The sequence below is a fragment of the Nycticebus coucang genome, chromosome 12, assembly GCF_027406575.1.
Source record: "Nycticebus coucang isolate mNycCou1 chromosome 12, mNycCou1.pri, whole genome shotgun sequence".
Classification (NCBI taxonomy): Eukaryota; Metazoa; Chordata; class Mammalia; order Primates; family Lorisidae; genus Nycticebus; species Nycticebus coucang.
In genome coordinates this window covers 88,718,113-88,862,291 of record NC_069791.1, presented here as the reverse complement: position 1 = coordinate 88,862,291, position 144,179 = coordinate 88,718,113, and the positions used below count along the sequence as shown (strand labels likewise).

Sequence of the window (144,179 nt, the reverse complement as noted above, 5' to 3'; positions counted from 1 at the left end):
GCTATCCTCTCCCCCCCTCACTCACTTTGTTCCTACTACATTGGCCTCCTTGCTTTTACTCAAAGATTCCAACACCCTGTCACCACAGGGCTTTTGCATTAGCTCTTCCTTCTGTCTGAAACATTTTCCCTCCTCTTACCCACAGGGTTTCTTTATCTCCTCCTTGCCCATCAAATCAGTGAGCCATGCCCCAATCAAAGGTAAAGCAACATCTTTCCCCTAATTATCACCATCTGGCACATTTTCTGTATTTATTTTTTTTAACTTGTTTGTGTCTCCATTCTAGAAAGCAAGTCTCCTGAGATCACTATCTTTGTTCTGTTCACTGATGTGTCCCCACAGTCTAGAATAGTGCCCAGCTGTGGCAGGTGCCCCATGAATATTGTTGCTGTTGCTGGTGACTAGGAGTCAAAAAATCCGAAATTTAGTCTCAATTATAGCCTCAGGCATGTGACCTCCCTGAGATTCATCTTTGTTTATGTAGTGGGGACATGAATATCTGCCCTTCCTGCGTCCTGGAGTTGTGATGAAGATCAGATAAGTTACTGTCCCCCACAGCGTAACTGTTAGACAGCATAAATTTGACCTCATCATAGGCCATGATTGATTTCAGGCCAAAAATGCAAAGCAGGATATGTGGAACTCAATAAATGGATGTTTGATATTTTTCTATATAATTCCCATGGGGAGAAATGCAGTGTGGGGTGGGATGAGGACCCTAAAAACTAGTATATTCTCATAGGGCATTCCCTGGTGAGTTCTGATTTTAAAATGATCAGTGCATAAAAGAAGAAAAGAAGGGCACAAAACCACAAGTGAATATAAAAGAGTGATAAACATGGACAGGAATGGTTTGAGGGGAGCTGTGGCAAAGAAGAAAACAGCTAAGGCTTGCAAAAATGTTAAGGACCAGAAGAATTGATTAGGGACACATTTGAAGTGAGAAGATAAATTACAGAATTGTGCCAACACATGACAGAATAAAAGCTGAACTTGAATTTTAGTTTGTTTCCGACAAAGAAAATGGTCTTCAGATTTGAATTGAAAACCCCTTAAAAATATAACTTAAAAGAAAAGTTAGGAAAACTGGCAGAATTCCTCTTTGTTGGGTAAGAGCGAGAGCCCGGACCCAATGTCACTGCTAACTGAAACCTCTCCTTCATTTGCTGATCTTTTTCTTCTCCCCTAAGCTCAGCACCCAGGTTACCCATCTAGTTCTGGGTGTATTCCCATCGAGTTCTCAGCTCTGTCTGATGAAAGAGATGATTAAGGAGCCACATCAGGTGAGAACTTGTCCAAAAGAATACTCTTCTGTAAAGGAGTCTCTCCTCTGTGACAAGACCAGAAGAGGTGTGAGTGGTGGTGCACATATATGTTGGCTCTGTGTGTGTGTGTGTGTGTGTGTGTGCCCAAGGGTATTTCTATACAAGAGAAGTCAAGTAAGCCTCCTCTGATGATGATAACCTAGGTTTTATTGTCACCAAGCATCTCCTCCACCAGAAAGTACAAGAGTTTGGGAGCCCCAGGGTTACTGTTCTCCTGGTGCTAAGAAACACAACATACACATACTTTTAGATTTTCCACCTTCCTTCTGAATATTCCAAGAACAGTTGTTAAGACCTTTCCTTCTCTTCTCTTTTCCTTCTCTTCTGACCTTTCCAAAACATTCCTGAAATGCACAAAACCCTGGGAAGGTTATTGGAGAGATGCGAGATGCCCCAAATAATAATTGCTGACCTCATTCAACCCAGTAAAGCATCATTGTGCTTGGATAGCAATATCAACCATCACATGTGATAGTTCTGGGCTAATGCAATACAGCAAATTTAGCCTCTGAACACCTCCTGCCCTATTCTTTATGAGACCACTGGTGGAAAATATTTTTCAAATTTTGATTACTTGAATGTGATTTACTGGAACTTGAGAATGGCTCATACTCATATTAACGTGCTTATAAATAATTCACTCTTTGAAATTCTTCTTGAACCCTCTTATCCTTCCTCCCACTGACCTTTAGCCTACGCTTCTTGGCCTCTCTTTTTCACAGGCCAAACTCGTTTTTTACCCATTGTCTCACTGGTTGAACAGCTTTGTTGGTTGCCTTCTGGACTGGTCACTGGGTTTGTTAGGTAATTGCCCCAGAGAAAGCCCCTCCCCCAGAAAAGCCCCTTCCTACTTTCTACAGACCAAGATTAGCTGTCTCACTCTTAAAGTTACAGCTACCCGTTGAAAATTTCAAACTTTTGGCCTGCCCCTAACAGTTCTTCGGCCAGAGCAGTAACTCCTTATTGGCAATTCTACCATCCCGTCGACATTCTAAGACTTCCCCTAACCGAACCTGTATAGCTCTCTCGCGCACGCGCTGGCTCTCTCTCTCTCCTCTCCTCTCCCCTCCTCTCTCTGTCTCTCTCAGTCTCTCCTCTCTCTCTCCCCCTCTCTCTTTCCTCTCTCTCTCTTTTCTCCCCCCCCCTCTCTTCTTTTCTATTCTCCTTGGTGCTACTCTGCAGCATCCCTCCCTCACCAATAAAAACCTTTTGCACAAGCCTTGGTGGTCTGTGAGATCTCTGCCAGTCGAGTGCCCACCCCCCCTTTCAGGGTTTCTGTGTGGTCACCTGATCATTGGGATTCAACTCTGTCCCCCAAGAAATACCCATTTTCCCAGTTCATACAAATGGGCTCCCATTTTAATTTCTATTCTTTGCTCTTATTCTTACAAATTGTGTGTTTCCCTTCCATCTCTCGTGGGGGAGTACCATCCCTACTCCATCCGGGGGCTGGAAACTGCCTCCCACAAGGACACTTCTCAGACACTGCCTCTCGGTCTGTCTGGGTCTCTGAGCACTGTCCCTTTGGGCCCAACCCCGAACCCCACATCCAGAGCAGCTGTCATTCTCCAGAGCAGCCTTTGTGCCAGGCAAATCATCACCACAGGAGGACCACCCCTGGAAGACCAAACCTTGTTGAGGTGAGCTCCCCCCACCCCACCTTGCTTTCCATGACTTTTCCTTCCTAAAGGGAGAATCTAGTCTAAATCCTGGGTGGTTGCCCCACCTACTCAATCTTATGAGTTCTCTATCCTTCTTGACTCGTTTTGAGCTATAATAGTTCTAAAATCAATGGAAATAAGATTTCTAAACAACTTTCCACAACCATTTGACTTCTTGAGGGGCAGGTCCTGAGTCTCTTTCATCGTTGTATCCAGGAACGGCAAGCAGACACAATGCTTCTAGAAAGAAAATTCATGAGAGTAGAAAAAGATACTGACCTTTGTTTCCCAAAAAACAGGCAAATTCCAAGAAGCTGAAGAGAGTTAAGTGATGAAATTGTAACTGAATCCTTGCATTTTTGCTTTGTGAGCACTTGGAACAAATGACAAGGTCACCAAATGACTCATATGAACTTGACCTAATTCCATGACTCCGAGGCCTTGTATCTCAGTTTTTAAACTATGTGACGTATCTTTCTATATTGTGGCAAAATATACATAACATAAAATTTACCATTTTAATTATTTTTAAGGATATTTCTGTGGCAGTAAGTATATTCACACTATTGTGCTACCACTGCCAGCATCCATCTCTGGAACTTTTTCATCCTCCCAAATCAGAAATTCTCCTAGCTCCCTCTTCCCCCAGCCCACAACCACCGCCATTCTACTTGCTATCTCCATAAATCTGACTATTCTAGAGACCCCATATATGAGGAATCACATAACATTTTTGTCCTTTTGTGGCTGACTTGTTTCACTTAGCATAACGTCCTTCAAGTTCACCTGTGTTGTAGCATGTATCAGAATCTCCTTCCTTTCTAAGGCTGAATCACACATGTTTCTCAATGTTAACAAGACACTTTCTCCTGCTATCCTGTGGCTAAACTGTAGGATTTCAAAATGAAGGATGGGATACTGAGACATCACTGAATTCATGCTGTCTGGAGGCTGTCTCAGGGAGTTCCACAATACTCTCACTCAGGCTCTGCCCTGGACACCATTTCTAACAATGACTTAAGTGAGGACACAGGAGGGCTGCCAAGCTAATAACTTGTGAATGACACAGAATTGGGCCTAATAGCTCTCCTGTTGAATGATGAATACAGATTCAAAATATGTAGCTGTACTAAAATGATATACTGAAACCAAGGAGATGAAATTTAACAGCGGTAAATGTAATATACTAAAATTAGGCTAAAGTACCCAGGCGCACACATGCACACATACATACTGCAGAGGCCCAGGATGGAGTAAAACTGCCTGAGAGCATCACAACCAAGAGTTGTGGGTTTTAATTGACCACAAGCCCAGTCTGAGTCAACAGTGGGTTTTGGTTGCCAAAAAAACAACTAATGTGATACAGAGGGGCATTAATAGAAGCACAGTGTTCAGAGTGAGTCAGGAAATAGCTCCTCTGCAGGCCTTGATGGGTAGGCCGCACCTGGAATGTTGTACTCAACTCAGTACTGCAGCAATTTATGAGGGATATCAAGAAGCTGGAGGGCATTTGGCAGAGGGTGAATGATCTGGAAAATGTGCCATATGGGGAGCAGGAAGCAAATAGGAAATAGAGCAAGGGGAAAGAGAGGACTTTGCAGGGGCAACACGGGGAGCAATTTTGCAATTCAGAAGGCCCACTTTTAGGTGGGGTTAGGAAACGGAATTGTAACTCGTAGGTGGATGTTCTGGGAAGGGTCATTTCTACTTCAAAAAATAAACATCTTCCTTATGGTTGGACCTGCCAAATAAGGGAATGGGCTGCTTCAGGCCCAGCTTCCCCATCATTGGAGGAAATTAATCAGTTGTTTTAGAACTGTGGGTCTGGGGGGAAGTTTTGCCTCCAGGAGATATTTGCCAACATCTTCAGACAGTATTGATCATCACAGCTGGGGAAGGGGAGGTTGCTACTGGCTTCTAGTGTCTTGAGGGCAGGGCTGCTGCTGAACATGGTGCAATGCACAGGGCACCCCTGGAATAAAGAATGGTCCAACTCGAAATGTCAGCAGGGCTGAGCTTGAGAAACCTGCTTTAGGAGGAAGCCTGACACTGCAGTGTTTTAGAGCAGAGGACCAAGTCTGCTGGATCTGGCCTGAAGATTTTTTTTTTTTTTTTATGTCACTTACCAACATTTAGGAATCCTGAGATTTAACATAAGATCTGGATTTCCAGCTTCTCTTCTAAAAACATGTCCCCATATTTGGCAATACCAGGCCCTTCTTCCTGCATGGCAATAATTGCCTGGAGCTGAGTAGCTAGTGTTCTTTTTAGACAAATCAAGAGGTGTCCCGTTCACCACAGTCTTCATTTGATTACCTGTTTGATGCCACTGGTATTTGAATTTGCAACCCATGGTTGCAAATTCAATCCAGTGGTTCTCAACTTTGCCTGTGCATTCAAATCACCTGGGGAGCATCCAGAAATCCCAGTGCTAAGCTTACACCTCCAACCAATTATATCACACCCTTGGGGGTGGGATTCAGGCATCAGTGTTTTTTATTGCTCTCCAAAATGGTTCCAAGTTGCACTCAAAATTAAGAACTGAAGCTGTAGAAAATGGAACTAAAACCTTTCAGAAGACATTCTAAGGCAAGCAAACTCATCCCCAGTAGACAGAACTATCGAATAGTCAAAGAATTTTAAGCAACTGAATGAGTTACTTGGAAGTGAGCTCCAAACATTTGAATATTTGACTTTGGAATATTTAAAAGTGAGAGAGATGGAACCAAAGCATCGGTTCATTACTCAGAATATAGATGACAGTCACATGGGGAGTGTCCCCCAGGTATTAACCTGGAAGATTATAATCCAGTAACATCCAGTGGGGGCTAAGCAGGTATAATTTGAAACCCCCCAGCTGATGCTGAAAAGCACCTCTACGGAAGAACCACTGGTGACACAGATGACCTACCAGTCCCCAACCTCAACCTTGACAGTGAGTCAGTTCCTTAAAAAAAAAATGCCTACATAAATCTTCCAAAACACACCGAAATAGAAACAGAAACAACATGACTGCCATGGGCTGGGGAAGATTTTAACAAACACAAAGATGAGGTTAAACTTGAAGCTGCAAGAATCTCTGATTTGGTCTAACACCGAGGCCTAAAGCATTCAAAGAAAGAATTGTTTTCTAGGTTCTATCTCTTTTTCTGACATTCTTGGCATCTGATGTTTGCTTAAGTAACCTCTTAGAAAGCAGCTTAGGTACGTGAGAAGGTTCTTAGCTCCAAGAACAGATAACTGATGCTGCTTGATTTAAGCTGAAAAGAATTCTGTTAAATGGATATCGGGAGAGTGTAAGAAAGTTTTAAAATGCGGTTGCTTTAATAAAGTCTGATACATCAACATAGTCACTTCCTTTCCAGCCATTAGAGACTACCAAACAGATTAAAATGTATTGTTGTGTAAAAATGTCCACAATACAGGGCTTGGTGAGAAAATTAGGTCATATGATTGAATGTAAGTTATGATCATAGCATATATTTATATTAATAGTTATAGATAAAATCCGGAAAAAAACCGAACCTCAACCTAAACGTCACACCTCATTAACAAATGTAACTTACACGGATCGAAGTCTTAAATGTTAAATATAAACCTATAAAACCTTTAGAAAAAAAAGAAAAATCTTAAAGGTCGAGTTTTTAGACTTGACAGATTGATAAATTTGACCTCATCAAAATTGAAAACTTTTACTCTGCAAAAGACCCTTTGTAATAAAAGTAAAGACAAGCTGCAAATTGAAGAAAATACTTGCAGACCACATATTCAACAAAGGTCTAGTAGATCATGTCACCAGCCACTTTTCACCTGAACAGCCATTCCCTGCAGGGCGCTGCCGGTCAGGCCCTGACAAGGCGGGATGAGCGTCTGTGCGGACATCTAGAGATTGCTCATTCACTTCCAAGGCTACTGTCATAGATACATTGGGGAACTGGGCTCCATGGTGCCAGGCAAGGACCCAGGGCACTCTGTGCACCTAGTGACGTGATGACTAACTATAAATTTAAGGCTTTGAAGACATAACCAAGTTAAGGTAGGAAGATAGTGTGTAATCTATGAGGAGGAACCTGTTTAACATATACTATGATGAGTAATAACATTGCTAATGTTCACTTTTACTCTGAGAATAAAACGTAGCAAAGGGAAAGGGGGCAGAACAGCTTTTTGGAGAGAGATCCTCGCTGCTCTCTGGAAGTGCTGGCTTTTCTCTAAAGTGATACTCTTGATGTCTCATCTGCTTTTCTGTTGATTGGCTTGGATGCCAGGCAGCTGGACTCCTTGGTCCGGCAACACCAGACTATATAAGAACTCTTGGTACTCGACAATTTTAAAAGATTGGATTAAAAAATTGGCAAAGGACGTGAACAGAATTTCAACAATGAGGACACGCATTTGAAAAATGAGCACATGAGAAGGTGTTCAACGTCATTAGCCATGAGAGAAATGCTAAAACCACAATAAGGTATCCTTACACATCTATCAGAGCGGCTAAAATAAAAAACAGTGACAACATCAAATGCTGCTGAGGATACAGAGAAACTGAATCACTCATTTATTGTAAAGTGATACAGCTATTCTGGAAAACAATTTAGCTGTTTCTTATAAGATAAGCAATTTGATTCAGCAATTAAGTGAGCTCTCAGGCATTTATTTACCCAGAGAAATGAAAACTTATGTCCAGACAAAAACCTGTACACAAATGTTCATGGAAATTTTATTTCTAAAAGGGAAACATCGTAAACAACCCAAACGTCCTTTGATGGGGGAATGAGTATAGAAGTTCTAATACACCCATGCCTGTGGAATACTACTCAGCAATAGACAGCAATGAACTATTGATACATGAACGATTTGGGATGGCTCTCCAGGGAATAATGCTAAATGGGAAAAAAGTAGCCAACTCAAAAAAAGATCACATGCCCTATTGATTCCATTTATGGAACACTCATGAAAAGAGGGAATTTGAGAAATGGAGAACAGATTAGAGGTTAGGAAGTAGGAAGAGGTTAGAGGTATGGAAGTAGGGCAGGAAAGTGGTGGGTGAGGTTACTAAAAAGCGTCACTCGTGATGATAGAATTGCTCTGTGTCCCTAATCATCAGAGAAACAGAACAATATCTACCTAGAAAAATAAATCATTTTACCACAAGGACATATGCACTAGAATGTTTATTGCAACTCAATCCACAATCTCCTAGATGTGGAATCAACCCAAGTGCCCATCAACCCATGAATGGATCAACAAACTGTGTTCCACGTATACCCTGGAGTACGATTCAGCCATCAGAAAAGATGGAGAATTTACACCTTTTGTGTTAAGCAGGATGGAGTTGAAACGCATTGTTCTTAGTAAAGTATCACAAGAATGGGGGCGGGGGGAGTACCCAATGTACTCAATACTAATATGAAACCCTATGTAATCAACTCCAGGCCCACAAGAAAGAAAAACACAAATATTGTCTAGCAAGGGTGAGGGAAGGGAAGAGGCAGGAGGAGAGAGAGTGATTGGTGGGATCTCGCCTAACGTGCACAATGTGAGGGTGTTTAGCACACAACTTGAACTTTACCTTAGAAATGAAAACAATGCAACCTAAATATTTGTATCCTCATGTTAATCTGAAATTTAAAAAAATTAAGAAAAAAATCATTGTTCTCTTATCTTGACTGTGGTGGTCGATACATGAAGATATAATGAAATTATACAGAACTAAATGCAAACACAAAAGGGAACAATTAAAAGTAGGGGAATCTGAATAAGATCCGCAGATTATATTAATGTCCGTTTCCTGGTTGGGATACACTATAGGCATTTTGCAAGATGTCACTATTGGGGTAAACTGGGTAAAGGGTCCATGGACTTTCTTTGTGTTGTGCTTTGCAACTGCATGTGAACCTACAAATACCTCAAAATCAAAAGTTAAAAAAATTTAAAAATGCATTGTCACGTAAACATGTCCATAAAATAGGGTTTGGTGGAGGAAACAAAATATAAGATATGATATGGTCTATTTTGTAATTTTGTGTATTTATATTAATAGTTATATATAAAATCTGGACTGTTTTATATGCCAAATTGATAACAGTGAATTTTTCTGGTGGAGGGATTTGGGGTTACTTAATTGTACATTTCTTTTGTTTCTGTGTGTGTTCTAATTTTTCTACTACGCACATGGATTAGTGGAGTAGCAATAAGTAAGCATTTTTATTTATTTATTGTTTTAAGTAAGTATTTTTAAAGCGAGAATAAAATGCTCTTGAGTAATTCGTAGAAACACTGTGATGTCTGGAGAAAGGGAAAAGTAGGGAAGGCCTGAGAGAGACTAAGCAGCAGGAACTTCCTGCCAGGTTCCCTCACCAAGGCTCTAGGTGGGATCACGCTGCCACAGCCCCAAGGCATGGACACAGCTTGCCTGTCAGCATCACTGGCAACGGTCTCCGGATGCCCTGGTTCCTCCTGGTTTGAATCTTACTGCAGCTGTCACTGCCACACACACACACACACACACACACACACACACACACACACACACACACACTCTTTGCTTCCTTTTGTCTTTTGCTCCTGACTCAAAGCCTGGCGCAGGTGCACAGACAATTCCTAACATTTCCACAGCTTGGAGGAAGAGCAAAATTGAAGGCCAACCTACTGTATGCCTAAACATTTAGAAGTTATAAACCGAACCCAGAAAACTGCTAACATTAAATAAAAATATATGCTATACTCTAACCCTGATGAATATGCCTACAGAACATGTCGAAAAGCCAAGTTCAAAAGCCAAGTACAGGGAGAGCTGGCCCTGGCCTGTGGCTCAACCTCTCGACTGCTAGTCCACTGCAGGTTGCCTTGTACACAAGCATGTAAAAGTCCAGGAACCATCTTTACACTCCCCCATGCCTATAGACAGTCACTTCCTGGCCACTCTCTGAGCCTCAGGGTGGGCATGCTAGAAGTGCAGCCCACCCTCGGGAGGACGGGGCTGAGGGAGAGATGGGCAGGCTTGCCCCCTTCCTCTCTTCTCCCCTTCTCTATACCCCAAGCTTAGGCTGATGGTGGGATGCTTTTAGGGATTATTAATAAAGGAACGGTTTTTCGGTTTTGCAGGTAGGTCGTAAGAGATAAGAGGCCTTTCCAGGGCTAGTGCGTTTTGGAGCAGGTCGGCGTGGGGGCTTTTGAGTGGAGTACTTGGGAAGCAGGTGGAATAATCCAGGTGCTTCTGGGGGGAGTGGAGATATCGAGCTGCTTAAAGGTAACTCGCAGGTGAAAGTTTCCCAAACTGCCTTCCCATCAGAATCGTCTGGTGCATGTTATAGAAATATAGCGTTTGAGCCTCGCTCCAGATCTACCAAGTTAGAATCTCCCAGGGAGATTTATTGGTCAATAGATAGTGGCCTGATTGAGAGGAAAAAGGATCCAAAATCATATTTGAGCTGATTTCTGGGTCCAGTTAAAATATAAAAGGAGGCATATAAGCTCTCCCTAGACATAAAAGAAAGAACTGGGCTAGGACAATGTTTCTCCAAGTGTGGGTGTTTATGAGTACCAAGATAATATCAAGTGTCATATAGCCAGCAACTCAAAAAAAAAAAAAGGTATTCTCTTATAAACATCTTTCAGTCCTCCGATTTTGTCAAGAAGTATCAGTCTGGTACCTCTCTTGCTTGTGACTCTTTTAAACAGACACAGTTAAGTCTCAAAATCAGTCTCTAGCAGACAGAAGTATCTTAAGAAAGAAGTAACACTGTTTCATCTCTATTGAATATGTTTTTTAAAATGTATTATTGTAATGAACACACAATACATACTTATGGGGTACAGTGTGATATTTTGATACATGTATACATTGTGTAAAACTCCAATCAGGGTATTTAGCATGTTGGCTAAATACATGGATTTATCCTTTATTTGTGGTAAGAAGATTCCAAATCTCTTCTAGCTATTTTTGCAATAAGCAACAATATTGTTAACAATACTCATCGCTTTGTGCAATAGAACACCAGAAGTTATCCCTTCTATTTACCTGTCACCTTGCGCCCTTTGACCAGTCTCTCCCTCAACCTCTCTACTGCTTTGTCCCTTCAGCCTCTGGTAACCACTATTCTACTCTCTGCTTCTGTAAGAGCGACTTCTTTAAATTCTGCATATGAGTGAGATCACATGGTATTTGTCTTTCTGTGCCTGGCTTATTTTGCATAACAGTGTCCTCCAGGTTCATCAGCATTGTTACAGATAACGAGATTTCATTTTTTTTTATGGCAGAATAGTATTCCATTGTGTATATACATGGGTCACTGCAAAAGTTTTGAGACAGACTGTGTTATGCTCCATTATTTCACTTCCAAGAAGTGAACAGCGTTCTTTCTGATCCATCCATGCAAGTTTCAACTTGCTCGGCTTACCAGTGACGCTGAGAGGGCTTCATTGGTTTCTGTCTACGCAGATTTTATGTTTCTTGATTTTTGTGTATTTGGAAATTTTTGTAATAACCCACATATACCATGTTTTCTTTATCCACTCATTCATTGATGGACACTTAGGTCGATGCCATATCTTGGCTATTGTGAATAGTACCGTGCTCATAGATTGGAAGAATTAATAATTGTTAAATTGTCCTTGTGACTCAAAATGATGTACAGATTCAATGCAACCCCTATCAAAACATCAATGAAATTCTTCACAGAGACAGAAAGAAAGTCTTAAAATTTGTATGTAACAACAACAACAAAAAAGACCTCAAATTGTCAAAGCTATCTTGAGCAAAAAGAACAAAACTGAGGCATTGCACTTAAATTATACTACAAAGTGATAGTAACCAAGACAGCATGAAAAGAGACACATAAACCAATGTAACAGAATAGAGAACAAAGAAATAAATGCACATTTATAGACAAAGGCACCAAGAACACACAAAGGGGAAAAAAGTCTCCTCAATAGATGGTGCTGGGAAAACTGGACATCACCTGAAGAAGAATGTGTCTAGACCCCTGCCTTTTACTATCCACAAAAATCAACTAAAAATGAATTAAAGACTTCAACATGAGGCCCAAGATGATAAAATACCAAAGCCTTGGGGAAACACAGCATGACTGGCCTGAGAAAAGATGTTTTGGAAAAGCTACAAGCAACCAAAGCAAAAACAGGCAAATGAGATTACATCAAACTAAGGAGGAACTCAGACAACTGAGTGGCAAAATAACAATAGTATTAGTAATAATAATCATCTGACTTAAAACTGGATAAAATATTTGGATAGACGTTTCTTTAAAGAAGACATATGAAAATGACAAACAGGCATATGAAAAAATGCTCCACCTCCCTAATCAGGAGGAAAATGCAAATCAAAACCACAATGAAATATCGTCTCACACCCATGAGAATAGCTATTATCAAAAAAGACAAACAATAAGAAGTGCTGGTGTGGATATGGGGAAAGACAGTGTTGGTGGAAGTATAAACTGGTATAGCTATTATGGAAAACAGTTGGGAAGTTCCTTATAAAATCAAAAGTAGAAGTGCTGGATGATCCCACAATCCCATTACTGGATAGATAGCCAAAGGAAATACGTTGAAGATGTTGTTAAGGTTACTTCCAATTTTGGGAAATGAGACTGCTTTGGCATTTAGAGTAATGGTCAGTCTTGCTTTTTAAAAATAATAAATATGTATTTTTTAGAAATGTTACAGAAATAATCATCTTATTGGAACATGGGTAGGGTAGACATCACGAAAATGAAATGGGGATGACTGAAGTTTGGGAAACACTGCCCCGGAATGTTCCCTATTTCCTGCTTTCTCTCTCGGGCATCTGAGTGTGATGGAAAGGGCGCAGAAAAAGAAAGACACCCAATAAATAAGAGCCACATTTTCCCCCTTCTCTTTTGTTCTTTTCCTCTTAGAAGAGAGGGATTCTAGACATTGATAGACCACCTCCTTTAGTATGTTAATATGTTATCTGAAATGAGCTATAGTCCTAGCCGCTCACAATGTCTTTGGATAGGGGGTGAGGAGGTTGGGAGTCAGAGATAGGGCTGTTGGACGGATTAGAGAAGAGGCAATCACTGATGAAAATAAAGAAGCATTTTCAAGGTCTGCAGCTAAGCCTCAAGCCATCACCGTGTGAGCAGGGAGGTGCTAGAAAGTTGTTTGTGTGAAATGAGGTGTAAACTGCAAACGTGTTATTGAGGTGGAGAAGAGGGAACAGAGACCGAGGGAGTGGAAATAGAATGCGGGGACAGAAGGAGGGACCCACTTAGGAAGCATTAGCCCCCCTGCAAGTGGGAGACTGGAGGAGTTTGCCTGTCCTTATTTATACAATACCAGATAACGCTGCAGCTCACACTCTGTGTTTGCTACCGCATCTCCATCAACAGATGGAGGTAATAAAGAGGCTAAAAATGGAAATGCAAGCTGGTGTGTAGCTTTGTTGTGGCTGTTTGTCACAGAACAGCCAAGACTCTCTTGTCTCTAAGTGTGCTTGTCAAGGTCACCCATGACCTCTTTGGTATTAAATCTAATAGACACTTGGCTGGCTGGGCTCTAGCATGGCGAGGGAGGCCAATCTCTTGGGGCATGAGGTTGGCCGCTGCCCATTTGTGATCAGTCGGACTCAGGCAATGGTACGGCTTCCCTGGGGTTTCCTGAAGGCTGTTAGTTCTAGCTTTGGTCAATAGCCTATGTAATTAATCAACTTAAGGGGAGTTCTGGTTAGTAATGGTTCTTGACCCTGGCTGTACATTAGAAGCACCCAGGGAGCTTTAAAAATAATACCAATGCCCAGGCCTCACCTAGGACCAATTGAATCAGAATCTTAGAAGGAGGAGGAGGGAGCCTCAGAGATCAGCATTTTGTTAAAGGTCCCCAGGTGACCGTAATATGCAGCCAGGGCTGAGAATCACTAGGCTAGATCATTAAGGGGCCAAGTTCAGACACACATGCCTAATACCAATCTGGTTCCTTCTCTAATCCATGATTCTGAATTGTGATAAGTGATTGACATGGACAGAGCAATTGATTATTTTAAGATTGCTTCCAATTTTATAAACATATATAGTGTGACCAACACTACCTTATGTACAAACCCTTTTAATGTATTTAATTTCTCTTTTGAAATAAATTTCTTCCCTGAATAAAAGATATGGATACTTTCTTTTTCTCTTTTTCTTTCATTTTTGAGACAGTCTCACTTTGTTGTCCTCAGTAGAGTGTTGTAACGTCACAGCTCACAGCAACCTCCAACTCTTGGGCTTAAGAGATTCTCTTGCCTCAGCCTCCTGAGTAGCTGGGACTACCGGCACCTGTCATTATGCCCGGCTATTTTTAGAGACGAGGTCTCACTCTGGCTCAGGCTGGTCTCAAACCTGTGGGCTCAAGATTGAGACCAGACCTTAGCCTCCCAGAGAGCTGGGATTACAGACATGAGCCACTGCGCCCAGCTGGATGCTTTCTAAAATTAGTAATACCAATTGCCAAATGTCTTCTGGAACTACTGTTCTCATTTAAACACTCAAGTATATGTTTGAGTGTGCCCTTCTTCTGTAAGTTTGATAGCCTGCAGCTTATCATCTAAAAAACATTGGCCAACTTGATAGATAAATTCTATTTAACATCATACTATTTTATACTTATCTAATGTTCACATTTTCCATTTGTATATTAGTCATTTCTTCTTCATGAAATGGTGATTCATGTGCTTTGACCATTTCCCCATCGTGGCATTCATTTTTTCTTACTAATCTTTTTAGACCCTTTATATGTGAAGAGTATTAAACTTTGTCATATATATTGGTAACATTGTTCTTAGTATTATTTACATTTAATTTTATTTGAGGATGTTTTAAAAGATATACAGGTGTAGAAAAATGTTCACATGGCCAAAATTTACCAGCCTTATTCTTTAGGGTATCTTCCACTGCCTTTGTGTTAAATAAGTTCCTTTTTTGTCTTAAAATGTTCTTGCAATTATTTTATGGGATGATGTATAAAATTAAATGCTGTTATTCATCTGAAATTCCTTTTGGCAAACAAATTTCTTCAAATCCAACACTCAAACACTAACTCCATCACATACTGAACGTGAAGTCCTGTTCACTGGCTTTTTCTTTTGTCCCTTTGATAAATCTGTCTGTGCTGTCTTGGGTTAATACCACACAGTTTTCATTGCTATCACTTTGTAATTTAGTTTAAGATCTGGGAAAGTATAGAGTTCTTATTTTTATTTTCAAAAGTACTTTTCTCTATTCTCTATGATTCTTCTTACTCAAATATTATTTTGAAAAAATCCTGTGAAAGTTTCACAAAATGAAAGCAGGTTAAGATTGTTTGTCAGTATCAACAAATAGATCTATGAGAGTCCAGAGATCAGAAATGCAGCATTTTGTATCAGTGAGAAATGAGAGAATCGTTCAGTAATTGATTTGGGACAAATGCTTACCCAATTGGGAAAAAAATGAGCACACTACCTCAGATTGTATGCAGAAATAGACTCCAGGAAAATTGGCAAAGTCTGTGAATGGTCAGTTTACAGACAAGGCATCAAGAATGGTCAAGAAACATATAAAAAGATTCTCACTCCCAGTGATAGTCAGGGTAATGCCAATAAAAATAGCAGTTAGAGCTATGATAACACAGCACTCTACTCAAGGCAACAGAGAGTCTGTCTCAAAAAAAAAAAAAAAGTTTGAGAAGAAATTAAAAGTATACAAAATTAGGGCATTACCAGGGGAGAGTGGAACATTGCCTGTAAATTACTAATTCCTTTTTACATCAGAAATATTCTTTGAGAGGATTATGACACCGTACTTTAAACCCAAACGATGGCTATTGTCAAGGATAGATTTTCAGTGTGTACATACTATCATTTTCATCCCGAAGGGAATATTTTCACTGTGCTTTATTAAAATCTTAACAATTTTCAAAAAAAGTAAAAAGAAAAACAGCATTTAGATGTCGCTTTCTTTGAAATGATCAGCAAAGTTATTCCCAAAATATAATTTCTTAAATTGTGGAGTTCACGAGGTTGCAAGGAAATGCTGGGGGATGTAGGTTGGCATAGCCACTTTGAAAGGAAATTAGGGAGAAACTATTAAAATTAAAAACATGCACATCCTGTGACCTACTGAATCTACTTTAGAAACCCACTGCCATGTAGTCCACCGTAAGGAAATCATAAGCAGGCCTTTATCAGTTGCTAAATTATTGAAATACTTCTCTCTTGGTTGGCAGATAGCCCCATCCTCATGTCCTGACTGTGCCCTTCCGCCTCACTGCCTGGGTCACTTTCATCTCTTTCCCTCAGTTCCGTAGTTTCCAGTGATCCAGCAATGAAAGTGTCAAAGCTTAGAAAGAAGGGGCTCTGGGAAACTCCTCCAGCCCTAAGGCTGGAATCTATTCTAATTGGCTGGGAATATTTTGACTGATTCCTGTGTTAAAAGATGTTCATTAAAGCACCGTTGTAAGAATAATGAAGTATAAACAATTAGAGGCAGAAACTGCTGTCTCCTACCTCTTCTCTTCCTCTTTCAAAACAATAGAACCTGCGGAGAGGTGAGTCACACCTCATAATCCTAGCACTCTGGGAGGCCGGTGGATGGCTTGAGATCAGGAGTTCCAGACCAGCCTGAGCAAGACGAACACCCCATCTCCAAAAATAGCTGGGCACTGTGGCCTGGGCCTGTAGTCCCAGCTACTTGGGAGGCTGCGGCAAGAGGACCACTTGAGCCCAAGACTTTGAGGCTGCTGTGAGTTATGATGCCACGGCGCTGTATCGAGGGCAACAAAGTGAGACTCTGTCTCAAAAACAACAACAGCAATAAGACCAGAACCTAGTCAGACTATTGTGCAGCTTGCCTTATAGGCAGGTGTGGCCCTGTGATTCAATTCTACCCAAAGAACTGTGAGCAGACATTAACTAGACGTCTGGGAAATCTGAAGAGGAAGGAGGAGCCACCTGCTCTGCTTCCTTCACACAGTCACCAGGATTGGGGATGAGATTGTGGGAACATAGGCATCCATCTTCAACCACATCCATGGTTGTGGACACATCCAAGGTTGCAGAGAGCTGGAAGGAGCATGGGTGCCTGATAACTTCATGGCGCTGCCACACAGACCCAGACTGCTTCCTTCTGGATTCCTTTTCCTAAGACAAATAAATTTCTATCCCAGTCAAACTGCCATTGTTTTGAGTTTCTCCGTTATGTGTAACCAAATATAATCCTAAAGGATACAAAGCTAAACATGCCTCAGCAGTAAAACAGCCACTTAAGCTATGATATATAAATAAATATAAATTGGAAAGAACTTGGGGAATTATATATATGCTGAAAATTCTTTGCAGAGACAGAGTTAAATCTGTAGGCATTAATATGGTCAGTGAAAAAAGAGAGTTGCATATCAGAATCATGTATCACTCCTCCCCAAACCCCCAACTAAGTATGCTGGGCTTTTTCTTTCTTTTCGTTTTTTCTATACATGAAAGCGTAGGAAAAAGTATACTACCTAAACTGTGGTAATGTTAATAACTTTGGGGAGAGAAAGGCAGTGCAAAAAATGCTGGCCAAAGGGCTCCTTCTCTTTGACTCCATTATTCTACATCTTTACAAAAGGAATGATTCATGTACTGCTTGTATAGTACAAATTAATTAGGTTTCCCACCTACCCAGCAGCTGACCTTCTTAAACTGTTTACTTGCCCACAGCGTGCCGCCTGCAGGGTTCATATAGGAAAACTGCCAGAGCTGCAGCCTCAGACCTGGAGGAGCAGCCTCCTCTGTACAGAGAGATTAGCTCAAGAGCCACCACCTGAGAGCTTTTTTGTTGGAGAAGTTCAAGGTTCTTTCAGAACCCCTCTGCCACATAGATTGTATTTTTCACAATACCACTGTGTCTAAAGAAAGGAAATAAAGGTATTAATCTACAAGGACAAAGAAAGTGAGAGGCCAGCACAGCAAATGTGAGATTACAATAAAAAGTTGGAAGGGGTACCTGGCACGGCAGAGACAAGAAAGTTGCAGCTTACAGAAGGAAACAGTGCCCCGGAGGATCCTCCAAGGCTCAGGACTTGGAGGCATCAGGTAATGTGGAAAGCAGGAAAGAGGTGCAAGGCTGAGCAGCTGGAGCCCCCGCTGTCCCTTGCCATGCACACAACCAGGAAACACTGCTGCCCATGTGGTAGTCACTCATTCTATAGGGAAATTGAATAAGATGAACTCCAGACTGGGGGTCTTCAGAGTAGTGGAAATAGAAGGGAAGTAGGTTAAAATCGCCCTCTTTTGTAGTGTTATTCATTGTTCCCATGCCAGATCCTTCTTACTATTTTTCTTTCTTTCTTTCTTTCTCTCTTTTTTCAAGCAGGCCTGGCTTGGGTTCGAACCTGCCACCCCTGGTGTACAGGACTGGCATACCAGGGCCAGCGCTGTAAACACTGAGCTATAGGCGTCCAGCCCTTCTTACTATTTTTCATTTTCAAATGGGGCTACTTCTTAGTCTACTTAGTTGCTTAAGAGTAGTGTGCAGGTCAGAATGGAGGTGAGTGATCTGGGCAGTTGGCAGTACTATTTTGGTTTATTGTCTCAGAAGAATTCTTACCAGATTGACAAGTTGTCAGCCCCAGGGGTGGATCTTCTATTTCAGTGATATTAGAGGCCATGGAGGGCTTTAAATAGAAGAGCCCCTCTTGTTGTTGAGACTGCACTATAGGAAGACCTCTGGGGAGGCTGTCTAACAGAATAGGCTGTAACAGAATAGCTCTAGGTATTTTAAACAGAATGAATTTAACACAGGGAATGGGTTCCAAAACTTCTGGAAGGGTTAGAGCAGGAAAATGGAAAGGACAAAGTTACTTCAAAGTTAAGAACTGCAAAAACTACCCCTATGCTGTAGAAGCAAAGGGGAAAATGATGTTAACAGAGCCCATCACTGCCACATCATCGTGATCGCTGGAGCAGCTATCGGCTGTTACTGCTGCCTTAGGAACCGGGGCCACATCCACCTTGCAGGAATCCAGAAGGTCACACCTTCACTAACACTGCAGGATCCTGGGGGACGCAAAATTCTCTGAGAGATAGAGGGTCTTTTATACCTGTTGAAGCCCAGAGCCTGTGAGTTCTGTGCTGCCAAGGCTGTAAGAATGTTCACTTCAATCACTGTGCTACATGAAATTAGAAACCCACACTTAGCCACTGCTGTTGCTGCTAATAAATACTATGCGAGACACCTCTGGAAATAAAACATGGTTTCTCCCCTCCACATGCCAGAACTTCCCACTGGGTGAATCTAACTGGAGACCCCAGTGGATGTCTGAAAGCGGATGGCACCCAGCCCTACATATACTATGTTTTCTCCTATATACACACACCTAGGATAAAGCTTCATTTATGAATGAAGCACAGCAATAGAGTGACAACAATAACCAATGATAAATAGACAATTATAACAATATGCAATCATCACCACTGTGTGCTTTGGGGTCATTCCGAAGTGTTACTTGAACACAAGCACTGTGATACCATTACAGTTGATCTGTTAACCAAGAGGGCTATTAAGTAACTAACTGGCAGGTAGTGTAAACCATACAGCTAGGCTGGACAAAGGGATGGCCACCTCCCAGGCAGGACAGAGCAGGATGAAGAGAGATTTCAACATGCTACTCAGAATGGTGTGTAATTTAAAACTAATAAATTGCTTATTTCTGGAATTTTCCACTTAATATGTTCGGACCATGGCTGATTGTAGGTAGCTAACTGAAAATACAGAAAGCAAAACTGTGGATGGAGGAAGGGACCGCTGTGTATATTTGGAGGGGAGAGTCAAAAGGATTCGCTCAAAGACCAGCTGTAGGATGTAAGGAAAAAAAAGATGTCAACACGAACTCTAGACTTTTGTGGGGGGTTGAGACATGTTTGGTTTGGGTTGTCTACTAGACATCCAAGTGGAGAGGATGAGTAGACGGTTTAGGGGAAAGGAGATAAGTATTATTAGCATCTGGGACTTGGCAGTTTGTAAGGACAGCAAGCATGAGACTTACAATACCACTGAGGGAATGAGTGTAAAGAGACGATGTCTCAAGACTAATCCCCGGGATACTCCAATTTAGAGGTCACAGAGGCAAAAAGAAACCACCCAAAAGAGACTTAGAAGGAGAAGCAGAGAGGTGACAGAAACACTAGAAGAACGTGGCATCTCGAAATCCTAATGAATGAAGCATTCCGGAAGGACGAGTGTCCACTGTGTCAAATGCTGCTTTTAGTCAGGATAAATGAGGATTAAGAATTGACTTGAGTTTAGCACCATGGAAGTCATTAGCAACCTTGAGGAGAACAGCTGTAGAGGACAGGAGGGAGCAAAAGCCTGGCTGGAACAGGCTCAGGGCCCATGGGAGCGGTTGGTGAGCAGAGATCAGTCACTCTTTGGAGAAGCTGAACTGCAAGGGAACGTACGGCAATGAAGCTCTAGGTGGAGCAGGAGGTGAGGTCAAAACAGGGTCGTTTTTTAATCATGTAGGTATAAACAAATACTTGTATGCTTATGGAAATGGTCCAGTGGAGGAGGGAAACACTGATAATACAGGAGAGAAAGGGAAGATTTGCTAGGTTCATGCCCTTAAGAAAACAAGAGTGGATTGGATATGTGCTTAAGTAGAGGGGTTGGCCTTATCTAAAAACACTGACAAGAAAATCATATCAAGAGGAGAGAAAATAATGTCTGTGAATGTAGATGCAGGGACCTGAGTAGAGGTGGTGGTAAAAATTCTCCTCTGATTGCTTCTATTGTTACCAGCGAAGGAGGAAGCAATGCCATCAGCTGATGGGGACCGTGGCAGAGGTGTTAGAGGTATCAGAAAAGGAGAGAAGGTACTAAATTTTTTAGCGAGACAAGCCAGGCTTGCACATTTGCTGTGCTTAGTTGCATGGGTGTAAATACTGAGTGGGAAGAAAGTTGATCTTAACCAGGAAACACAGCACGGTGAGAAAGGATCAAGGGAGTGGACGATATAAGCAAAAAAAAAAAAGTGATTGTCATGTTTTATCCCTTGAATTTAGACTTAATAAAGAAGGAAGAGAGGACATGCAGGAGGTGGTCAATAAAGCTAGAATTTGGTCCTTTAAGATAAGTTGTACCATGTCCTCATGGCTAAAGTTGTTGTGCTCCAGACAAAAGGATGTTTGAGGGCATTATCTATTTATCCGGTAAACACTTATTGAACAACTTCCATGAGCTAGGTCCAGAGAGGATATTTGGGGTTTTTTCCCTAGAAACATTTAAAATGTCAAGGAGACAAATTGGACTTCAAGCAAGAGAGGTCTTCAATGATGACAGAAAACAGAAATTGACTTTATTTTGTTGTCGATAAAATTTTCAAGTTGGTTGAAAGATGTATATCTAGTTGAAAAGTATATATTTATATCAATCAAAGTGGCTTAAGCCAAAAAGAGAACTTATTGACACATATAACTGAAAAGTTCTCATCATGATAATCACTAATGCTTACTGAGGACTTACTGGTAGCCAAGTTTTGTTCTAAGTGCATTACTTTTATTATCTTGTTAAATCCTAGCAGGAGAACCTGGATTTGAACCCAGGTGGTCTGCTTCCAGAGAAGGCACTCCTAATCACTATGTTTTGTTACTTCTTAAAGAGAGAGCTTCAGGCAAAGCTGCATCCAGGGATTCAAATATTATCAGGGCTTGCTCTTTGACTCTTACTCTGCTTACTTCTGTACTGAATTAATTCACATGCAGGGGAGGTTTTCCCTACTCATGGTAGGTGCAGAATTAGACCATCCTTACAAGTAGGAAGTCTAGTACAAAGTTATTTTCTCTTTCTGAAAACACTAGACCTATTATTACATAAGTCAGTATTTAATGTTATGAAATAAATTCATAATATTGTGAAGTAAAAAAACTACTTCACAACATAATAGGCATGGAATGACCCCTAAGTGAAAAAATAAGCAAATACATTTATAATTGGAAAGTTGTAAATAAAATATTAGCAATAGTTATTTCTGAGTGTTATGACCAGGAGAACATTTTTTCTTTTTGATTCTCAGTATTTTGATTGTTTCTATATTGAGGATTATTATAACCTGTACTTTAAAAATGTTAAGGGGAGACAAATCAATATAAACTAACAAATATATTTCACTATATTGTTTTCTGCAGCTGGATACACTTCCATTCATTCCATCCTATGCCACTAAGGTCTATGGATCAAGAAATTGGCAAACTGGCGGTGACAAAAACATCAGTGCCACCCATTCTTACTTGCTTCCATTTGGTTTTTAAAAAATTAGAGGCGAGGGACAGTAGCAGATCAGCCTTACCACATTACTGTGCCCACCACAGACAGGCTTCGTATCTTCCCTGACATTACAAATAATCCACTTTGGATACAGATTTGAAAGGAAATATTAGTTATTTCTTGGAAGGCCCAGTAGTGGTCCATCAAAGGAGGAGAAAAGGGATAAAGGAACCAAGAAGTCCAAACGTGAACATGCAGCTCAAATTTCAAGTGTCAGGCCCAGTTAAAATGAGCTGTTTAGTCCCCACCCCTAAGGAGTTTACAGTCACATTAGGAGAGCAAGATTATAAGATCAGGAATGATTAGATAGTGCAATTAAAATAATGCAGGATGGGAGGTGGGGGGTGCTAAACAGAACTGACCCCGGAAAAGATTCTGAGAAGGGAAAAGCTGATCCTAGGTCTCCCCATTTATGCTTTTAACACTCATTTTCCCTTCCCCAGCCTGCAGCACCTGTGAGAACACAGTAAATGAAACCTACTTGAGACTGTCTTCTCATCTACGAAAAATTATATATTTAATTAATAATTAAATAATAATGCCTACCTTTTGGTTTTATTGAGAAGATCAAATCAGGCAACACATCTATGCCTGACCCAGTCCCAGGTGCAGAGTAAATGCTCAATTAACAGTGTCTATTACTATGATTATCATCATTGCCAATAACAGAAGTAACCAAAATAATGAATGACAAAGGCTTTGAAATCTTATAAAGTCCTTAAAATCAACCACACCCCCTGGTATTCTAGATTTGGCTCTTTCCTGTAGGTACTATCTAGAGGCCATGAGCTCATTGATTTTGGCCAGAGAATGAAACATGCCTAAAACCTCCTCTCATGCTCACCCGCAACCTGTTTTCTAAATGTGGACTATTCGTGCACAACATCCTCTTGACTCAGATGTAAACTTAGCACCTCACAGAGGCTATATATATATATATATATCATGTGACACCACTGCTCTGCTCTTCACCTCACAGGAATCACCTTCTTTGGGATATTTTCTTACATTCCAGAAAACTCTGTTCTAGGGAAAGGAGTTGAAACTTACATGAATAAAACTGAATAACAAGGCTTGATTGACCCAAAGACTTAAGGGAAAAAAATGTTCTTCCTTTATAATTTCAAATTCAAGGTCTTACATGCACAATATTAGATTGGAAAGGAGGATTTAAGATAGTGCTGATGCAAAAGAGAAATAGAGACTAAGAGAACAAAAGGGAAGAGGAGGAATGTATATCTGGTGGTTGCTATTCTGTTTATAAGCTCAGTTCTTCAGCCCCCTTCCAAATTCTGTGAGCTACCTCAAAGTCCTCTTCCTATGTAAGCACCTCCAAATTACTCTTTTTGCTTATATTAGCCAAAGTCAGTTTCTGTTGCTTGAAAATCAGTCACCACTACTGATTCATAAATAAAGTGAAAATGGTAGTTAGGAATGAGAAGGAAAATAAACAAGGTACAAAGAGAAGTAGAGAGAATGAAGAAAGTAGCTGGATCCTATGATTATCTCACATTTGGAAGAGTTCCAGTCTTATCTGTGCCTATCTTTTAAAAAAGGGCTCCACCCAACATCCACCATTTTTGTTAAAATGGATCCTAGTCTTTGCAATTGATATAGCAATTGTTTTCTTTGTTTTTGTTATTTGTTTGTTTGTTTGTTTGTTTTTGTTATTAATCATGACTCTTTCAGTTCCAAGTACAAAGAGGTAACTGATGAGCTGGAGCAAAAACATCCAGGAACCATGATTCCTCCATGGCTAGCTCTAAAGGCTCAAAAGATATCACCAGGAATCTAATTCTTCAAATTTAAACCTGCTTTCCTCTTTTTGGCTTTATTCTCAGAGTCTCTCCTCTTGGTGGTAGAGATGACCACCAGGCATGTCCAACCTTTTGGCTTCTCTGGGCCACATCAGAAGAAGAGTTGTCTTGGGCCACATATTAAATATACAACCACTACCAAAAGCCGATGAGTAAAACAACAAAAAAGGCCCATGCATCATTTTCATGCTATCCGCCACCAGATTACCAAAAGACTCCTGACATAACCCACACATGGCTCATGGGCTATAGGTTGGATGTCCCTGATTCGTCATCTCAAAAAACAGAGAGTTTCTCTTTTCCAATACTCTCAACAAAAGTTTTGTGGTTGACTCTCGCTGGGAAGATGTTACTTGCCTTCAATCATTGAAATATAACTAGAAAACAATGATGCCAAGCTTGGTCATATGCTTGTCTTTGAACTATACTCAACCCATATAAACCAAAAGGGAAAAATACTCCAAGGACGGTAAAGATTACTAGTTATCCTTCCTAACTTCTCTTCTGTTCCTTCTTGGTAACAAAACCCATACATTTTAGCCAGGCATATAGCCACTGAGAATCAAAACCATATTTTGGAGGGTCTCTGAAAGGTGCAAAGCCATACATATGACCGTATTCTGAACAATTGAGTGAGTGGAAATAATGCTGGAAACTTCCAAGAAATGTGGTAAAAGGATATGTCTCTACTTCTTTACCAATGGTGAGAATGTGCGTATGATGTCTGGAGATGAAAAAGGTATCTCTGTGGTGATTTTGGACTGGAGTAAATACATAGTGGAGCAACAAGCTAGAAGGAACCTGGGTCCTGACCACTGTGGAGCTTCCACACCAGCCCTCAATCATCTTCATCTTGACTTTCAAGTGATAGAAAAATAAGCACATTATCTTGCTTAAGTGAGTGTTAATTGACAAACTATCCAACCCAACATGATCCTACCTGATACGCCTGAAGCAGAATCATGTGCTACTACAGAAAGATAGTAATGGGAGTAGTGGGCAAGCATGTCCACTATCTCACAGACCCCTGAAAATTTTTATCGAAGTCGTGATCATTACTCTGATTGGAAATTTGAAGAGGAAAATCTGCCTAGCTCTGATGTATCTGAGTACCTATAGACTTCAGAGTTTATGAATTCAAAGATAAAAAATAATTTAAAAATTATGCCAAGCACAGAATTAAGAGGAATAACTGTGTACATATTTTTTTCTAAGAAAAAGTGCCCATCACAATGGATTATTTCACATTTAACCTTGTAATTTTAACAACAGAGTGCAAAAAGGTTCATGATGTGAAGAATTGTTGGAAGTATGTATTGGAACGCCTCTCAACATACTTGTTTTGACATTTTTATTAACAATTGAAGTGAAGAATTAATTAAATTGTAATCAAACGTAGAGATGACATGATGCCAAGAGAATAGTTCATGATTTGGATAATTAAATCATAGACTCATGGAATTACACAACTTTGGAACTTCAAGAAGCTCTTGAGGTTAATCACAGCCTCCCATTTGACAGCTGAGAAAACAGAGACTCAGAGAAAGCAACCCATTTGCCCAAAATGCAGTTGCAGTCAAAGATAGATCTGGGATACAACCTTTCTACTTTCTCCTTTTGAATAAATGAAAGCTACATCATGACTTCAGATTCAAATAGAAAATTTTTTTAAAAACTGGAACAGTGGGGTGGCGCCTGTGGCTCAGTGAGTAGGGCACCGGCCCCATATACCGAGGGTGGCGGGTTCAAACCCAGCCCCGGCCAAACTGCAACCAAAAAATAGCCGGGCGTTGTGGCGGGCACCTGTAGTCCCAGCTGCTCGGGAAGCTGAGGCAAGAGAATCACGTAAGCCCAAGACTTAGAGGTTGCTGTGAGCCGTGTGACGCCACGGCACTCTACCAAGGGCGGTACAGTGAGACTCTGTCTCTACAAAAAAAAAAAAAAAAAAAAAACTGGAACAGTGAACTGATGAGATAAGAGCAAATTTAATCAGATCAAATGTGAAAGGACCTTCATGTTCGATCCAAAGAAGCCCACTATACAAGCACAGTATGGGGTAGATGTGCCCTAATCAGCAGCACTTGTATGAAACACTCAGAGATATTACTTGGCTGCAAGTTCAAGATGTCAGAGTGTGATGTAGCTACAAGAAAAAGATAATGGAGGTCTTAGGTGGCATACTAGAAATACAGCTTATAGAGGAGAGGTGAGCGTCCTGTTGAACTTTTCAATCTATACCTAGAATTTCTCATTCAGTGCCAGGTGCCAGAGTTTAAAAGAGACATAGATAAATGAGTTCACATCTGAAAGAGGAACCTAGGATAGAATTCTGTGAAGAATGGTCAAAAGAAGTTAGCGAGCTGCAAAGCACTGTAATTAAGAGCCTGAATCTTGGAGTCAGACTGCCTGGGTTTAATCCTAGCTCTGCCAATTACTGAGCATGTATTTGTTAAACCTTCTTTTCACTGTCTGTAAATTAAGAATTACAATAATACCTATCTTCAAAGATAAATGAGGTAGTGCATGTCAACTGATTAGCACATTACTGGTGCAATACAAGCCCTCCACAAATGTTAGTTACTATTAGAATTAAGAAAGCAAAGTTGATGCCCCATAATCATATCATTGTATACAGTTATGATTTAATAAAAAAATTTAAAAAAAAATAAAAAAATAAAAAAAAAGACAAAAAAAAAAAGAAAGCAAAGTGATATAGTGATAATGATAAGAATCTCATAGGTTGTAGTGAATATTAAATGAGTTAGCACACGCCAAGGGCTTGACACAAAGTTGGTAGCTATTATTATTATCTGCAGTAGCAGGATTTATCTATCATTTCTCAGGTTGATTTGGGGACAAGACATTTCAATTTCTTCCTGAAGAAAGAAGTCCATTATATCCCTAATGGACACGAGGTGATGGTGATCATCCAGATAGCCTATGGGGTTGACACACAGGCATGACAAGTTGGCATGGTTGTTAAGGGATAACCCAGTTGTGCTTTGGTCATAGCCATCTAGGCCTGTTCTGATGCAGCATTCTGATCCAAGGGACTAGAGTGGTCCCTTAGGGCAGTATTGGGCAGAGATTGTCACTCAAGCGTGTTCTGGGCATGGTCACTGAGAATTGTCCTGCGGGCAGTCACTTAGAAATAATTCGAAGTGGAATTGTTCTGGGGATGGAACATTGTTCCATTGTTCTGGATGGCAATTGTTCAATTGCCCCTTGTCTTCTGATTTCTCGTCCTAGAGCCACTGAATGAAGAAGCCCAAGGCACCCTGGCCCTTAGGGACAGTGTGGTACCCTGGACAGCTCCTTGGGGGCGCTGTCCACCGCTAGGGGGCAGTTGCTAAGAGAGGAACCCACCAGGCGCGGAGCCCGTGGCTCTGGGGCTCTCTCTCCGGCCAGGCCCCGGGAGAGGTGTTGTGACAATGGGTTGAGGGTTCGTGCTTCACGGGTGTGAGGCAGAGCAAGCTGCCTGCGTGTGAGTCAGCGTGCGAGGGGCTGAGGAGCTCGGTGAATAGTCACGGAATCACCCTCAGCTCCTCCACCCATCCCGTCTGCATCGTGTGTCCGAGTCCCGGGCGTGCGTGCGCTCCACATCCATTCCGGGCTGTCTGTACGCTTTTGACGAGATGGCCCAAGGGGGACTGTTGGGGGTGGTTGTCGCTGTCGGTGTTTCTAGACCTGGCTACGGGATTTCTCCTCCCCGCCCGCGGGGATGTGGGGGTGTGTCCAGGTTAGGGTGCGTGTGCTCCTGTGTGTGTGCCTGCATGTACGGGCCAGTGTGGTGGGGCTGCGGATCAGGGCAGGGTGCTTGGGTTTGCATGTCGGCGCTATCTCGACCTGGGTTTCTATCCTTGGGTGTCCAGAGACCAGAATGGTAGGGGGGTGTCCAGCCTCCTGGCGGAGTACAAGCCTTAATACCTTCCATTCACCACCCCAAGCTGGCCTGGGGCTCCTTAGGGGGAAGCCTGCGTGGGGAAGTCCTGGGGTGGTGTGTCTCTGGAAGGGGTAAGAGAGTGGGGGCGCAGAGGACGGGCCAGGTCCCCGGGCACGGCGCGGGCTCGGGGGACCCGCGCAGCTGACGTCAGGCGACTCCTTAAATAGAGCCGGCAGCGCGCTCTGCTCGGCATTTCCCGAGGAGCCAGAGCGCAGCCGGCGCCAGCGCCAGCGCCAGCGCCACCGTCCGGCTCACCCGCCAGCCGGCACAGCCACGCCGCCGCCGAGCGTTCCGTGCGCGGCGCTCCGAGGAGCAGGAATGGGGCTTCGGGCGCTGGGCGCGCTCCGACCCGCGCGCACGTAGTAGCCGAGGAGTGCCAGGAGCCGCCCCGCTGCCCGGAGCCCCGCCGCCCACGACTGGGAGATGTCAGAAATGCAGTCTCCTGTTCTCCGAGGAACGACCGCTCCCGGGATCCCAGGACAGGGTTCGCGCCCGGGTCAGCAGCGTCCGGAGAAGACGGTGCCCCCTACGCCCGACCCGCGCGGCCGGGGCAGCGCCGCGCGAGCCCTCTAGGCGACCGCAGGGCCATACCAGCTCCGCCGCCAGTGCCCCCTCGGAAACCATGACCCCCGGCGCGGGCCCATGGAGCCATGGCCTATAGGGTCCTGGGTCGCGCTGGGCCAACTCAGCCGCGGAGGGCGCGCAGGCTGCTCTTCGCCTTCACGCTGTCGCTGTCCTGCACCTACCTGTGTTACAGCTTCCTGTGCTGCTGCGACGACCTCGGCCGGAGCCGCCTCCTAGGCGCGCCTCGCTGCCTCCGTGGCCCCAGCGCGGGCGGCCAGAAACTTCTCCAGAAGTCCCGCCCCTGCGACCCCCCCGGGCCGACGCCCAGCGAGCCCAGCGCTCCCAGCGCGCCCGCCGCCGCCGCGCCAGCCCAGCGCCTCTCGGGCTCCAACCACTCCGGCTCGCCCAAGCTGGGCACCAAGCGGCTGCCCCAAGCCCTCATCGTGGGCGTGAAGAAGGGTGGTACCCGGGCTGTGCTGGAGTTCATCCGCGTGCACCCGGACGTGCGGGCCTTGGGCACGGAGCCCCACTTCTTCGACAGAAACTACGGCCGCGGGCTGGACTGGTACAGGTGAGGAAGGGGAGCCTCACTTCGTGCCCCGGAGCTCCCTCGGCTACGTCCTTTGGGCCATCCATCGCCTGCTTTTCTCTTCCTCGCGTGGGTTCAGGCTGGCACGTGGCGGGGGAGGGTGGGGACTCTAGTAGACGGATAAACCTAAAACTTCCCAGGGATTTATGTAGACGGACACGCGGTTTCTTGATCTGCAAAGGGCGTTCCCTGTTGTAACTGTAGTCGCTGGAAGGGCAGGGAGAGCTCCTGTCAAATCTAAGTGCTGGCTGGAGGGCTGGCTCCATGTCCAGCCTTCAGGGTGCCCCAGGAAGGGGTGAGCCAGGACATGTGCCACACGGCCCTATCTTGACCCTCGCTAAGGTCTCTCCTGGTCCTCAGCACCTGAAGGACCTTGAGAAGGGGAAGTCAGGACACAGACCCTTTGGGGTGGGGCTCTGCTTGGGAGAGGTCCCCATAGTTCAGGCCAAATGAGAGGGTATCTTCTGAAGTCTTTGGATGAGAAAGTTTCCATAGGGAGTCTCAATCCCAATCCCAAGTGTTTACTGTTGTAGGGGACCTAGACCCCCAGTTGCTCTGGCTCAGGGTCAGTGGACTTGGAGTGGTGGAAAGGATCCTGGATCCAAGTCTCCACTCTGAAACTCTCCCAGTCTCTGTTACCTCATCAATCACAACCAGCAGGAGACAGTCCTTGCTTGGTCTGTACCTCAAGGCTTTTCTGAAGTGCTTTAGAAATGTAAAAACGACACTTTGGGTTGGTTGGTGCTTTTAAGCAGCAGGAGAGGTGTGGGATTTAGAATACTGGTAAGATGGTATGAGCGGGTCAGGTGAGAGCTGGCCAAGGTCCTAGGGACAGCCAGTCACACGCATACTTTCCATTCCCCCGCCGTGTGTCAAGGATGAAAGGATGAGAATGATCCTGGCTGGTGGTGTCTGGGCACAGACTGAAGTGTCTGGGCACAGACTGAAGCGTCTGTCAGGGGCGTCTCCACTCCTCAAAGCCCATTTGCCTCTCAAACCCTGAATGGTGCTAAAGTGTAGGTATGACCTACACGTGGGCTGAGTTGGGCTGTGGTATGATGTACAGGCTCCCTGTATAACATGGGTCACGGAATTATCACCATTCACCTGATCCCTTGAAGACTTTCTAGAAACATCTACATAGTAATGATATATAGGGGAAGGGTGGTGGTGTAGCTAACAAAGTAGCTGAGGCTACTTCCTTTATTTTAGCTACTGCTTTAGGCAGTAGGGGTCCTAAGCATATTGTACAAAGGACAACATGAGAGGGGACCCTGGCTTTACAAAAAGGGGGAACCACAGGACCGACTGGTCACCTTTGCCACTTGGTCCTGGTCTGCATTTGTTGTGGTAGTGGGGACAAGAAATGGGCCATGCGGTGTCCCCAGGAGACATATTCTGTCTCTAGTGGATCCAAGCAGGGGATAGCTGGCCTGTGGGTGGCTTGAGCATCATTATGTCTGATTAAGTGGAGTTAGGAGGCACAGAGAGGCAGGTCATGCTCTGTGCCAATACTGATGGCCCACCATGCTTTCCAAGCTGTGACCCACAGGTACCTCATCGAGGCATATGAGGACAGTGTCTGAACCAGACCCTGGATGGGGAAGGCAAGTGGGTCAGCCATGGCCACGTTCAGATGCAGGCCAGGATTTCCTTGATGGAAAATCTGAAGAGTATTATGAAACCCTTTGCCAATGTGGAGTGCCTTTTAAGTGCAAAATAGCAAAATTCTGAGCATCTGGCTTTTCAAAAGTGTGCCCTCCAATAAACACCTATACTTTGAGCCCACACTCTCTTCTTCCCCTCTCCTGGCTCCACCGCCAAACAACACACCCTTCCTGGAGCCCATGTCATTCAGGGATGACTGCTTTTATTTTTAACCTTGGCATCTGTGATTCTAAGCCAGCTTAGCTGTGAACCTTAGAGACGGGAGCCATGGCTTTTTTTTTTTTTCTTTCTTCTTCTTCTTCTTTTTCTTTTTTTTTTTCTTTTTAGCACATTTGGATTCTGCTAAAATTCTCAGCTGAGTCTTGGGAGGTTTTATTTAACATCAAGCACTCTGACAGTTCCACTTTTCCCTCTACTCCTTCCCCCCCACCCCCTTTGTGTTTCTGAAGGTTGGTCACATTGCCCTTTCCCCATCACTACCCAGGAAGGCTGAGAAGCCACCAACAGTTTGTACCCATCTCGGTTGCAAGTCCACAGTCCCAGAGTCCAAGGGTTTAGGTTGTAGATCGCCATTTCTGCCTCATTTGGATGCAGTTTCTATAATCGCCAGAACATTTCTCTGTATGTAAAGAACATTACTCTGCATCTCTCTTTATTATCACTCGAGTAACAAGCATTAATTGCAGAAACGATGGGGGTTTCTGGGATCTTGTGAAATCCATGTTTTCACTTTCTTCCTGAATTCCATGAGTTAGGGATGGCGGATCATAGGACATTTTGTCTCTCTGCCCATTGCCCTTGTCATTTCAAAGCTTACCATCATAAAGCCAGCATCCCCTGGGCTGACATGGCCTAAGAGCCCTTGCTGCCATTGTAGTGGACTCTGCTTTCTAAGGGTGGAGGTGCAGAGTTGCAGGCAGTGGACCTTTTCATGATCTTCCCACAGTGAAATTCCTGGTGATGACTTCCTGGTTAGGTGGCCCAAATCCAGATAGACAGTGGAAAAATCAAGGAAAGGCTTATTTGTGTGGATAAATGGAGAGTAAGCTGGAGGCAGAATGATATAGCCAGAGAGAACTTCCTTGCCTTCAGCCTGAGCCCCTTCTTGGGAACCAGCCCAGTTCAGAACTCAGCCCTCTGCAGGAGGCTGCTTCCCATTCGCTCTTTCTGCATTGCCATCACTAATGCTTCCCTCACTCATGCATCTGGCCTGGGTTCCCTAATCCATGTTTCTTTACTAAGGTAACAGCTCAGCCTTAGTGATGGGATCAGAGACAGACTATTCTGGGCCCTCATCTTTTATAAAGAGATACAATCAATGCCATAGCTAGTAGTTTCTGGATTTGTAGGGGAAGCTCAGCTTTGTCTAAAGTGTTCTCAGCTTTGCTAGTGTCTGTGTACGGCAGGGGGTGTGTGTAAAGAGAGGAGGAGAATCTTGTCTAATGGTTTTGAAATGCCACCAAGAGCAAGTTAATATGTGATAATTGACTTTGGGCTCTGGTGTCCAAATTTTGATAGATGAGCCCGGTCTATAAATGTTAAACTTCACAACTCTGGTTATAATTTGTTCAATGTCAGTGATGTTCTTGGGATGGTATAAGGCAAAGAAAATGCATTATTTGCCTCAGAGGCAGGAGTTTAAGTAAGAAAGACAATAAAGATCACAGAATAGGATCTGTCATATTATCCAGTTCATTTAAATCAAGAAATTGCATTCCAATAGCAAAGCCAAACTCTGGAAAAGCAAACTTTAGGAAGAAATAAAACCAAAGGCAGAAGGTGAGGGACCTTCTGCATGAAGTAGTTAATGCCGAAGGTTTTACCATCTTTTAACAAACTGATCAGTAGGTGAAACAGACTTACCTGTGCTCCCTGGGTATGCACAGATGCATGTGCCTGCACACCCCCCACACATGCATTGTTGCAGCATTTATGCAGACTTATGTCTTTTTTTTTATTATTGGGGGACTTATGTCTTTATAAGGAATTCCCCTGTCTTGGTCCAGGAGAATGTCATACACTGTGTTTAAATGAAACCACAGAGTCCATAAATCCCCCATTTGTCTCGTAGACCTGTGTCAGACTCACTGCACGCTGTAGACGGAATAGTTAGTGCTAGCATGTGTACGGTTCTTGTCAGGCACCGAGGAACATTCAGAATGGGCGAGCAGAACTGTCATCGCTCAAGGAGGCTTTTTGAATAAATAAAGAAGAGTCTTGCCCCAAAGCCTCGGTATGTGGGTATATAGGTGGAGGAGACCCCAGTGCTTTCTAGCTACCTATGTTGTTAAGGCTGTTTTGCATGTGAAAGTGTGAAAATGTCACTTAGAGATACTAGGAAGTGTGTTTATTTTAACATCTCTGAAACTAAGATGATTGATGGTGTCTAAGATTCAAGAGGTAGGATGCCTCCATATTGATTGGAAAGTCTCTCACCGGTGGTGTTCTGTGCCTGGGAGACCTGGCTTCCTCACCCCACCCCGACACCCACTGGACCTACCAAAGAGCCAGGGACTAGATCCTGCTTCATCTCTGTAGGCAGCAGGGGTCTCTTGTGATTGGTGAGGGAGCTGGACTCATTTTAGACTTTTGAATGTCACCCAGGCCGTCTCCCTGAAAACATCTTTCCTAAAATTAGGGAAGGTATGGGGCTGACACTCACCGGGAGATAACAAAGTGCCTTGGTGGACATGTTCTTAGTGGGCTGAGGTAAAGAGGTACTGGCTGCACCTCCCACATGGCTGGAGGGACATTTACAGAATCCCAACAGGTCTGGAGCAGAGTCGGTATCCAGCAGGTGCTACTACGTGCATGCTTGGTAATGCTCCATGTGGTGGGTGTACAGGACTGTAGAGTCACTTTCTTCCCTTTGGTTAGACCTCCATGAATCATTCCTGCGTGGCTGAGTGACAGAGTGGGTGGGGAGAGAGTGGAAGCACACAGCTCCCTGTTGATCCATATCTGTGGCCAGAGGACTTGGAGGGGATAGGGGACACCATCTCCATGTGTGAGGGCTCAGCAGCAGGGCTGATGGTGGGGATTGATCCAGGGGTAGCTAAGCATGAGGGCCATGAGTGAGGCTGAAGGACTGGCAGGTCACACTGGCAGCCCAAACCTGTGGGACTGATTGCCTCCTTCAGCGCTAACTCTGGGCTGGATTAGTCCGTTTATTTGTCAAACGCCTACCATTTGCCGGGCTCTGTGCTAGGCTGCTGCAGCCAGCATCGCTGCCACTGAATTCTCCTAATGGGCCGTGTGGGATGGTCTGAAGTGCTGTGCAGTCCACAGGCAGCTTGATGAGGTGGGTCAAAGCCACCAGCAAGTGGAAATGACTTGCACTTTAGAGGTAATTGCTGCCTGTCAAGCTACACAGCTAGGCTGTTGGTCCAAGGCTGTGCTCCCAGCAGATTTCTCAGCAGCATAGGGAGATAGATCCAGGGGCAGAGAGTTATTATTGAGCATGTTCTTGGGGACATGGGGCAGAGGTGCTGATAGGCTGATCTGGGGCTTGCAGGACACGTGGATTTTGTGGGACAAGTAAAATGAGTATGCCTTTGTGAGCTTTTTGCATCAGAGAGGCTCATACTTGCTCCACCTAATTGCTCATGTGAATGCTCCCCAAGTAAGAAAACTAGGGGTGTCTGCCCTGAGTGGAAACCCAAGGACCTTCCACTGCTGTCTTCCAAACAACGGTACTGTTCTTTGGGAGGTAGCATTTTCCAGACTGCAAACAATCTTGTACCACCTTCGTGATATTTGCCAAGGCCTGGCACAACCTCTACTATTATTTTTCTTAATATTTTTGTTGACATTAATTCATTTAAAAATCATAATTTTTCACAAAGAATAGGATGTATTTTTCCTTCAGTTTGTAGACATGAGAAGAGATAATATATTCATACAACGTGATTCAAAAGTGACAAAGGGCACTCAGTGAAAATCAGTCCCCTCCTTCCTACCTCGCCTTTTAGCCATGAAATTCTTCTTTCCAGAGGCAACCAGTTTGGATGCGCCCTCTAAAGATGTGTATTTGTAAACCTAACACATTCAAGACAAATATAGTTAAAATAAATATTTTTTAAAAGTAGCTTTATTTTAAAACCTCCCTTCATGGGAAAGCAGCATCACTTGTTATAATTAGAAAGAGATCATAAAAATAAATTGATTGAAAACAAAACTGTGTTATTGAATTTTTGCTCTCAAGTGTGACTGGAATGTTGCAAGCCTGCAGCATCCTCTATCTTTGTTTAAAAGAGGGCATTACGAGACACTACTAAGAGCAGTTAAAGAAATATCAATATCAGCGTGAGACCTTTTCTCCTTGCTGTAACCGGAAGTAATGGCAGTGACAAGATAATAAATTTTCTCATTCTGTGATCCGGTGGTATGCGGTAGGTCTGTGTAGCACCTACCATTATCCAGATGGGGTACAGCACTGACATCATGGGAAATATTGCTAAGGTGTGCAGAACATCCAACAGCCTGAGTATAAATCCAAAGATGTTTCTCGCTTTCAGATTTCTTTGATGTGTTGTTAATGATTGAGAGAGACAAGCAAAGGCAAACAGAACAAATATGAGCATTAAGAGAAGTGTTTTGATTTGTAATATTTACGAGGGAGCTAGCATGCTCAGGAACTAAGGTTCCCCGAATAAAGAGTGTAGTGGGCATTAAAAGCACAAAATAAATCCATAGTGTTACTGTGGGGGGTTCTTCCGCGTCAGTCAGTGGCACTGGTGTTGCAAAAGTAAGAGTTAAGTTATTTTCACTAGAGAGTAAGCCACTTAGGGGAAAGAGACTCAAGTCTTTCTTTCTTTTCTTTTCTTGCTTTCTTTCTTTTTTTTTTTTGAGAAAAGAGTCTCACTTTGCTGCCCTTGGTAGAGTGCTGTGGCATCACAGCTCACAGTAACTTTAAACTCTCGGTCTTAAGCGATTTTCTTGTCTCATCCTCCCAAGTTGCTGGGACTACAGGCGCCTGCCATGATATCCGGCTATTTTTAGAGACAAGGTCTCCCTCTGAGGTCTTTCAAAGTAGTGAGCTCAGGCAATCCACCCACCTAGGCCTTCCAAAGTGCTAAGATTATAGGCGTTAGCCACTGTGCCTGGCCTTCAAGTCTTTCTTCTTATTTTGAGGTTCATGTGAGACAGAATACCCCCTTTATAAAATCTCATGATGCAAAGTACCTTTTCTTCTATTCTTCAAAACATGATGTGAGTGAGGCTTAAATATAGAGCAGGGTGTCAGTTTTGCTTTCTCAAGCAGTTTAATGTCACTGAATTAAAGACAAAAAGAGCAAAAGACAATGTAATTTCTTTTTTCTTTTTCTTTTCTTTTTTTCGAGATAGTCTCACTCTGTCACTCTGGTAGAGTACTGCAGCATCCTAGCTCACAGCAACCTGAAATTCTTCTCCTGGCTAGTGTTTCTATTTTTTAGTTGAGATGGGGTCTTGCTCTTGCCCAGGCTGGTCTTGAACTCCTGAGCTCAAGCAATCCATCCACCTTCGCCTCCCAGAGTACTAGGACTACAGGCATGAGCCACCAAGCCTGGCCAACAAATGTAATTTCTTTGTATTCTTCTATTTAAAAAACCCCATAAAAGCAACGCCACTGGGGAAACCGGTCCCTGGGACTTCTTATATTGCTAACCGAGGTAGCTTAAAGGGTGTCTGTCATGGCAGGGCTCCCAAACTTGCCTTTAATTGGACAGTCATTGACACTGATGGGGAGGTGGCTTCTTTTCAGCTCAGGGTCTCACTGCCCACTGGGTGAAGGAACCTCTGTCCCGAGGCTGGTGGAGAGATATCCAGGCATTGAAACAGTGCCTCGTGGTGGCTCGGGGCTCCTTAGGAAGCAATAAAAAGACACATCTCATTGGAGGGAGAGAGAGCAGCTTAGATTTCCAAAGGCAAGGATGAGATGAGAGGGAAGGCAGTTTCAGCTCAGAGGTTAAGGCTCAGGATCAGAAAGCATGTGTTTTAATTCCAGCTCCACCACCTACAAGGTGAGTGCCCACTGACTGCTTGCCGGTCTGTGCCTCAGTTCCTCCATCTGCGCACTGGGACTAATCATAGTGACTGCCATGTACGGTTGCTGTGAGATTCAATGAAGCAATTACATGTGAAAGTGCTCAGAGCACTTCTGGCGGATGGAAGGTGTCCAACAAGTGTTAGTTGTCATTATCGGCCATTGATTTCTTCATCATACCTTTATTGAGCTCAATACCGAGGACAGAAAGATGAATAGAACCCAGGTCCCTGCCTCTCAGCTCTTCACAGTTTGATGGGATTATAAGATGTTCATGGAAAATTTGTACCCAAATAAGATAGGGATATGTACCATAATAAAAATACAAGGAGGACTATAGTAGCTTGGAAAGGAGATGAAATCCAATTGGGGGAATTTTGGAAGGCTTCCTGAAGGAGGTAGTGTGTTGCGTGGGCCTCAGTGAGCAAAGAGAATTTCCTTGGACAGAAATATTGGTCTGGGGGCTGGGAGGTATGGCCCTATAGCAGTGCTGTTTCTAAATACATTCATTCCACGATTTCTTCTCTGATGATAGTCAAATCACAAGATAAAGTCGTTTGAGATCACCTTTAGTTCTGCATGCATTTACTGGTCACCTGCTATGTTCCAGGCAGTGTGCTAAGCCCTAGAGAAATAAACAGGAAAGAGAGAATTAATCTCTCCTGTAAAGAGAGGAAGGGGCAGAGAAATTCAGTAGCAAGACTTGCTGAGAGAAAGAGAAAGCTCCCAGCATGTGTGAAGTCACAGAGGGGAGGCTTCCACCCAGGGTAGGTCAGAGAAGCTTTTGGCAGAGCTGATGCCTAAGCTTTGCATCTGCTATTTCCTCCACCCATTCCTCCCTCCCCCAGAAACTCCCAAATCTGGCTGTTCCTCATCACGCAGGTTCCAGCTCAAATGTCACCTCCTCAAAGAGGTCTTTCTCCACTCCCTAGTCTAGGCTGGCTCACCCTGCTCATCACCCTCTGCCTCTCATCACCACCTTGTTTTATTTACTTCATACTTTTTATTGTCACCTGAAATTATTTCACTCATTTTCCATTAAACTTGCTGTCTCCCCACTAGAATCAAAACTCCTCAAGAGCAGGAACCTTTGTTTGTGGCTGTGTCCCCAAAGCCCGGGACAATGCCTGGCAGATGCTTGCTAAATATTTGTTGAGTGAATATTCTTAGGCAGTGGGGCTTAGTGGGCATCAGTGAGTCTGTGCTGAGGCTCCACACTGGCCCCAGCCCTGGGTGAATCTCATCACACCTGCTTCTGAGAGGATGCAGAACCTGAAAGCTGGTGACTGGTCATATCAATAGGTATTTACTGAGCACCTACTGTATGCCAAGGGCGTGGTCACTGGGGAGACAGCCGTGAATAGGACAGAAATCACTGCCTCCATGGTGCATACTTTCAGTGGGATGGAAAGGAGGTGGTTAATCAATAAACAGGGAAAATACATCTCTGTCTGATGGTGACAAGTGCTATGGAGAACATAAAGGGAAGGCGAGTAGAGAGCACGTGGTGGTGGGAGGCTAAAGCACTTTTAAATAGGGTGGTTATAGGAAAGCCCTCACTGAGGAGGCGCTATCCGGGCACGAACCTGGAACAGGTGAGGGGAAAAAGCATTCTGCCTTCTGGGGAAGAACATTCTAGGAGAAGGAAGACAAAGAGATGCCAAGGCTCTCAGGACAACAGGGTAGCTGGTGTGATGGAGGGAAACTTAGGGGTCAGTGTGGCCGGAGTGAGATGGGAAACACACAAGGAGAGAGATGGGAAACAAATCCAGAGAAGTCACCGAGGCCAGATCCTACAGGGCCTCGCGGGCCAGTGGAAGAACTGTGACTCCTGCTCAGAGCAGATGGGGGGATAGTGAATGGTGTGGAGTTAAGGAGTTGTATAGTCTGATTACATTTTATTTTTTACTCATTTTTATGTATTCTTCTTAGAGACAGTCTTGCTCCGTCACTCAGACTAAAGTGCAGTGGCACAATCATAGCTCATTGCAACCCCAAACTCCTGGCCTCAAGCAATCCACCCACCTCCACCTCTAGAGTAGCTGAGACTACAGGTGTGTGCAACCACACTGGCTAATGTTTTTGAAAAGTGTTTTGCAGAGATGTGGTCTCACTGTGTTGCCCATTATAGTCTTGAACTTGATCATCTCAAGTGATCTTCCCACCTAATCCTCCCAGAGTGCTAGAATTATAGATATGAGCCACTGCAGCTGGCCCTGATTACATGTAGGGCACCAGAGGATGGAAGGGGGAAAGCTGGTTAGGAGGCTAATGCAGTGGGGAGTGCAGTGGTGACAGTGGAGGGAGCAGGAGAAGGGGCAGATGCTGGGTGCAGTTGCAGGGCCTGCTGAGGGGCCGTGTGGGGCCCAGGTGTGAGAGAGGAACCAAGAAAGACGGTGGCAGCAATGGTGATGATAATGCTGCTGCTGCTGCTGCTGCTGCTCCTGCTGCTGCTGCTGCTGCTGCTGAGAGTGTTGATCAAGGACTTGATATCTTTCAAGCCCTTGCAACCGACAACCTGGACTTTCAACCAAATATACTTCCCTGGTCATGCCCCTGGTTTGACTGGTCAACTGTCTATCTACAGATGTCCCTGAACTAACCAAAGAAAAGACTAGACTTTGTAGCTTTGAGTCTTCACTTCCAAATCAGTGGGAAATGGCAGAGTCCCCATTTCTAGGGATCTTTGAGACCCTTTCTTATAAATGCTACGTTCTTAAGTATCTTCTGAAGGTTAAATTAGCTTTGTTACAATCCAAAAAAGGCGCAAGTCGCTCAATGTGCACCACCCTGTTTCTGGTTCTTGTTCCAACCCCATCAGTATGCATGGCAAGGTGGCTGCCTTGATGACATTGCTAGATTTAGGAGACTTGGGCATGTGGCTTCCTTCAAACAGAACTGAACGCTGTGATGCCTTCCTGCAAGAGAGTCGGGATCTGAATCTCCCCAACTTCCCCAAAGCTGCTGGAGCATGGGGAAACATTCTCTGCCTTGGCAGCCCTTTGCGGTGTGTTTCTGCTTTGATGGTTTTAATGAAGATACGAAATCATCTAGCAGCTTTCATTTTGCTCGGGCGAGATGGCTTAAAGTGGAGGTAGCATTTATCAGGATCAATCTCCATTTTCAGAAGTGGTTGGTTAAACTCTGCAGTTTATGGCCACTTCTAGCTGAAAGACTGTGAGATCTGAATTATTAATTCTGGGAAAGATGACTTAAGTCATTGCGAAGCTCCGTGATGCCACACTCCCCGCTTTAGGTCCCCTTTCTTGTATTTTCTCTAGTGCAAACATCTCCATTAACCAGAAATTCTCAGGTAACTTGGTCAAATCTCTGTCAGTCATTTCACCGGGAGAGAAAGAATTTAGCTTAATTCAATTGTTCTTTCCTGCCAAGGATGAGGAGGAAATAGACATAAATGACTCTGGGAATTACTCTTGTCAAGGCTATTTACAGGGACTCAAATGTGGGCATCATTCAAATGACATCTGTGCAAGCAAGGTAGTCTCTAAAACATGAACCACTAGCACCTCGCTCCATCCAGGCAGCGGATGGGAAGTGTGTGGGAAGGAAGAGAGGTTCTGAGTTGTTCTGAATATGGCTTTGGGAGCTGGGGCAGGGACTGAGCGGGCTGTCAAGAGCTTCCGGCCTGTGGTGAAGCAGTTGGAAGCAGTGAGCGCATCAAAAACTCAGGGTCCTTTGGGACTTTGTGGTTACATAAATGAATAAACAAATTTGGCTGTGGGACAGTAAGAATAGGTGAAGACCTGTCCCACTTAGACAGTCCCATTAGAGAGGGTATTTGGCCCCTTTGGAGGGGACAACCACTAGTCAATCCCAACCAATTCTTTTGCCATCTCTTTATCTTGCCCTATTTCCCAGCTGTTTCTTTTTTCCAGAAAAAGCTTGAAATATGACATTTGAAATAATGTGAACTCTGAATTTATAATTGCACCGTACTAATTCACAACTTTTGGAGAAAACTTGTGGACCAAACAGAATATGTCATGTCTGTGGGCTGCATGAGACCTGAAAGCTGCTCTTTCTTGACCCCAGGAGGGTGAGTCTTAGAAACAGCTGGCTTCTAACAATCCTGCTGCTGCCACATATCATTAACTAAGTCCCTTCATCTTTCCAAGCTTTGGTTTCTCCATATGAGAAAAAGATTCAAGCGTTCCTCCTTCACAGGTTGTTGTAGTGATTTGATGTAATGAGCAAGTGTTCAAATTTATTGTCACTGTTGTGGGTCCCCTTGCCCGGGTTGTGTTTGAAGAAGATGTGATTATCACTAAGCTAATGGTTGTGCCTGGAGACAAGAGGCACTTGTCATGACGTGGACCTTTGTCGAGGTGAGCAAGGCTGGGGTCTTAGTTGGGCCAAGAAGCATCTGGCGCCAAGATGACTCATGTTTGGAGAACCTCATTTGTAAAACTGGACCTCAGGGAGGGAGCCAGCAGTCTCCACTGCTCCTTCTTTTCATTTATGTACCTGCCCACAGAATCTCTGTAGGATACTGAGTTTGCGATAATGTTGCTGTTACTGCTTCTCCGTGGGATAGGAGCTCCCACCAGCTCAGTCACCGCCCCAGCTCCTGATGCCATATTCAGAACAGCTGGGAGCCTCCCTCTCTTTCTACACAAACTTGTATTGTTTGAGAGATGGCCTAGCTCTCAAATCCATCAGAAGACGAATGCCTATCTGATTCTGGTGGTTCGATATTGGCAGAGTCAAACCTGGCACATGCCATCTTGTGATGAGAAGGCTAGGGGTACACAGGGCTGAACCATTAGGATCAGCCTAGAAACACTGGGTACTATGGGAACTTATCAAACCTAGAGTCCAGATGCAAGTTATGTAAGACCACAATTATGGGGTTATCTAAGTTCTTTCTAAAATCTAACGCCTTGTTTCCCAACCTGCAGCCATTTGTGTTCCATCTCCACGATTTGTTTGTGGACATTGCTACAAACGTTTTCCTTTTGAAGTCCACTCATAACTTTTACTCAAACACATTTACTTAAAAATGAAACGTTATATCACCACCCTAAATGAGAGGCCTCATCTCTTGCCAGAAATAGAAAGTAGTCATTAAAACAAATGCAGTAAAAACCAAACAGTGCAATTCAATTCAGGCCTGATAGTTGTCTGTGCCTTGTTCTGCCTGAGGCAGCCTCTTTCTCAGAACCTGAGAGAGATAAGAAAGAAAGAGAAAGAGAAAGAGAGAGGGAGGGAGGGAGGAAAGGAAGGAGAGGGAGGAGGGAGGGAATTGGTAAGCTCTCGCCTAATGGACACGGTGTGGAGGTATACGCACACCTCCCCCAGAAGGACTCAACGACAATTTGGACTTTACCTAACAAATAAAAACAATGCAACCTAACCACATGTACATTTATATTAATCGGAAAGTTTAAAAAGATAACAATGGGGGAAAAAATTAGAGAGGTGGTAAGGATGTTCTAGCACCTAACAAAGACTCTCTCCATGATGTAATCAGAAGACTTGAATAGAACAGAAGAGGAAAAGGAAAGATAATTGTTTTCTAATGATGTGATGAGGTGGCATTGAAAGTCGAGTCGCGTATACCCCCATTTGTCTTTTAACCACTAGTGGCACAAATCCCACACCTTCAGAGATGCTGACTGAGCTCCTCCTTGCTTTGCTGCCAATGTATGATTTTTGTCGTATTTGCTTGTCATGGCCCATCAACAGCTTGGGAGGGACTGGCTGACATTACAAAGTCTGGGTGGTTTAAAAAGCTGTGATTCCAATTTCAATTGCAAATTGATGGGACATCGCGGGAAAGCAAATGCAGACGTGAAGAACTGGAGGAAAAGATCCAGCTCGGCAGTATTTTTAGGTCTTTTTCCCTGGATCGGTTTTACATAATTTGTGTCTGGACTCTGGGTTCGATGAGTTCCACTATCTGCTCTCTAACATGTTAGCTGAGGGCTAACCCAAAGTTTCTTTGCAACTCCAATTAATTGTTATAATTTTTGCATACCGTTTTATAACTTGCATATGTCACATATGTAAAGCTTTTATTTATGCCTTCTTAAAAACACTGTGATTTGTTGGGGTTTTTTTTGCAGTTTTTGGCTGAGGTCGGGTTTGAACCTGCCACCTCCGGTATATGGGGCTGGCGCCCTACTCCTTTGAGCCACAGGCGCCGCCCAAAACACTGTGATCTGGATGAATCTTGAAGGCATTATGCCAGACGAAAGAAAGGTTATGTGCTGTATGTTTTCATTTATCTGACATTCTCAGACAAAACCAGAATGATGGAGAACAAATCAGCATTTGCCCGGGCTCAAGGCAGCAGGGGGAGCTGACTACGAGGTTGTGATGATTTGGGGGTGGGCGGGTGTTCCAAAGAGAACTGTTTATGTATCCTGATTTTGGTGGTGGTCACAAGAATCTGTACATGTGTTAAGATTCATAGAGCAGAATACCAAGACAAAATGTCTGTTTTGCTGTAGAATAATTTTAAAGATTAGATTTAAAAATAAAACTTTATTCAAAAGCATCCATGATGCTAGAATTCAGCAACTGGTGAGCATCTCAAACCCCTCAAAAGAGTGGGATTCCTAATTGCAAAGAGATCCAGCCCAAATTTTTAGTGTTCACAGCTTCCCTAAACTTCCATCCTTGTTACGAGTTAGAATCAAAGATACAGATGGCACTTAAATCTTCCCCATCTCACACCCACATTTCTGAATGATGCTGGGTCTGAAGTAAAGGCTGGAAAGATCACCTTGTGGTCTGAGGCCAGAGTGGCCAGAATAGATGTTCAGCCATGCTTCTGCCTAAAGGGGCAAGGTCAGGGTGATGGAAGGCAGCAGTGAGACATGCAGCTCATCATTGAGTGACTGTGAGTGTATAAAAGATCTGCCTGCGGGCCTGGGGAGAGAGGGGATCAGAGATGAGAGAAGATGGGCCATAGTAGAAGGCGTACCCAAGGATTTCCCCCAACAAAATAATTCTCATCTGCTGACAGTGCCTGTGACCTCCTAGATGGTATACGACTTGAGCTAGAAGCATCCACTCTGCTCGCCCAGCCTCCATCCTGCGCCAATTCAGAGCTGGGAAAGAACGACCACCGTGATCACAGTTCCCTCCTCTCAGTACTGACACTTCCCAGAGCCTCACATGGCACACGACTGTAATCTGGAGCCACTGCTAAAGATGGCCCACCAATGGTGTTCCCTCTGTGGCATCTGGACTGGGACGCAGAGACCATGTGTACAGCACTGAAAGTAGCTATTAAAGCTTGGCTGTCTTGCTGGCTCTTTGTATCCACGAGGTATCCCAGTGTCCTTTCAAAAACCCCATTTTTTTACTTGGGTTAGTGTGAATGGGTTTTTGTCCTTTGAATGACGAAGGGACGACTTGGGTGGCTGTGCTGAAACCACTGTACGGGAGATAAGAGTTTGGATCATGCCGACCTGTGTATGATAATTACAATCATGTAAGTGGCTTCAATAACCTGGGAGCACGTGTAGCTGGGGAAGGAGGCCTCAGGGTGGGATGTGAACAGGAAGTAAACGAACGAAGTAACAGGAGAGGCAGAGGATGGTGTCACTTCACAAGGTGCCCCAGACATGTTTGGGGAGTCTCCTCCTCCAACATCTCTTGCTCTCAGCCAGCTGCTGAGAGAAAGGCATCTTCTTATTTCCTAACTTCACCATGGGAACATGATTATTCGTCTACATGGACCCTTGTAGGGTCAGCTTTGTTTATTTATTTGTGTTTACCTATATCAAAAAGACTAATAGCCACACCACCTTGGGACATCTGAGTTCTCTGACTATCATTATCATCCCCAATATATAAATACTTTTATTTTTTCTGATTATAAGAACAATTCTTCTATACATAAATAAGCAAACAAAAAAGCAAAGATACATATGGTGGACTTCAAGATAGAAGATAAAAAGTACCTGTTCTCATATGGAAAGTTGTCAAGATAACCGTGCTCAGTTAAAAAATAGCAAAGTAAAAACATACTATCTTTTGTATAAAAGAGGGAAAGGAATAATATATATCTAAATTTTCTTAGTTATGCCTAAATAAACTCTGAAAGGTTACACAAGAAACTAATAGCAGCAATTTCCTGGGTATGAAATTGGGTGGGGGACAGGAGTAAGGAAGAGACTTCCACTATACGCCTTTTGTGGTTTTTTTGTGCTATGTGAATATGTTCTTTGAAAAATTAAAATGGGAATTGTGCATTACAGAAAAAATAGGAAACGGATAAAAGAATTAAAAAAATCTCCCCAAATTATATCCATATTTGTAACCACTCTTAGAATTTTGCTTTTTACCTTTCCAGACAAATCATGTGTATAATTTATTTGCCATTTGGTACCACTGTATATATCAGTACATATAGTATGCATCACGTGATTTATAAACCATTTTATAACTTGCAGTTTCATTCAACAGTGTGACATGGTTATCTTTCCAATGCCAATAAGTATGAATCTGAAGAATTATTTTGTGTCCTTTTACTGCAGTGGTTCTCAACCTTCCTAATGCCGCGGCCCTTTAATACAGTTCCTGTGGGTCGCGACCCACAGGTTGAGAACCGCTGTTTTACAGCATTTAGTGGTATACATATATGGTTATTTGTATGATAATTAACCAAATCACCTATTGATACACATTTAGATTATCCTCATTTTTTATTATGATATTTCAAAATAAAAAGACAGCAGCAAGCATTTTACCATTTTTCACTCAATAAACCTTTTTTCAGAGGAACTTTTGGGTTTGAAAGTAAGCACGCTAAAAGAAAAGGAAAAAGTGTTTCATTTTTGATACAGATTGCCAGCTTTCCCCCATCCCTATGAAAATATGGCTGAGGCATTTCTGTTTCCCTAGCAGAGATTTAAAAGGATTTTTTCCTCAACCTTGTCATAACTATTAACAACCCGTTTAATCTTTGCCAATCTAATGCACGAAAACTATCTCTTTTATTTGGCATTTTTTGAATAGCTATTTAAAAATATTTGTTGCCGATTTGCATTTATTTTCCGAAATTTTTGCTTGGTTTTCTTCGCCTGTTGGAGATTTTTCTTTTCACTTTTAAAAGAAGGTGCTTAACAATTAATGATGCCTACTCTGGGTGTCCCATTATTAATATTCCAGATGTTTCTGGTGAGCTGAATTTGACTGGATTTAATATTTTTATCCAGTCCGATAAGCTTCATCTTTCAATAAGAAAGTTTGGTTTTTTTCCTGTATTCTGATTATCAACATATTTGCACTCTTTTTTTCTATCATTTATTTTGTTCCTTTTAATTGTTTTTTTCCTGCTCTCCTGACTCTCCAATATTGAATTGGAGGGGCTTCCTTCATTCCCCCCTTTCTTCCCTCTTCTGAGGTACATAGACTATTTCTGTACTTTTTATTAAGACAGGTACCCTTCTGTCTGACCCCAACAAAGACTTAAGGAAGAGTAAGTTAGAGTACAAGGACCCCAAAGCTCCCTCTGCTCCAACTCTGTCCATGTTGTGCTTGCCATTAATTCATCCCACTTTGTTTTTGTGATTTTAATGTTTATCAAAATAATATGTCCACGTAGTCTGAACACTTCAGCAGTATCATAAAGCTTATCACAAAACATCAGTCCTGACTTCCCTGCATTCTGATTTCTGCTTAATGGAAGCAACCAATTTTCGGTTCTTTTGGCTCTCTGTATATTACTAAATAATATGTTTATGTTGCCTGTCTTATAAATCACGAAAAGGATAACCTTGGGAGCTAAAATTGCACCTGTCGATGGCTCAGGTAAAAGATGAATTTCAAAACTGCAAATGTATACTAGGTAGAAAATAATGAGAATGTGCACCATACTTATCAAAACTAGTCAGATGTAGCCGGGGACACTCAGCAGCAACTTAGCTTCTTTATTAAATGAAGAAAATGAATTGGCTAAGGATTCAGGCACAGAAGTGAGAGGAATGATAAAACAAGGACAAAGAAACAAGAAAGTAGTCTGGAAAGATGAAACCCGAGGTTAATGAATGGAGGAAAACAGAAACGTAGATTTTAAAAAAGAAACTCAACAACTGATTCTTTGAAAAATCAATAAAACAGCTATACTAATCAAGAAAAAAAAATGGGCAAAATTAGGAATGTGAAAGAGGATAAAATCACAGTATTAAAAAAAAAATCTGAGGCTCAAGATGCTACTGAAATAGAATTAGAGAAAATCTAACATTTAATCCTCATGGAATGCTGAGTACGTGTTAAAAATGTTTTCTTACGTGATGTTATAAATAATTTTCAAGCTAATAGAGATGGGCATCCAGAGCTGATGTGGGCAGCACCTCCCCCAAACTCTGCTAATAAATCACAGAAATGCTAAAGTGTAGACTACGGCTTGAGAACTACATAAAAGGCAGATCGCAGATAGAAGAGCTGGATAAAGTGAAACAAATAAAAGTAAAAACCTTAGCCAAGAACTAAAGAAAGGGACGCCTCCGGCAGCCACAGTGCTACGTGGCAGCAGCTGTTACTGAGAATGTCACTTCTATGTAATTATTATTAAATCACCTCATGCGCTGTACATTCTATTTTAAACATTCTATTTGATGTTGCACTAAATCTCCATAACCACATCGACAACAGAGATTTTTGTTTACTGGTTCTGGTCCTTCCTTTCTCCATTAATTTATACCTTTCTTTAGTATGCTTTTACTACTTATCTCTCAACCAATTCATGGGCTTTCTTTTTTTTTTTGCAGTTTTTGGCGGGGGCTGGGTTTGAACCCGCCACCTCCGGTATATGGGACCAGTGCCCTACTCCTTTGAGCCACAGGCGCCGCCCCCAATTCGTGGGCTTTTTAAACTTTTTTTTTTTTAATTAGTGTTTTAACCTGAGCCCTTTGCAGATTTCAGAATATCTTTCTGCTTTCCTCAAACACAAGTAGTAATTTGGCCGAATTGAAATTTTTTTAGACAAAATCTTTTTAATAGCAGCCGTTAGGGCAGTTGTGTGTGTATGTGGCAGAGAAAAAGGTCGATGTTAGCGTGTATTTATTTTTTTCCCTTTATGGACAAATTGTTCCGTTTTGTTTTCCTTGCCTGGATACTTATAAACTTTTCTTCTATTATTTAAATTGAAAACAAGAGCTGTATGCAGAGGCACGCACCTGTAGTCCCAGTTATTCGGGAGGCTGAGCTGGGAGGATCGCTTGTGCCCAGGATCACTTGTGCCCAACCTGGGCAAAATAGGGAGGCCTTGTCTCTTTAAAACATGATTGCAAGAGGGACTTTACCTAACAAATGCAATCAGAGTAACCTGGCTTATTGTACCCTCAATGAATCCCCAACAATAAAAAAATAATAATAATAATTTTTTTTTAAAAAAGAGAAAAAATAAAAATAAAAATAAACACATGAATAAGTGAATAAACAAACAGGGTTTCTGGAGTCAAATTGCCCTGGGTTCAACTCCGGGCTCATCTATTTACTAGCTGTGTACAGTTGGGTGACTTATTAAACTTGTCTGCACCTCATTCTCCTGTGTGTGAAGTGTAGGGGTAATAATTGTAGGGATGAGAGGAGGAATGAGCAAAGCACTTAGAAGATCCACCTCATAGAAAGGACTGCAGAGGACTTTTCTACTTTGGCATTACAGTAGTTGTCCATTGTCCCTGGGGAATATGTTCCAAGACCCCCAGTGGATGTCTGAAACTGCAGATAGCACCAAACCTTACATACACTATGTTTTTACCTATACATACATACCAATGATAAAGTCTAATGTATAAATTAGGCCCAATAACAGATTAATAACAATAATAATTCATTGTTAGAACAATTATAACAATAGACAGTAATAAATAGTAATGATACGTGTATGTGGTCTCTCTCTCAAAATATCTTACTGTATGGTATTCACCCTTCTTCTTGTGAGGATGTGAAGTGATAAAATGCCCGTGTGATGTGATGAAGTGAGGTATGCCGTGCATTGTGACGGAGTGCGGGGGTACTGTTCACCTGCTGACAACATGTGAGAAAGAGGATTGTGTGCTTTGGTTGATCTTGGCTCACTGAGTCATGATGAAGTTGACGGTCGCATGTCCAGAGGGGTGATGACGAATGACCAGGTAGCATCTACCTGACAAAGGGGTGACTCACAGGTGGGGCAGAATAAGATTCCATCGTGCTATTCAGAACGGCGTGCAATTAAAACCTATGAATTGTTGACGTCTGAAATTTTGCATTTGATATGTTTAGCCTGTGGCTGACTGTAACTGAAGCAAAACCATGGATCAGGAGAGACCACTGTATTATTACTACTACTGCTACTGAACAGTTAGGTCTCTTGCTATTAATTTTGCTTTTCTGATAAGAAGCCAGGGGTTTCAGTACCTGAAGGGAGGTTTTTCCAATAGGTCTTTAATCCTAGGCCCATTGTCTGCCCCGTCTATCCCCATTATCTGTCAAATTGGCTTCCCCTTTTTCCTTTTGAGGCTCCTGATAGATGAAAGTCTCTCTTTGCTTGGCATAGTCATTTATCCCAATAATCCACTGAGGACAAGGACTATGTAGGATCTTTGCCCTCTCTGGCCTCCAGTATATGAGGAACTCCCCAAGACATGAACCAGAGTGAGATTTTCACCCACCCTCCGCCTCCACAGCCACTTGTCCCAGTACTATTCCTTCCTCCACCCCCACTCTTTTCAGGAATACGTATTCAATCCTTCTGGAGTCTCTCTACATGGATCTTAGGCAAGCCATTCTGTCCCATACTTCGAAATATGTTGGCCGGGTCTTCCCTCAGTCTGGCCTCATCTCATTATATCTCATTAAAAATTCTTGTGAGTTGAGTGCCCCCAGTTCCCAGTGCTGACCCCGATTGCTCCTCATTTATCATGACCCAACGGGACCAGGAAGGTTGGGTGGAGGGGGTTGAAGGTGCAAAGAGGACTATTAAGTTGAAACCAGCATTATAGTCATTTTTTACCTTCTGGAACATGTAAGTTTCTTTGCAGTGCTTGTCCTGGGGTCTGGGTTTTAAATCCAGGCCTCTCGCACATGGACAGCCTCTTGTCTTCTCCTGTGTTGGTCTCTTGGATGGATGACAGGTGCCTATTGGGCCTTTGTTTGCTCTGAATCCTGCAGGCCAGGCCTTCTCCTCCAGGAAGGGGTGGTTGGCAGCACAGTGCCATAGTATCCAGACATTTCTGGGGCTCTGCCACCCCACTGGGTCCGGTTAGTGAGTTAGTGCTTCTTTGGATGGAGGGAGATAGGCAAGCTTTGCTAGATTGGTGACATCAGCCTGGCTCTCCTAAGGGAACTTGCTGGTGCTCCTGGGTTTTGCACCAAAAGAGAAGGAAAGTTTTCTCCAATAGTGGTGTCTAAAGAACTCTGGTATTGAGTCAAGAAACCCATGTTTTAGTTCCAGCAAGTTCACCAGCTTGCCTTGGACAAATGACTTGTATGCTGTTCGTGTCCGTTTTTTCATTTGCAGAATTAGAGGGTTCAACTCGACTTGTGTATCCCGAGTGGAGAACGTGTCATAAAATCAGGTGGTTAGGTGATACCTGAGGGGATTTGGGATGTTATTACCATCACGTACATCAAGTTCACAGTTAAAACATTACTGATTTTCAAGTTTTGTTCCTGCATTCTGATTGAATCAAGCAAAAGGTCTCAGTTTGGTGTTAATAGATCTTTAACACTTGTCTGAATCCTCTAACACTCTAGTTAGAATTTAATCTTTTTACTTTTTCTCTGTATTTATTTTTACATTTATCTGCTGCTCATGGCAAGAGATACTGATTTTCCATGCGTGTTTCTAACAAAGTTATAGGGAAAAAACTAAAAAATAGATTTATATAAGTAAAAAATAGTAAGTGGATTTTAAAGGAAAATATAAATTAAACAGAATGGCAAAAATTGTGGGAGTTGCATGTGAATGACTGAATTTGGAAAAAACAGATTGAAAGCTCCTTTGTCTAGTTCTAGAATCTCTTTGAGCAACACTGTCTATACAGTTGGGGCTCAGAATGCAATATTGCATGGCTCGGGATTTTGAAGGCTGTGTTTTGCATTCCTCTGGCATATGTTCCCAGCTGACCCACTGAGCATCACCCTTCAGGGGCAGCGTATCTGCCACATTGGATCAAAGGGGTTTTTTTGACAGTTGGAGGCTTCTCTCCTCCAGCAGCTGCAGAACGGGTCCTTAAAACTCATAAACGACAAATCACCTCTTTGGCTGCTTTGACATCCTTGTTTAGTTCAATCCAGGTGTGTTGTCGCTGAGTAGTTTGGATCAGAGTCCTGACTGGGGAGAAAATCATTATGAAAAGCTATCGATTAGGTGTCCAGAGCTGCGGAGACTCAGCCCCAGAAGCTCCTGGAGCTGCATTTATGAAAGGGCAGGGGGCACGGAGAAGGGCATGGATGTGGCAGAGTGAGGAGGCAATCTGTTTAAAGGACAGTGGTGTGTGAAGGCAGGCAGCCACTGCAACGTCAGGGCTCCCTCATGCTAGGGAGGGCTGTACAGTGTCTGCTAGCATGTACTGTATGACCTTTTGCAGCCTGGGAAAGAGTACAGGGGATGCTTCTTTTCCCTGGGAAATCCTGCCTTGGGCCTTACTATCTTCCCTTTTCATTAACTAGTCTCCACCCTGCCCAGCTTAGCCCAGCCCAGCACTTCCCTTCATTGCCCAGCCATGACCCCCAGGCCCACACCTCACTGCAGAACTCAACCTGCACAACGCTAGCTGACAGCATCTCCTCCATCTGTGAATAGCGCTGAATTGTGATTACCACGCTGCACCCTTGCATAGTCCTTAGCAACCTGAAATGACACGCTCTCCTGTTGCACGGAACAGCCTAAACACCTGTGCATTATTGCAAAATGAAGCCCGGCCTTGTTCATGCATCTTTCTCCTGTGCCTAGAAATGTGTCTGGCATGTAAGACTGATAAATACTTTTTGAATGTGTTTGCACCAGATGGACAGGACAGGACTCAGCACCGCTCACAGGCACTCCCTGGAAGCCCATCAGACTATTGAGTCTCAGCTACAAATACATGAAGGTGTGAAAAGCTTGGCGGGAATCCTGGAAGGGCTCCTGACAAGAACAAAAGTGTCAATAGCAAAGGAGGAGTAGAACAATGTTCCTTCCTGCCTATAGCTTTAGAATAGTTGTAATTTTGAATTCTCTGTCAATCATGTTTGATGAGTTAAATCATACCTTAGAACAGCATTTTGCAACATTGTTTGCTTCTTGGCACAAAAGCAGCTGCATAGGTAACTTGTGCACTTTATGTGGGATTTCCTTTCCTGGGTAGCAGTAACTTCACTCTTTTTCTTCAGTTCAGTGCAGTGTATTGTATGCTATCCTTTTTTTTTTTTTAGAAGGCTCATGTCTTTTTCTCCTTATACTTAAAGATTCTGATAGACACCCCCCTCCTACCTGCTACTCCAGTTAGGATTAATGTCTTGGATGTTTCCTGCCTTCATTTTGTTCATAAATTTCTCTGAGACTATGGTGAAAATTATATTCCCATCCCCCTCCCAGATTGGTAAAGACATACACGCCACATTTTGCAGTGAATTCATCTTACTGCAATGGAAGTCGATTGCCTTCAGAGCTATGCAATATGAATGTGATTTTTACAAAGAGTTATCTATGCTTTTTTCACTTCAGCTTTTTAATGTAAAAGCAAAAACAACCAAAATAAAGGTCATTTTCTGGGAAAAACATATAAGCTCACAGTTGTGCAAAAAAAGCCTTTAACTTTACTCAAAGCTTGACGCTGCGGATGGTTAAGCTCAGACAAGATGCTGAAGTGGTGTTGCAAAGCTCTTACCATGTTTGACATCAAATCAATTTTGACTTTTGGTTTTGATGGTGACAGGCACCTGACTTACAAAGCTAAGTAGCAGCCCAGGAATCCAAGGCTTCCCTGGGTAGGGATGCCTGATGAGGGTGGCCTGGGGTTGAAGGGCATACGATTTTTCCAAGACTCCTTAAGTTGAATTCACGCCACATCGTTTCTTTTGCTCTTGGGTCAGGAAGGTCACCTATAGCCCAGTCTGCATATTATATTCTTTGCTTTGCAAAGAAACTTCATTATGTCACAGATGTCATCTGCTTTTGCAATGTACCAACAGGAGCTTACAAATGAGAATTTGGGGATTATGTCAGGGTTTTCACTAAGACGTATAAACAAGTGGCTGGTTGCCCTGGGAAAGGGGCAGCACTGTTGTCCAGCTGTGGACTGGAGGGAATGGCGGAGTTATCATCTTCTCTGTGAACTTCCTCACACTATCGGAAAAAACAATTGGAAAAAATATTCTGGAAGAGACGTTGACATTCTACTACTTGAATTTCTTCTGCCATTACCTGAAGAAATTTCAGGTAATTTCTTCCTCTTCCCTAAACAACAAGCCAGTCCAACAGCCGGGCTGATTTCTCTTCTTAAACTACTTTGAAAGTTGTCTGTTGTACTTATATTTTTAGTGGTTATCTTTAAAATGTTAACTTGACTTAACCTTCCAGAATTTATTCATATTTTACCTTCTTCCCAAATAATACTGAGAAACTTAACATAATAATTCTCATCACCACCTCCAACCTGCCACGAAGTTGTCTAGTATTTTAGTTATAGCTCTGTTGCACCAACCCAAATCCTATCATCATTACTTCCTGTTTTACAAAAAGAAGTAAATATGTATGTACATTTATCCAGAAGTTTTCCTAATTTCTTTGGTTACTATTTCTTCTTTCACCCACATCCTCCCTCTGAGTTCAGTCACCTCTAGTAGTTTTTTCTTGGTGAATTTTCAATTTTTTATTTATTTATTTATTTTATTAAATCATAGCTGTGTACATTATTGCGATCATGGGGCACCATACACGGGTTTCATAGACCGTTTGACAGATTTTCATCACACTGGTTAACATAGCCTTCCTGGCATTTTCTTAGTTTTTGTGCTAAGATATTTACATTCCACATTTACCAAGTTTCACATGTACCCTTGTAAGATGCACCACAAGTGTAATCCCACCAATCCCCCTCCCTCTGCCCACCTCCTCCCCCCTCCCTTTCCCCCTTTCCCCTATTCTTAGGTTATAACTGGGTTATAGCTTTCATGTGAAAGCCATAAATTAGTTTCATAGTAGGGCTGAGTACATTGGATACTTTTTCTTCCACTCTTGAGATACTTTACTGAGAAGAATATGTTCCCGCTCCATCCACGTAAACATGAAAGAGGCATCAATTTTTGAATGAAAATGTCTCTCTTACGCCTTCACTTTTAATTAATAGTTTAGTTCAGCACAGAATTCTAGGTTGGCATCTGTTCTCCTTCAGATCCTGGAGGATATAATACTAACATCTTCTGAGCTTTGTTACTGAGAAACCTCTGAATCTAAGCAATACGTCTGTTCTCTTGGTCTCTCTCTCTTTGGTATTCTGTAATTCCATGCATCTAAACACAGATTTCATCTTTATTTATTTCTGTATCTAGTTTCATTTTTTCAAAGATGTAACATATTGTTATTAACTAGCCACTATGATCTTTTGAATTCTTCTAGTTGAACTGAAACTTTGTATGCTTTAACCAACATCTCCCCAACCCTCCCTCCACTCTCAACATTTGTTTAGCAACAGGATAACCAACATAGTAGCATGCTGAAGGTAAGGCCTTTGTGTTAAGGGAAATCCAACTGACAGTAAAGTGTCAGTCTGTTCAAATTGAGTTTTCTTATCCTTAACAAAAGATCATTACTGTCTAGTGTCATTCTGGATGGACAGAGGAGAATTGCCCCTTCAGACTGGTTGCTGCGTTGGGCCAAGGAGCCTAGTCCACATTTGTTGATATATTATTATTGACTTTGAATAGCGTTGTCCCCTTTTCTGGTTTTCCACCTTCATTAGCTCCCTGTAACATTCTGAGTCTTACTTGGTGCCCTCATACAAGCTTAGTGAGCCCCTGGGCCACTTCGTGTACTTACATCACCTCACTCATAGTGCCAAGCCCCTAGGATGAAATTTAAAAATATCAGTATGTTGATATCAACTCATTTGTTATTGGAGCTATTAGAATTAAAACAACATGAGTGGCCTTTTCACACCTATTAAATCAGCAAAACTTAGAAAAATGCCATGTGTTGGAGTGATGACAGGTGTGGGGAACTCCCATGCACCACTGATGGGAAGGTAGACTGGGGCAATTCTGAAGACCAATCTGACATTGCTGTCAAATTAAACATATCAAACCCCAGAGTTCCACTCCTAGGCTTGGAGCCCAAAGACGTTCTCATGAAGTTGCGTACGGTGATGTGTAAGGAGAGTTACATGCAGTGTAGTTATAGTGGCGGGGAGTTGGAGACCATCTGGATGTCCATCCCTGGCGAAGTGGGCAGGGAAAGGTGGGGATACATAGCATGGAGTTCTCTGCAGTGTTCAGAATCCACAGATTTTTCTACACACAAAGCAACACAGATAGATGTTCACAGCATAGTGCCGAGTAAAAAATGCAAGAAAAGAAAGTGAGATATTTAATGCAGCAACATTTATGTAAATTTTTTAAAAACCACGTACGAAACAACATGCATTTTTCAAGATCAGACTCAAACCAAAAGATACACATTAAATCTATGAGAATGGACTGTCTCTGGGAGAAGGGAATGGCAGAGAGAAATGAGCAAAAACGGATACATTAATTAATAAATATGTGAGAAAGGGGCTATGTGGTAAAGATGGGCCATAGATGGTAAACCATTAGTTGGGAACATGATTAACGCTCAACACCTGATGATAAATAAAAAATAATGAGAAGAAAGAAACGTTTGTTCAGTTGGGAGTCCTGTTTTCTCCTTGAATGCTTGCCTGTTCAGGTCAGTCTGGTGTTTTTTCTGGAATCCTGTAATTCTTATTTTAATGTGTCCTTTTCCTCCAACTCGCTGGCAAGTCACTTTATTGCAGAAATTGTATTTTACGTGTTGTTCATTGTTACACAGCCGCAGCAAGATGCAGCTGAAAGAGCATTGATTTGAGGGTCAGATGAGCCTCTTTCATTGACTGGTAGACCTTGGGCAGGCCACTTCTGACCCTCAGTTTCTTCAATTGGCAAACGAGCAAGAAGACCTACAGGGGTTGTTGCAAGGACTAAAAGAGGAAATCTGGCCTATTCTCAGTCAAGTGCCTACAGAAGATACTCAATAAATGCTGGCACCTTCTCTTTCATTGTATTTCCTATAGTTTCCAACACATTACAGATGTCTGTCAAAGATTTTTGTGAACAGAAACTAACTCAGAGGCAAAAAAGATGATGGCTTTAGCTCTAGCGGAAAAAAGAACTTCTGCACAGCATTTTTTTAAAGTGTCAGAATTGCATCAGAGTGGAGTTGTGAAATGTTCTCCTTTGAACACCTTTAGAAAGGAATTCTCTACTTTCGCCTGCACAGCCCCCGCCCTCCTCCCCGGCTCTGTTTCTTCTGTGTTCAGTCTTGAGGACTCTGATTTCTCACTCACCTTCCTCCCTGCTGGTCCTGGGAGAAGTACTCCACGTATTCAAGTTGATTTCTCTCTCCCTTTTGTTCTCTGCTGTCTGTTAGAGAGACCATAACTTAACACGAGGCTCTGTGATTACCCCCAGGCCTGCTGCCGAGGGAAGAAACCCTGACACTTGACATGGTCCGTGGTGATTTTCTGAGGCCTTTAGATTGATTGCATTCATCTTAGCAGCAGGTTACGCACGCTATGAAATTATCCAGCTGCTTTTCTAAAACCTTGCATTCAACCTGAGAGTCAAAATCCAGCAGATTTGGACAATGTAATGGACTCATTATGCTTTGGGCAGGTGTTTTTACCTCTCCAGGCCTTGTTTTTCTCATCTAGGAAATGGGAATGATCTTCAGCGTGGCATAAACACCCAGAGGGATGTAAAGCGTGTCATATGCTTTGAATAGCAGTTTTAACAGATGCAACCCCCACCCTCACCCCGGCAGCTTTTCCACTCACTGTAGGAGACACCTGCCTTGTCTTACCACTTCCAGCCGATAGCAGTTCACAGATGTAAAAGGAATCCAGTCCTCTCTTTGAAATAAGTTTACCCACCTAGAGACTCAGAGTATAAATTAAAGGCAAACAAACCTTTTACTAAAATGACTGCAGTATAGAAATGTTACGGCTCATCTAGTTCTCATTCTAACTCTATTTAGATAAGTTGTGCCGTAGTAACAAATACCCCCGATGCGTCAATGGCTCAGCACAGCAGAGATTTATTTCTTGCTCGTGCCACATGTCCTGCAAGCATCAGCAGGGGACCTGTGCTCACTGTGGTCAGAGACGTGATAGAGACTTCATCTCAATATGGGCTTCCAAGGTCACCACACATAAAGAAGAGAAATGTGGCAAATTGTGCACTGGCTCTAAACGTTTCTGTCTAGAAGGAGCTTCAGACAAGGCTTGGTTCAGGGCACAAACAATGCCAACATGCCCCTTCTTTCAGATCTGCTTCCTCTAAGTTCTGCTTGATAACATCACAGCACTCCATTTGGCAAAAGAGACAAGGCCATTTCAAATAGGTCCCACATAAACCCTGGGATTCCCTCTCCCATGACCCTGAAGTGATGACTGAGGCTGGGAAAAGGCAAAGCAATATTGGCTTAGTATAGGTCATCCCCTCTCCCGGGCCTGGGTATCTGGTTAGGGTAGGGTTGTCTCCATACAATAGATAAAGGACACCCAGGTAAGTTTGAATTTCAGATGAACAACATTTTTTTTTTTTTTTTTAGTATCAGTAAGTTTCAACTATCTCATGAGATGTACACCAAAAACATTGTTTATCTGAAATTCAAATTTAACTGAATATCCTCTACTTTTATGTGCTAAAAACTGGCAGCCTTTTATAGGTGCCCCTTCCCAAACCACATGCAGGAAAAGGGTAGTTCCTCCAATGCAAAATTAATTAGTATGCTGCATTCTCAGAATGAAAGGTGGTTTCTGCTGATTGGCCTAAACAACAGTTGTTCACTGTAGTAACTGTGTTAGTGTTGAATGGGTGCAATACTCCCTTTAGGTGTATTTGTGTGATATGGCCCTAAAAACAATACCTTACAATGGATGGGGCTGTCCCAGTTATCTATACTATGCACATACAGCACGGAAATTCAGTTGCTTCAACCAATCAATTATTATTTCTCATAGTCTCATGGGGTGACTGGGTGACCTGTTCTTGCTCAGTACCTCTAGTACAGTTGCAGTCAAATGTCAGCCAGGCTGTCACCATCTGAAGGTTCTACTGCAGTGGTTGTCAACCTTCCTAATGCCGAGACACTTTGATATGGTTCCTCATGTTGTGGTGACCCCCAACCATGTGGTGACATGCATTTTATGTGCACAATGTAATTTAACCCTCACTTCAACTCCATTCGGTAGAAACTAATTCTACCTCTTTTTCTAGATGAGACAACCAAGTCTTAGCAATGAAAATAATTTTATGGTTGGGGGTCACCACAACATGAGCAACTGTATTAAAGAGTCAAGGCATTAGGAAGGTTGAGAACCACTGTTCTACTGAGATGAATATCCAAGATGGCGGACTCAGGTGGCTGGCAGCAATGCTGGCTGCCCATGTGAGGTCAGCTGGGGTTGATACCCAGAGTGACTACCCACGGCCTCTCCGGAAGGCTTGGGCTTCTTACAGCATGGCCGCGGGGACTGGGAAGGAGTATCTTGAGAGCAAGTGTTCCAAGAGGTCCAGAAAAAAGCTTCATGACTTCTTATGACTCTGTCTCAGAGGTCCCAAAGCATTGCTTTTGCCTTATTAGTCAAGCAAGTCACTTAGGTCAGTCTAGATTCAAGGGAAGAAGTAGACCACATCTCTTATGTGAAGAGCATCATGTGTGTACAGGGAGGAGTGTAACCACTGGGGTATTACATTATGTACACAAAATCACATGCATTTTATGGCCACAATGTAATTTAACCTTCACTTCAACTCTATTGGGTAGACACTGAATCCACCTCATTTTCTAGATGAGACAAACAAGTCTTAATGGAGTCAAGGGCCTTACACCAAATTAAAGAGCTAGTAAATGGCAAAGCAAGGATTAGAACTCACATCTTCTGATTCCAAATCAGTGTCATTGTTTTTCCTCCATTGCAGCCCAGCTGTCTCTTTTTGGAGTAGTATAGCCATTGTACATGGGTTTGAGAATGCAGAGGGAACTGTATCCTCCTGAAGGAGGAAGTCCTCAGCTATAATTCATATTCTCCTGATTTGTGGGTGTTTCCCACCTCCTACTTATTGTATCCTATTTCCTGGGTCTCTTCTAGAGTAATTTACAATAAAAGGTAAAGAGCTTCTCAGACTAATATAATTTGAGGCTAATTATGGTGTTGAGGCTGTGACCACTTGGATTATTATTGCATAGATATTCTTCCCCATCTCCCCTCCCCTGGGGACATGGTATGCTTCCTTGCTTTGTCAATGTTGGACTTGACCATGTGGCACACATAGCACAAAGGGAAGCTAGCTGAGGTAATGTGATCAAAGATTTGAAATGTGCTGCGTAGTTGGACTTGAGACATAAGAAGAGCCTTCCCCAGCTAACCAGCCGGTTTAAAAAGGATGAGGGACATGTGAAACAGGCTTAACCCCACCTGAAGCTTAGACCCAGTACCAAGTGAGTCCAGCCCAAGCTCAGCCAAGACCAGAGATTCTCCACTGAAAGTGATTTTGCCTATCTTGGAACGTTTGGTAATATCTCTAGAGACATTTTTGGTTGCCAGGCACCTAGTGGGTGGAGGTCAGGGATGCTGATAAACATCCTACAGTGAGCAGCACAGCCCCACAATAAAGCTCTACCTGGCCCCAAATGACAATAGTGCAGAGATTAAGGAGCCCTGGGACTAGATGAACACAACCTCCAGCCTACCTGTAGGCACAGGAGCAAAAATTTCTCCTGTGATTTCTATTTGAAACCTCTGAGTCTGGGGGGAGGTTTTAGATGCAGAGTTATTTGTAGTAATAAATGGCAGATCTGACGGCAGATGTGAGAACCAGGTTTTGTAAGACAAGCTCAACAGGTGGTTCCTCCCAGCTAAAGTTTACATTCTCCTTGCTGGCTCTGGTGCCCTGACATTTCCTCTGGCAGAGGGTGGTCAGGTTCTCACTAGTTCTTAGACACCCTGGGAGAGGAAGTCACCACCTTAGACCCGGAAGTTTCCTCCCTCAGGCTTCAAGTCAGCCTCCTCCTTGCCTTGTGATGCCCCTAATGACTCTCTGCTTCACAGGGCCTGCCCCTTCCCCTCTCTGTCACATTCAATTTGTCTGAGGAATTTTTTCCAGCTGGTTATTAATGCTGGTTTTCTACTACAGAGAAATTCAGCTTTTTTTTTTCTCATCATCCAGGCTAGACTCTCCAGCCCCGAGGACCACAAGCCCTCAATGGTGACTCACATTCTCCAAGGAACCTAATCCATCCTCTACTTTTCCAGAAAAGATGAATTGAAAAGTGTCCCTTTAGGTCCTTCATAAAATTCCCATATTTCATAGGATCTTTCCAAACTAAGAAAAGAATCAGTCTGACTAATCTACACAAAAGAAATTATGGAAGCTTTTGGGTGTGGCACCTGTGGCTCAAGGAGTAGGGCTCCAGCCCCATATACCGGGGGTGGTGGGTTCAAGCCCAGCCCCAACCAAAACTAAAAAAAAAAAGAAAGAAAGAAATTATGGAAGCTTTTAAAAATTATCTACTGAACATGCAATCCCATTTTATATCAGCTTCCTTTTTTCACCCACTTTGAAGGACTTTTTAAAATTGAGATTTAATTTTTCATATAGCAAAATGCACATATCTGAAGGGTATAGCTTGATATATCTTTACATCTGTACACACTTGTGTAACTGCTACCCAGATCAAGATCAGGGGACATTCCATCACCTCGGAAAGTCCCCTTGGGCCCCTTTCCAACCAATCACTGCCCCCATAAAGGCAACCTCTATTTTGTCTTTTATCACCAAAGATTAATGCTGCCTGTTCTCAGGCTTCACCGAGGTGGAGTCATGTGGTGTATCACACAGGAAGTGCTCACGGGTGTCTGGCTCCTCTCAGGCAGCAAGATGCTTTGAAATTCATCACTGTTGTTGGGTGTATCAGCTAAGATTCAAAATGGCTTCTCCCACAGGGAAAAAGGAAGGTTCTAGTAAAATTCTACCACTGCGATTATTTAAGAAATCCATAACTGGCTAAAAGAGAGAATTAAGAGAATTTGTCTTCTGAGAAAGATGAGGATTTTAACACAGGCATCACGTCTCCCCCTCTACCTGTCCTTACTCCCTGACAATGACCAACACAGACAGGAGGAAAGTCTACACTGGCTCTTAGATACTAGGAATGGCTTCACCTGTATGGAATTTCTGTCAGAGAAGAAATGAGTTGGAATGAGCCGGGTCTGAAGGCGCCGTGGAAGGTAGCCTCATTCTCCTCATCCTGAAAGGAGGAGTGAGGGCGGGGAGGCAGGCAGAGATCCCTGAGGCAGAAGCCAGGGTGCGGACTGGGCTTCCTCCAAGACAGGAAGGCTGCCACGATCACAAACCTACAAGGCTTCTCCCTGCCCTGGCATCTAAAACCAATAAAAATCCTCTGAGACGGGTTATCCTCTGAGGCTAGCTGTCTGGCCAAGCAGGAAGCCTGGCATACTTGTTAGTCCAAGCAGGTTGAATCTTCCTGACTCAATCTTTTGGTGATTTATCTTTTCCTAGAAGAGCATCCATTTCATCCAGCTATTCAGTTTATAAGCATGGACCCACGTGGTGTCATTATTGTATTTTTAATCAGCTGGAACATGATTTCAATAGCATAGAATGTGCTTCTTAGTAAAGTATCACAAGAACGGAGAAGCGAGAATCCAATGTACTTAATTGTAATATGAAGCCAGGAGATGATCTAATACATACCCTCCTAAGAGAAAAACTCAAATCAAGTCAAGGTGGGGGGCAGCCTGAGCAAGAGCGAGACTCCATCTCTAAAAAAAAATAGCCAGGCGTTGTGGTGGGTACCTGTAGTCCCAGCTACTTGGGAGGCTGACGCAAGAGAATAACTTGGGCCTAAGAGTTTGAGGTTACTGTGAGCTGTGATGCCACAGCACTCTACCAAGGATGACAAAGTGAGACTCTGTCTCAAAAAAAAAAAAAAAAAAAAGGAAACATATCAAGGTTGGGGGCAGGGTAACAGAGAGTAGAGAAGGGAGGAGGAACGGGGGGGGGGATTATGGTATAGGCCACACCTCTTGGGGGTGGGACACAATTATAAGAGGGACTTTACCTAACAAATGCAAACCGTGTAACCCAATTGTTTGTACCCTCAATGAACCTGAAACAGTTAAAAATAATAATAATAAAATAATGATACAATTTTAGAAATAAAAATGAAAAAATAGTGTAGAATGTGGATGTGGAACTTTCTGGGCTCCTGAATACCTGGGACTATCTCCTCTTTGGTGCACATGGGGGAACAGCAACTCTGCTGTGTGTCTAGAGTCTTCCAGAACCTCAACACCCAACATTGTCTTTGAAATGTAATGCCACAGCTGACTTTTCCCTGCATGAGGAAGGTTTTCCCCTGAGTATTTGCAGAGTTCTTTTCCTTGGAGTTAGGACTTTACTGGGATACATATCTAGGTTTGGTTCTCTTCTTATGAATATTTTTTCATGTGATTTGTACTCTTTTGAAACACAGATTCTGATTTTTCTTTAATTCAGGAATCTTTTTTTTCGCATTGAATGTTACTTCCGTTGTATGTGTTCTGGTATCCTGCTCACAGGGACCCATTTTCTTTTTTTTTTTTTTTGTAGAGACAGAGTCTCACTGTACCGCCCTCGGGTAGAGTGCCGTGGCATCACACGGCTCACAGCAACCTCCAACTCCTGGGCTTAAGCGATTCTCTTGCCTCAGCCTCCGGAGTAGCTGGGACTACAGGCGCCCGCCACAATGCCCGGCTATTTTTTGGTTGCAGTTTGGCCGGGGCCGGGTTTGAACCCGCCACCCTCGGCATATGGGGCCGGCGCCCTACTCACTGAGCCACAGGCGCTGCCCGAGGGACCCATTTTCTATGTGCTTCCGCACATCGTCTGTCTTCCGTGTCTCCCGTCTTTTCCTTCACCACTTCATCTCTCTCCTTTTCCTCTACACCCTCAGAACTTTGTCGAGCTTGTTCTTATTATCACTGAGTTGCTTTTCTGCACTGTTAATTTAGCCATTATTGAAGCAAATGCATTTTTAAACGGCTACGTTTTTTCCCACCTCTAAACCATAATCATTTTCATCTCTTTTTCCTCTCATCTCGTTCTATGTTTTTGTGTCACGGAGTCTGCATTTTAAAAAAAATTCTTAAAAGTACAAAGCAAATGCTATTGGAATTTACTTTATTTCCTGCAGTAAATCATTTTCAAAAGCATGTTTTCCCTCTGCCCGTTTTGTAACATAGACATTTTCATAGGCTTCACCTTTTCTTTTCAATTGTTTTTAATTGACAAGGGTTCTGTTGGGTTCTGGCATTTCCTACCAACTAGAGGGCAGTAGATTCTTCTAGGAATCTCTTTGTACATGGGCCTTGAGCTACAGGATTTTGCAAGTTCAGAGACTGAACATCCTTGGGGACACAAAAGGAAGACGAGGCCACAGACAATCCCGGCCCTGGACTGTAGCGTCTCCACATTTGACAGGGTCACCGTGGCAGGTTTTACACATCCCAAGGGTTCAGACCCCATCTGTCTGGCAGCCCCCTACTATGTCCATGTGAAGCGCTGCTTCCTTGGGAAATTCTCCTTTTCTAGCTACAATTAACTACCATCACCTTGCTGCTTCCTAAGCATCTGGAAGGCTCCCCTGTCACCCAGCCTTTGAGCTCCTTTCCAATCTCTGATGCTTTCCCACCTCTAAACCCCTCAAACTAAGGATGTTTGGGAGACAGAAGACTCTTGTGTACAGAAGACATAAAAACAAACCAGACTGTCTCAAGGAAATGTATTTTGTCCACAAAGCTGGTTGCTTTGTGGGGTGTCAGGAGCAATCCGTCAGCTCTTACACATGCTCTCCCTGTCACTCAGTCTCCCTCCCCCACTTCATGTGTTACCTCCATTCTCAGACCCCCTTTTGGCAGCTTGATGCCTGATACGGCTTCAGCCTTCATATCCTCACAATTCCAAGTTCAAAGGAAAGAGCATTTTCTTTTCTCCCAACATGCCCTGAAAAAGTCTCGTTGTGACTCATTGGCTCTGATCACATCCTCGTCTTTGAACCACTCCCCACATCCTAGGAGTGGAATAATCTGGTGTAGGCAAGGGTCAGATGCTCTCTCCTTAAGGAGAGATTTGAATCTGCCTTACCCAAACTGTTGAGGTACTATTACTATAAGAAGGATGGCTGGCTGGTAGGTGGCACAAACAATAGATACACGTTAACACTGCAAAAACACTCTGTTTCCTAAGTATTAATATATGATACATTGTTAACTGACCCAGCAGGGGTGCCACTGTAAGATTGGGCAGGTTGTGCACTGCACAACCATGCACATCTAGGGGGCCCAAGTCACACTGTAGACACTATTGATTTACAGAACTTTTACAATTTTCCAACAGATGGAAGTAGAGTTTGAAGGGACACATTTTGCTAATTGTATAAAGGTGCGATATAGACTGGAGACAAGTATCAGTCCTCTCAAGGTATCTTTAACCAATATGTCTTTCTGCAACCTGCAGTTCCTTTCCCTGAGCTGCCAGTCTTGATGTAATTTCTTCAGATTATTTTTACATACTTAAATTTGTAATTCTCCAATTTTTTGTCCTTTCCCAGAAATAGAAATCCCATTGCTAATATAAGATTTTTCTTCTCTCCTCCCCTGACGCCTATCCCCTAAACGCATACCTCCACTAAGAAACCCAGCTCTCCCATCTTTTACCTTTTGGGTTTTGAGCATTTCTGACAAGAAAGAGTAATGAGAAGTCCATTCTAGGAAAGGCATATTAAACTCTAAAAGAGCAGGAGAGGCTCGAATCTGCTTCCATTCGGTAGCTGATGTGCCATCACATTAGCAGTGACCTCACGGTGCCCCAGGGAGGAGCACTTTGCCACCAGGAACCCAGGCAAGGGATCACCTGAATTCTAGTGCGGATTTTTCACTGCCATGGGCATGGTACATCATTTCTGTGGACCACTCCACGGGGGAGCAGAGTGAGTCATTCCTAAAGGCTTTTTCACTCTCAGATCTGATGCCTGTGGGTAGAAATAAAATTCAAGGGTAGAAATAAAAACATGTTCAACAGATTCTATGTAATCTCAATGGCCACCTTTTATTGAATGATTTATACGTAATATACAAGAGGTGCTATCCTAGATGCTTGACATACACCATGTCATTTGATCCTATAACCACACAGACAACATACAGCATATTACTAACTCTCTCATTTCACAAATGAGGGAACGAAGGCTCAGAGCTACTAAAGGATACCTTGTTAAAAAAAAAAAAAAATGAGGGCGGCGCCTGTGGCTCAAAGGAGTAGGGCACCAGCCCCATATGCTGGAGGTGGCGGGTTCAAATCCAGCCCCGGCCAAAAACTGCAAAAATAAAAAAATAAAAAAAAATCAGTTAGATCTCATTCTCATGACTTCATTTGTGATTTCCTGGTGCTGAGCATAGTGACGAAAATAATGTTATTAATTTCCACAGTTATAATTTTTTACCCAAACAAATATGAATGCTAATTGTTTCATACGATGCTTCTCGCGTCTTTCCACACGAATGTTGTACAATCACCATCTTCTTTCTTCATGCTAGAGGCCTTTGATGATTTCCTTTCCAGAAAGCCTCTCCTAGTGATTTTCACCATAGCCTCTTGATGAGTATTTGAGATGATTTTACAGCGTAAACAGTGGAAAATGCGTTAATATCATTTCCTTTCCAGCCTCATTTGAAAATGAAAGGGAAATGTGTTTGGGGAAAAATTCACTTACAAGTTTGGCCAAATGCCCAAACTGCAAAAAGAGCCTAACAAACAGAACAAAGTTTTTACTCTTTCTAAATAAAACCCCCCATGTCTCTGATTCTGCAGTGGGGAAAGCTCTTACGGTGACCTGTTTGCTAATGATAGCCCGGACATCAATAATGGAATGTGAAAGACAATCTTCTAATCAATGTGTTTTTTTTCTGCTGGTTTAGATTAAAGCACAGAAAATGCCCAAATGCTCCATCTGCTTCCTCTAAGATTTCTGGTAGGCTGGAGCCCAATTATGGCTGCCTTATGCATTTTTAATAATCTACTTATGATCATGCAAACACAGGGTGTGATTATACCCACATCAGCTTCTGTTTTAGAGCTTCCATTTCCATCCATAATTAATAAGCCACTCCGTGCATCGAGGGGAGCTGAAGGAGAGATGTCAGAGAGTCTTAAGTAGGATAGCTTTTTCGGTGGTTGTTCTTTCATTCATTTTACAAATCTGTACTCATGTCTATACTGTGCCGGGTAGAAGCATTAACACACCTTTGTAACTCTCTAGGAGTGTCTCGGCTACCAAGACGGATAATACATACATACATTTGTGGTGTAACTTATGCTTGTTTTTTAAGCAAAAAATTCAGCTGCTGAGACAACCAAGATGTTTTATGTTCCCAAACAATGAAGGATGGGATAATTAGATCATTCTATTTATTACAAACATAATTTAAGGAAGCCCTATTTTGGAACCTTGGGGGCAGGGGAGAGTAGTTGAGGTGGTTTTTCTTGTTTGTTTGTTTGCTTTTTTTTTTTTTCCCCAGTTGGAGAGGGAGTGAGCTATTCTCGGGAGGTGGTCAATTTAGTAAGGAGATTAGAAAAGAAAAAGACAAACTTACAGCCAGACAGCCTGGGTTCGAGTCCCTGTTTTCTACTGTGTGACCTTAGACAAGTCTTTTCACCTCTTAGGACTCTGTTTCTGCATTGTCAGATGAAAAAGCTGTCTCCTTGTTGGGTTTCTCTGGGATAATGTGCATGAATTCATTACATGAATTGCAAAGTACCATATCAGTATAATAAAGAAAACTCAAAATCTTGCTGATCAGAAATGCGATTAAAACCTCTTTGTCCTTATTTTTTGATCTTCTCCCCCTTGGCAGTTCTCCCAGCCGATGTTACCTATGCTCTGGAAAGACCAAAGCCCTCACCTTAGAGAGACTAGTATGAAGTATTTTGCAGTACTAACAGTACAAGTCATTGTTCTTATCTGCAAACAGTGCAAAACTGCCTCTAATAATTCTTAGCCCAAAGCGGATACTTCAGGAAAAAATATTGAGGCCTCACAAATCTACAGAAGAGTAGATAACTGAATTTAGTCTATGTTCTGTTATTATATTTGCTGAAAATGTAATTGAATCAATAATTTACTCCTTGTTCTCATTTTTAGTGTTATAGCTGCCAGACTTCTGTACATCTTTTATGGGAGTTGTGTCAAGAATCCACTGTCTCAACATCTTCTCATTGGACCAAAGTGGTTCTTTCCTGCCAAAGTTGGATTCTTAGCCATCTTAGAGGAAGTCTCTACCTTTGCCTTCAAAATCCCCACTGCTGGGCTTGATGGAAAATTCCAGCGATATATAACCTATGATTTACAGCTGAATGAAACCTACAAACATTAATCTCCAGCAGGGGCTGAGCGGTATTAAATGAAGGTGCAGGCAGAGTGACTCTAGGTGGGAGGGCCACTTTGATCTTCTCTGCACCTGGTCCGAGAGGCTTGCTGATGCCAGCAGGTGGCGGGTGATTGGCACTGGGGTAGATGCAGAGCAGGAGAGTTCTGATCACGTGCACCCCTTCTCCACCTGACCTCTCCCCAGTCTGATGGCTAGCCAGGCGCTCTGCCTCTGACATGTCAAGCACACCCTGCCTCAAAGCCTTTGCACTTGCCCTTCTCGTTGGGTTCTCTTCCCCCTCGGGCCCACATGGCTTCCTGCCTTATTTTGCTCAAATCTCTGCAAAATACTTCCTGACAACTCTATGGATGTTTGCGACCACCCTGTCCCCTCATACACACTCAGAACTCCCCACCTAATTAACTTCTGTGCCTTATTTTTCTTGTTATCAATGATCACTTTTTACTATATAACTTACTTTGGGGGAGGGAGGTGTGTCCCCCCACCCCAGCCCCAGGCAGGAATTGTCATCTATTTTGTTCTCTGCTGCAATCCTCAGCACCTAGAACAATTTCAGGATGTTGTATGTTCCCAATAAATACCTTAGGAAGGAACGAATAGCCTTGTGTATATAACTTGCTCTTACATATCATAATTGTATACGTATATAACTAGGATATATAAAATATATATATTTAATGTTCTTAAATACATTAATATATTATGCAGTAGAAGATACACAAACTACAATAGAAGATATAGCATAGTTAATATATTAAAAGAGCAATGTAGATTTTATATGTCTTAGTTGTATGTGATAGCCTTAATATATAACTTGCTTTTCTGGACTCCAGAATGGCAGCCCACTCTGGGGGTCCATCAGGGCCCTGTGAGTTGGTCCCTTGCCCTTGTCACGGGTTCAGATGTACTGGGTGTGCCTGCTGGAGGGGACGTTCTCGTCTGTGAGAGGCCTAGAGGACTGGGGCTGAGCTCTGCAATAGCAGCAGGTAGGTGGTGGCAGGAGGGCTGGAGGAGCCTCAGACCCCAGGTCCAGCCTCCATCCTCTCCTCTTGGGCAGGCATGTAAACCATCATCTGAATATAAACGAAGCCTGAGGGATGTTGGCAGTCAGAGATTTTTAGGGTATGGGAACTAAAATAAATATAATTTTTAACTCAGAGTTGGAGCCTCCTTCTAGAAGTCATGTCAGGAACCTAAAACAATAAAATGCACACCTGTTACTGGTGTGCCTTCAAGTCCCCACATGATAAGGCCACTGCAGCCCTCCCTGGCCTCAGCTGCTTCTTCCCCTCAAAGCTCTACTCCAGCCAGGGTGCCTCCTCTGGTGCTTAAACCCTCTGAGCTACTTGCCTGCCCCAGGGCCTTTGCACTTGTCTGCTAGAGTGCTCTACTCCCAGTCTTGGCTCCCTTTCAGCATTCAAACCTGAGCCCAAAATATCCCATGGAAGAGAACTTTCCTGCCTAAAACAGCTGCCCCTATCCTGTTCAATGTCTCCACAGAGAAATGTAAATCCACTCACTAAATTTTCAAAGGTTGTCTCTCCACCACCCTTGGGCATTGGAGCTCTGGGGACACAGGAGCCTTCTGTCTGGTTCATTTACCACTGTAGCTGTATCGCCAAGTGTGGCACCCAGCACTTAACAGGTGCTCAGTAAACATTTGTTGAATGAATAAATGAATGAACGCACCCACAGGCCAATTCGGCCTTTCTGATTTAGGATATAGAGGCAGCTCTGTGGGTGTGTGTCTCACAAAGCAGGCTCCTCCTCATTTTTTTTTTTTTTTAAGGGAATCAGCAGCAGAGGCTCAAACTGGTAGACTGTGACTGGAAGCCTGTGGATCTGTTGAAGTGGTTTGATTGCTCTCCTGCCGTGCTGGAAGTGCAGGCTCACCAAGCACCTGCTGTACCTGCAGTCCCAGCTGTGCAGTGTCAGCTGTGTTACCCCATTCCTACCACTCACATTTCTATTACCTGCCTGGCTCCTACAGCCTTTGAGCTTACCGGTTCTGGACAACTGGATCATTTGGACTGAGATCATTTGATTGGTGGCTTCTGCAGCTTCTACTGCTGCCCTGGTGGGTCAGAATCCATTCTCAGGAACCTGCAGGGTGAGCCAGTCCATTCACCTGGGACTCTCCCAGGCTGCCATTTGGGGACGTTTCTATAGCATTCCCAGGCTCGAGGGGTAGGCAAGATATGGCTGGTGGCTTTCATCTTTCCAGAGAAGCTGTGCAAAGGTGACACCCAAGAGAGAAGGATGAGGTGGAGAACACAGGTTTGGAACATCTCTAACGGGGTTGCAGGAGGAGCTCATGACAGCAGCATCCAGGTCTGTTTTGTACACTTGCTAATATCCTCAACCTCCAGCATGGCTTGGCATATTGTGGATGCTAAGGAAAATCACCCCACCTTGAAGTCCTTAATTAATCACACCTGCAAAGACTGCTCTTCTATGTGAGCCCTTATTTCTAGGGGTCAGGATACGTTGGGGGCATTCTTCTGTAGACTACAGAAAGTCCTCCCAGAAATTGGAAGGACCTTCAAGAAGATCTGTGATTCCTGGTCACCCACTAGTGCCAACAAATAAACAGAATTTGTGCTACATGTTTGAGAATTATGTGCCTGCTGTGAACTTCGTCTTTCAGATAGTGCTGATATATCCCCACTTTGGGGCTAGAAGGTCGCTCTTATCCTTCATGGATGTGCTCACAAAAACAGCCGCCTCACTTAACTGCTCTCCCTCCATGCACCTGCCCTCAGATTCATTACCCCTCTGCCTTCGAGAAGCCCCCCAAAATCTCTGGCTTTCCAGGCCAGGACCCTTCTGAACTACTTGCCTTTTGGATGCACTTAAAACCATGCCCTTCTGGGACAGTGCCTCTGATCTACAAGCCAGCTGTGCTCACAGGACTCCCCTGCAAGGGAGTGCCTGGAAGTCCCATTGATGAGGTAGCTATTCTGGTTCCTTCAGCATAATCCACAGTTCTCCAGGCCATCCAAGAAGCCCAGTGGCAAGTACTTGCCACCCTCTTCCTTCATCCTCTGTAGCTCCCAACACTCAGAGCTCCACAATTCCTCCCCATGTTGGGTTTGGGAAGATTCCTCACTCTATCTCAGAGCCCCTGGCCTGGAGTTCAAGGGACCAGGGTAACCTCAAATGTATAGGACAAATGTTCTCGTGAGCAGTCTGGGAATTGAAGTCTCAAAGTAACATATAAACTTAGAAGCCCAAAATATGCAGGGACTGGTAGTCATCTGATCCCCAGTGCCCCTTTAGTCAGGACCACACCAACACGGTCAGTTTGTAATTTCTCCTACAGGAGGTAGTGATGTGCTGGATGTCTGATGCTCGGTGACTGCCTGATTTAAGGATTGTCGGGTTGCAACTAGCAAAATCATATTCAAATTGGATGTAGAAGAAAGAAGGAATTTATAATAAAGTTACAAGGACATTTTGGGGAACCAAGAGTAGGAAATATATCAGGACCTCATGAAGAGGTACTCGGGAACCAAGACAATTACTGATCTGAGCAAATGGCAGACATTAACTAGTATCACTGACTCTCAATTCAAAGTTCCTGGGAGGGATGGTTGGAGTAGTCTGTGACTGGTCTGGTCCAGAACAAGAGAGTCCAAATGTGGCTGTAGGGCTGCTCCTGAGGGCAAAGGGGCTTCTCGTAGAAAGGGAGTGGCGATTGACCAGACAGCCTGGAGTTCATCTGTGCTAATGATGGAATACATACAAACCCCATGTTCACCCCTCTTCTAGGAACATGGCCCTCAAGACAGTGTAATTAACAAATAAACCCAAGTGCTCTGTTTTAAAAAGACAAAGACAAAATGGACAGGTCTCTCGCTAGGGCAAATGAAGAAAAAAAGTAAAGCTCAAATGCACAATTTTAGAAAGGCAAAATGCAAATTTTTTAAAAATTAAATTGTATTTATTAAAAGATAAAAACCTCGTGGCTTTATAGAAAACAAGTTGACTCAAGAAAAACTTAAAAATATACCAGCAACCATGAGAGTATCTGTAAATGTCCAGAAAAAGCAAACAACCCCCCCCAAAAAAAACAAAAAACAAAAGAACTGCTAAACCAAAAGATTTTATGTCCCAGTTCAATCAAATCTCGAAGGAACTAGGTTTTTTTTTCTTTTTATGTTTTACAATTTGTTTTTTCTTTTCTTTTACTTTTTTTTAAACTTATTTTTTATTTCAAATTAATATGAGGTTACAAATTTTCAGGTTACATTGTTCTCCCTTCCAGAGACAAGTTCTCTTTGTAAAAGGGCCCTTCACCCAGGGGACATTTATACACATTCACAATGTGCACAATAGGTAAGATCCCGCCTCATGCCTTCCCTCCCTCTGCCAATCGTCCTCCCCACTTCCTCCTCCCTCTTCCCTTCCCTTATTTTTTATATGGCTGTTTCAGTTTCCTGTTTATTTTACTAGCTGGTAATTGGATTACTCTGATAAGAAACTCTGAATACAGAAAATGTGATTAATATAGGAGTAAATAGGATTCAGGTAAATTAGCAAAGAGAAATGTGCATCTAGAGAATTCAGAGGGGGGATGTATTGTAATCAAGCAGGATTCCTTCCAAGGGTGCCAAGAGTGTTATATCATGATACCTAATAATGTAATTAAAACACTGGAGTGGGTCAAATAGGGGGAAAGGCACAATCAACTGGATGGCTTTAAATTAGGCCTGGGCGAAGCTCTGAAGATGAAGTACTAAATTACGGCTAGAGAAAGTTCTTTCACATGATAAAAAATATTTACCTGACTGGCTCCTTATATTTTGCTTAAGGAAGCATTTAAAGCCTAGAGCAACGCGGCTGCAGTTGTTTAGTGTTGTTCTGGATGGTATAGCCAATGTGACAAGACAAGAAAAAAGAAAAATAGACACAAATCCTGATGAGAAGTCATATTTTTTCTTTATAGGAGATAATGCTATCATCTGCCTACAAAACCAAAGAAAATCGACTTATAACCTACTAGAATTTTAAGAGTCTGGCCACACAAATACACATACAATTTGATAATATTGTGTGTGTGTGTGTGCGTGTGTGCACATGCACATGCGTGTGTTTGTCTGAGGCGAAGGAAGGGGAAGGGTTATTTACGACAGAAACAAAAGTGTTAAATATTTAAATAAATGGGTTCGGTGCCGGTTGCTCAGTGGTTAGGGCGCCAGCCACATAAAATGGAGCTAGCAGGTTTGAACCTGCCCCGGCCTGCTAAACAACAATGACAACTACAACAAAAAAATAACTGAGCTTTGTGGTGGGTGCCTGTAGTCCCAGCTACTGGGGAGGCTGAGGCAAGAGAATCGCTTAAGCCCAAGAGTTTGAGGTTGCTGTGAGCTGTGATGCCACAGCTCTCTACTGAGGGTGATATAGTGAGACTGTGTCTCAAAAATATGTATGTGTATATATATTTAAATAAATGTGTAGAAGGAATCTATACAAAGAGAAAACTATAAAACTTTACTAGATAATATAAGCAGATGACCTAAATAAGTAGAGGGCATGGCATGTTCATGGATGTCAGTTCTCTTCAAATTAATCCATTCTTTTTGTTAGATTAAATGCAAATGCCATTGAAAAGAAAACCTTGACTTTTGAAGTCCTTCTAGAGGTTGGTGAGCACACTAGAAAAAAATTTGGACATGGAGAGTAAGATTATTACTTAAAATGTAAGTTCACAATAATTAAAAATATAGTACTGCATATAAGAAAGATTAGTGGAATAGACGAGAAAATCCATTAAAATTTTTGAGTTGGTTATACAGTAAGGTAACATTTGAACCAGTGAGAAAGGCTTATTTAACAAATAATGTTGAGAGAATTGGCCTTGCCATTTGGAAAATACTTCTCCCCTCACATATACCAAAATAAGTCTGAACATTATTACAAATTTACATGTTAAAAATAAAACCACTCTGGGCCGCGCCTGTGGCTCAGTGAGTAGGGCGCCGGCCCCATATGCCGAGGGTGGCGGGTTCGGACCCTGGCGGGTTCGGACCCAGCCCCGGCCAAACTGCAACAGAAAAATAGCCGGGCGTTGTGGCGGGCGCCTGTAGTCCCAGCTGCTCTGGAGGCTCAGGCAAGAGAATCGCGTAAGCCCAAGAGTTAGAGGTTGCTGTGAGCCGTGTGATGCCACAGCACTCTACCCGAGGGCGGTACCGTGAGACTGTCTCTACAAAAAAAATAAATAAATAAAATAAAACCACTTTGTAGTTATGGAATAGCGAAAATTTCCTAAGCATAGCACTCAACAGAAAACATAAAAGACTGAGGAACTGGACTCTATAAAAATATAAAATATTTTTATATCAAAAAATTACAAAGGCAAAGCAGCCAGTAACATGGAAAGTGTAATATGCAACATATAAACAAGGTTTAGATACCCTTAACTTGTAACAGTATATTACATATAAAAAGAAAGAGATAGACGCCCTTGTAGCAAACTGGGCAACAAGCATGAACAAGTAATATTCAAAAGCAGAAATTCAAATGGACAAGCAACAAGAAAACAAAACAAAAAGAGTTCAATTCAGTAGTCATGAAAAGGATGAAGTGAAATAATGATAGCATTTTTTTCCACCTAAGAAGCTGGGAAATATGAAAAAGATCCATTTGTAGTGCTATTATGAGTGTCAAGTGGTACAACTGTTCTGGAAAGAAATTTGGCTGCTTTTTGCAAAAATCCTCAGACCCAATCATACTCAGAATCTATTTTTAGAAAACAATTCCAAGGAAATAGAGGAGAGATGCATATTTAACCTCAAGAATGTTGAATATATTTTAGTTTGACTATTACAAATACAAACAAACATCTGATAAGGAGATTGGTATAGAATACTATTCAACTCTTTAAAAAGATGAAGTAAGTTGATGTAAACAATTAACATGGAATATTATTCATTGCATAGGATCAAGTTTTAAAATGTTACAGAACAGGCCGAGCACAGTGGCTCACGCCTATAATCCTAGCAGTCTGGGAGGCTGAGGAAAGTGGGTTGATTGAGATCAGGAGTTCCAGACCAACCTGAGTAAAAGAGAGACCCTGTCTCTACTAAAAGTATAGAAAACTAGCTAGGCGTGATGGTGCACGCCTATAGTCCCAGCTACTCAGGGAGGCTGAGGCAGGAGGATCACTTGAGCCCAGGAGTCTGAGTTTGCTGTGAGCCAGGCTGATGCCATGGCACTCTAGCGTGGAGCAACAGAGTGAGACTCTGTTTCAACAATATATAAATAAATAAAATGTTACAGAACAATGCATTTATTTTGTGTGATTCTGTTCATTTTTTTCAAAAAAAGACCATACATGCACAAAATCACACACACATAGAGACATAAAAAGTCTGAAAGGATATACAACACACTGTTATTCATGTTTATCTCCGTATGGTGGAACTGATTATACAAGATATTCATTTTTTCCTTTTTACTTCTTTGATGTTCTTACCATGTATATCAGCCAGAGGATGCAAAGTCAGGAAATATTTTTAAAGTCGGTGGCAGTTCAGTTTCAGATCCATTTCTGAGCCTGGCCCCTACCCAGCACTGTTGTGTATTTCGAGATAAATTCATCCATGACTGTGTTCTATCTCACAATTCCGGGCATTGATTTGTTTCCTTTTGGAGTTAATTTTGCAACCGCAGCATCCTGAGGTCCCTTAGCTGGGGGTGTCTGTTTAACTACCAGTCGCTTGTGTCTCTTGCCAGATTTATTCAGCGGTTTATCTAGTGCTTTTCCTAATTGAATAAAACTTATAATTTCATTTTTAAAATACATGGGCCCATTAGTGTCAGTAATTAGACATTAACAAGTATGAAGATGGCCCATTAATGAAGCAGCAGTTTTAGGAGGCTCCACTGGTAGAGTCCGTGGAGGGATCACGTGTAAACCCTGTCTCTTGCGGATTTATGATGGACCTGTTCGTGATCATCCGAACAGCAGTGGGACCTACAATGAAATTAGCGTTTTCCTAACAGGTATTAAGCAGCAAGAACTGCAAATGGGATTTAAGTTGTTGGCAGAACAGCCCAGAAGCCCAGTGGAGCCAGAGATGGGGAAAGAGGAGTCTCTGTAAAACCAGCCCTCAGAGACAGAGCTGATTCTGACTTTGCTTTCTGAAAGGAGCCTTCCTCATCTGGCCTGCTAGACAAATCTTCGAGGACAAGATCTTCCAGCACATGTGGCAGACCGCATGTTAAAGGCCTAGCTTTAATATCAGACAGTTGTGGGTTCACATGCAGATGTGCCACTTTCTAGCTCTGTAATCTTGGGCTGTTTAATGCAAATTACTTAGCTGGCTCAAGACTCATATTGGTGTGAGAACATGCCTCGGCTAAAACTCCAGGATCTTCAACCTCCTGCACATTTAGGCCAGAGGAGCAAAAGGAGCCCTTTTATATCCCCTGCGGTCTAGCCCAGGCTGAAGGCAAAACCTCAGGAGTCTCAATCTTCTTTGAGTCACTGAACCCTTGAGAAGATTCAATGAAAACAGCTAATGTATATTGAACACTTACTATGAAGTCTTATGCAAATGTACTGTTAAATTCTCATATTAAATGTACAAGGTAGGTGCAGTTATGTGTCTCTGATTTCACAGGTGAGGAAACTGAGCCTTATCAGGGACGTTTATAACTCCCTCGCGGGTCATGGAGAGTAAATGGTCCACATGGAATGTGAACTGAGTCCACAGGCCGGGCGGCAGAGCCCTGGGACATGCTGCCCCACATGACTGGCCCGTCCACAAAACAGCATTTCACAGGCAATTTCAGGGAATCCATGGACCCCCTGAAACCCACTCAGGATGGATAAACACCTTGCAGGGGCAGGGATAATTGAGTATTTGGATGTTTCCAGAATCTGGCCATTTCCCTCTCACTTTCAGCCAAGTCACCGTCACCTCTTTCATGGATGGCTGTTACCCTGTTTCCCTGAAAATAAGACATCCTCCGAAAATAAGACCTACTTACAGGAAAGATAAGGCGTCCCCTGAAAATAAGACCTAGTGCATCTTCGGGAGTACACCTTAAAACAAGTTTTATTTTCGGGGAAACAGGGTAGCAGACTCCGGATTCTTGTTCTTTCATGGATGGCTGTTAGCAGACTCCGGATTCTTGCTCTTTCATGGATGGCTGTCAGCAGACTCCGACTCTTGCTCTTGCCCTTTTGTCTCTTCTGTCCATCCTCAACACAAGAGCTGCTAAATCATCCTGAGTCCTGTCATGTCCCTCCCCTGCTTCTTGTTTCATTCAGGGGAAACACTGATGTTCTTCTGCAACCTCAAAGTTCTGTCTCTCCGACCTCCTCTCCTGCCCGCTCCCTCTTGCTCCTTCTGGCTTCCTCTCTGGCCCTTGAACACACCCAGCACGTAGTCCCAGCTCAGGGACTACCACTCTGTCTCCCCTGCCTGGAACACTTGCTCCTGAGGGAGCCTCATGCCCAACTTCCCCGTTCATTCCCTGGAAGTCTTGATTCAAACATCTCCTTCCCATGTTTGGAGAATACTTAGAGACCTAAAAATAGACCTGCCATTCGATCCTATAATTCCTTTACTAGGTTTATACTCAGAAGACCAAAAATCACAGTATAACAAAGACATCTGTACCAGAATGTTTATTGTAGCCCAATTCATAATTGCTAAGTCATGGAAAAAGCCCAAGTGCCTATCAATCCATGAATGGATTAATAAATTGTGGTATATGTACACCGTGGAATATTATGCAGCCTTAAAGAAAGATGGAGACTTTACCTCTTTCATGTTTACATGGATGGAGCTGGAACATATTCTTCTTAGCAAAGTATCTCAGGAATGGAAGAAAAAGTATCCAATGTACTCAGCTCTACTATGAAGCTAAATTATAGCTTTCACATGAAGGCTATAACCCAACTATAGCACAAGACTATGGGGAAAGGGCCGAGGAAAGGGAAGGGAGGGGGGAGGTTAGGGTGGAGGGAGGTGGAGTGAGTGGGGCCACACGTATGGGGCATCTTAGAATGGGTACAGGCAAAACTTACTAAATGCAGAATACAAATGCCTACATACAATAACTAAGAAAATGCCATGAAGGCTACGTTGAACAGTTTGATGAGAATATTTCAGATTGTATATGAAACCAGCACATTGTACCCCTTGATTGCACTAATGTACACAGCTATGATTTAACAATAAAAATAAATAATTAAAAAAAAAAAAAACATCTCCTTCCCCAGCCGCCCTTTACAAATCTTAACCTCCTGGCCTTCCCTCACACCTATCCCTGCTTTATTTTTTTCCACTTGGGACTTAATGCCATCTAACACGGTTTAACTGTTAAATACACATTATCTCCAATTTACAATGGTTCAACTTACAATTTTTTGACTTTAGGATGCTGCAAAAGCAATACGCATTCAGTAGAAACCAGACTTCCAGGACCATTCCGTTTTTCTGCTTTCAATCAGTCATATGGTCTACTCAACACTTTCTTGTAAAATTGGCTTTGTGTTTGATCGTGCCTAAATGATATAAGTGGTCTGAGCACATTAAAGGTAGGCTAGGTTAAACTATGATGTTTGGTAGGGTAGGTATGTTTAAATGCATTTTGACTTATGGTATTTGCAACTTACAATGAGTGTATCAGGACATAACCTCGTCATACATTGTTTATTCATCTTGCTAATTTGCGCACTACAACACAATCACTATAGAGCAGTGAGTTCTGTCTCTTGTCTATCTCCAGGGTCTGGCACAGGACCTAGCACATAGTAGATGCTTAATAAATATTTGATGAATGAATGAACCTGGTCCAATGCCATTCTATCCACAGGGTCTGCAGGTCAGGGGACAAAATCCCAGGGAAGCTAACAAGACTTTTACACAGAGAGCAACTGCTAGTGGTAACAGCTCTTGGGCTAGAAACCTGTGTGGCTCAGACTCCAATGTTGGCAGGGAAAAACAATTCATTTCCAAGGCCAGGGTAGGCTCACCTGGGAGGTGTGAACAGGCCTGGAATAGCCCTGTGGGGAAGTGACCAGAGAAACACACATTTCTTTTGGTACCGATTACGGTGTAACAATTACAGATGGTGCCTGTGCTTCTCCAGACAGTCTGTTTATTGTTGATGGAAATGAGATCTGTACACTTTAGAAACCCAAGGAGCCAGTAGTAATGCAGACACTCGGGGATGAAAATTTCAGAACTTGGCTTATAAATCTGCTCTCTACACACAAGAGGGACAAGCTTTCCATTTGTCAACTGAGCATTAGGATTTCAGATAGCAGCCCTAAAGATAAACCCAAGTGAAAGACTATTTAATAACTTACCCTTCTCTTCTCTTATCAACCTTAAAGATGATTATTCCAGACTTATTTTCCAAAAGATAAGTTCCCTCTTAAAAGCGTTCTGATTTTTATTGCCATTTACCCTGAGTTTTATCGCCCACACCAAATATAGCAAATGTTCCCCCACCCAGCCTGCACACACATCTGTCACCTTCCTGACCCACACAAGTGTCTGAACCAGCACCCCTGGTACCTACCGTCTGGTGGTGGGCAGCCCCCTTGAGGGTAGGGACGGAGCAGCCCTTAACCCCAAAGATCATGGACTTACTAGGAAATCCGTTTCCCTGTGCAGGGTCTTCATGTTGGTTTACAAGAGGCAAAAATGGGAAGGAGCCATTTATATAACAACTTCTAGACTTTCAGCAGCTAACACTGAGCTTTCTAGCTGCAAGTGTGTGTTCTAAAGCCAGAAGGCCTGGGGTCAAGTCCTAGCTGGACCACTCACCAGACACATGACCATGAACAAATTTCTTAAACTTTCCATGCCTCAATTTCTATATCTGTAAACTGATCATAACAATAGTTTCCACCCTATTGGGCTAGAGTTGAGGATTAAATTATTCGTGTAAAGCATTCAGAAAAGTACTTGGCAAGTAAGTAGTGGTCAAAAAGTGTTTGCTGGAACAGAGAAACCCCAGGATGCCAAGAAAACCGTCAAACTTTGAGCTGACCGAGAGGACTACAAAGCTTCCTTTCTCCACTGCTTGGGGGAAGCTATGCCACTCCCTGGCCTCACCTTCAGAATGTGTGGAGGCAGAATCTGTTCATAGGTTATAATATGGGAGCGGTGGGAAAGAATGAAATCAAGAATTTTTAAAACACCAAGTACAAAGGCTGGAACATAGTAGACATTTAAATGTTCATTAAATCTTACCTTTTTTTAATTGGCCACTGCGTACACCCAACTAAAACTTCGGGGTAGTAGATGAGCTAGACCGGAAAGAGAGAGAGAGATTGGTAGGAGACAGCTTTTTGTTTCTGGTGCAGATAATTCTGAATACATAATCACTCTCCTTGTTCTATGCTCTTTACAAATGACCATTATTAGATGTTCTGGGCAGACATCCTAGTCTAGAAGGATTAAACCTAGTCTATTCTGGCAATCTCTGACAACACCAAATTCATGTGTTTCAGCTTGCTTTGGTTGTATAACAAACCACCCCACCCCCCAAACTTAGTGGCTTAGAGCAACAGCCATTTACTGAGCCTGACTACAGGTTGGAAGTTTGGCCTGAATTCACCTGGGCAGGTCTTCTGGTCTGGGCCAGGTTTAGCTGAGCTTGAATGGGTGACCAACCAGTCAACAAGTGCTCTGGCTGGTGCATGTGGCTTGGTCCAGAGTGCCCAAGTTGATGGAGGCCTGGGTCTCCCATCCTCCAGCAGGCCTGCCTGGGCACACGAGCCCTGTGGCTGCCCCAGGGTTTCAGGAGAGGAGGAGGGCAAATCTCGCTGCACAAGAGCTTTTCAAGTGTTTGTCTGTGTCACATTTGCTATTGTTCTGTTGGCTAAAGCAAATTAATAGCCAAATTTTGAGTCAGTATAGGTGGGCACTACAAAGGGGTTAAGGCAGGAGGAGACTTACAGTGGCCATTTTTGCAAACAGTGGACCCCACCATGATCATAAGTCAAGCTATAAAACTGTTCCCTCAAATTCTAAGTAAGAAGAAAATCCAGAGGTGAGTATTCCTCCCCCACATCCCACCTGCAAATTCTTTGATTCATGGGGAAATTGTTCCTTGACAACTGCACTAAGCAGGCTTCCATCAAAGTCTATGCACAGTCTGGTACACAGTGAGCCCCATGAGAGTACCCCAGGCCCTGCCTCTCTGTGTGGCCTGGTTTGACCAGAGTAGAACAGGCAATGGGCCTGGACAGCTGTGAGTCTGTGTCTCCTGATGCCATATTCTGCCAGAACCATATGCTGTCTGGGAAAGGGCATTATTCACTGTGGGTGTCATTGCTGAGAACTGGCAGAGGCTTCTGCTGAGGCTGGAACCTGTCACAGGCAAGAGGAGCACTGGGACCTGGTATACCTCTAGGCCTCAGGAAACTGAACCAGTTGAACCAAAGACACATCTCCTGGATCTCCTGAGATTCCTGAATCCTATATCCCTAGGGCACCAACGGGAGCTCATGATTGGATCCTCAAGACTCTCAGAAGAGACTCACTAGGGTTAAAACACCCGAAAATTTGCCAGAACATTCTGAGACTTACACAACCCTTCTACCCTTGGGTTTGGGGGTACAATGAAGTCTCTATCACCCTGTCTGGCTCCCCCCAGGGCAAGGTCCACACAGTGAGCAGGACACGTATCTGCAGCAGAGAGTGTGCTGGGGCCAGAAGGTCAACACCAAGTCATGTAAAGGGAAAAAGTGTTCAGGGCCAAGGCTGCAGAAGTTTGCCCTAATGGGCTGATCCTAATAGCAGCCGACATCCACAGAGCATTCATTATAGAGGCGGGCATTGCTTCACAGCAGGGATGTCTTCTGAGAAGCATGTCATTAGGCCACTTCCATGGCACTGGTGCTCCTGACCCTGTGCAGGCCTAGGCTAACATGGTGGGTGTTTGTGTCTTCATTTTAAATGGCAAATTTTAAAAAGGAAAAAAATAAATGAATGAACTTAAAAACGGGGGGGAAAGTTTTGTAGAGTAACGATATAAAGAAAGAAAACTTTTTTTTGTTTGCTTTTATTTTTTTAATTTTATTTTTTTATTAAGTCTTTTGTACATAGATCATAAATACATTTATGCCCATTTCAGTGTGTTGATTATTTGTACAAATTGGAGGGCTTACATCATACTAATCAGCATAGCTTTCATCTCATTTACCCAATTATAGCATTAGGACATTTGTGTTCTACACCTGATAGAACCAACTTGTACTTGCAATGTGCTCCATAGCTGTGGTCCCCCTACTATCCCCTACTATCTCTCCCACCCCTTCCCCGTCCCTCGCCCTCCCCTTCCCTCCTTCAGCATAGACTTAAGTTGTGTTTCATTTTTCATATGCAAGTGTGAGTTATTATAAATTGGTTTCACAGTAGTACTGAGTACATTGGATACTTTTTTTTCTATTCCTGAGATACTTTGCTAAGAAGAATATTTTCCAGCTCCATCCATGTAAACATAAAGGAGGTAAAGTCTCCATTTTTTACTGCTGCATAATATTCCATGGTATACATATACCACAATTTATTAATCCATTCATGAGTTGAAGGGCACTTGGGCTTCTTCCATGACTTGGCAATTATGAATTGAGCTGAAATGAACAATCTGGTGCAAATATCTTTATTGCCAAATGATTTTTGGTCCTTTGGGTATACACCTAGTAGAGGAATCAAATTGTCACTCTTCGCAGACGATATGATTATATATCTGGAAAACCCCAGGGAATCAACTACAAAACTCCTAGAAGCGATCGAGGAATATAGTAACGTCTCAGGATACAAAATTAACACTCATAAATCTGTAGCCTTTATATACACCAACAATAGTCAAGGGGAAAAAACAATCAAAGATTCTATTCCCTTTACAATAGTGCCAAAGAAGATGAAATATCTGGGAGTGTACCTAACTAAGGACGTGAACGATCTCTATAAAGAGAACTATGAAACTCTGAGAAAAGAAATAGCTGAAGATGTTAACAAATGGAAAACTATATCATGCTCATGGCTGGGAAGAATCAACATTGTTAAAATGTCTATACTACCTAAAGCAATTTACAGATTTAACACGATCCCTATTAAAGCACCTCTCTCATATTTTAAAGACCTGGAAAAATTAGTACTTCATTTTATATGGAAACAGAAAAAAACCTCAAATAGCCAAGACATTACTCAGAAATAAAAACAAATCGGGAGGAATCACGCTTCCAGACTAAAGAAAACATTTTTGATACCACGGTGCAAGGTGTTTGTGTTTTAAGCTATAAGGGTTATTACCAAAAAGTCAAAAAGTTTTAAAAAATGAAACTGTTTATAAAGTAAAATTAGTTATAGTAGTATAGTAGACTAAGGTTAATGTATCATTGAAGAAAGAAAAATATTATTTATAAAAGTGTTTTTACAGTTGATAGGAATTTGCAGTCATGTCCAAGGCCCTCACGTTCAGTCACTGGTGGTGAGCAATGTCCAGCCCTGCAAGCCAGTGTACGGTAAGCACCCTGCCCAGGAGCACTGGTTTTTATCTTTTATACTCTATTTTTTTTAGATATTCACCCTTGGTTTATAGCTACCTATGGGGGTCAGCACAGTCACATGTCATCTGGGTTTGTAGCCCTGAGCAGTAGCTTATACTATGTTGCAGTAGGATTTACCATGTAAGTTTATGTTTGTATGATGGTGAAGCCTCCCAATGCACTTCTCACAACACATCTCTGTCATTAAGTGATGCATGACTTAATGCCAGTGACTTAATTTCATTCCTTTCTTCCATTCCCGAGTTAAGAGTCAAATAAATGTCAATGAACATATCAGCTCTGTCACTGGTGAAAGTGGCTGGAGGATATGACTTTAGTTCTGTAGTCCTGTGGTCCTAGACCCCTGGGCTGTGGACTGGTACCAGTCTGTGGCCTGTTAGGAACTGGGCTGTACAGCAAGAGGTGAGTGGCAGGCAAATAAACGAAGCTTCATCTGTATTTACAGCCACTCCCTGTCCCCCATCACTCACTGGCATCACCACCTGAGCTCTGCCTCCTGTCACATCAGTGGTGGCATTAGATTCTCATAGGAGCGTGAAGCCTATTGTAAATTACACATGTGAGGGATCTAGGATCTCTAGATCTTATGAGAATCTAATCAATCCCTACCAGTCCATGGAAAAAATGTCTTCTGTGAAACCAGTTGCTGGTGCCAAAAACGTTGAAGACTGATGCTTCTATAGTCAAAAGATCCTTCTAGTTTACCTTACCCACCTGGTACCAGCATAACTGGGTGACTATAGGTGTCCCCAGAGCCCACCCCTCTGCATTGATAGCCCAGAAACGCAGGAATACCTTTGCTTGAGCCTAGCTGGTTGTAGCAGGGTTGAGAAGGAGAGTTATTGGTCATGGCATGCTGGTGACTTCTCCAAAATTTGCCAATCAGTTAAATCAATATGAGGATATAAAAGGTGGGAAGAGAGACCAGGAACATTATTCTAGCCAAAGTCTTTCTACATGGTTATAAGTGGTCAGGGAAATGAAGGTTTCTTCCAACGGGCTGGGTTGGAACTCAGTGTATGGTGAAGGATACATGTCCTTCTGTGCTGGCCTGAGAGTATGGCTTGGACAGAGAATAGGACCTGAAAATCCAAGAGAATTGTAGTGTCATGACTTGCGCTGAAGAGGGTGCTGTCCAGTATCAGCTTGGATTTTATCCCAGCCCTGCCCCTAACCCCAAAATACCAGGCGCTTAGATCATCCTTATAGAATGTATGTTAGACAGTGTTTCACTCAACATGTACTTAGCATCTGATATGTGCCAGGCACTGTGCCGGGCATGCTAGAGATGAAGAAGGCAGTGTCTGCCCCTGAGGCATTGCTTATTTGATCAAGTAACACACAGCACTGTGTAATTAGTGCAACAGTACAGGTATGTATAAGGTATTCGAGTGGCAGAGAGAAACAGAGGGTGAAGTCTTTCTTGCATAGAGGAATAGCAAGGGCTTCTCAGAAGAAGGGATGCTGGTATCTGAAGTGTGAGCAGGAGTCCACCCAGAGGACAACAACTTCTAGGAAACGCATTCTGTGCAGACATGTGTGAAAATGTTCTAAATGCTGGGGAAACACTTCTGTATTTTACTAAAGTAGTCCAGGATGTGTGAAGAATGTTTAGGATTGCAGCAAGTACCAGATCTAGAAATGTCTAAGTCTGTGGTTCCCAACCCCTGGGCTGCAGACCTGTCCCAATCTGTGGCCTCTTAGGATGTGGGCAGCACAGCAGGAGGTGAGCGACAAGTTAGCAAGGGAAACTTCATCTGTATTTACAGCCACTCTGCATTCCCCATGTCACTGCCTAAGCTCCACCTCCTGTCACATCAGTGGTGGCATTAGATTGTCACAGGAGCACAAACCCTACTGGAAACTTCACATGTAAGAGATCTAGGTTGCAGGCTTCTTATGAGAATCTAATACTCCTACCTCAGTCCTGGTCCCTGGTGCCAAAATGGTTGGGACCATTTCTCTAAGTAATATTTAGAATTTATGGTACACATTACCATTTCTTAAACTTGTCATTCACGTAGCCCCTTGGTGATTTTCTTTATATCAGATACTCGGGGTTTTTTTACTTAAATGTTTTAGAAAGTAAACTTTTTATCACTGCAATAAATGGAAAATGGGTATCGTTTGTCAAAGAAATAAATGTGACAAAACCAAAACGATGTCATTCAATTCTGAACAGACACTTTTGCCTACTGAAAGCTGGGAGCCTGAGACCCGCCCTCTCTGTGTCAAAAGTGGAGATTAACACGTGCTAGAGAGGTGTTCAAGATGCACTAACACCAAACTGAGACTTTGTCCTTGACTAAGGGAGAGGTTGGAAAGAGAACCTTCTCGATCGGCAGTTCAGCGTCAGCTGTGCTGGATCCACTGACCATCCAGAATCATCCCACGTCACAAGCCACATAACCACTGAGGCAGGAATGTAACATGGTCCCAGCAACAGAAATAAGTAAATTATAGAGCACACTGGAAGGTGGTAAGTGACACAGAGAAAATGGCAAGAATTGTGGATAAGGAGTGCTAAGGCAGGGGTGTTGCAATTTTAAACAGATGTTCAGGGAAATCCCCAGAGAGGGTGACATTTGATCACAGACCTGAAGAGGGTAAGGGAAGCAATTGTGTGACTATCTGAGGGAAAAGCATCCATGCAGAGCACAGCAAGTGCAAGGCCCTGGTGTGGGTATGTCCTGCATGACAACTGCAAAGTAGCCAGTGAGGCTGGAGGGGAGCAAGGAAGTGGGGAGGGTTGGACATTAAGCCTGAGGAGGAGGGGGAGGCGACAGATGTGTCCTGGCATTGCCCCAAGCCCCAGCCACGTGTTCATGCAACAATCTCAAGGTGGGAAAGTGAAAGCCATTTTGTACTCTCTTTTCACAAGCTGGACACCATCTTTGTAAGTCAGAGCCAGGACCATCTACACAGACTGCCTGGGCTCTGGCTACAAACTCAACAACTGTATCATGTTATCACCAACCCAGCATCTCTGTCTAGACAGTCCCAAAGGCAGGTTCTGTTTTCTGAGCAAATAACCAACCTGACTGATTATTTCTTTGGATGCCAACAGAGTCCACCAGGTGTTTCACTGCCTTATAGGTGGTCTTCACAGACTCGATGCCCCGCAGGTGGGACTGCTGTTGTCATGAGCCCCCCTAGCTTCAAGACTGTTCCTGGGGTCCCCAGAGGAAGGTAATTGAGCTCTGTGTTCTTGCCAGGTGCATGTTCTGCACCATTGGAAGGATGGAGGCAGATGGCGGAGGGGTGGAGGGTGGGCAGCTCAGTTGGGAATCCACCCCAGGGATCCAACATGGAGTGCACGTGGCCCGAGTGGGCTGGCTCTATTTTACATGAGATTGGCTGTTTTCGAGGTGTGGCAAGGGAAGGAGAGACGCTCAGAGTTAATGAGCTGAGTTCACGGCAGCATTAATGCGGCTGCACACCCAGCAGGCATTGCCATCCATCAGTCTGTCAGCCTCTCTGGGGGCCGCTGGAGTGCAAATTAATCTGGAGGTAGCAACTCCACTGCTGAATTCTTCCTCCAAATATGCTTGTGTCTGTAATCCTCTCCTGGGCTCCCAGAGAGGATAAGATAGTCACTTGCGCCTTCTGCCATCAAAGTGCGGGGATTTTTTTTTCATGGCCACAGTCCCCAGATAGGGCTCAAGGGCAACTGGCCTCAGAGAGAGACCACGATTGCCAACCACAGACTGGGTGAGTCACAGTGAGAAAGAAAGACACTTCGTAATCTAGATCCAGATGAGCCTGAGTCTAAATGAATCACTGGACTTCCAAAGTACGAGTGGCAATAAATTCCCTTGTTTGAGGTAATTGGAGCAGAGTTTCTATCACTTGCAACCAAAGAACAGATCTTAGTTCAAATCTTGCCTCTGCAATTGACTAGTTCTATGATCTTGGTAAAGAATTTGCCTTGTCTTTTTGTCTGAAAAATAGAAATAACAATAGCATGTGTCTTATAGGGTGTTGGCATGGTTAGACAAGAACACTTGTGAATATGCTCCTGCCTGTTTCTTGACATTAACAGATGAAGTGCTGGTCTCCCTCCTTCCCTGATGCTGAGGGAGAATTGAGAGGACACTCATTGGGTAGAGCAGACACTGGTGTTTGCGGGAGGAAATAAAGTAGAGTCTACATGAACCAATCACATGGTCCCAGGTGTTGCTTCTTGTACTATTTCTACTGTTTTCTACTTTCCCATCGCCTCCCAGTCTCTAGATCTTAACATGCTCTAACAAGGGCTCCACAATTCACATCCAGCCATGTTGGAACAGGAAGAATCAAAGGAAACCAGTTGAACATAGGTCTTGCAGGAAGCTGACACAGGTAGAAACAAAGGGGTCTACACAGAGACAGGTGAATTACAAAGAGCTCCCATCTTCTCAAAAAAATGAGGACATAAATGTTTCCAGTGGCCTTGGGGAGCTGAAGAGACATTTCATAGCATCTCAGAAACTTATGCCAAAGTTTCATAACTTAATTATGTACAAGACTCACAAGGACAGAAACTGTGGGTCCTTTGCTTGCTTCTCCCACATCTTCTCAAGTGTCTGGAATTTAATGGGTGCTTAACAAACAGAAGTAAAAGCAAGAAGAAGATGCCAGTGGCTGAGGCACGCAGGCTGCAAACTGGCAACTCATTGCTAGAGCACCAGGGGACACCGTTTTATTTGGTCCTTGTCATAGCGTTTGTTTTTTTATCTTGGTAGCTTTTGATGTTGTTTAAAAAATATTTGCCAAAATTTTATAACTGATAAAATTTCACATGAAAATCTTTATTTCTGACTTCACATTAAAAAAATAACATGCGTAAGATCTCCAAGAAAGTCTTGGGGTTCAGCAAGGGAGGTGAACTTAGCTGTGTTTAAGATTCTCAGACCATAGCAACATTCCTGCCATCCATATGCTCCATTTGGGGAAAATTCAGATCACTTTATAGTACTTGCAGAATATTATAAACTGCAAACAGATGCCAATTCCCAAGCACATGGACCATTCTTGCCTCTGAGAATCACAGAATGAAAGAAAATGATAGTAAAAAAAAAAGTTCAGGGAGTGTTCCACCAGCCCAGCTGTGTCAGGCAACTTGTGTCCAAAACATCAGTCCTGCAACTCAGTCTGAAGCTTTGACACCCTTTAAGAAAGAGACAGAAAAATTGGAGAGCCAGGAAGATAGTAAAATATTAGCTGATGGGTGAACGGCATGTCTCCCTTCTGTTGAGGTTTGAGGTTAACAATTAATTGCACCCCTCCTCACTTCCTGGTTCTAAACTAAATTTAAAAAGAGGCAGGACGGTGGCGCCCTAGCTCAGTGGGTAGGGCACCAGCCACATACACCCAGGCTGGCAGGTTCAAACCCATCCTGAGCTAGCTAAACAGCAATGACAACTGCAACAAAAAAATAGCCGGGCATTGTGGTGGGTGCCTGCAGTCCCACCTATTTGGGAGGCTGAGGCAAGAGAATCACTTAAGCCCAAGAGTTTGAGGTTGCTGTGAGCTGTGACACCACAGCACTCTCCTAAGGGTGACATAGTGAGACTCTGTTTAAAAAAAAAAAAAAAAATAGAGGCAGGTGAGAATTAAAATATATAGTAGAACCTCTCTAAGTTGACCACCCAGTGGACTGTAACAAACTGGTCAATGTACAGAGGTGGTCAACGTAAGAAACTAGGCCTCCTGTACTGATATGTACATGTGGTACATGTCTGATCTGTGAAAATTAAGTCAACTTAAAGAGGTGGTCAGTGTCGGGGAAGGGTCAACTATGAAAGTTCTGCTGTAATTTCTATTATATTCCCAGTCAAGCTAGATTAAAGAACATATCTTGAACCCAAAGCCAAAATTAGGCATTCTTCAGCTACTTGTTTCCTTTTAAACTTAATTCGGAACCTGTCACCCACCTAGTAAGTCACAAGGGGGATCTGGATCTGCCTCAGTCTCTTTGGACCTAATAAAGAAAATTCAGGGGTGCGGTTTCCAGTTGTACCTCTAAAACCTAGGACAGGTGGGTCCTTCCCTGGGCGGGAAGAAGGGCTCTGGATAAGCAAGTCACAGAGACAGAGGAAAGGGGAAAGACACGGGCTTCAAGAAAGATCTAATGCTTGACCTAAATTCTACTGAATAAATGTTAATATGACATCCAACACACTGAAATTGTGTGTCAGGGATCATTCCAAGGGCTTACATGATCTCATGTATCTCATTTTATCATCTCTAGCCATGCAACAACTCTGCAAAGTGTTACTATTATGGTCTCTGTTTTATAGGTAAGAACCTCAAGGAATAAAGACATGAAATAACTTGCCTACGAACACACTCATTAAGAAGTCAGGCTGAGTTTAAACCTAGGTTCATCTGACTCCAAATCAGAGCCCCTGCCAAGACAGAAGAAAGAGCCAAAGCATTGTCCATAGTGGTTGCCCAAGAAAGCCAGAGGTGTGGGCAGCACTCACCACAGCCCCTCGTCACAGGACTCTGCAATACAAGGAGTTTCACACTCCGACTAGCCCTGAGACAAGTCCCCAGGGCAGGGTTCGGGGAAGCCCACAGGCTCCTGGGTTCAAACCTCTACCTTGCCCCTTTTGAGCTGGATAAACTTGGGCAACTTCCTCCAACTCAGCTTTACCATCTGCAAAATGGAGAAAAAAAACCTCAAACCCACTATTAGCTATATCCCCCATGAAGAGTTAGGCATCTCCTTGGACCATCATCCTTTCTGCCAGGTAGATCCTCTAGCCTTCCAGGGGTCTCAAACTTTTTAAACAGGGGGCCAGTTAACACCTCCTCATGTGGCCCACGGGCCGCAGTTTGAGTACCCCTGCAGTAAACCATTGAGTTTTTCACTCTTTTTAAAAAAATTCAGGTTATCATAGGGGTGCTTATGCTTTGGTTACATAGTTCCCTTTTGTAAGGTTAAAGTCAGGGTGATCGGTGTGTCCTTCACCCAGAAAGTGTGTGATATACCTGTTGGGTGGGAATTTACCGGCCCCTTCTTCCCCTCCCCCACCTACTTGAATTTCATTGAATTTTGCTTCCATATGAGTGTATAGGTGTTGATCATCTATAGCTCCAATTTAGTATGGAATGTGTGTTTTTCCATTCTTGTAATTTTTCACTCTTATATGACGTACCACCACCTACGCCCAACCCCTCCGTTTTGCCTCTTGAACTTAAGAGTCTCCGAGAAGTGGCTTGGAAGAGGAAAGCCCTCCCCAACCTATTTCCTCGAGCTTACAATACAGGAGACTCTTCCAGATGCCAATCCAATCCATAGTCCCAGAAGATGAAATTAAGAGATGCAAAGAAAATCCCAGGAAGAACAGAACTTTGAAATTGGTGTTGTTGGGTGGTGCCTGTGGCTTAGTGAGTAGGGCACCAGCCCTGGCCAAATTACAACAGCAACAAAAAAATAGCTGGACATTGTGGCGGGCACCTGTACTCCCAGGTGCACCTGTACTATACAGGAGGCTGAGGCAGGAGAATCGCCTAAGCCCAGGAAGAGGAAAAAAAAAATGAAAGTGGGGTTCTTGCCCTCAAATATCACTCCCTGTCCCACCGTATGTCATTATGGATTCCATTTTTGTCCTAGACTTTTACCAGAGATGCTCTTCTATGGGAATAAAATGGGGACCCTTCCCCTAGAGGAACACCAAGTCGTAGATCCTACACACCATCCTCTGGCCCAGTGGTCACTGCTTGCCAAAATGCCAGAGTCATCTGGCCCAGTACAGCTCTCTGAGCCTGTCTCCAAGGGCCAAGCCATCAGAAATCAGCCTTTGTCTCCTGGCTCATGCATGGGGGCTCTGGCTCACTCTTTCACACCCCAAGATAGAGAGGTAAATGTACATCACTTACAGGGGGTGCAGTTAACACACTGATTGTCTTCTAAGCAAAGTAGCCCTGGAGGCTCATTTGTTTCTCCCTCAAAACCCTCTCCAGGCAGCCACAGATTCTGTTTTATAACTCAAGTTAGCTGCACAATTAAACCCAAAGCAGCCCGTTTATGAATATGAGATGCCAAGTTTGCCTGCAAAGCATAGCAAAGTAACAGATGCTTTAGAGCAATAAACAAATTGAAATATAGCTTTGTGTTTCTCTCATACTAATAGGCAGAAAACCTTTCTTGAGAAGTACAGCTTGGGGATGGGGTGCTGTAAGATGTGTGTTCACATCACTCCATTGGACACAGGGCTTAGACGACCCCCTTTGGAAGATCCTCATTGGTCCAAACCCCATTGAAGCCCAGGGCCACTTCCAGCCTCATGCAAAATAGATAAGTGCCACTGCCCGGTAAGCCCAGCTACAAGGGAGACAGCTTAGTAAACTAAATGTAGACTTGATTTCAGCCCAATTTCTTCCTTGGCTGGGTCCCCTTGGGCAGAAAACAACTCATACCGCTTTAAGTAGTGGTAATTTTTCACTCTGTGGAAGTTCTCTGACACCACCCGGGTAGTGGCCTCTTTTTCATAGATTTGAAAAAACAAAACAAACTCAAGACTCCAAAAGGGAGACTTTTGCTCCATTTTCCTTTTCCATTTTCCTCCCCAACCTATTTCCTCAAGCTTACAATACAGGAGACTCTTCCAGATGCCAATCCAATCCATAGTCCCAGAAGATGAAATTAAGAGATGCAAAGAAAATCCCAGGAAGAACAGAACTTTGAAATTGGTGCTGTTGGGTGGTGCCTGGGTCCCCTTGGGCAGAAAACAACTCATACCGCTTTAAGTACCTAAATAGGTACCTCAAACTTTTAGTCTTACTATGGCATTGATTTCATTTGAATTGGGAGTCACAATTCATCAGAGTCCCTAGCGTTTGTGAGCAATTTGTTGTGTGCACCTGGGAACTTCCCACTCCCATCCCCCAGTGGCCATTTCAAACCTGTAAGTCCACTTAAAGTGTTTGGCCCTGCTCATCCCAGCCCTCCACAGGTGACCTTACTGCTGCAAATCCTTCCATTTCCCACTGTTTTCCTTTGCTCTGGCTCCTAGAACAAAATACCACACAATGGGTGGTTTATAAACAGCAGACATTCATTTCCCACAGTTTTGGAAGCTGGGAAGTCCAAGGTCAAGGTACGAGATGATTCAGTGTCTGGTAAAGGCCCATTTCCTGGTTCATGCGGAGCCATGACAAGGGAGCAGTCCAAGGTCCGTTTTATAAAGACACTCATGCCATTCATGCACCTGCAGAAGGCATTGTTGATGCTCTGCTCAGACCCCCCTGGTCTACACCCCTACACAATAAAGAGTCAAGAGAAGCACACTTGACCTATGAAAGGCAGGCCCAAATTCTTGAGGCTTCATGCTCCTGGAGATAGCTGTCAACCAATAACAGCCAGAGACTTAGTAGATAAATACTTCAGCTTTCTTGTTTTTCAGTTGGGACGATGACTCTAGGTTGGATTCCACACTGCTCCTCGGTGGGATGGAAGCCTAGTTACCCACAGAGGAGAGTGGCTTCATAACACATCTCTCACTGGCTTCCTCTGTCCCTACTTCTTTGGCATTTCATAAGATCACCTTTCAAATAAATCGCTTGCATTCAAATCCTTGTTTCAGTGTCTACTTCGGGGCGGGGAGAAATGAAACCTGGACACTACCTAAACCCCTTTTCTTTCTCTTCCCCATTCAAGGCTGATTAAATGATGTGTGCTTTCATACCCACCTCTTGCTAAGGTTGCATCATCTCGTAAGTACAAGGGCTACTTTTCAAGAACTTCTTTGTCTAGTCTAGCATTAGGCACCACTGCCCATTTGCTTTTTCTGAAAACTATATCACTACTTGGTTGCCACTTCATCATAGTGTTAGTTTAGATGTCAAGGATATCAATTTAAGCCAATGAATGCTGGCTTCACAAAGTCACTCTTCCACTCTCTGCAGCGGGGTGCTGCCACCTCACCTGCTCTCATTGTTCCTTGAGTGCATTTTCCCCCTTTAGCTTTTCTCTTTGTTTTATAGCCATTTTGTCTCCTTGGCTAGATGATAAGCTCTTTAATTAAGGCAAAAACAAATTGCCATCAGCATTAGGGACAGTGCATTGCAGAAACAAGTTCTCTTCTCAATCAATATTGAGTAAAGTAGTGGATGCAACAGCCATGGCGTCACGGCAATCAAGATTGACCCTCCTTCCTTATTCTCTAGCAGGACATAGGTGCATGTACCTAAAAATGCACACACAAAACTTAGATGCACACAAACACAATCGCTCAATAAATACATGCATTTCCTGGAAATAAACAAAGGAATAAGCATGGAGAACAATGAAAACTTCAGACTCAAAAACTTTGGTGGTAAGTTTACAATCAAAATCAAACTTTTTTACAATGATAATAGGTGCAGGGAGAGACTGTGTAGGGCACTGGTAACATGGGCTAACACTTTATATGCAACTTACTTAATTCTCATAATAGTCCTGCAAGAAACGTATAGGTTGAGCATCTCAAGTTCAAAAATCCAAAATTCAAATCTGCTCCCAAATCCAAGATGTTTTGAGCACTGACATGATGAAATCGGAACATTTCATATCTCATATTTTCAGATTTGGGATGCTCAACCAGTAAGTATAATGCAAATTTTCTAACACCAAAAATAATCTGAAACCTAGAAGACTTCTGGTCCCATTTTAGATAAGGAATATTCACCCTGTAACATTTTCTCCACTTTTTATGTGGAAACTGAGACTCAGAGAGTTTTGGTGGCTTGCTGTGTGTGCCCCAATTTTTAAGTGATGGAGACAAGATCACTTAGGTCCATGTTTTTCACCACACTAAGATCATACTAAATAGTTTCAGTGAGGACTATCTTTTACACATTCAACAAGAGTTTACCACAACTGGGAGGTGGGATGAAACCTGAGATTTTGGAAATTGTCTGTAACTTTCTGGAAAAGTACAGACTTCTGACAAAAAAATTTCTTTAATAATAAATTTAAAATATACCAGACTAAATCACTGCCTTTGGAGCAATGACTATTCTTAGAATTAACTTCAAGATATAATAGTTAACTAGTGAATACCTTCTTTCATTTCAAGATTCTTGGTATAATAAGGAAATAAACCAGGCATCCTCCATGACAATCTTGTATAATCAGAAAAAAAACAAAGCTTCAGATATTTCTCCTTTGACATCCTTGTTAATCAGAAAATTACTGTTCACACAAGTACCTAGAATTCAATAATAATTAGCTACATTTTTATGACTGCCCCTCCTTGGAAAAAATGTGGACGTATGATAGATTCCATTTGATAATCACAGTAATAATCAGACTCTGGAGTTTTCTAGAGGAATTTTCTTTTTAAAGGATCGTTGCTTTTTTTGTTTGTTTGTTCTTTTGAAACCATTGAAACATTTTTGACTATAATAGAATCATACTTTTAAACAATTTTTCTCACATTTTCCTTATAGGATGTCTAATAAGCAAGTTATTTATAATCTTACAGAGGAGAGCATTAATGTTCTTTTAGACTGTTCCTCCCCACCCCCTGTTTGTCAAAAGGTTCCTAACAAGTCAGAGAGCTCAATTACATGCATATTTTTGCAGCAGATGATCTTCAGTGGTTACTTTCATTATTCCTCCATTTCGATCTTCTAAGGCAAAAAGCGCATACATTTTTGTTTTGTTAATATTTTTGAGGTCTTTCCAAGCACCAAGCACTGTATAAATCACTAAACATTTTCTTATTCAATTCTCATCCACTCTCACAATTATTGTCATAATCCTATAAAGTAGGCACCCACAATTGGTCCCACTTAACAGATGAGAAAACTAAGTCTTCAAGGGATTAAATAATTTACCTGGGATTACTCCATCAAGAGGTGAGCCAGCAGAATTAGAAGCTGTGTCAGGCTGACTCCAGAGTCTGTAGGTTGTGCCTTCCTAATTTCTTTCTTTTTTTTTTTTTTGTAGAGACAGAGTCTCACTTTATGGCCCTCGGTAGAGTGCCGTGGCATCACACAGCTCACAGCAACCTCCAACTCCTGGGCTTAAGCGATTCTCTTGCCTCAGCCTCCGGAGTAGCTGGGACTACAGGCGCCCGCCACAACGCCCGGCTATTTTTTGGTTGCAGTTCAGCCAGGGCCGAGTTTGAACCCGCCACCCTCGGTATACGGGGCCGGCGCCTTACCGACTGAGCCACAGGCGCCGCCCGCCTTCCTAATTTTTAAAGAGCTTTCAGACTGATCTGCTGCATGGGAAATGCCTTTCAGGGGGTTAAGTAAAAGTTAGCCTTGGGCGGTGCCTGTGGCTCAAGGAGTAAGGGCGCCGGCCCGGCCCCATATACGGGAGATGGCAGGTTCAAACCTGCCCCGGCCAAAAACTGCAAAAAAAAAAAAAAAAAAGTTAACCTTAACTATCCAATTCCCCAGGCATTCAGTGACTGCTGGAGGCACTAGTAGATAGAAGAAATCACCTGTGTTTAACAGACAAGGGCTAGGGTTTGCTGACATATTTAGTTAATCCACACGGAGATCGCTGATGAGGAATCTGGTTAATTAGTTGTGGAATTTTAAAAGACGCTATGGTGAAATGCATTTTACGTCCCAAACCATAGGGGAAAGCACTGGGTATGTTCTGAGGCTGTGTGTACTTAACGTATCTTGATAGAACATTCAGCTGCATGTTTTGCAAGACTCAGGTATCTTGGCTTTTTTCCAACACGGATAATTACATTCTGCTTCGCTTCTGCCTACAGCCTCAGGTAGGTATGAGGTTAATAATAATAACTACAGCTAACAAGCGCCTACTATGCGCCAGAACATACTGGGAGATTTCCATGCATCGTCTCCAATCCTTCCCACAATCCTGCAGAGTGAGTTTTATTTTACCCCCTTTACTGGGTAAACCTAGACTCAGGCTGAGGTCAAGTGACTTGCCTGAGGCTACACAGTAGTTAAGTAGCAAATCAGAGACTCAAACGTTTTTTCCTACGCTCTTCATTTGACAAAAATGCACTTAATCCAAAAAGCGAAAGGGTACCAAAAAGCATATGATTTTTATATCAAAGGATTAAAATCACAAAGGAATAATTTAAAAATTAAATTTAATCTTTAAATTACAAAGGATTTAATTTGTATGTCTTTGATAACTAATGAATTTGAATATTTTGCAAATTTTCTATCTTCTTTTAAGAATTATGTCTTGCAATGAAAAATGAGTTTCCTTTTAGCCCTTAGCCCTCCGGTTTCCCTTCCCAGAGGCCCACCCTAATACGTTCTTACGTATCATCCGATATATTCTGTGCTTCTACACCTTATTTTCTCTTTGAAGTTGGTGTTAGAAATTGTTTGGCCGAAATGGACGATAGCTCTGTACTGAAGTTTCCTAGTTAAAATTTTTAAGTGGATTAGGAGTGAAGGAATGAAGGGTTTTGTGTGACTATCAAAGCATAGGCTGTTCTCCACATCTTTCAGGAAAAGTTACAAGAACAGCAAGTGGTATATTTTTATATATAGTTGGAAGAGGTAAAGAATATCAGAAACCAGAACCTCATGGGTAAATTATGTCTTCCTTTTTTTTCTTTTTTCTTTTCTTACGTTCCCTCTTCTGGGCGTAGAGAAAATTATATCTTCCTTTTGACATCCAAGTACACAAAGAGAACAGTGAACTGCGTATCAAGTATTTTCTGAGCTTTTTTTCTATACTAATGTAACACCAGCATTTTCCCAGTGCCTGAAACATATTCTAAAGTGTTATTTATAACCACAGCATGACATTTCATTAAATGAATGCACTATCATTTAATCAATATTAGTATTACATACATTTGGGTAGTTTCTATTATTTCACCACTTTAAATAAATAATACTGTGTTGAGCATCCTTATAAATCTTTTTGAAACTATCTTAATATCTTGAGAGGATAAATTCTACAAAGCACTTTTCATAACATGTAAACTTATTTACAATCCTAGCACTTTATGAGTGTATATTTCTATGTTCTATAGATAACACTAAATAATTTTTAACACTTAGAGGTTAAAATCGTCTCTTATTTGGATTTAATTTGTATTTCTTTGATACCTAATGAGTCTCGATATTTTTCCAGTTGTATATCTTTCAGAGATGATGTCTTTTCCTCAGTTTTCTATTGGGGTATTTTTCTAATTGATTTATAAAAACTCTTATGTATTAAAAGTAAGTACCTGTCTTTTATATTTGAAACGCAGTTTGGCTTTTGAGTTTTCTTTCTCTTTCTGGTAACTTTTTGTGTCATCTAAAACCTTAAAAATTTTTATGTGGTCTCATCACAAGCCTTTCCCTTTGCTTTCTTCCTATAATATCATGGTTATAAAGCCTTCCCAATTCTCAAGAACGCAGACACATTTACTGATATTTTAACTCTTTGTCACGACTGTCTTTTAACATTGAATTATTTCATTCATCTTGCATTAACATTGGGGTAAGATGTGTGTAAGAAAATCTAACTCCATTTCTCCACCAAATGATTGACTCATTGTGCTAACAAAGTCCCAATTATCCATAATTTCCCAACTGATCTGAAATGCCACCTTTACCACGTGTTTCTCCACAGAGTTATGCTTATTTCTAAATCTGTATTCTGTTCTATTAATTCATTTGCCTATTCCTGAGTCAGAACCACACTGCTTTAATTACTACAACTTTATAATATATATTTTTGTAATATAAAATATTGCAATTTCATCCCCATAACTCTTCCTTTTAACAAAATACATCGGCTCATTTCCTTAGTTTACTAATCCAAAAGAAACTTTATAATTATTACATCAAATTCAATTTTCTAAATCCTTTTGGGAGTTGTATTGGAATCACGCTTGATTTATAGATTAATTTGAGAAGAATTGATGTCTTTCCAACATTACAATTTTCCATCACCCCAGTTATTAAAGTTTTAATTGAGTTGTCTATAACTTATAGAACAATATTAAATATTAATTGTGCTGGTAGGTCTCTTTGTCTTGCCTAATTTTAATGAGACTTACAGCCTGGTGACAGTGTGGTGAAGTTTAAATGAGATAATACCTGTGGAAGCACACATTGCCATGTCTGCCACAGGGCTTTCAATAAATGTTAGTGATTAAGATTTTTTTCTGCCTTCAACTACCCTGTTTCCCCGAAAATAAGACAGTGTCTTATTTTAAGGTGTGTGCCCAAAGATGCGCTAGGTCTTATTTTCAGGGGACATCTTATCTTTCCTGTAAGTAGGTCTTATTTTCGGAAAATGTCTTATTTTCAGGGAAACAGGGTAGCTAGTGCCTGTGGGTTGAGATGGAAATCCTGTTTCATGTTAAAGAAGCAGTAGGCAGCCTTTCTGCTTTCTTAAAATTATTTTTTTCTTTTTTTGATACAGTCTCACTTTGTCACCCTGGGTAGAGTGCCATTGTGTCATTGCTCACAGCAACCTCAAACTCTTGGGCTCGTGTGATCCTCTTGCCTCAGCCTCCCAAGTAGCTAGGACTACAGGCACCCACCCACGGGTTATTTTTAGAGGCGTGGTCTCACTGTTGCTGAGGCTAGTCTCAAACTTGTGAGCTCAAGCAATCTGCCAGCCTCGACCTCCCAGCATGCAAGGATTATAGGTGTGAGCCACCATGCCTAGCCCTAATTATGTTTTTCAGAATTAGTCATAGATAATGAATTTATGAAGCACCTTTTCAGAGTCTGTTGAAATGACCATTTTTTTCTTTTGACCTGTTTTTGCACAGAATTATGACTCTGGATTAGATGGAATGATGTTGATCTCGATGGGACTTGGCAGCTTTTCTTTTCACAAGTTGTGCTTTGGTAGTTAGGACTCTCCATCTGGACTGGTTCATTTCTCTTGAGAGGGACCCTCCATGTGTCAGCAGGGCACAGAGAGATGCACCTGCTCGCCAGTTCCCTGACTCAGTGTCCCCACCCCACTCTTTACTGTTCCCAGTGTCACTAAGTCTGGTTCAATAGCTCCAAAGGATAATCTCCCTCTTCTGTCCTAGCAGGAGCAGGGCAGAGGCCTGGCTTCTTGGGCTGGGGGAAGGCTCTGCTGACCCAGCTCCTCCTTTCCATCCGTGTGCCTTTTCCTCTACACCTCCCACCAAGGTCCCTGATGCTTCTGGGTGCAGAGCATTTAGAGGTTCTCTGCCACAAACTCACTTTCTGTTTGTTAATGATACTCCAATCCTTCCGCAGCCACTTGAGTTTCAGCCTTCTCTGCTCTCCTAAGTCGATTGCTGCTCATTAATCAGCCTCCCTTCTTCCAAAAATACGTCTACATTGATTGCCTGCCACCAACTCTTCACCATTTCTCTTTGGTATTTTGAGTTTATACCTTTTATCCATTTCTTACCAATTTAGTGGTAATCTGAGAGGGAGTGGAGACCAACAGTGGGTTTGATTCACCTGTAAGTTCCACCTATGTGTTGGGCCTTTTTCCAATGTTAAATGATTCACTTTATCTCATGGGACATCTTTCATCTTGCAGTCTAGGGGGCTTTTTTTCCTTTTAATATCCTGACTCTGGATTTCTTTAGAATGACACCGTCCTGATGTATCTTCCCCAGTCCATTTTATGTAACATATTTCTGCCCTTGTGTTTTAGGATGGTCTTATGAACACAAATATGATAGGTTTGATTTTAGAATGACATTTCTTTTTTGCTGTCATTTGAAAAAATTATGGTGTTTGAGCTATTTCCAGTAATTTTTAATATTAATACAACCTTTCTTCCACACCTCTGATGTCTTGCTCTAAAATTTTTGCTTTTTTTTTCCCTTGTGTTCCTAGCCTGTCTCTTTTGTCACATGATCAGCATTTTCTTTACTTTTCTATTTTCTGGCATTTTGGAAAGTGTGTTGTCAATACTTTATTTTACAATTTCTATTAAATGAGTAGATGGTATCTTTTGGTAAAGAGTCTTCTGGGCTTTTACTCTGTCTCCTCCCCCCTCTCCTGCTCTGTTGCTAACTTTTCAGTCTTTGTTAATCTGGAGTTTTGGATTTATCAAATCATCATACACACATCTATCTAACTATCTATCTATTTTAGAAATGGTGTCCTGCTCTATTGCAGGCTGAACTCAAACTCCTGGATTCAAGTGATCCTCCAGCTCAGCCTCCAAGTAGCTGAACTTTTACGTATTGGAGCTCAGCACTTTGTGGGATCATTGTCCTCTTGGTCACAACTTCCCCGACCTCTTCCACACCATCACTCAGGCAGTTGTTTTTATTTTCAAGGGATTTTTTGGAGAGCAAGATGTAACGTTTTTCAAGCTGTTGCATGCTTTTCTTTTACCCTCACAAGCAAATTGGCTAGATAATAAGTCTTAGGAGTCACAATTTTTTTCCTGAGAAACCGGACGATAATGTGTTCTTTTAGCATTTAATGCTGCTAATGTCCTTGGCATGAATGTGTAAAAAACCATGTTTGTCATGAATACCTCTAATACTTGTAGAACTTTTGCATTTAACCTATAATTTTAAAAGTTGGCCCTGGTGAATTTATGTATAGATAGATGGTGGATGGGTGGATGGATGGGTGGTTTTTATCAGGACTAAGATGATCTTTTAATCTACCCACATAATCATTTTAGATCTCTGGAAATTTTTTTAATGAAATCTTTGCCTATAGCTCTGTCCAGTTTGTTTCAGGTTTCTTTTTCAATAGTATCAGCACACTACTGTTGCCTATCAGTACCCTGTCTTCTGAGCAACCATCTCTCTTCTTAGTTCAATCTTGTGATCTTTATTTTAGATGATCAGGCTCATTTGTTATAATTTTTATTTTCTGAGTCACCAGTTCTACTCTTTACTCCTGTCAGCTTGGTGCATGCATGCATTTTTTAAATTCTTTGCAGCACTGTCTTACCTCCCCCAAACCTCAGTTTTTCTTATTCTGTTGTCTTTTCCTCTGAGCCTTTGTTTACCTCTTGTCTTTTTGCTCAAATGTTCCCACCTGATTTTCTCTGACCACTTCATGCCCTCACCATACTTCCCTCCTTCTTTGCCTTCATCATGAGTTGTAATTAAATTTTCTTTATTTTTCCATCATCTCTTCCACCAAACCAGAGGTTCCATGAGGGCAAGTACGACATCTATTATAGCCATGACCTCAGTGTTGAGCAAAATGGCCAGCAAAGCAAAGGTGCTTAATAAATATTTACTGAGTATATGCCCATATTACTCTGGTTTGGATTCCCTTTGGCTGCACCAATATTGTTTTGGGCCAGGGGATCACAAGGTTTAGTCAGTGAAGGGACCTTTCCGCCATATTCAAAGTGCAATTTGCAATATTACATAACTTAATATTTGTCTTTAGATCAATTCACATTTTCTACCTTCACTTTGTATTTAAGGTTCATCCTAAGCAATGGAATCTGTTAAATAAAAGTGATGTCCTAGATCCAGTTCTCTAAAATATATTAAAATAAACACATAACTGTAAAAAAATGTAAATTTCATCCATGAATCACTGTGGGACCACAGATGATAAATGAACACACTTTGGGAAATTCTTTCTAAAGATCACAGGCTGCCACATTTCCTCCAGGAGTCCATGTCTTCTTGATTTAGGCTTTGATTCCTTCCCATCTTATTCATTCAACAAGCAAAATATTTGGTGAGTATGATTCATTCTCTTTTGCCTGCTTATGATGCGATGGCGCAGTGACAAGAAGTGAGGATATCACAGCCAGCAAGGCAGACACCAGCTCTTCCTGATGGGATTTTTAGATGAATTGGGGGGGGGGGGACAATAAACAGATATGCAAGATAATTGCAGATTGTGCTTAGAGTGATAACAGAAATAAACTATGGGGTTTAGAGTGGATATTGAAAGTTGTGACATTCAAAGTAAGACCTGAGTGTGAGAAGGATTGAATGCTGGGAAGAGCCAATGTAAAGTGACCCAGGCAGAAAGAGCAGCAAAGTCCTGGAGACTTTGGCTGCTGACCATCCCCCTGGAGAAAGGGGGATGTCTGGGGGGTTTGAGAATGCCCGCTAGTTCATTTGCCAGTTTCAAAAATGCCTTCCAGAGCCGAAGTGCAGAGCTGGAACGTTCCATGCCAAAAACCAGATAAGAATCCGATGTGTACAGCTGAGGGAGGGCTTGGACATGGGGCTTTGGGCACATCTAAGGCCTGGATATTTAAGCAGCTGACTTTCCAGCATGGTCAGAAAGCCAACCCCTGCTAACCCCTTGCAACCATTCTTAATGTATTCTTATACAACTACAACTTTGAGGAGACAGAATGGAACCATTGGTTAGTCTCTCAGAGAGGCAACAGGCCAATCTCGGAGGGACTGGCAGGTGCTCACTCCAACAGCTGCAGTTAGATCTGGTCCCACTAGGCGGCACTGTTACGCCACAGGAAGTGGGGCAGACATGCGGAACTCATCCCTGCAAAACCATTAATACCCCTGGGGACTCTGGAGTGTGAGGTTGTAAAGCTCAGTGTTACAAAGGAAAATAAACTCACTGACTCATCCAGTCATTGTCTGGAGAGTTTGCAGATGCCTGGGAAGTATTCAGCACTGATGGGGACTGGGCTGGTCCTTAGAGTGGACCTGGGAGCAGATGGTGGAGGGTTGGGGGCTCTGTCAACAAGGCAGGCAGGGGCACAGGGAGGGAAGGAGAAGGTGCTCAGGCCAGGGAGACTGGCATGCAACTCTGTCCCAGCGCTGGTCAGCGTCGACGACGTCATGTGCTTGGTAGCAGGAGACTGAAGGTGTCCCATTCTAAGGGTTTCTGTATTCTCTGTGCAATGTGATGCAAGGTCTTCTTTTGAGAGTGGCAGGAAAGGGCAGGGTGTGGTCATTTGCAGAAAAGGCTGAAGGTCTGAAATAGTTGTTGTGCAGAGTGAGACAGCCAGTTGGCTAGAAGCACGTGGTGGATTTGCTCCTCGTGCTGAAGTCCCCCTTGGTGTTGGCAGCCAGATCTGTGGAGTGGAGCCAACTTGTCAGTTTCAGGAGTTCTCTTGCAGCCCCTTTCCCCTGTGGGTGCAGGTGTAAAGAAAGGTCAGTTGGGTGCTGGAGCCCAGTATTGATCAGGAAGCTTCTTGTCCTATGTCCTTAGGGATGATTTGTCATCCTGCCTGGAGGTGGTGGCTCCTAAATTTTCTATATGGGGGAAGGAATAGGAGTGGCTCCATCAGAGGAGGGGAAGAAGACTTGTCTTGTTGTTGCTCTGTCTGCTGTTTCACGGCGTGCATCCATTGATTGACTAATGGAGATTATAGGAGGACAAAGATCCCCTCAGCCACCACTTGGCACAATAACTGCTCCCAGGTACCATCTTGTTTCCTGATGCTAATGTCACTAAGAAGCATCACAGCAAAGCAAGTGACTCAGAATGGATGCCAGAAAGTAGAGAATGGCTAGACAAAGGCACTGAGTGGCTCCCTGTTGCTCTGCCCTTGAGTGAGGACAGACATGATGGGTCCTGCACTGGCTGGGACAGACATCAGAAAAGAATAAGAGGTTACCAGTTGGATTTGGTTATGGACTCGAAGTGGGTGTTGCTGGGGCAACTAGTGAATGGTGGTGCCCGTAACTGGGACATGAGGAGATAAGTGGCAAGTCGAGGAAAAATAACTTAAATATGTATGGAGAAGGACTAGTCAGAGGATAAAAATGGAGAGACCAAGAGAGTTGTATTCCCAGAGCCAACAAAAAAACAAGCTTGGACAAGCAGGGAGTGAACATTGCCTCAGGAAGGTGGAACAGGCCAGGACCCAAGGTGGAGGTGGCATGGAGGGCAGTGCAGGAGTGCTGGGAAGGAGTAGGGTCGCAGTGGAGGAGGAGCATGAGGGAAGGAAGTGGAGCCCCCCGACTTTATTTCAGGAACTCTGGCTGGGAAGAAGAGGAGACACACAGGACTGTCACACGGGAGAGGGTGAAGGGATAAATGGCATTTTGAAAATGAAAAAAAAAAAAAAAACTTGAATTAATGGGGGAAAACGAAGTAGAGAAAGAGGAGCCTGTGGATGGCTGATCACGGTGCCTGATGGTTTATGTGGGACTCTCACAGGTTTTCCAGCTGAGCCCTCACAGCAGCCGGGTGAAGTCAACATTAGCATCATCCACACGTTACAGGTGAGGAAACGAATGCAAAAGTCACATGGCTGGGAAATGGAAAAGCTGGGGTCAAACCCGGGCTTTCTGAGTCCAAATCATCAATATCCCACCCACCACCAATTAGCTGATTACACTTAGTGCAATAGACATTTATTGAATATATAATTTGGGCTGTTATTCCCAGGGCTGCCTTAAGACCTTGCTGCTTACTCCAGGGACCAGCAGGTCAGCCTCACCATAGAGCCTGCTAGAAATGCAGAATCTCAGGCCCCCTCCCTACACCTACTGAATCAGAATCGGCGTTTCACCAAGACTCCCCTCCCCTGGTGATTCAAATGCACATTAAAGTGTGAGTCTATCTTAGTTAATGGTGAAAGGTGTGGGTCCAGTTTCAGTCTTCTACAGGTTGCCAGCCAGTTCACCCAGCACCCAACACAGCTATGATTTAATAAAAAAAAATTTAATTAAAATTAAAAAAAAACAGTGTGAGAGGCACTGGCACCCATTCCAGGAGAAAGGGGGGGTAGGAGAAAAAACTAAGCCCAGACCACAAAAGGAACCATATCTGGAGAATTACCACCAGATAGTGTCCCCATGGTCAGCCACAGATGGGCACCTGAGAAATTGAGGTCCAGTTGCCTGGAAACTTATCAGAGCTGTACATGCAGCAGCAAAAAAAACATTCATTCAACACCCACGGTCACCCTTCCTCCTTCCTGAGCAAGCTTCTGGAGAAGGGAGCTATACATTCTCACCTTCCCTGTCCTTGCTTCCCGCCCACACCTCAGCCGCTCCAGACACGCTTCCTCCCCCTCACTCCACGGCAGTCTCTCTTCTGCCTAAATATCATCAATGGAGACTTTAAAAAATAGCTTTTCATTAGCTAGTTTTTTTTTTTTTAACAACAAAGAATACATGTTTATGACAAAGAGGGAAAAAGAAAAAAAAAAAGTCCAATGAGTGCAGAAAGCTAAAGGTGAAAATAAAGTCCCATTCTGCAGTACAATCCGTCCCAGATCCTCCAAGGTTATTCTCTGAAGGTAATCACTGTTAACAACTATTCTGTATCCTTTCAGAAAAACCGTATGCATATGCACACTAGCATATGTGTGCATATTTTGTATGTAAATAGGGACATGGTGAACTTACTGTTCTGCAACTTGCTTTTTTCATTTAATAATACATCTTGGACTCCCTGCTGTGTCAATATTTATAAATCCGCCTCGTTTCTGAACAGCCACATCATAACCTATTATGTGGCCTCACTGCTTATTAAACTAGTCTCCTACGAACAGACCGGTAGGTTGTTTCTGGTCTTTGTCTTTATTAGTGTTTCAGTAGTTAGGTTAATGCTAGCTGCTATAACAAACAAACCCCAAGAAAAAGTTTATTTCTTGCATGGACCACAGTCAGAGGGGGTTGTTTCCTAGTTGTGAGTGTCCTTCCTCCTAATTTTTGGACCTGCCCCATTCTAGGGCATGCAGCTAGTGGACCAGAAAAGATAGCCAAGAGGACATACCTACTTTGTCACCATACCTTTGGCCTAGAGGTAGCACAGAGCCCTTATACTCACCATTCCTGTCATGAGCCAGCTGCTGTGTACTTGCCTGGGTATACGGGGTGCTAGGAAATGTAGTGCTTGGCTGGCAGCTGCCCTCTAGGAATAGCCTATGCAGGTATCTTTGGGGGATGCCTCCCCCATTTCCACCACAAGAGCTGCAATGACTATCCTTCCATATGGGTCTTGATGCAGTTGGGCAAATAAATTTCTAGAAGTGGAACGTTAAAGAGTATGCGCATTTTGCATTTTGATAGCTAGATCTAATTGCCGTCCCAAATACGGCATCAATTCTCCCACTTGCAGATATTGGGAGAGTACTGTTTTCCCACACTCTTGCAATTACTGTTATAATTTTTCAAAATATATTTTCCAGCCTTATAGATGAACAATATCATCTCATCCTGGTTTCAATTTGTATTTCTTTAATTCTAAGATATTGAGTATGTTTGTGTGTGTTTATTTTCCACTCAGAGCTCTTTTCCTATTAACTCTTTTCTCATGCTGTGTTCTTTTCTTCTACAAGTTGGTTCTTCTTTACTTACTGATTCACAAGAAGTGTGGGGAAATACATAAAATATACATATGCATTAAAAAATATAAGAAATTGGTTCTTTGCATCTGTAGTATATATGCTGAAAACATTTTTCCAGTCACTCACTTTCCTTTTATTTTATTTATGGTATTTTTCCATCCCACAAACTTATATTTTTTACATAATCTAACTTTTCAATCTTTTCTTTATGATTTTTGTCGCATGCCTAGAAAGGCTGTCCTCGTGCCAAAATTCATTTTTGTATTCTCACGTTTTCTTCCAGTGAGAGAGTCACACTTGAATCCAGATTCTGCAAACTGGCTGTGTTGCTTTGGTAATTTACTTTAGTGCTCTGTGTCTTAGTTTCCTCCATTCGAAAACTGGAATAATGTGAGTGTCTGCTTCATGGGGTTATTATGAGACTTGAGTGAGATGATTTATACACAGGGCTTAGAATGGCATCTGGCCCACTGTCACTGAACAACAAATGTTAGCTATTATCTTGTTTATGTCCAGAGTGTCACTGGCCATGGATGTGGCTGACGTCTGCTGGGCACTCATTTCTTAAAGTGAGCAAGGGATGGCTCTCAAACTCAGCTCTCTTTGATTCTAAATCCATACCCAGCCATTAAAATAGCCCACTGTCTTCTATATGGATGTGTCATGCTAGGAGGATCCCTTTGTGTTCTTAACCTGTAGATTCTTAGGACAGATTCCACAACGCACAAGAGATAGATAAGAGAATAGGCTTGACTGGGGTCACTTGCAAGCCAACAGTTAGAATAAGCAGAAGAACATGGCTACCTTGTCACCTCACCTGCACACTGAAGGGCCTGCCAGGGCCTGGACTATCTAGGTCTATGCCTGGGAAGGCCCTCGCCCCCCACACCTTCATCAACTTCCCTTCTTACAGGGCAGGGATGAGAGCAGCTTTGTTAGGACATAATCAAACAACGGGTTGATTGAATTTTGCAGGAGTTATGTGGGAAAACCAGCACCTGGGGACCTTATAGACCTGTGAAAAACAAATTTAGGCATAGATAGCCTCAGAAGGAGGCAGCTTCCAGTTCCTGTGGGAAGCCAAGTTCAACTGCAGCCTCTAACCTCAGTTGGTCCACAAAACTGCTAACTCCTTAAAAAGAGAAGCTATACCTCATTTGCTTTGGTGCCCCTGGCATATAGTTTGCAATCAATAAACACTTGACTCTTGAATGAATACATGACTGCCTACCAGGAACAGGACTAGGCATCATAGAGATGTGACAGTCATGGTCCCTGCCTTCGGGGACCTTACACTCTAAGGGGATGACACTCAAACAATGTGTCAAAAATGGCTTATGGCTATAGCAGGGTGAAAAAAAAGAGAAAAAAGCCCAACTCTTCCAGGAAGGGGGGATGCTAAGGGAGGGCTTCATGGTGGAAGTGATGATGAGCTGGGAGTCAAGGTTTTCCAAACAGGTTAAGGAGGGCTTCATGCAAAGGGCACAACACCTCAAAGTTCCCTTAACATGAAAACTATAGTTTTTGAGGGGAGTGCAGACTGGACTTTCTTTTTTTTTTTTTTTTTGGCCAGGGCTGGGTTTGAACCCGCCACCTCTGGCATATGGGACTGGTGCCCTACTCCTTGAGCCACAGGCGCCGCCCTGGACTTTCAATAGTTCAGTACAGCCAGGAGTGGCCATGGTAGAATCAGAACAAGCCACAGAAATCCTGGTAAGGACTTTATCCCGTGAGCATGAAGTTGCTGGAGTGTAAGGTGGGATGTAGTGTTTTGCTCTTAGGTCATGCACGTGTAGGGATGTGGGGCTGGGGACTTGGAAGGAAGTGGTCCCACCATTCGAGAGGCGACTCAAGTCCACACTCAGCCAGGTGAGGGTAAACGGCCACAGGTGCTGCACCTGCCGCTTGGCTCAGCACGTGGAGTTTAGCAGGTTTCATTTTAAGAACCAGTTTCTTGCAATAAGGCCTTTTCCTTCCTCTTCCGCTCCTAATTATCCCTCCAGAGACTGCAATGATTTTCAAAGAGCCTGGTTGCCCAGTTAGGAGCTAATAAATCACCACGGTCCCCCAGGCAGCCAGGCCTTCCAGAACACATACAAAGGGTGTACAAATTTAGCAGAAGATGAAATCTTCCCGAGAATCCTATCAGTAATAATCAGTGGTGTTCCAGCTCTGTAAGTTTCCAACGATAGCCCAGCATCGGCGGGGCCCCCATGTGTCCCTGTGTAGACAGTGGGGCTCAGGCAGTTATCTCTGCTCCCATAGGTGCCCCAGTATGGGTCAAAAATTTAATTTCCAGAAAGCCTCAGGATGATGAGAGTATTTGGATTCTTTTTCTGATAGGGGGTACCGGAAATTTATGACTTTTTTCCCTTAGAGGAATAGAATATGGACTTCTCCAGTGTAGGTCAGAGGGACAGCTCCCCACTGGTACAAACAATATGATTCTGCCTCATTGGTCTCAGATGTTTTTCCCTTAAGGAAGTATTTTCTGAGCCCCTACTAAATGCCAGCCCTCATCTAGATGCAGAGAATACAGCTATGAATTTATACTCTACAGTGGGGTAGAGTGGGGGAGGCTGAGGACAGGAAGCACGTAAATAAAGCTCTAATGTATTAGACAGTAATGAGTGTGATCATGTACTTAGGAGGCGACCTTTGATTAAGGTTGTACTTCCCAAATTGCTCTCATTATAAGAATAATGACGGGAGCTTGTTTACAATATAGGTTTCTGGACTGCACCCCAAGCCCATTGAAATCAGGACACATGGGGGAGGGGTCTGGGAATCCTGCACCCAGATGATACTCATGAGCACCCATATTAAAGGACCTGGCTGAAGGAAGGGCCACTGGTAGCCCACTGGAATCATCGGGGGAGCTTTAAAATTTCAGGTACCTGGGCCCCGCGCCCACAGTTTCGACTTTAACTAGTCTGGCTCAGGACCCAGGTTTTGCCTTGCTCCGCTGACAACTTCTCGGGACTCGAGGGCCACTTCCCAATCTGCATCTATCTCTGACACTGGATCTTTCATCCATGTATTGAGCACCTGGGATGTACCTGGTGTTGTGCCAGGAAGGCAAAAATGAAAAAGAAACACGTCCAAGTTGCCGATGCGCTGTTGATGTAAATGGACGCATAGCGAATGATTCCCACACGATGGAATGAAGGTGCTAGCAGGTGGAACTACAAAGATCATAAAGAGTCACAGAGCACGTGTGTGATTTGGATTTGGGCTTGGAAATGAGTAGGCATTTACCAGGGTGAAGGAGGCAAGACAGATAATCTATAGTCTTGAAAAACAAAACTAAAACACTCGGCAAGTGTACTGCACATGTGAAGGAGCTGAGCATGTTCGGGAGTGGATTTTGTGCTCAACATGGCATGAGCATCAGATTACCAGGAAGCGGCAAGAGATTAACTCTAGAAAGACAGGTGGGGGCCTCGAGTCCCCAGGCCAGGGAACATGGGTTTCATTCAAATGAATCACTGATGGTTGACATGCTTGGTTTTGCTCTAGAAAGTTAGAATTTATGATTGGATTTCCTGGGAGACACAGAATGGGGAACAGATTGAAAGGGAGAGTGAGTAGGAGCAGGGGGGACAGAAGGAAATCCCTTGTCTGAGGTGGAATTGACAAGGGCCTGTAGTGGGCTGAGGAGGGGAGGACTTCAGAGGTTGGGGAAATAAAACTTACAAGAATGGAAGACATTAGCCATGGGGAGGAATCGAGGATGCTTTTGAGGGTTTTCTGTCTTTATGGTCATATTTATTAAAACAGGCAAAAGAGAAACAGGTTTGGGGAGGAGAAAGGTGAGTTGAGTTGTTGAGGGAGGTATCGGGTGTGTAGACAAGTGGGCATTCCAGTTACAAGCACAGGAAGGTTTTATGTTGGAGCTACGTTTACAGAGCTGTGAGACAACATCTCTCAGGCAAGGATTACAGGCAGAGGAAGGATTGAGGTCATCCACAAAGAGCATGTTGAATGAGAAAAGTGGGAGCCAGACCACTGGGAAGATCCAGTGGGAGAGAATTAGGAATTTTAAAAGGGGATGAGGGTGTCTAACTGGTCAACTTCATTTAAACCTCAAAATTATTGATGGAGACCTTGCCTGTGCCATGGATTGAGTTAGATTCTTGACATACAAGATACACTCTGCCTTGGCCTCATGGAGTTTACAATCGAGTGGGGAGAGCATAAACAACTTCCATAGGAAAAAGAAAAGGCCAGTACATTCTGAAAGATAGGTTAAAATTCTTGGATTCCAAACAACAGAAACCCATTCTGATTAACTTAAAGTAGTAATAATTTATTGTGACGATACGGAGTAACTCACAGAATCCAGAGGAAAGGGGAGGAACCAGATAGTCGTAGGGATTTGGTCTTTTCAGTCTTTATGTCCAATTTTGTCTTTATAACACAAGTGGTACTTCAGCCTTACTTTCTTTCTTTCTTTCTTTTTTTTTTTTTGAGACAGAGTCTCACTTTATCACCCTCAGTAGAGTGCCGTGGCATCGCAGCCCACAGCAACCTCCAACTCCTGGGCTTAGCCGATTCTCTTGCCTCAGCCTCCCAAATAGCTGGGGCTACAGGTGCCCACCACAATGCCCGGCTATTTTTTGTTGCATTTTGTCTAGGGCCGAGTTCGAACCCGTCACCCTCACGTATATGGGGCCATCTCCCTACCCACTGAGCCACAGTCACCACCCCAGCCTAACTTTCAGCATGCACCCACCAAGTTGGTCCACCAAGATTTTGTCTGAAGCAGGAGCAATTGTTCCTAAAAAAAAAAAAAAAATTCAGGGTCTGTTACCAGATGTAGGTGAAATTGTTCCAGAGCAAGTTAAAATGACAGATGGGAAGTCCAAACAGTGAATGTTAGGTTATTCTTTCAGTCGTTTTTGCAGAGCTTCATAAAAAAAGGAAGGAGGCAGAAGCTTAAGAGAGTTACAGGTGAGAGAAAGGTTCAGCTGATTGTTAGCAGCTGGAAACAAGTAAGCAAAATTTAAGCAGTGACATAAGGAAGTAAGATGAGCCTCAAGGGAACATCTAATGTCCCCCCCCCACACGATGTGCACAGAGCATGGGGTATAAAGCACAGTCCCCTTGCATGTTGTCATCACGCAGGCCTCCAGTACTGTATCCCAGTAACCCAAGGAGAGGTAGATAATGAGCAAGGGTGTTTGGGGGGAACAGAGAAAATCTGAAGTATACAGCAGCCTTTTGACTCATGGTGTGACTACAGTGACTTTTTTATGATCTTGATCTTATATCTTCCTTTGTCATTTGGTTTTGTAATGATATGCAATTAGGAATTATTAATAGAAAGGTGGAATAAAGTGCATAGACAAGGGAATGACGTAATGCTCTGGAGATGATTGGAATCGGTCAGCATTTCCCAAATGGGTAACAAAGAGAGATGTTAATTGGTGCTCCTGGCAAAAGTTCCTAGCTCCATAGTCAAATAAGCTCAGAAAATGTAGCATCCTCGATTCCCATCTTGGGTATTCGTTAGTGTATTGAAAGATGTTTCAAACAAATCTGTTTAATGGCTCATCAAGTCAACTTTTTGTGTTGTTCCATAGAGTTTAGGAAGAGTTTAAATGCCCCCATTTTGTGTAATTTCATCTGCTCTTGTCATAAAGGTTAGTACCTCACCACATTGTGTGCTGGGTTCATCATGTGATACAACCTAGATTTCTAACAAGTCAGCCAAAGATTTCTATTCAAGTGCCCTACTTGAAATGATATCATCTAAAAAAGATTGTTCTACTCAACACTAATAGGTACTATTTAAACTTTCAAACACAAGGGTCCATGTAGACTTTGGACCTGAAAGCAAAGTTATCAGTTGTCAGTGTAGTGGCACAGGAGACTTAAAGTTTCAAGGAGCTAATGGGTGGGTTTGCAAAGAAGACAGTAGGGGACGGGTCCTGAGAACAGGTATAAATGCATACCCCGTTCTCTGAGGATAGCAGGGAGAGCTCAGGATGGGTGCAAAGAATGGTCAATTTCAAGATGTAGGAGAGAAGCCTACATCTTATGCCTTTCTATGTCATGGGAGACTAGTTGCATGTTATGGGTAGGTGACAAAGGTAGAGTTGGGACTTTCTGATGAGAATTGGGAACATGTACTATGAAAAATGATAGGAAGGGCCTATAAAGACAAATATAAGACTAGGGGGCAGTACGGAGGGTTCGACTAAAACTGGAATTAATGAATATATAAAAGATCCACTTACTGTAAGAGCCAGCAATTTTCTCCACCGCTGTTTGGCAACCCAGAGGAGAAGCAGAAAGGATGAAAAGGCTGGAATTGGCCTAAGGAAGATGATAACAATGACGATAATGATGGTGATGCTATTGCAACGATTGTTCACTGGGTCTAGGGAAGGTAGGGAAGAAAGTGAGATCAAAGGCTCCTAGACAAATCTGAAAGTAGGTCTAATGAGTTTGAGACCCTGGTAAGGTTGAAACTGCAAACAAGGTTGTAGTTTCCTATGGCTGCTACAAACTACCCCAAACTTGTGGGCTTAGAACAGAAATTTATTCTTTCACAGTTCTGGAGACCAGAGTCTGAAACCAAATGTTCAGCGGGGTTGGTTCCTTCTGGACTCTCTGGTGAGGAATCTGCTCCATGACTTCTGGAGGCTGCTGGTGGTGCTCCTTGTTTTTCGTGGCTTACAGCTATCTTACTTCACCTCCCCCGGTATGGGTGGCTTAGAAGTTGGAGAGTGACAGTCTTCCTCCTTATTAAGTGTTTCATTTTCTAGAGACTTTCATTCTCTCTTCTTTGCACATTTCTGCCAGATATGGCTGAGGTCCCAGTCTGCGATGACTCACTTCCTGTCCTTGACTGGTCCTGTTCCTGAGTTTCTTCACTTCTCCAGCTTGGGTGTCTCTCCCAAGGTCATCATTTCAGTTTTGGCTCATCCAGCTGATGTTGCAATTTTTCTTGTTCCTTCTGTAGTCGCTCTTCTACTTCTCTTTCTCTAGCAGCTGTGTCAATGGGCTTTGCTCCTCCAAAGATAGAAGCTGCTCGACTGGACTGGGAGGTGCTAGCAGAGGAATCATCTTCCTTAGGAAGACTCCGAGGCTTTAGATTCAGTTTGGGTCTTTGGGGGGACCTCTATCATCACGCCTATAATCATCTCGAGAGTAATCATTGCTGGAGCTCCATGATCTATCATCACGTCTGTCATAACAGTCTTCGTAGTGGTCCCCGCCTCCCCTGTAGTCATCGTCTCCACGGTACCCACTACCAAATGCCCTTCTGTCACTGCCTGTCCTGAAATCATAGTCTCTATCGTAGTCTCTGCTGCCTCGGTCATAGTATCAATCCCGGCCCCCATATCGATTCATGTCCCAGCGTGGGCCATCCCAATAGCCATCATGATACCCATCCTGATACCGATCTGAATTGTAACGATCTCGATACTTATCTCCAAAGCTATCATCACCTTTTCTAGGTGGGTAGTCATCAAAGCTGTCTGTGGTAGGACGGGCTCTCCAGTCTGTATATGTTTTGTCGGAATCCCGATTTCTATCCCGGCCAAAAGAGCAATCATCCCGGTCTTTATCCTGTGCTTGATGGGCAACATCCACTCGAATTCTCCTGTTCCCTAGGGACTCTTCATTGAGACTCAGAGCATGAGAAGGGAATCCAGGTCCTCAAACTCAGCATAACCAAAACCTTTCAACCTCTCTGGATTGCTGGGTTCATGGGGTAAATGCACTGCACTGATATTTAATCCTCTAAAGAATTCCTTAATCGAGTCTTCTGTCACATCCTAGGGCAGGTTCCCTAGAAAAGCAGTGTAGGGTGGCGATTTGGGAAGAGGGCTCCGGTCGATATTGGGTTCCCGAGCAGCCCGTGGAGCAGTGGGAAGGATGGAACGGTCAATTGGCGGTGCCCTATACCCATCATCATCATTACTGTGCCAAGTGGTTGAAACATCTCCTTTCAGGTCATCTGTTTCATCAGCCCAGCTGACTGGTTTGGGTACATAGGTGCTTCCTCCACCACTTCCCCCATCCTCAGCCAGAAAGTCTGTCAGGGAGATAGTCTTCCCCTTCTTCTTCTTCTTTTTTTGCTGAGGCCGCCATGTTGGGAGAGGGAGAGAGAACGCAAAGGCTGGATGTATATTTTGGAAGGTCACCATTCAACCCACTGTAGTGGGTGAGTGAGTCCTAGAGTGAGATTTCTGAGTTAACCATTTCAGAGTTAGGACAATTTCAATGATAAGAACCAAAGTATGGCCATGAGGAAGACGAGGTGAAGTGAAGAGAAAATGAAGCTACTTGGAGCAGTGAAAGTCAAAGAACTGTGAGGGCAGGTTACTGGCTGGAGATGATGATATGAGCTGGGAAACAGACTAGGAACCTGGAGTTGATCTTCCAAAGGAATGTGAGGATGAATGCTTTGGGGGTTGGTAAGTCAAAGTGTCAGGACTGGAGAAAGGATGAATGGGGATGATCTCAACTTTGCCTTCATCCTGGAATCATCTGAGGAGCTTTAGAAAAGCACGAACCCCTAAATATTTATAATTGGTTGGCCTAGGACAGAGCCCAGACATTGTATTTCAAAAAGAAAGAAAGAAAAAAAACTTCTCAAGTAGTCGTAATGTGCAGCCAGGATTACGAAAAACAAGTTTAAGGGCAAAATATGACCTTCATCAAGAAATAGTGACTGGGAACCAGGTGTTCCCCTCCATCAAAGCCTGAAAGAGACATATCTGGGAAGGACACTTCAGAGCTTCCTTCCCTCGTCCCTTAAAGTCTCAAGCAGAGCCAGGAAATTTAAAAAGAGAGAGAGAGAAGGATTGCATTGCCTGGCTTCTGACTAAGGTCTCAACCAGTCTGGAGTTCTGTTCTTAAAGCCTACACAAAAGATGTATTTCAGATGTTTTTTGGCAGGAGAAGACATCAGAACTCAAATCTAAAACAGTTGCTATTCCTACAAAACAAGCCTTTTTCACCCCCCAAAAAGATTTTCTTAATATAATTGGAGAAATAGCTTTTGCCAGAACAATATTCAGTGCCTTACTTTTAATTTTTTTGAATACGTAATGAATGCATTTTTAAGAATTTCAAGCAGTGTAACAGATTACACAGTAAAAAGCAATCCCCATGTATTCCTCATCTCCCAGTTCTGCACCCACCTCCAGGTCCCTCCCCAGAAGCAACTGCTTTTACTGGCTCCTTGGCGGCCTCAGCAAAAAAGAAGAATAAGAAGTGGAAGACTATCTCTCCTTCCCTCAATAGGCATGCTATACCTTGCCTTTTTTTCATTTAACACCTATGTGTTGGAAATTATTCCATACCAAGGCATGCAGATCTGCTGACCTATTGATGGGCTTTTCCACAATTTATTTAACTGATACTGGTGGACTTCTAGGTTGGTTCCAATCTCAAAGCAAAATGGTTAATAATTTAAATACAATCAAAAGTAACCAGAATTAAAGTGGGGACCTCCCACGGTGGAAGGCTCAAATGTGTGGGGGAGGGCGCAGGGGGGTTCGATAGGTCACAGGGCGCAGTGAGTTGATGAGTCCCAGGTCACCAGGGGACCCTGTTTGATGATGTCTTGCTTCTGCCCTCAGGAGCCTGATGCCCAGGACCCTGGAGAGCCAGATCACGCTGGAAAAGACACCCAGCTACTTCGTGACTCAAGAGGCCCCGCGAAGGATCTTCAACATGTCCCGAGACACCAAGCTGATTGTGGTTGTGCGCAACCCAGTGACGCGCGCCATCTCCGATTACACCCAGACACTTTCCAAGAAGCCCGACATCCCCACCTTCGAGGGCTTGTCCTTCCGCAACCGCAGCCTGGGCCTGGTGGACGTGTCGTGGAACGCCATCCGCATCGGCATGTACGCACTGCATCTGGAGAGCTGGCTGCGCTACTTCCCGCTGGCCCAGATCCACTTCGTCAGCGGCGAGCGGCTCATCACCGACCCCGCCGGCGAGATGGGGCGCGTCCAGGACTTCCTGGGCATCAAGAGATTCATCACAGACAAGCACTTCTACTTCAACAAGACCAAAGGCTTCCCTTGCTTGAAAAAAACACAATCGAGCCTCCTGCCTCGATGCCTGGGCAAATCCAAAGGTAGAACTCACGTGCAGATCGATCCCGAGGTGATAGACCAGCTCCGGGAATTTTATAGACCTTATAATATTAAATTTTATGAAACTGTCGGGCAGGACTTCAGGTGGGAATAAGCCACCCAGAGGCAAGGGCTCTTCTGCTCATCTGGTCCTTGAGGTTTGCTCGCAGAGCCTTCCCCCCATTAGCTGAGATTCCAGCCCTCTCTCCCATCTTGAATTCTCATCATCTTGAAACCCAGGAGCCCAACTAACACCCAGAGACCAGGGGGTCCCTGCCTCCAGCTCTCACCAGTCTGTCCAGGCAAAGTTGATCTGCTTCTGGCTCATCTACTCAATTCCAGAATCGTTATCCCTTCTGCCTATAAAGTTCCTTGGGGAACTGCGCTGAAAAGAGTGGATCTTCCAGTGATATGAGATTTGTAAGTGGTGATGGTTCTGTTGTTATGAACACAGCAGTGGGCCTCTGTCACTGTCCACTCGGGAGTGACCTTTTTAATCCCCAGTGGCATGTACCTTCCCTCTGAGCTTCCCCCCACCCCACCCCAAGACGCCTGGGGGGTAGCAGGAGAGATCATCCTCAGTCCTCCTCAGAATTTATCAACTCATCATGAGATTGCATCGCTGGCAGCAGCCCCTGGCCACTCCTGGGAGACAGACCTTTTGATGACAAAATAAAGCTGCAGAGCCTGTGGTTTCAACTGTACTTGAAGGATACTATCCCTGAAACCACATTGTGACTCTGCTCCCTGTGGACAAAAGCACATAATTCTGCTGTTACGGGTACTTAGCTCACATGAGCTTTCGTGTTCAGCATGCGACGGAATCATGCTTGTCCATGTGAAATAAATATTGCTCTCTTGTGTCCTTAACACTGGGCTTTTTCTCTGTAAGCCAGGCCTGGCCCAGGGTTCATTCATTCAGCTCCTGCCAGTGGAGAAGGGGTGAGGGTGGGAGTAGGGGAGGGGCAGGAAGGGGGCAGACGCTGCATTCGGAAGGGGCAAAAGGGTGGAGATGGGGAAGGAGGTTCTTGCCAGCAGGAGCTGGGGCAGAAAGACCATGTGAGATCTGTGGGCACATCCTCTCTCTGAAACGTAAGTCTGTGTCAGTTCTCTGTTTGGAAATTTTAGATCAAATGACCCAAACTGAAGGTCCAAGGGTCGATGGGACATCAGATAACATTTTGCTTAGGCTAGCATGACATTTTGGAATAACTGCTGACAGTTAAAAACCTGGGAGCATTCATAAGAAAATATGGATTTCCAGCTTGTTATTTTTTAGAAAATGGTAACAGTGACTGCACTGAGCCTGTGTCCAGCACTCCAGCAGTTGGCTCCTGCCTTTGGATGGGGCTTTCTACCTGTTTTCCAGCCCCTACCCAGCTCGACGTCATTTACGTAGCCCCTGTAGGCTTTTCAGGTCGCAGCCCTGCCTTGAATGTGTCCCATAACCTCAGATAAAGTCCAAGTCCTTCAGCACGGTGCCTGAGAGGACCCCAACTTACGGTTTCTGTCTCATCTCCTCCTCCCCCCTCACTCTCTGCTCCAACCTTACAGAATGACATGCCTTTTCTTGACTCTTTCAAGTCTCTGCGCCTCTGCCCATACTGTTTCCTTTGCCTGGAATGTGTTCCTCCACCCAGCATCTCCAGCTAATGGAAAACCACCCAGTAAGACTTCACTCAAGTGTCACTTGCTTGATATTTGCGAAGCCTTCCCCAGCTAAGCCCAGTTATCTGCTCCTTCTTCTGTGTTTGCCTGGGAGCTTGTATGTAATTCAATTACAGCTTTTATCACACTAGATTATAACTACTCATGTAAATGTCTACCCCCACTGCAGACCACAAACTCCTTGAGAGTCAAGACCATGGCTTGCAAACACATAGTAGGCACACAGCAAATGCTAGATGGATGGATGGATGGATGGGGAGTTGGGTGGATGTTGGAGGCTGGGGGTTGTGGACAAGGATGTCCTAAGGACCTGTGTTTCTGGGACACACTTTTCTGATGGCACTGTAGTACCCAGAGGAGAATAGGAGGATTGCTAAAATTCCAGGGCCCTCTTTTCCTTTGTCTGCTGTCAGACATGGTAGAAGTTCCCTGAAAATCAGGTCTGACTTAGAAGACACAAAAGTCTAAGACATTAGCTCTGTTTCCTGGCCCGCCTTCCTGACCCAGGCATCTTATAGGGCATCAAATGGCTAGGCCTGTGGCCCCAAGAAGTTAGTTCCGTGGGTCTGCTCCTCCGTGTTTGCCCTGTGGGTCTGGAGAAGTGACCTGGAGGACAGTATGAGCTGTTTCTGCCTTAAATCTGGTGACCAGAAGAAGGACAGAGTAAATGTGGACGTTAAGAAATTGCACTTATACATTCCCCATCCAAAATTATTTTGTGTCCTGTGATTCTGAGTCATGTAGTGGCTAAAGCTGTATCCAAAGAAAGACTTACCTTGGGACACAAAGGAATCATCCAAGAAAGAGTCAGTGAAATTTGCTTGTTTATTCTGATTGGGAAGAGTCCGTTCAGAATTGATAAAAATTATGAATTTAGTGTGCAGAGGTGCAGCTTTATTCTTTTGCATGACAAGCATTGTCAGACTGCCAGGACTAAGTACACTCCAAGTATTAATGAATAGGTATGAGTCTCTTATAATTAGCATATCAATCATTGTATGCAAATAAAAGATGCTAAAGTAACTTAAAAACCGCAGTTTAAATGAGTGGAATCCTGAGTACATGAATCTGCTCAGCAAACTCTGATTTTTAATCTAGTGCAAATGTACCCTTTACCCAGGCAGCCCCAGGGCAGATTTGCAGAAGTTCCAAATTAGTATGGTTTAAATAGATGAAGTTTGACTATTCAATCTGAGCTAAAAAAAGGTTCCTCAGAGTGTGAGTGTGAGTGTGTGTGTGTGTGTGTGTGTGTTTAGGTTGCTAAAACAGAGACCCAAAATAGCAGTGCCTTAAAAAATTGAAGCAGGTTTGTCTGTCACTAACACCTAAAGTATATGTCAATTTCCTGAAAACAGTAACCGGGGATTCTAGCATCCTAATGCCCACAATTCAAGTTGGTTCACCCATGTCTGTATTCCGCTCAGCATTAAGTAGGTGTAGAAAAAAATGAAGACCCCCACCTCCTCCAAAAAAGAGCAAACATGCTGCTGATGCAGAGCTTGCTGTAGCAAGAAGTCCTGCACTTGGCAGAGACTCAAAGGCAGGCAGAGGAGTGAGTGGGGAAGCATTAGCATGGAAAAGGGAGAAGGCTGCAAGTGTGCCCTGATGGGAGGCTGTTGGCACAGGGGGGCTACAGGCTGGCTCACTGGGAGTGAGGTATCTTATGTGATTGGTTTGCAGGCATACATACATTCCCCAGCTGGCTCTGAGTTGAAACAAAAAATAGGGAAGCTGACAGTAATTAACCAAGTCCTGCCCATTCTGCGTCAGTTGCTACAGAGTTTGGCAAAGAGGCCGCGGGTCAGAACTCTATTGCCATTGAACGTTGGTGCATACAGGCTCTCAGGAGCAAAAGGGGGCACGCTTCTTCCATCTGAGGTTGCAACATCATTTCTACTCACAGTTTCCTCACATTGTGAATGGTGCTGCCGGGTTGTACGAAGACACGGATACCACTTTCCCTCGCATCACCTTGGATAGAACTCAGTCACCTTGGTCACTTTAGATGCAAGGGAAACAGGAAAAGGTGACCTTCAATTATGGTGGTACTGTACTCAGGAAAAAAAAAAGATAGGTTATTCTCCTATAAAAATAGGGGAAAACGTACATTAGGGAACACCTAGCTGTCTTGGCCACGAGCCTTATCTATGTAGCACAGCTCCCAATGTCTGGTTCTCTCTGTGGCCTCTTCCTCCATATTAAGAATGAGTGGATTAAGTCACAGCCTAGGATCAAGTGGCTCAGTCTAAACTGACTTAGTCTTAATTCTGCGCTTCAAATTCTCTGGCCAAATAAATCCCATACCCGTGGCCCCCAGGGTAAGGTAATCATTCACCCTGGTTTTCCTAGAACAGTCCCACTTTATACTTGTTGTCCTGGGGTAATAATCAACATTGCCCCTTCTACTCCCAATAACGCCCCAGTCTGGATGGTAAATTCCTGGGTATCTTTGGTGCCCACATGTCAAAGGTGTCCCTATATGCTGCTCCTCATGGTCTGATCTTCTGCTGGGTTGTCCTTCTTTGGTTCTGATCATTTTCCATGTCTCTTACTCTGATATTTTTTTTTTCTTAAATCATAGCTGTGTACATTAATGCAATCATAGTGTACCACTCTTACTGTGATCTTACCCTAAACTCCAATAACAGTTCATTGCTCCTAAAGGGCTAATCCTCAAGATTTCACGGCCAACTTCATCTCATCATTTAATCTTCATTTCAAATATCTACCTAGAGTTGCCCTCCCTTTCCTGTTCAGTCTTATAATTCTCTTTTGCTTCTGTTATATCACTACCTGACACTATATAATAATTTTCTTGTTTGAGATCTGTCTCTTCTGCAGATCTGGACGCTCCCTGAAAGCAAAGACTATGTCCATCTTCTTCAGCACATACCTGGCATATAGTAGATACTTGATAACCATTTGTGTAAATGAATGAATTACTGGCGTGCTCTACTCTGAATGCTAGCTGTTGACTATTGCTTAACTCCAAGAATAGACCTGTTCCTAGGCTCCATGCTCTGCTTGGGACCTCTCCGATGTTTGGGGATCTTCATTGCCATCATAAGCTTTTGTGAGAGGAAAAAACTTCTTCTTGGCAGATGAATGAGAAAAAGGTGTCACTTTATGGTGGATGCAGCCATGTGGGCACACAGGATAGTGAATGTGGTGCAGATTAGAAGACAGCCCCCACCCTGCCCACCCCCAATCCTCAGCTGGCATCTTTGTGTAGGGCACAAACTGTCAGGTAATGCATGGCAGCCCTGACTGCTATTTGTTGAGATTCTCTGCCACTACTCTCTCCAAGACTCTTTCTAAGTCCCTACCCTGGCTGTGAGGAGCAGTGATGGAAGGTGCATTGGTTTGAATGTTTGAACTCTCCAAAAGTCCTGCTGGAACTTAACCCAGAAAGCATCAGTATGAAGAAGTGGAGCTTTGAGGAGGGGATTAGGCCAGGAGGGCTCCACTCTCATGAATAGGATTTGTGCCTCTATGAGGGCTAAGTGGGCGGGTGGGGGGGTTGTTCAGCCCCCTTTTCCTCCTCCATTCCTCCATCATGTGTGGACACAGCATTTGAGGCACCATCTTAGAAGCAAAGACCAGGCTCTCCCCAGACACCAACCCTACTGGGGCCTTGCTCTTGGACTTCCTGCCTCCAGAACTGTGAGAAATAAATTTCTGTTGTTTATAAATAATCCAGTCTGTAGTATTTTTGCTACAGCAGCTCAAATAGACAAAGACAGAGTATATAAAACGCCGTGTAGGATTGAAGGGATTTCTCAAGGTTATTTCACTTGCATGCTTTGTCATCTGACTTGTTGACTTTAGAACCCCATCTCTGAGTAAGACGTGACACTACTTTATTTCCCCCACCACCTCCATTTGGCATCCACATGCCTCATGCATGCACGCATGCGCGCACGCACACACACACACACACACACACACACACACACACACACACCCAGACTGCAGGAGAAGGGACCAGACTGTGAACAAAAGCCAGTACAGGGAAATGCCAGATGGACAGAAAGGCTTCCAGCAGCTGCCTAATTCGTCCACCAACCTTCCCACTCTTGGTACTGGGGGCAGGCGGTTTGTACCCCTTCCTCACTCAGCAGAGTGTCTGACGGAAATGTGCCCTGTGAGTCTGTGCGCGGTGCATGTTGATTTCACTCCCACGTGCCTTGAAGAACGAGAGATAAGTCCGTGTGACTGACGGGTGTGTGGCTGATCCACCTCTGACCAGAACATGATTGACCACACGTGACTAATTAGATCATAGCTAACTGACGCATTCTTCATGGACAGGGCTCCCCCCGACACACTTCTCCCGGAGCTTATCTGATGAGTACCAGTTGATGGACATATGCTCAACCTGGCAGTGGGGCTGGCACCTGGCCATCTGTAAATGGGCTTGCTATCCTGCCTCAGGCGTCTAGGAAGGGGCACTGTTCCTCCCAAGGCCAAGAGAAGGATGTATTTGACCGCAGCTGTGCTTCAGCCCCTGACCTGGCTGTCCTTCTATGCTGGTCATTTGCATTAGAGACCAGCATAGGCTCTGCAGTTCACTATACCCAGATGAATCTGGTCCTCGTGGGGTTCAGTTGTAGGCTTCTCAGTGGCTTTAAGGGCAATTCATGTCACCTTCACAGTCCTAATCCCTCTTCACAGAAGCTGCAGCCATTCAGAGCCCTTGGGCAGAGGTCTAGCACAGGGAATCTGCATCGCATGGAAAAGCAAAAGTAAAACGGTATAGGCAAAGTACTCGGGACATGGAGTTACTTTATACCTGACTTCCATCTTCCTCCTCCTTTCGAGTAATAATAACATGACTGTACACTGGCTTAAGGGAATCAAGTTCTCTTACATACTTCATGTCATTTTCTCTCTGAGTAATAAGATTTTTTAAAACTTCAGAATATTAGGAGGTACACATGCTGTATTTACATACTCTATTCTTGTACAGAATTGAAGTTATTAAGTGTGACTTTCACCCAGACAGTGTGCACTGGGTATGAGTTTACCCAGCCCCTCATCCACCTTCCCCAGCTTGATTTTCATTGAAATTTACTTCATGTGCACACTGAAATGTTAATTGATAACTAACATTTTTATTCCCATTTTGCAGAGAGAAGGAATTGAGGCCCAGGGATTTTTTTAAAGGGAATTCTCTGAGGTTGCACAGCCAGGACTTGAATCTGTAACTTCTAATTCTAAATTGCTTATTGTTAGGAGGAAAAGATTTGAGCTGCAACACTAAAGTTTTAATTGTCTTTTCAGAAGAACTTGCCGTCAACAAAGTTTGTTAGACCTGAGAATAGAGAACAGATACGCATTGTCTTCTGGCTGGCATTCATTAAGTCCAGTATATTATTAACTGAGAATTAAGAAATTGGACACAAATGTTGGGATTTTCTTTCTTTCTTCCTTCCTTTTGTGTGTGTGTGGAAACAAGGGAAAGCAGAGAGGGGTATGGAGTGGGGATTTGACCAAGGCTGCTCTCCAAGACTAAGCTGATATTTGGGGAGTAGAATTGCTACTGGGAGTCAACACAAAATTCCACATAAATCAAGAGGAAGATAGGATCATATCAAGAAATAATGAGAAAAGTTCTATGGGGGTTGAGCTCAGAAGTAGCTCTGAGTTTCCTAATGGTCAAGGCAAAGAGGAAAATTGGTGAGTAACAGGCCTCATGTGGTCTTAGAATGGGAACTTGAAAAAAAGAGAATCAATTTCCTGAGGGAGATCTTTACATGAGAGATGCTGGTCAACAGAATGTATCCTCCATGATTACTTTCACAGAAAATTCTGGGATAATCCACATATTTGTTATATAAAATAATGATAAGTATGAATTAATAAGAACATGAAATAGTAGTTCTATGAAGGTGATTCTATGGGGGGTTAAAGTCCTATAATCGAAGAGTTGCAAATTATAGGCGTTCCAGACTGATAGAGAGATAAAGCCTATAGAATTATGAGAACTGAAGAAGGATTATCTTGTCCCTCCTAGGACTTCTACCATTTGATTAGCCAGAGGCCAAATTTGCCACTGATTTCATTTGCATGTGAAAGATAAGTTTCCTTTGAAACTCATGTGATACAAGATCTATCTAATAAAGAAACTGGGCAAATAGTCAACAAAAAATTATAATTTATAATAAAAACAATGAAAGGCTTGATTATTCTAAAAAGAAGAGGGCTATTCGGGCCACCCTTGGCAGAACCAAAGTTCGTCTCACACAGTAGTTCTCCGTTACTTAAAAAATTTGACAAATGTTCCACTGAATCTCCAAAACACCATCATGGCTTTTTCCTGGAAGAGTCTGAGGTTAGAAAGTTCCAAATTCCCCCTTTCACTTTATAGTGTGAAATGCCTGCCACAGCCAAGGTGATCCACCATTTCCCCAATGATATTTTTTAAAGTGTTTTGCTAACTGCAGTCTGTGACGTTGAACCACATGAAATTGCTAAGGTCTTTTGGCCTAGAAAACTAGCAACCTCACATAGCTTCACCTCTCAGAAACTTTCAGGAATTTAGATGAAATAACTCTCTACTTGTAATGTCTAATTTTTTTTTTTTTTAGTTACTCAAATGTATTTAAAATCACATGATGTGGACAAATATATGAATTTATAATATTGCTCCTCTTCCTTCTCATAGCATATGGCACGATATTATTTACATTCTCATTGATCAGGATCTTGTTCCACAGTGTCTAAGAGTTGTCTGGGAAAGCCCTACTTTTAAAATCTAGGTATGGTGACACCATCAGAATTTACCCCCAGTCCTGTGCACCCATCCTCGAGATGTTAGAGGAATTGGGCTTTTTGGTGGTTGGTTGGGAAGGGGTGTGTGGTAAAGATCCCAGCAATGTCATCACTTCACATCTTGCTGACTTTCCAATGGCTTGTTTACATTCAACACATACACTACAAATTCATATCACCAAGAATAAGGACTAACTCTGTGACAAACTTCTTTGCCTTCTCTTTTACCAAGTCCATCCAAGGACCTATCCCAAATTAGCTCACTTCAGGTTGTACAAACAGTACTTGGTGGTTCAAAAGAAAGCAATTTCTCCTTGTAGCATGGAGACTTTATATGGACTGAAATATAAGATGGCTCCATCTTCTCAGAGGGATTTTTATAGAGGAGAAGCTATCACTCCTTATATAAGCATATTAGAGACTGCTTTTGATTTCAAGTATGAATATACAACAATTAACCTTTCATGAATATTTGGCAGCAAAATGTCCCCCAGATAACTTTTGGGGTAGAATAATTTAATGTCGTCATTTGCATGCCAGCATTTTTCTGCCAAATCCATATTTTCTTTTTGGCATAATTCACATGTAGCTAATTCTACCTGGCACCATTTAGGCATGTGGCCTCCTGAAGCCTGTGAGTACAACCTTGACATGCAATGGATAAAAGGATCCTGGTTTCCTGTTTGCCATGGCAGTAGAATATGGTCCTAGTTCATTTAAAAAAAAACCACTGTATTACATTGTTGAAGGACACAGTCTCATCAAATGCTATTTTAAAAAAATGGATTTTGCCATCCTGCCCACTTGGATTCTCACCATGAATTTGTTTAAAAATGAGAGAGAGGCAGAATTAAAAGCCTTGGATCAATACTATTAAGATCATATGACTTGATCCATAAATGATTTATATATGTGAAATCAAGGCCAACGATATGCCAAGCATCTTAGTTTATTTGTTCTCACCACTCAAGTAAAACTGAATCAAACTCTATGTAATGGTTAAATAATGCAACTAAGACTTCTGTCCCTCATGAAGACCACTAGGACAAGAGATTCTGATCTTCAGTTCGTGAAGATGAAATGGGGCCATGAGCTTTCAGGGAATAGTAAGTAAATGGGCCAGTATTACCTAAATTTTAGATATTTGAACATCTTCTTTATAATTTTGCCATATCTATGTATTACCTGTATTATCGCCTTAATCGTTTTCTTTAAATTATCTCCATTTTATTTACTTCAGTTGATTTTAAAAGGGAACCTTATGTTTTATCATAAATAGAGAGTCAGTTTCTTAGTTAATTGTTAAAATACAGAAGCACAACTATTGACATAAAGGAATGTCTTTCCCCTATACTTGTGGTTTCTAAGAGAAGAGATTGCCACAAAGCACTCCTTAAGGCTTGCCTACCCTTTCTTCCCTTCACAGGATTTATCTGGTTGGTGGGTGCAGTTATGGGTGGGCGGAGGTAATTTATCAAAAATCTTAGTTTTTGTCTCTTTCTCCTTCCCTCTCCACTCAGACTAGAGTCAGGCAGTGATTTGGGTAAGTGGGTCTGCTCCTAAAAATCACATTTACCTACAAGTGGGCTGCCCAACATCCCAGCAGGTGGCCCGAGGTGGGCAGGGCATTAGTAAGGCCCCTGGACTCCCATCAGATGAGATCTCAGCCTAGCCTTTATCATAATAAGAATGTTATTGCAATCTCCCATTTGGCTTATGCTTTTGTCTTTTTGCTCAATTGGTTCAGAATTCAGATGGAAAACAGAGGGTTGTTTACCTTGTTGTATCCCTCAAATCCCAACAAACATTACAAATTTTTTAAATTATTCATGTGTTAATGTCACATGTCAACAATGAGACATTCATCTCTCTTCGAGAAACGTTAACTATGAATAATGATTTGGGAAGTTCTAGAAACGTATCCTTTTTTTGGTACTAGCTAGAACAGATTACACTTTTGAGTTTGCCTTGATGGACTCTATTCAAAGAGTTAATTACAATAATTGGGGCACTCAAAATTGAGAGCAGATCCTGAAGCATTGTTATGGCCAAACACTTTCTCCAGGAGGATGGTATTCAAAACATTTTAAAACATTTACAACATTGGCTGTAATCAGTGAGACCAGGTGCCAGCCATATCCAGCCAGAGGGGGCTTCCTCCCTTCAGCTTGTAGTAATACAAAGCCCTCTAAGACACTGCTACCCAACGCGTGCTCTGCAGACCTGCATCATGAGCATCACCCAGGAGATTGTGAAATACAGGATACCAGACCCCACCCCAGACCTGCTGGGTCAGAATCTGCATTTTTAACAAGATCCCCGCACATTATCGTGTGAGAAGCACAGTGTATTTCTAAAAAGCTGTCAGGGGATACTGCTCTGCAGCCACCACTTTGAGTAGCGAGGCTCTCAGAGGTCCATGAGGCATGGAGTGGATGTCACAAGACTCTGGGATTGAGGTGAAAGCTTCCCAGGTATCAGATCTGTGCATGCCTCCTCCAACTTCCCTCCCAACATTGCCCCCAAATCTGATTTGGTGGCCCTAACAGCCAGGTACCCAGCTCCTGTGGACAGCATTAGCTGCCTACTCCACTGCTAAGAAATGGGCCACTTCCAGAAGGACTCTAGAGAGTCCCTGAGTTAACTTACTCTGAGTATTGAATTCTTTGATTATAAAACAGTTACCTTTTAAAAAGTCTGCAACAAATAGGGCAAATACTAGCATGTGTTAAACATTTACAGTAAGTACGTGGATGTCTATTATATTGTTTTCTATATGCTTCGAATTTTGAAATTAAAAAATAAAAACTATGAAGTAAAAGTAATAGATATCCAATTGCAATAAGAAAAAGAGAAGAATAAAAACTACCTATAATTCCACTACCCAGATGTACCTTTGGGGTATTTATCCTCTCAGTCCTTTTTCTTGTTAAAAAGGGAATTTAAGGGCGGTGCCTGTGGCTCAAAGGGGTAGGGCGGCGGCCCCACATGCCAGAGGTGGTGGGTTCAAATCCAGCCCTGGCCAAAATCTGCAAAAAAAAAAAAAAAAAAAAGAATTTTATTATAATAGTTTAAGCTCATGCTTTTGATTCCTTTGCTTCATAAGGCCCAATTGAAATGACCACAAGAATAGAAATAACAGTAGATGGTTTGAAGGGATATATTTACCTGTGCTGGGAGACAGAGAAGCTGGCCCAGTGAGAGATGTCTACAAAGAACTCCCCAGCTCAGAATGATGCATCGAGGGCAGGACACAGGACATGGGACATGTGGCAGCCTTTACGCTGGCCCACAGAGCTGTCAGCCCTGGCAATTCCCTAGGACAGTATATCGAGCCAAGCAGAGGCTTTTCCACAGTGAGCTCCTAATGAGGACATGTAGAGGAGAGGGCAGTGTCCTACTAACTTCTGTTGCCAAAATAAACTCAGGAAGGAAACTGCTTTGCCCAGCAGGAAATTTCTGCAATGCTGACTTCCCAGAAACTCACTTCCTGCTCATTGTCAAAGACAACCAAAACCCCAACCCAGCCAAAGACAGCTACAAAAATACAAGCTTTCCCATCTCGCCTTAATCTGAGACAAAAAGATTGAACAAAAACTTGTTTTAAAAAAAAAGAATGGACAAAGAAATCTCCCTCTGTAAAGATGCCATATTTCTTTGCCATATAGGGGAAAAGAAAAAAACTAAAAGAAGATCCAGGAGTTTAAAGAGAGACTGTGCTAAAAAGTTCTTAAATGTAAGCCAAGATTGTGCTAAAAGGTTCTTAGCACAAGCCAAGAAAAAATGAAAAAGGTTTTCATAATTATTCTTGGCCCATATTTTCTTGAGATTTGAATTTGTACAAATACATTGCATTTATAAAAAGAAAACAAGAAATATTATTTTCAGCCAAAAGAAGGCATAGATTGGGTTCAAATGATAGGCTTTATAGTTAGATAAACCAAGTTCAAATTTTGGGTTGGCCATTTATTTAGCCACATGAAATTGATCAAGGAAACCTCATATGCCTCAGTTTCTTCATCTGTAAAAAGGGCTGGTAATGATGGCTCCTACCTCATAGAAAGCTTGGGGACATTCAACGTGATGTTAGATGCTCAGGGTTTGGCTAGGCAGACAATAACATACTCTCGTGCTGTAAAAATAAAATTACCGAATTTTAAAATGCAATGGCAACTTTCATTTTCCGAAAGGTGAGTCTAGCTTACATTGCCACTGAAGCGATAAAAATCAAAAAGCTGTACTAACTCTGGAAAAGAGAGACGTTATTAACAACAGACAAGAAGCTCTGGGGAATTCCTGGAAGATGTGGAGTGATGCAGTCAGAAGGACAGAAAACTCCGTCAGAGCTGAGGGCTCCCTACTCTGCTGGGGGTGCCTAGAATCTTTAGAAAGACCCCACTGCTATTGCCCAAGCTAAAGAATTAAATAAACTCTTTAAAGAACTTTAAAAAGTATTTCATTGGATCCATAGTGTAGGTTGATTTTTCTTTCAGAGATAGGAGCAATTGGCAGGAGTTATACGTGTGTGTGCGTGTAGGGGGGTATGTGCTTATGTGTGTGTGTGTGAGAGAGTGTGTGTGACAGGGTGTGTGTGTATTAGAGTATCTATGTATGAATCCATGAGAGGCTAAGACTGTGGCCTGGGCAGAACTGTGTGTTCCAAAAGTGTGTGGAGTCTGTCTGTGGATGTCTGTTAATGATACTATCCACATGTGTTGCAGCTGTTTGTGAAAGGGCATTTTTTGGCAGCAGTGTGGGAAGGTGGTGAAGAGCCCAGACCAGAGTCAGAATGCCTGGGTTGATGAACTCTGCCATCTACCAGCTCTGTGCTCTTGGGCAAATTACCTAAAACATCTCCATGCCTCAGTTCCATGTGTGTTAAAGGGGACTGACCATGTCACCATTCCATAGGTGACATGAAAATACATGGATGATATGATGGCTTTTGCTGGATACATAGAAAGCAAATGTGAGCAATGGATAAGAATTGTGACTCTGTGTGTGTGTGTGTACACGTATACACATGCACGTACTTGTATACCATGCACGTCATGTAAGGTCCTGTCTAGGGAAGGTGACTAGGTAGGAAAATTGAGGAGCACGGAGAAAGAAGTGCTCCCTCCATCAATTACAAATACAAAGGAAGTTGCAATTTGTGCCAAAACATGTTGTCCAAACTCTGAGACAGACATCTTCCTTCCTCCAGGGTCCATCCAATTCCCCAGAGCAAGAAGACGCCACAAAACATTGTTACTTGTTAGTAATTTCCATAATCCTCAGTATCAGCTACTAAGCCTGCAGCCTACTCCACATAAGCAATAATAATTTATAGTTGCAGTTAATGGGCTGTTTTATAGGAACCCACAATTATAATTGGATGTCAAGTGTTGTGAATCTCAACGGATGGCAAGTGACAAGCACTGGGGCCTGGTGTTTAATTTTTTAACGTGATTATTAAATTTCCCATCTCCTAGCTCTTGTATCTTCTCTTGATGTGGCTTCCAGCTGTGGCCCCATTTTCTGTTGATGCTGCCGTCTCTGGCCCAGAATCTTGAAATTCACTTCTGCAAACCTGTTCTGGCCCTATAGGTGTTTTAGTGGGCTTGGGTATACAGGCACTCACTAGCCTAGATCCTGCAGAAATAGGGTAAAGCTATCAATTTTTCTGGCTTAGAACTCTTACCCCCACCCCTCCCAAATAAACCCCCCCAAAAAGCATACCAGGTCCCCAGGTTTACTCAGCTTGCTATACACATACTGACATTGCACATGGCTTGGTGGCCACTGGCCCATTCAGAAAGAAGTCATAGGGGGAGCCTGGCTTCTTCAACCTCATGACCATGAGCCCTTAAAAGGGACTGCCTTGGCATTTTGCAGTCACAATCTGTCCTCAGAGTTCTTTTCAATTCAGAGACAACACAGGATTCACCACTAGCAGGTGTTAAGGAAGTGGTATAGTTGTTGCAAAGCTTCCATCTTTTCAGTTCTGGGTGAAAGAGAAAGCGTGGCTTTCCTCCAATGAAGTTTAGAAACACTTCTCAGAAGGTGAGATGCTTGGGGCTGATTTAGCAAGAAGAGCAAAAGATAATCAAAGAGAGGTCAGTCAGGATGCTACTACCTGGTGGTGGCCCTAAGCCCACCCACCTTTGGAACACAAAACTTAGTCCTAAGCCAAGTCAAAATCAAAGCTAATTGAAGACCCAACATTTCCCAGGGAAATTGAGACACAAGCCAAAGTCTAATCCAAGTTTAACCCTAGTGTCCTCTCCATGACCTAGACTACAACACTGCCAAGCCCACCACCCAATGGAACTGTAGCTCTGAATTCAGTCTTGCCTGAAACCCAGGGTGAGAAATAAACTGGGGAGTCAAAGTCACTGAGTAGTTGAAAAGCACTGCCTGCTACTCATTACCTGAATCCAGAACCCTCTGACCCAGAATTTCTCTACTGGGAAGGAACCACACTCTGAGTACACTTGTCTCGTAGCTCCCAAAACACCTTAGCTCATGTGGACTTCCAGTTCTCTGGGAACAGAGACTGTCTCTATCCCAATCCTAGCATAGGGCCCAGCATAGTAAACACCTGCTCAATGATAAGATGAAAAGCATGGTATCTACTAGGAAGTTGGTCTTTGGAGTTCATCAGACCCAGATGAGAATTCCTACTCTGCCACGTCTTAGCTGTGTGACCTTGAGTGTATCCCTTCCCTCTCTCAGCTGTACGATGTTACTCCCGATGGGGGTAGTTGTAAGGAGAAAATGGAACCATGGCTCTAAACTACCTGGCACAAAGTGTTGGTTTCCTCTTTCTTTCTCCAAGGGCAATGTCTCCAGGATGGTGTTAGATAATACCTATTTTTTTCTATCACTTAGTACAGAATCCTCAGAGGGTTTCAGATTCCCGGAGTCCTTGTGACCTGCCAAATCACCTTTGCCATCCACCTGTCCAGTATTCTATCGTTCATCTTTCTGGGGTGGAGTCTCCAGAGCCTTCTGTGCTAGTTGTCTATGACCCCAGTAGTGCTGTGTAAGGAGCAATCACAAAATTTCAGTGATAAACAATACATATTTATTATTGCTCATGAGTCCCTGGGTTGGCAGAGCTACTCTGCTGACCTCTTACATCTGTGGTTAGCTAGGGTCCTCAGCTCTGCTCCCTGGGGTTTTGGATCCTCCAGCAGGCTAGCCTGGGCTAGTTCACATGGCAACGGCAGGGTTCCAAGAGAGCGGGTGGAAGCCCCCAAGAGTGCCTGGGGCCGGGGCTCAGAATTGACACATGCTCACTTCCATGGCAAGCAACAAGTCCTGCTCAGTTTCAAGGGGCAGAGGCATAAACTGTGCTTCTTGATGGGAGGAAGTTCCAAGTCACATTGCAAGGGGAAAAAATTCAGAGAGGGAAGAATTGTGACAAATTTTAGCAATTTAGCTACTATGTCTTCTTTCTCTTCCTTAAATCTCTTTGTTTTTGAGAAGGTGGATAAGAGGCTGAAGAGAATGATAGGCTTGAACTGGAAACAGAAATATTTGGATTCTAATCCCCCCTCTATCATATGTGTTACTTTGCTTTTCTGAACCTCAATTTTCTTGTCTATAAAGTGATGTCAACAGTAGAACTATTGACCGTCTATCCTATTCCATTACTCCTTTGAGGCATGTGTTAGTGAGAGCAAAAGAAAAATCTAAGCAGGAGATTGTCACAATCAGTCTGGTGGTGGCCCTGAGCTGACCTACTTTGGAGAACAAAGGATTAACTCTGGGACTGTCCATGTGAGGTTCCAGGTCAGTTATGACCCCAGAGTCCAAAGCCAAATACGGAATCACGGATCATCGGGAAGATGGTCTTTCACCATTTCCTAGGAAAATGTTGCTCCAGGAGGCTATGCCAGTGGTGGAAAAAGCAAATAGATAATTTTGCATCCATACCCTTCAAATCAAGCAAATAGTTTATTTTCCACTCCACTTTTCCCAAAAGTCTATAGGAAAAACCAAAGTTCCATGCCCAGTCCTCTCAAAGTAACTTTTAAACATAATCCAAATGTTTTCCTCCTGCCCTTTTCTACATCTACCTTCCCTCAAGATGGCCCTAATTAGCCTACCCACAACTTTCTCTAATTCCTATTTATTTCATTTGTACTTTCTCATTATAAAGTTATTATCCTAAACTGGGGTCTTATTACAGGGCCAACCAGAAGTGATGCCTGTGTGAATTCAATCTTTCCTAAGCCTGAAATTCTGCTGGGTTAAAATCTACTCTTGGGTGTCAAAGAACAAAAACCATCCCATGGTTTTCTGCCTGCCCTTACTCCTTAGTTTGTCTTTCTACAGATAAGACTTAATTGGCCTCTGTGGTTTACATGTGCTCACATAACCTGTTTTACTCCTGCATACCTTATCTCCTTTTGTGAGAGGACTCCTCTCTGATCAACACTGCCCACTCAAAAACTACCTCATGGGGTTGGGGTGAAGTTAAGTGGTTAATGCATGTACATTCTTAGGGCAGGGCTCAGTACATCAGAAGCAACTCAATAAAGATTAATATGAATGCTAGCGTTAGTATCAGTCTGTCCCACCATAGGTTGAAGTCTTCACATTAGTTATTTCCATGCCCTTTTATCCTATTTTCAAGACAAAAAAGCCTCCTCTTAACACCGGGTCTTTAATCCCCTCTGAGTAGATACCAATTATCTATGACCAGGTTAACCAAGTCAAGGAACTGTTACTGTCTCATTTGGCAAAGATGTTTCTGGGTCAAGTCCAGAAAGGAAGAGAAAAGAGACTTGCTATGGTTTTAATGTTTGTTCCCTCCAAAACTCAGGCAAGAATTTAATCCCCAATGTGGCCATATTGAGAGGTGGGGCCTTAAGGAGGTGACTGGGTCATGGGGGCTCTGTCCTTGTGAATGGATTAATCCATTCGTAGATCAGTGAGTTAAAGGATGAATGGATTGGGCGGCGCCTGTGGCTCAGTCGGTAAGGCTCCAGCCCCATATACCGAGGGTGGTGGGTTCAAACCCGGCCCCGGCCAAACTGCAACCAAAAAATAGCCGGGCATTGTGGCGGGCGCCTGTAGTCCCAGCTACTCGGGAGGCTGAGGCAGGAGAATCGCTTAAGCCCAGGAGTTGGAGGTTGCTGTGAGCTGTGTGAGGCCACGGCACTCTGCCGAGGGCCATAAAGTGAGACTCTGTCTCTAAAAAAAAAAAAAAAAAAAAAAAAGGATGAATGGATTATCGTGGGAAGAGAACTGGTGGTTTTAAGAGGAAGAGAGACGTGAATTAGCACATAGCATGCTGGGTGGGGTCTTTGTTGCTGACAACTTAAACGTGTTGAGGCTAGAGCTGGGGGAGGGGTGCCTGGCACTACCTTAGACTCTGTAGAGTCCCCACCAGTAAGAAAACTCTCACCAGATGCATCCCTGTGGCCTTGGACTTCTCAGCCTCCACACCTGTAAGAAATGCATTTCTTTTCTTTAGAAACCATCCAGTTTCAAGCATTCTGTTATAAGCAATAGAAAACAAATTAATACAAGTCCTTACCCTATATTTTCTCTATGGACACCTGACCCAAGCAGAGGCCAGCACCACAGGGAACAGGTGGTTTGGGGGCAGTACCTATGGGTTTCCCTTCAGCACTAAGATGAGGAGATAAGCAGCTGGTAGGAAAGGAATATGACACAAACGCTCTGCTGGAATAGCTATAAATAGGGAGAGTCAATGGAGTGGAAAAGAAAGCATTTAACAGCTAAGTGTTCTTTGCAACAGCAGGCTTGCGCCTCATTTTATCAGACATTATTTACACAAAAGAAGGTGCGATAGTGCTTATGGCATCATTAGGCATGGATTACTTCCTTAACTGTGAATACAGAGCCCAGGGGAAGCAACTCTTCTGAAACTCCTCAAGGACACCCTGGAACCGAGTCCATACAGACTCAGCCACCCGCTTCCTCAGCCAGAACCTCCATCATCTCGCCCATCTGTCACTTCCTCTCCCATTCCGTCCTCAGCCCACCAACAATGAACATAGAGTGGATGGGAATCTCCATTCCAAAAGTCCAGGGGGGCAAGAATGGTCGCATCTTATTTCCAAAAATCAGCCAGATTTCTCATTTGACCCTCGCAGCTCTAGTAGGAACATCCACCTCAGTTTCTTGGGCTTTCCGTGAGCTCAGCACAGCCTCTCCACCAAGGATCTGAGGTGGACGGCAGCTTCTGTGCTGTGCTGTCCATTAGTCCTGAGTGTTCTGTTCATCCTCGTGGTGCCTTCAACTCCAACTTCTCTCTGCTGCTTCCACCCCAAGCATGGGACACAAGGATCTTTGGAAAGGCTGGGGACCCTGATCCACATGGGCTTATGTTCATGGACACACCCCATACCCATTGTCCCCTGGGGTCTTTCCACCTCCCTACTGCTCTGAGGACCCCACTGCTTCTCCCCTCCCCTAGCCCAGAGGATATCTCTTTTTCTTAATCGGGGGGGAAGTCCTCTCTCCTTTCTGAGTCGTCCAAGCCACCCTGCCTCCTCCCACAAACCTATCCTCAACATGTTTAAGTTGTCAGCAACAAAGACAGAAATCTTGGGGGATCCTTCTGCCTTCGGGCCTGACACATTCCTCCCCCAAAGCAATCAACCACCAAGCCAGCCACCTGCCTGCATGGGAGGAAGGAAAAGAGAGAAAATATAAATTAATGTCTCACAATAGTATCCAGGCGGCAGCATTTAAGAAAATTCCGACTGCATGTTATGTATCTACCCCGACAGTCTATCCTTTCAGGAACACACCTAAGCCTACACATTCAGAGTGTTGATGGTCTGTTTTAACCAAGCCTTGAAGATACTCACTCGCCCACCAGCTCCTTGCTGGATTAGCTTGTTTGTGCTGAAGTGTGTGATGGGGTTCAGGGAGGAGATGATGGATGAGTCTTTGGAAGCTCAGATAGAGCTGGGCGGGACAGGCTGGCCTTGGCCTATAGTACATTACTTTCTTTCTTAGGATCAGATTATTTATTTATTTATTTTTATGGATGACAAAATTTTATTGCAGCAAGTTCCTAGTTTTTTTTTCTTTTTGTAAAATTTAGGTTGCAATGTTTGCCTTTGTTAGGTAAAATCCCTATTGTAGTTGTGCCCTGCACCCAGGAGATGTGCCGTGTACCCTTACACTGAGCCCATTAGGTGGGAGCACACCAATCCCCATCTTTCCCTTTCCCCCTCTTCTGCAATACGTTTCTCACATCATTTTTTCTAGGATGTGAGGGGCTCTCTGTAGAACAAAATCAACATGTTGCTTGTACTGAGATACAACCACGCAACCAGGACATAAGTGACAATGTAAACCCATTGTCCACTTTGATTTCCGTTCAGTTACCCAGTGGAACAAAGTTAGTCGTTGCCTACGCTGTGCCCAGTCCTGCGTTAGACCCTGGGGAAGTTCCAAATGGTCATTCAGTTTTTCATTTATTCAGCTGATACTTCTGGAATGCTTACTCTATGGCATGCCCTGTTCTGGGCTGGAGGGATACGGTAGTGAACAGGATAGCCAAGGTGTCTCATAGAAATACCATTTTAGGTGGAAAGATAAATAAATAAATTGAAGACATAAGCATATAAAGCAGAGTAAGGGGCTAGAGGAGGATGGGGGGGTCCCTATTTTTACATGGGCTGATCAGGGAGGGTTCCTCTAATGAGGTGACTGTTAGCAGAGATAAAGACAAGAAGAGAAGAGGAGAATGTGGCCTGCATGGAGAGAGAAGCAAACGAGACCAGGCTGGGTGAATAACTGAACAATTAAATGTCTGAATAACTAAAAAAAAATAAATAAATACCATGTGGCTGAGCACCCAGGGGACAAGTGGATAGGAGATGAAGTCAACACGGTGTGCAAAGGCTGAAATCTATGGATCCTCTAGTCACAGATGGAATTCTGGACTCTATGCTAAGCACCGCACAAAACCCTGACAGAGTTTTAATCAGGAGAGTACCATAATTCATTTCAAAATGACTTCTCAGCCTCAAGCATGAAGAATGGATTTTGGGGAGAGATGAGCACGTGGCCAAAGCTGGTTAGAAGGCTGGTGCATTGTACCTGCAGGTAATGCTGGCGGCTTGGATCGGGGCGTGGGCAGAGGGATGAAGCAAGGTGAATACACGCAGCGTACATTTTGGAAGTAGAGACAGCACGTTATACTGAAGCACAGGATGCTGGGAATGAGGAAAAGAAAGGACTGGAGCATGATTAAGACATTGTCCCTATTCTAGAGAAATCCACAATAGACCACAAGAGACCCCTTTCCACTAGCATGCAAATAGAAATCAAAGTTCCATCTGTTTTACACTCATATTTCTTTACTAATACTATCCTCCTGTCTCTGTGCTCAGAAATTTTTTAAAAATACTTTATTCCTATATTAATTGCCTAGGACTAATTTATTGTTAGTTGGCCTTGGAACTTTCCAGAAAAATGAATGTTCTTGCCCCTTACTTGTCTCCTCAAAACAATACAGAACTTAGATTTCTAACCAGGGTGTCTGTTGGGCTGGAAAAAATTCCTACCAAACTAGGGTCTGACTGGGTTTGAGTAAAAACAGTCTCAGTGATGGAAATGGTGGTGGCTGGATTTCAACTTCCATCTCCCAGTGACACCAGCCTTCACTCAAATGCCTCCAAGATGGTTTTCATCACTCTGACTGCTAGCTCAATTTCTCTAATAGAAACTGTTCTTTGAACCAAATATGAAAATCAATACATGTCCTGCTTGAATTTATTTTCTTTCAGTGCAAAAGGAGATGGAAGAAAATCAGAAACTGAGGTCTTTAGAAAAACCAGAGATTATTCCCTGGACAGTGTCTTCTGTCCTCTGATATTTTTTTCATTTACTAGATGGGCCTTGTCAAAGGAATCCCTTGTTAAGGAAAGAATCAAATAAGCCTCTACACACGAAATGACAACAGGGTGTATTAGTCAGTGTAGGCCAGTTGCTGTAACAAACAATCCCAACATACGAGTAACTTAACAATAAACTTTATATCTTGCTTAAATCTCTTGCTCTGGCAAGATAAAAATAGACACAAATTTCTGACCACTTCTCCAGTAGAGAGCTATGGTCTTTTCCCCCTCCTCTTGAATCTGGGTTGGCCCTTGTGACTGGTTTAACCAATGGAATTTAGCAGAAGTAATACTATTCTGGGGTTGTTTGAGGCCCTTAAGAGGCCAGACAGCCTCCGTTCACACTCTTAGGGGGAATGCCTGCTGCCATGTAAAATGTCACATTACCCTGAAACTGCCATACTGTGAGGAAGGCCAAGCTAGTCATGAGACAAGGCCACATGGAAAGAAAGAGAAGGAAAGAAAAAAAGATGCTGGCTGGCACCCAGCTGTTTTTGTCATCTTAGCCCAAATACCATACATGTGAAGGAAGAAGCCACTGGGACATTCTTGTCTCTGCCTTACATTTCATCCTGTCTCAGGTTTCAAGTAACCCCCTAACACCACCCCTCTTGTCATCACCTAGATGCCTTCTGCTAGTGGCAATGCAGACAACAGAGGCCTCATAGGAATAGTATGTGTTTTTTAGTTTTCTAAAGAAAATCTCCAGGTGTGCGTATGTGCATGGTGTTAAGATATGCACGTCCTTGTCCATGAACCTGTTACCTAGATCTTTAGGTGTGAAGCCCTAACGAGATCTGTTTCTGATTTGGGTCACAGAACCCCAGAGCCACGGTGTCCAAAAGTCAGAGGTGACCTCAATCAAGAGACAGAAAAGCCCCAGAAAAACATAATACACACTCATTGAACTTTATTTCCAAAATCACTCAATTTTATCTTTTTGCCTGGCCTTATTTAAAAGTTCTTCTTATAGACATTTTTATTGCTTTTCTAACAAAATTATTTTATTAACCATGGCTAATTCACTTACCACTTGGTCTCTGTTGATTACATTAATATCTCCTACTGTTCAGTAACTAAATTTTACTGGGTGCCTTTAGTGATTCTCGACTAAGGGTGCTGTTAAGACCCTAAATCGAAAAGCCAGAATTCCCCAGATCTGAATTCAGGATGTGCTGCTTACAACCTGTGGGACTGTGGGCAGATCATTTGATTTCTCTGGTTCTCAGTTTTTTCATCTGAAAATGTGGATAATAAAGACTATCTGTTCATAGAGTTACTGTGAGCATTAAATGAATACATGTCAAGCACTTAGCATGGTGTCTGGCACAAGCATTAACTACTATTGATATTGCCATGACCAGCAAGGATGAGGCAACTGCTGAGTTCTGAATGGTTGAACCAGCTTGGAATCTGCTGGGTCCCAATATCAATGTGGTGTGATGGTTTTTGTCTTAGATTGGGCTCCCCAAAATCAGGTCTCAAAATAAGGATTCACTGACAGTAATTTATTTATTAGACATGTGCTCAGGCAAAGTCCATAGGGGAGTAGAAAAGTGAGACTGGGAAGGGAAGCGGATGAGTCCAGAATGGGCTCAAAAGCCAGCTGCACAGGAATCACTCTGGGGGCTTAACCACCGCAAAGTTCCTCTAAAGTAGAGGATTCTCTGTTCATGCAGCAGAACCCAATCCTAAAAAAAATGTCTCACATTCACAGCCCTGTGGCTGAGGTCACTAACACCTTAGTATTACCATAAGTATCTTTTATTGAGCAAATGCCATGAGCCAGGCACTGTGCCAACTACTTTAGCTCATCTAATTTTTAACAACTGATGAGCTATTCCTTCATAAAAGGTCCTAACAGGTAAACGACACATTGAAGTTTTTGTGTGGCTTATGTAAATATCTAATGATGTTTAGTTCATTCAATTCTGCAAAAGGGTCCCCAGATACACTGTCTAAATAGTGGTTGAGAAGATATGCACATTTATTTATAAATAATTGGCAGACACACACTTCTCTAGTGCAACGAAAGCTACAGCAGGCTTATGTGCTATAATTGCAGATTCTTTGTTAAGTGAAGTTAAAAAGGTGTAATTAAAAGTGGCTTGAAGACCTCTGGATCTGGCCAGGCCTTAGCCAGCGACACTAGTGTGTCTCCTGCTCTGCACCAGTTCTTACCCCTCAGCCACAGTTTGGAGCACTAAGTGGAGGCTAACTAGGCTCCGGGGGAAAGACTGTGTCACTGGATTTGTGGTTCCTGCATGGCGTAGGGCTGATAGTGAACTGCACTTGCCAAGCCTTTACCAGCAACAGCTTTAGGAAGCTACTTTATAACTCCATTTCTCAGATGAGAAAACTGAGGCCCAAAGAAGTAATTTCCCTAAAGAAGCAAAGCTTGAATCACACCTAAATTTGTGGAGTCCAGGGCTGATGCTGGCCATGACCACCATCTTAATCAGCCTCTTTATTTAAAATTTGTCCCTGCTGCATATGGGGGCTGCTTCTGCCTGGAATGACAGTCCCCCTTCAACTCCAGGATCCAAACTCCATTTCTTCCAAGCTCACCCTCAACCCCCTCCCACCAACCCCAGGAGTTCCTAGGATCCAAGCAGCCAGGACAGTGTCCTCCTGCCTCGCCCAGCATCTGGTGGGAAGGGGAGGACTCCTCAGGGTGGCCTGGCTTTGGGTAGCACCCCCACCCCTTGGCAGAGCAGGGCAGGGCCACCTTCCAGGAGGAGGGCTCCACTGTTGATCCCCCGTGCCACCCCCCCACGCCCTCCCTCGCAGCCACCTCCGCGGAGAGATGCAATTTACCACCAGCGGGAGGTCACCGCGGAGGAGCCAGCCGTGTGCACTTTCATGCCGCTACAATAGCCATTTAAATGCCTGCTTTCATCAGAGGAGGGAAGCGGCAGGAGCCACGGCCCACGAGCCCTGGGGCCTCCATGCTTGTCGCCAGTGGGCTCGGAACGGCGAGACCCTCTGCTGCCCCTCGGCGCACTGGACAGGGGCTGGGCAGGCGAGCAGAGGTCCACGCGCGCCTAAGCGCTCCCTCCGCGTCCCTCCCTGGTAGCAGCTGGTGAAGGGCAGGCACCCTTCATCGCCACGCCCATTTCTCAGAGGGAAACCGGGAGGCTGAGCAGGTGAAATGACTTGGCCAAGGTTTCACAGATAGAAGTAGCAAAACGTGGATTTAAAATCGTGTAGTCCAACTCCTAAACCAACTGTGTGAATCAAGAGGGTGACTCCGCAGCACCCACAGTTTGATAAAGATAAGGCGGTCACTCCAGTCTCAAAAGCCAGCTGCACAGGAATCACTCTGGGGGCTTAACCGCGGCAAAGATCCTGGGCCCACACTGCCCTTCCCGCTGGGGTCTGCCTGCTAATTATTGCCTACGTCTCCGGGTAGAGTTAGTCATTGTTTCTCTGCGGCTTCAGCTGAGTTGCTTGCTCATTCACGCTGTGTCATTCCACGGCACGTACTGAGTTCTGCTTTGCACCAGGAGCACGAAACTGGGCAGGAGGCTGGCGGTGGTGTGTGGACCTAAGATGCCTACAGTCTAGCTAGCTGGGGTGACAGACATTTAAACAATTGTAATAGAGGGTACACGGGTAGTGAAAAGGGAAGAAAGGCAGGAAGGCTGCCTAGAGGAGGAGGCCTCTCAGTCAAATCCTCCTGCCACGGCCTCCCTGAGTGCTAGGATTACAGGAATGAGCCACTGCACCTGGCCCACTTCTCTTTGTCTATGGCTATCTTGAGAGAAGAGTAGCAACAGCCGGGTGGCAGGTAGGCTAGTCCCTTAGTAACATTATTATCTGTGTGCTTGAAACACAGATGATATCATCTGGTTGTTCAGTGTACAGTAAGTCCTAAAGTTGTCACTAGATTCTTGGAAACTGGGACTTGAAGCAAATTGACATGTTACGAAACCTATTTTACCATAGGTTGATTGATACGAACAAAAGTTAAGTGACTACAGCATATTTCTGGTCACCAAACCATCGCCAACCTTTTAAACAAATAACCCAAAACATTTCTAATATTAAACATTGAAATAAATGTGAGCAATAAATTCACTTAAAAAAAAAAAAAGACCTGAAGGATGAGTAGAAATTATCCAGGCAAAGTGTTGGGGGGGCCTAACGTTGCCACACACAAATCCTCCCCTTGTCCTCCTTCTAAGATGAAGACACAAAGGCTCTGGCTAGCCCCACTCCCAGAAGTTCTGCCAAAAGTACCCTAACTCCCCCACCCCAAGCTGTGGAATTTGCCCACCCCCTATGCCCATGTAGCAGGAGTCTCTAGCTACCCCAGGGCACAGACACCACCTTAGCACTGCCCAGGTAGGTCACCTTCCCCTTCCAATAAAGCTGGCCTGAACATCCCCTCTCTGGTCTCCTCACGGGGCACCACCAGTTACACCTCTCACAAGAAAGAATCAAGAAGTGTTTCCTGGGTGGCGCCTGTGGCTCAAGGAGTAGGGCGCCGGTCCCATATGCCGGAGGTGGTGGGTTCAAACCCAGCCCCGGCCAAAAAAAAAAAAAAATACAAACTCTACTGTCAAGAAAAAAAAAAAAAGAAATGTTTCCTGCTGGCGGCCGAGGCTCCTAGCACTTTGGCAGACCAAGGAGAAAGAATCACTTAAAGCCAGGAGTTTGAGACCAGCAACATCGTGAGAGCCATCTCTATAAAAAAAGGATAAAAAAGGAAAAGAAATGTGTTCCAGGCAGAGGGAACAGACCCAGGGATGAGCAGAAGAACCTCCCAGGATCTCAGTCATCAAGCTGCACCAGAGGAACCAGGCCAAGTTCCACGACTGAGGCACAGAGTCGGAGCTGCCCAGGAGCAGCTTCCATGCTTTCCATCATCCCGTCACCTCCATTCTTTGAGATGGACAACAGAGGTGTCTCAGTCTTAGGCAAAGCAGTATGCAAGTCAGCTTGGATGTGCCTTGCCTTCTACACAGGACAATCTGAGGCCCCTCTGGAGAGAGGCAGTGTAGTGAGGTGAGGCAGGCAAGGGGAACTGCCCATCCTTATGAGCCTTGCAAACCAGGTGAGCTTATTTGGCCTTTCTCAGACAGATGGCAAAAGGCAAGTCACTAAAGAGCTCAGTGACGAGAGACCTGACCAGATTGTCGCCTCATGGATACAGGACCGCCTGGCTTCCTTCGGCAGTTACTAGGAAGCCTGGGGTAACCACTGAATGCATCTTAGATTACAAGTCATATGTACTAACCCGAGGGCAGGGGTGGGGAGGAAAGGCTTAGTGAAGGGGGTCTCTAAAGAAGCCAGGGAAGGAGCCGATGTTTCTGCCCAACATCATCCCATTGGTCTGTGGGCACCGGTGCCCCTGGAGCAGGCCCTGAGGAAAAGACTTAGGTCAGAGCTGCCCTGACTGTGTCAGCCTTTCCCCAACCGCTTCAAGCTGCCTCTAGCCCTCCTCCTTACAGAGCCCCCCAACTTCCCAGCCCTCATCACCTCCACCGTTCATCCCTCCCACCCCCTGGGTCCCGAGCTCCCTCAGCTCCCCCCTCTGCACAGGATTCCCCGCCACCTTCCTGCTCTCGGTCTAGCTTCAGTGTCTCCTCCAAGAAGCAGCTCCTCTTCTCATTTGAGCCTAACTTGTCTGTGCTCGAGATTCCTCACCAGCCTGTGCTTCCCAAGACAACTTAGTTCCACTCTTGTCCCTGCTCGCTCTCAGGTCTTCAATCTGTTCTCCTTCTCCCCTGCCAGGGGCATTTGTGAGTTTCCCTGGACCAAACCAGGGACCCTCCCCTCACTCTTGCCACTTTCTCCCTCCCCTCTCTTCTACTGCGGCATTTTTCTCCAAAAGAGCAACCTCTGTTCATGGCCCTGCTTTCTCATTGGAGGGCAATCTGTGTCACACCAACAAGAGTGCCGCGCCTTGCGCATTTCCTGTCTTCCTGGTTCTGTATCACTTGATATACGTGAGCCATTCATTCCTCATACAACCATGTGATTCTGATTGTCCTCATTTCACAGACAGGGAAACTGAGGCTTAGGGGAGGGGAAATTGCTCAGTCACACTTAATGTCTGTCCCTAACCACTCTGTCCACACCTCTCCTTTGTCCTAATGAACTCTCCATGTGGGCAGTATCCCCGGTTTATTGGGGGCACTTGATAAATATTTGGTGGCTGAATGAATGTTCAAACACGTCAATGACTTTTCCCCAGCTCGTCTAGAGACCTTTCCTGCGACGTTTTATAATTTAGTCATAAATACATTTGGTAGTAATGTTACATGTATCATTGTGTCTCATAATCCCAAAATTGCTTTATGAATTAAATATCTTGAAAAATAGAACAAAATTTAATATAATACTAAAGCCATCTACCATGTCTTCATTCTCGCTGTCGAAATGCCAACGCCTTCTTAAACAGAAGAGAACACTGATGACATATTAATTCTATTTAGCTCATGAAGTATATTCAAGCATGCATCATAAAAAACAAGAAAAAAATAAGGAGACAAAAATAATTAAAAGA

At 43.4% G+C, this 144,179-nt stretch overlaps 1 protein-coding gene and 1 pseudogene across 2 annotated transcripts; one reads left to right on the top strand and one right to left on the bottom strand.

The window, feature by feature from the left end:
- Nucleotides 1–28,229: 28,229 nt before the first annotated feature.
- Nucleotides 28,230–117,215, top strand: HS3ST2 (heparan sulfate-glucosamine 3-sulfotransferase 2). The gene is made up of 2 exons (XM_053557722.1): nt 28,230–29,176; nt 115,842–117,215. Exons 1-2 carry the CDS (start codon nt 28,692–28,694, stop codon nt 116,458–116,460), a joined length of 1,104 nt encoding a protein of 367 aa, XP_053413697.1. The 5' UTR covers nt 28,230–28,691; the 3' UTR covers nt 116,461–117,215.
- On the bottom strand, nt 112,932–114,401 carry LOC128561075 (eukaryotic translation initiation factor 4B-like; annotated as a pseudogene). The gene has a single exon (XR_008373201.1). The product of XR_008373201.1 is annotated as a eukaryotic translation initiation factor 4B-like (transcript).
- Nucleotides 117,216–144,179: the final 26,964 nt, after the last annotated feature.

What these genes read in the sequence shown, in the direction of transcription:
- HS3ST2 (XM_053557722.1), top strand. Translation starts at nt 28,692, where the DNA reads ATGGCCTATAGGGTCCTGGGTCGCGCTGGGCCAACTCAGCCGCGGAGG. An exon ending in CGCGGGCTGGACTGGTACAG is followed by an intron (nt 29,177 to 115,841) that starts GTGAGGAAGGGG and finishes TTCTGCCCTCAG; the next exon opens with GAGCCTGATGCCCAGGACCC.